Source organism: Capsicum annuum, chromosome 9 (genome assembly GCF_002878395.1).
Source record: "Capsicum annuum cultivar UCD-10X-F1 chromosome 9, UCD10Xv1.1, whole genome shotgun sequence".
NCBI lineage: Eukaryota > Viridiplantae > Streptophyta > Magnoliopsida > Solanales > Solanaceae > Capsicum > Capsicum annuum.
In genome coordinates this window covers 22,213,322-22,344,763 of record NC_061119.1, presented here as the reverse complement: position 1 = coordinate 22,344,763, position 131,442 = coordinate 22,213,322, and the positions used below count along the sequence as shown (strand labels likewise).

The 131,442-nt window shown below is 32.1% G+C and overlaps 4 protein-coding genes and 1 pseudogene across 11 annotated transcripts; 3 read left to right on the top strand and 2 right to left on the bottom strand.

Annotated features, from left to right (window-relative positions):
* The first annotated feature begins 20,439 nt into the window (after nucleotides 1–20,439).
* LOC107842182 lies at nucleotides 20,440–21,000 on the top strand. Its single transcript, XM_016685934.2, has one exon. It carries the CDS (start codon nucleotides 20,619–20,621, stop codon nucleotides 20,985–20,987), a length of 369 nt encoding a protein of 122 aa, XP_016541420.1. The 5' UTR covers nucleotides 20,440–20,618; the 3' UTR covers nucleotides 20,988–21,000.
* An 8,326-nt stretch (nucleotides 21,001–29,326) lies between these two features.
* LOC107841644 lies at nucleotides 29,327–47,426 on the top strand (annotated as a pseudogene).
* A 19,829-nt stretch (nucleotides 47,427–67,255) lies between these two features.
* Nucleotides 67,256–73,397, bottom strand: LOC107842959 (nifU-like protein 3, chloroplastic). 8 transcript variants are annotated; one of them, XM_016687039.2, is made up of 6 exons: nucleotides 73,180–73,388; nucleotides 69,657–69,775; nucleotides 69,309–69,573; nucleotides 68,840–68,957; nucleotides 67,783–68,081; nucleotides 67,256–67,692 (listed from the first exon to the last, which is right to left on the bottom strand). In XM_016687039.2, the coding sequence occupies exons 3-6, from the start codon at nucleotides 69,429–69,431 to the stop codon at nucleotides 67,501–67,503; spliced, it is 732 nt and encodes a 243-aa protein (XP_016542525.1). In that variant the 5' UTR covers nucleotides 69,432–69,573; nucleotides 69,657–69,775; nucleotides 73,180–73,388; the 3' UTR covers nucleotides 67,256–67,500. The 8 variants fall into 8 exon arrangements, with proteins under 8 accessions (XP_016542525.1, XP_016542529.1, XP_016542526.1 ...); XM_016687043.2 differs by having other exon boundaries at nucleotides 69,663–69,775; nucleotides 73,180–73,361; XM_016687040.2 differs by having other exon boundaries at nucleotides 69,309–69,580; nucleotides 73,180–73,321.
* Nucleotides 73,398–122,254: 48,857 nt separating this feature from the next.
* LOC107842958 (DNA-directed RNA polymerases II and V subunit 6B) lies at nucleotides 122,255–128,410 on the top strand. The gene is made up of 6 exons (XM_016687038.2): nucleotides 122,255–122,479; nucleotides 127,273–127,306; nucleotides 127,405–127,580; nucleotides 127,695–127,746; nucleotides 127,852–127,919; nucleotides 128,038–128,410. The coding sequence occupies exons 1-6, from the start codon at nucleotides 122,448–122,450 to the stop codon at nucleotides 128,105–128,107; spliced, it is 432 nt and encodes a 143-aa protein (XP_016542524.1). The 5' UTR covers nucleotides 122,255–122,447; the 3' UTR covers nucleotides 128,108–128,410.
* Nucleotides 128,411–129,289: 879 nt separating this feature from the next.
* LOC107841643 (short-chain dehydrogenase TIC 32 B, chloroplastic-like) lies at nucleotides 129,290–131,134 on the bottom strand. Its single transcript, XM_016685497.1, has 7 exons — nucleotides 131,044–131,134; nucleotides 130,655–130,657; nucleotides 130,294–130,513; nucleotides 130,140–130,219; nucleotides 129,895–130,048; nucleotides 129,747–129,825; nucleotides 129,290–129,415 (listed from the first exon to the last, which is right to left on the bottom strand). The coding sequence occupies exons 1-7, from the start codon at nucleotides 131,132–131,134 to the stop codon at nucleotides 129,290–129,292; spliced, it is 753 nt and encodes a 250-aa protein (XP_016540983.1).
* Between the last annotated feature and the right edge of the window lie 308 nt (nucleotides 131,135–131,442).

Below are 131,442 nucleotides of genomic sequence, written 5' to 3'. Positions count from 1 at the left end.
TGTTTTGGTTAGTAGTTAGCAGACTTCCAATAAAATCATAAGTTACTCTTTGAATTTAAAGAAATTATAAATTACGACTAGGAGTGGACATGGTATGGTATATACCGAATATCATATCGAAATTGAAATTTTTTATATTGTGGTATGGATGTTATGGTATTTGGTAGGTGTTCGCAACAAATTTTCGTTAAGCTGGAAATTAACTGCAAGCAAAAATAAAATAAATAAAAAGAGTAATTTTATTTAAATGAATCTTGTGAGTACAATTCTGTTGTTCTCTTGATTCTTCTCTCCTAAGATTTTTTCATGATTCGAGGAACTTTCGTAGTGTGTTTCCCGGATGTAGGATGATTTTAACCTCCTAGAAATGCGTTTGGATCTCCAAGAATGTCAGACAACACTTCGTCTTGTTTAGTTGATCTCCAGACACAACTCCGTTAGTCAATCTTTTGAAGAGTTGTGTAGTCAATGCAAAACTTTCTCCAATGCTTTCCGAATTACCTCAGAAAATTATGTAACCCTCCTATTTATAGTTGCAGGGGAAAGGCAGTCCAAGTGTAAATAACCTCTTCTGCCTAGCTTATCACAATGTTATGTGACAAGGTTGCTTATGGTTGGACAAAAACATGTCATTTGGGACACTTGGTGATGTTTCATTGGAATTTGAACTTGACTTGGATTGCCACATCATTTGAGTGTGTGACCTTGTCTTGTTGGTCTTTAATTTGACTGGGATACCACATCACTTGACACATGGCGTGAGTTTGGGCCTCAATGTGAGATGGACCTTGATGAGGAATAAAATGGACTTATTATTTTTTACAACTCAAAATAATTTTAAACCCAATAAAATATGGATCAAATTCAAATTTTATATAAATTTTACGTGTCTACAGATGCCCCCTACTTCAAGGCTCGTCGAGGTGTTTGATTTTTCAGACCTGTTAGAGACGAGATTTGAAGTATTTGTAGAGCTCCCTTTTTTATTGCAAGACTTTGAGCATTTTGTCAAAATCCGACTCCTCGAAGTCATGATAATTCGAGTAGAATAATGTTAATCCCTTCCTTAGGAGCATAAATTCTGTTTAAAACTAAATATATCCAAATCATGTAGGATTCGGGTATTATTCTTATATCAAATTTTAGTAGAATTGCATAATGATGTTATCCCACTTCAAAAAGGATTAGGAAATTGACTTATTTTGGATACTTGGACGTTCCAATTCTTCTTGAATACAACTTATTCAACAAATTCCTTTTTGAAATCAAACAGGGGCCCTTTAGATTCTATAAACGGACATCACCGCCCCATTAAGTCATTGTAATTCAACCTGAGCTGCAATTCAACTCGCGTTCTTCTCTTCTTTTTGCCTTTTTTTCACAATTAAGTTTTCAAGAACTTTGGGGCGTCTGTGGGAGAAGCTTCATAATGCATCGTGGAGGTATGTAAATCACGAACGACTTGTAGGGTTGAAAAGTTGTAATACCCCGTATTAATCTTCGTTCAGTTCAGCTCGTAGTGCATGCATAAGAGGCTTAAAGCCTGAAAATTTAGCTAAGTGTTGGGTACTTATCCTTATTATGGTCTCTTATCTTCAAAAAATTTTAAAGTGACCTTTTCGACCTTGAGACGTAACTTTTTGAGTTTATTCATGTTCAGGGGTGTTAGTAGCATGTCTCGGGTAAGCTTCAAATTTTTCTGACGAGGATTGAGGCACATTTGGATTTTATTTCCAGCATCTCAACGCGATTGCACCGCATCGTGGTGGAATAGCGATGGCATCATTAGCGCATCACGGTAATGTCCTAATCGGTGTTCCAGTTATGAATTTAAATTGCAGAAGGGCAGTCTTATCTTTTTTCAGCACCCCACTTCATAAAAATACGAGATTAAACTGCTGATAGGGCACTATATGCCCAAATTTCCCAATTTCCCTCTCAAATAAACCATTACCTTTTTTAAAATTCATCAAGCTAAATCATCTTCCTTTCAAGAAAATCAAGAACTCAAGTTTCTCAATTCAAGAAAGCTTTCAAGATTGTGTCTCTTCTTTCAAGATTTAAGTATTAAAGGTATGTCTGATGTTAGTCCATGGTTTTCTTTCACCATAGAGCCCAAGAATCCTCTTTTAATTTTAAATTATGAGTTTTCCATCTTTTAAATGAATTATCTATATGAATTACTTGTTATTTTGATTTCAAGTTAAGATTACAATTGTTTTCAAGTGGAATGAATTATAGTATGTTATGGATGTTGAAGTTCCCATGTCATGTTCATGCAATTCAGGATAATTCCTCAAATTATGATTTTTGGTCATATCATCATGCTATTTCATCATGTTTAAAAGCATCCCCATGTTAAAGTTTTAATCTCCATGAGTTTGATGAAATGCTAAAGAGAATGATTTTGTAGAATGATTTCCCCATTACGGTATTTAAGTTTTTACATGCCTTTATTGTTATTTTTATTCTGTGCTGGGGGTTATGAATACCCGAAATGTAGTTGTTTACCTTTTTTCAGAATCTTCATAATGGTTTTAGATAAACCATAAGCATTATCAGTTTAGTTAGTTATCTTAGTCAGTTAAGCTAAGTTTAGTTCAGGAATCAGTGTCTTTCAATTGAGAGTAGGATTTAGCACCGAAAGAATGCAGGACGGTAGCTTCCCCGTCAGTTAGGTGAAGTCATTAGTAGCGGTCCCTTTATTCCAAAACCACGTAGCCAACGTGGGTTATGAGGAGTCACCCATCAGTTTAGGCTTGACTACCTCCCAGGGGTCACCCGTCAGTTTAGGCTTGGCTCCACACAGGGATAACCCGTCAGTTTAGGGTTGATACCTTGGGTCTTCAGCAACTTAGTGAATCCACACAACCATTGTTAGTACCCGTGGCACGGTACTGACTCCCTTCCAACTGGGGTCACAGGCTGGACCCCAATCATCTTAGAATGGGACATATCGGTTAGATGATACCTCTCACAGTCTCAGTTCAATATTCAGTACAGAATTCAATTTAGGTTGCATTAACCATAGCATACAGTTTATCAGTTATTCAGTTATCAAATTTCAGTATTATAGTTTTACAGATTATTTCAAAAATAGTACATGCTTGGTCTTGTACTTGTAGTATTTCAGTTTACAGACTATTTCAGAATCATACATTGTCAGATTTTATAGTTTTCACATCATTATGTATCAGTTATATCATGATATTCAATCTGTCTTTATTTTATGCGCATAAACGTATGTATTTCAGCGTAACCTCATCATATATACCAGTATATTCAAAGTATTGATCGCATACTCATTTTTTGCGTTATGATGTATTATATCATAGGTTTGGACGCTCAGTTTCCCAATTGGTCCTAGACAGAATCCATTAGTCAGCATCAGCAACAATGTTGAGTCCTCATACTTCGAGGATGAGTTTATCTTTATTCAGATGAGTTAGAAGTTTAGTTATATGGTCAGTCGAAATTAGTTGGGGGTTTATCACATCAACTCCACAGTCAGTCAGTTTTAGAGTCTCAGACATTCAGACAGTTAGTTAGTTTGTCAGTTGTTTTTTCAGTACTTTCAGTATATTTTCAGACATTCAAATTTTTGATTCAGTGTTGTTTCCAGTATCTAGAACTTTGTGGCATTTTTAGTTATTTTCTACAAATGTCTTTATTGTCAGTATATTATTCAATGCTCGCAGCAGTTATCAACTAATGGGTTAGCTTGTGGTCACTTGTGACCGTAAGCACCATGTGGCATTCGGGGTATATTTCTAAGGCATTAAAAAAGTAGACTCATGAGGCTACATTCTACACAAAAACCACACTTATATTATCTCCAGATCTGCCCAAGTATCCTTTCAAAATTAGACTTTCAGTTCTGTTTTGTCACTTTTTTTTGTTTTGTGCAGTTTCACGAAAATTCTCATATCTTAACTTAAGAATATCAAAATCTAGAGCCATTTTATTACGTTGTAAACTAGACTCGTAGATCTACGTCTCATGTGTAAATGACAATCAGATTGTACCAGAATCGTCCCAAATATTATTCCAAAATCGGTCTTCTAATCTTTGCTCGCTGATTTTATCAGCTTTGTGAGAAGTATCGAAATCAGGTGTCTTTTTTTGTATTGGAAAGTAGACTCGTAGAGATACGTCTCATGCATAAACAATAATCAGATTATGCTAGGATCATCCCAGATATTGCTCCAAAATGGGCCTTCTAATCTTGGCTCGTTGCTTTTATCAGCTTTGCACAGCGTCACGATAAATTTTGTATCTCGATGTAGAAGTATCAGAATTAGGTATCGTTTTTTGCATTGAAAAGTAGACTTGTAGAGATATATCGCAAATGGAAATCGCAATCAGATTATTCCAGAATCGTCCCAAATATTTCTCCAAAATGGGTCTTCTAATTTTGGCTCACTGGTTTTATCAGCTTTGCACAGCATCACGATAAATTTTGTGTCTCAACGTAGAAGTATCGGAATCGAGTATTTTTTTTGCGTTCGAAAGTAGATTCGTATAGCTACGTCTCATATGAAAATCACAATCAGACCACCTAAATTATTTTAGTTATTGCTTCAAAATTAGTCTTTTAATCTTGGTTCGCCAGTTTAATCAGCATTGCGCAGCGTACCGACAAATTTTATATTTTGGCGTAGAAGTATCAAACTCAAAAGAGGTTTTTTGTATTGGATTTGAACTCATAAATATATGTTCCACGTGAAAACCATCATCATAGAACTTTTATATTTTTTTAGGTACTTTTTTAAGTTGCAGCCTATATCTTGTGATACTCTATTTCTCATTTGGATACTTCATGAATTTTATCTTCTATTTCAAGTTTTGGGATGAATCACTTGTGCAATTTGTTGAAGGATGAACTCGAGTAATATTCAATGTATTATAAGTCTTTTCTATGTTGAGAAGACTTCGTTGCTTGGAAGGTAATAAAGAATCCTTTTCCTTTAAAAACGACATCTTCAAAGGACTCCACATATGCATTCAACCTTCATACCTTTTTTCTTTTTTTTTTAGTTTTTTTTTTTATATTTTTTTGGAGAGTCGTTCATAGTTTAGACTCATGCGGGATAGGAGTGTTTGACTTGCAGTTTAGGTTCGTGTATCGAGGAGTATTTTTGACTTGTAGTTTAGGATCGTCGTCGAGGAGCATTTTAACTTGCAGTTTAGGCTCATGCATCGAGGAGAATTTTGACTTGCAGTTTAGGCTCGTGTGTTGAGGAATATTTTTGAATTGCAGTTTAGGCTTATACATCAAGGAGCATTTTGACTTAAAGTTTAGGCTCGTATGTCGAGGAGCATTTTTTACTTGCAGTTTAGGCTCGTGCATCAAGGAGCATTCTGGGGAAGAATTCTTGTAATGTAACTTTCCTTCCGATCCTTTGTAATGAAGTATTGTTGCACTTCAGTTTGGTATTTATTACTCCTATTGGTTGAAGCCGATTTGCATTTGATCTTGTGTCAACTTTTGAAAGTTGGAGTTTAAAAGCCCTTTGACATTTTTTTCTTTTGCGAGCGATCAATGTCTAAGTATCGTCCTTCTTGCTATTAGAGAAGTTGTTTTTCATGGATTTTCTTGTGTTTTCTTCAAGTCTGGAACCCCAATTAGGTCAAAGCTCCCAAATTGTAGCTTGATGATTTCTTCAACTTTTGGTGATTCCACAGACGCATGACTTGTAGAGCTTTTGAAATTGAACCTTTCATATGGTGCAGTTTGGCGCTAACATGATTTGCATCAAGTGTATCGCCATCATCAATGATGATCTTTTCCTCTTGCATTAATGTCATGATCTTTTCCTTTAGGATGAAGCATTTTGTGGTATGATGACCAACAATGCAATGAAATTTGCAGTACTTAAGATCGTCGACTTTGTTTGATTCTTCAGGTCACTTTGACTTAGGGAGTTCAATGACTTATTTGTCTAGTAACTCATCTAGAATCTCAGGAACATCATAGTCCAAAAAACGATATACCCTTGCTTGTAACTCTTTCAAGGTTGGTTGATTTTCCACTTCTTGCATTTGTTGCTTTGGAGCTTTCTTTTTCAGTTTTTGTCTTGTGGAGGCCTTCTTAGAACTCACAGTTGTCGCCATAGATTCCCTAATTTGGTCCTCTAATGAGTCATTGAATTTCGTGACTTCTTTTCTAGGATCAAAAATAGGTGACGTCATTCTATGACTTGCAATACTTAACTCTATCTCATGAGTGCGCATAGCTAATTTTTTAAAAGTTTGAGGCCTAATTCCTTGAAGGATATACGCAAGGCCCCAATACATCCCTTGAATGCAAACTTCAACCGCGAAAGTTTCAGAAAATTGATCCTTGCAATCAAAGCCCAATGTTCGTCAACGATTTATGTAGTCCACTATAGGCTCATCATTACTTTGTCTTGTGCTTGTCAACTTCATCATGCTAACGGTACGACGGGTGCTGTATAAATGATTTAGGAACTGACTTTCTAGTTGCTCTCAACAATCAATTGATTCTGACTCCAAGTCCGTGTACCAATCAAAGGCGTTACCTTTCAAAGAGCGAATAAACTGCTTGACAAGAAGATTGTTATCTATGCCAGCACTGCTACAAGTTTTAACAAAATAAGCGATGTATTGCCTTGGATTTCCCTTTCCATCAAATTGTTGAAAATTTGATGGTTGATATCCAATTGGCATCGGTAAACCCTCGATTTGCTTAGAATACGTCTTTGAGTATCCTACAAAACTTTGTGATGGACTGCCATATTGTGGCTTGATAGTGTTTACAGTCATATCTTGCAGTTGTTAAACTGTTAGAATGGCAACCCAATTAGACTGCTTCTTATTTTGCGGTTTAGTCTTGACAGGTGACTCATCGACATTCTTATTTTTCAGAGTAAAGCTGGGTTGTGGCTTGATTTTTCAGGGGTGAAGGACTCTAGCTTGTTCATTAGTTGAGCAATTTGAAGATCTTTATCCTCGACATATTTCTTTAAAAGTTCAATGGTTTGTTCCAACATTGCAAACTTCTCATCCATATCAGTTGCGTCAACCATCAAGGCATTGATCTTTGTTGAAACTGGAGAATCAATCGAATCTTCAAATTCACTAAAATTGACGCTAGTCTAAGAGAATTCATCAAATAGCAAGGATGTTAAATTTCCCCCAGGAGTTGCAGTTTCAGACGTCATATGATATTTGGTCCATTTTGCCTTTTCCAAAAAAGTGAAGTATTCAGATCCGTCCCAACCACTAGCCTTAAACTTGCACCGAGTGAGTGGACCAACATGGCTGAGCTCATCAGATGTGGCAGTAACAGAGTTCTTGCATGAGACATCTTTAGTATTTTCGAAGTCCATAGCAGTAGTTGAATTTGATTTGCAGGAAGAAGAGATAAAGAATAGAAATGGACCCACTGGGCGTGCCAAAATTTGTTCGAAATAAATTTTCGTAGTGCTAAAAATTAACTGAAAGCAAAAATAAAGTATTAATAAAAAGAATAATTTTATTTAAAGTAATCTTGTGAGTACAATTCTATTATTCTCTCGATTCTTCTTCTCTAAGCTTTTTCGTGATTCGAAGACCTTTTGTAGCATAATTCTCAAACTTTTGGATGATTTGAGCCTCCTAGAAATGCGTTTGGATCTCTAGGAATTGTCTGACAGCACTTCGTCTTGTCAAGTTGATCTCCGAGTAGAACTCCATTAGTCAATTCCTTGAAGAGTTGTGTAGTCAATGCAGAAACTTCCTCCAATGCTTGCCGAATGATCTCAGAAAATTATGTAACCCTCCTATTTATAGTTGTAGGGGGTAGGAAGTCCAAGTGTAAATAACCTCTTTTGCCTCATTCTGATTGGTCCATTAAGTTTTCAAGCTTATCATAAATGTTATGTGACAAGGTTGCTTGTGATTGGCCAAAAACATGTCGTTTAGGATACTTGGCGATGTTTCATTGGCTCTTGAACTTGACTTGAATTGCCACATCATTTGAGTGTGTGGCCTTGTCTTGTTGGTCTTTAATTTGACTGGGATGCAACGTCCCTTGACACATGGCGTGAGTTTGGGCCTCAATGCGAGATGACTTTGATGAGGAATAAAATGGGCTTATTATTTTTTACAGCCCAAAATTATTTTAAACCCAATAAAATATGAATCAAATTTAAATTTTATATGAATTTGACCCAATAAATTTTACGTGTCTACAGTAGGAGTTTTAAATTATTATGGTAGTTGGTATTTATGCAATAAATATCAAAATACCGTATACCTCACTGAATTTTTTAATAATATATAAAATCTATATATATTAGTATATTTAAGATTATTAAATATATTTATATATCATCCATTAGCCAATTGAACATAAAAGTAACCATTATTCAGAAATAAACTTTTTGGGGAGCTTATTATTTAGGAGTACTATGCTTAAGTTTAGGTCATGTTGTTCAGAGTTTGCATCTTGGACTACTCAATCGTGATTGAAATGTTATTTTTGTGTTATTGAATAATAAAGAATAGTTGTTAGTCTGATATGATTGAGACGTTTTTAAAGTTTAAAGCTATAGTTTTTTTTATATGAATATATGTAAGTTGAAATCAAATAAAGTTTGGTTATTGAATTACCATACCGTAAAATACCAAAAATGAATTTAAAAATATCGAACTATACCGAACTAATTTGGTATGGTAATGGTATTGTTCTTTTAGATACCGAAAAACAAAGTTATCGTACCGAATTTTAAAATATCGTACCACGCCCACCCCTAATTACAACAATATAAAGTTCATATATATATATATACATACATAATTGAAGGAAAAAAAATATGAAATCAATCACAATCTTTCAAACTCTTGTTGATATCCACCCCCACAAGTCAATCACCATTCAATAGACTTTATTTTATCCTTCAAGTTAAATTGACACATGAATATAATTAGCATCGAAAATATAACAACTAGAAAGGCTAACGTGATTATTTTTACAAAGTTTTATAATGTCTCTATTTATAGGACTACAATATGTACCGAATAATGTCATAAATATGACTATTATCTATTTTATGGATTGTTATAATAAAAGTTGGGAGCAATGAAAACAAAATCATTGTTTTAAATTAATGAATATGAATGCATGAGGTTAATATATTTTTTTTCAACCAATATCTTTATTTTATTAATGCAAAGCCGAACTTAAAGAGTTAAAAGATGCAAAAGCATCTTTGACAACTCAACAAGGAAAATAAGAGGTCCATACTAATTTGTCTAACAATGTAAGAGAAAATTTTGTCATATTGTGCGCTACCATATTCCAAGATCTAGGAATATATGTAATTGAAACTTCTTCAAATATCCTTATTAGCTTCCATATATCTTCGCACGTGGTATCTATCTTCCATGAAGCTACACTTCTCTTCATAACCATATCCGCTACATTCTTTGAATCTGATAAGATTTGCACCTTTGTCCATCCATTTTCTTGAGCTTTTTCCAATGCAGTCCGTATTGCAAGCGCTTCTGCAATGATGGTCTTCCCAACAAATTGAATTGGGGAGCCAAGGGCTTGCAGTAAATTTCCAGAGCTATCCATAGTTGTCATTCCAATGCTTTCCATATTCTTTTTCTTTTGTAAGCTAGCATCTACAAACATAATCACAAAATCCTGTGCTAGAATAATTGCATTATTAGTAGTATGGTCAGGACCCAATGTGAGAAAAGCCATAGCAAGTGAATTACTTTCATATTCTTTAAAATAAAAAAAGTGCCTTGTTTACAATTTCATTAGATTCAGAGATTACACCATTAAAGTTCCTGCCGTTTCTAACCTTCCAAATTTACCACATTATAGATACACTTAATTTAATAAGCTCAATAGAATCAGGATGTTGATTAGTGTTATCAAATAACTCTTTCTACCATCTAGCAAAATCTGTAATATTTTCGATGTTTGGCCATTTAATAGGGTAAATTTGCCATGTCATCTGAGCCTTCGGACATCTAAAAAACATATGTTTAATAGTTTCACTATCCTCACCACAACTCTTAAAGACATCACAATTATTTTTTAGCCTTTTAGAAATAACATCATTCACATGAAGCACATTCAAGATACATTTACGAATGAAATGTTTATACTTATTTTTAACATTCATAGACCATACAAAATTTTAAAACTTTTTAGAAAAAGACTGATAACTAGATTGAGTTCTGCCGCTATTGGATATACTACTTCTTTCAATTTTCCTCGCCAAATGATAACCAGATTTCACTTCATAGATTCCCAACTTCGTGTGATGCCAAATAATTCTATCTGGAGATCCGATACTAGAGATCGGGATAGACAAAATGTCATTGATATCTTCTATAGCAAACCTCTTCTTAAGTTCTTGAAGCTTACAAGTGTGGTTTCTATGACCAATAAGGTCATTCACTTGTAATTCTAAATCCATTTGAGATTGAGAGAACCTAGGTTTGAAGCCATAGGCGTTGGGTATTCAAGGGTCAGTCAAAACCTTAATACTATATTCGGATCCCACCCTCCATCTAATACCTTTTTGTAATAGGTTTCTTCCCCAAATGATGCTTTTCCATATCCAAGAGCTAGTAGAAGACGAAGTAGTTTTGAGGAATGAAGTATTTTGAAAATACTTACTTTTAAGAATTCTAAAAATAAGAGAATCTTCCTGAGTTAAGATTCTCCAAGCTAGTTTTGCCAATAGAGCCTGGTTGAACAATTTTAACTCTCTAAATCCTATACCCCATACGATTTAGCAATACAAAGGTTCTCTCATTTTTCAAAATGTATTTTTCTTACTCTCATCTTGTGCCCACCAAAAATTAGAAAAAATAGTAGTAATCTCCTTACACAAATTATCAGGGAATTGAAAACATGATAAAGCATAAGATGGAATCGCCGATAAAATGGATTTAAGCATTACTTCCTTTCCAACAGGGCTCAAGAAATTATGTTTCCAACCTTTGATTTTAGCTTTAACTCTATCCTTTATAAAATCCAACATTCTTTTTTTTTATTTTCCTACTAGTGCCGGTAAACCTAAATGCATCCCAAGCTCAGTAGATCTTAGTTGCCCTATTGCTGCGATAATTTCATCTTTTTCCCTTTCAGAAGTATTTTTACTAAAGAAAATAGCTGATTTAGATAGGTTAACCTTTTGACCCGAACAATCTTCATATTTTTTAAGAATATCAAAAATATTTGAAGCATTTTGAAAGCAATCATCAGCAAAAAATAAATGATTAACCGTCGGTCCACTCTTAATCAAACTTAACCCTTGAATATCGATGAGGTTAATAGACATACTTAATACTAATAAAGTTGTCCACATTTTGCACAATCATTAAAAAGAATATGGCTAAATAGTTACTTTAAAAGTATTTCTAATTAAACAGATCAATCTTTTCTTATTAAACAATCTTATATTTTTTCATGAAATTAAATACCAACGATCAAAGAAGAGTATACAATCTCCATAGAACAATGATTTAGAATGCTCTACACTCCATATTTTATAACAATTTAAATAATATCTCTTTCATAAGAAATAAAATATTTATGAACAACGTACATTGGGGGTTTTATTCACAAATTTGATTAATTTAGAGTAGATATTTCTATATTTTGATATGTCATATAGTTAATTATGTACCATGAATAAAATATATTTTAATTTTTTTAATTAAGAAATATTCAAGAAATACTTAAAAATAGCAAACTAAAAAAAGCTAAGAATGCTAATCTGCAAAAAGAATTATATTGAGAATATGAAATTTAATGAAATTGAAATATAAAACATTGATTTGAACCCATTTTTCCCCATGATTTCATCAATTTGAATGTCAAATTCAACCTTTAGTTTGGTGTATAATCTGATCTTAATTAATAAGTTAGTTCACTCACAACATCATGAGAAAAATTGAGAGATTCCACAAATTTTTAAAGAGTATTACAATCTTAATTATATTGAGTTGATGAGTAAGTTACTATCTAAGTCATTTTCATAAAATTATTTAGTAAAGCTTATTTTAAATACCTCGTACAATTACTATTACTAATGACATTTTCAACATTGGTACCTAAACAACAAATATGTTGAAACTCGTTAAGCATGCTATGTAAAAGAATTTGAAGAATTCAAATTATACATTTAAAAAAAAAAATACAACTAATTTCAGAAATTATAATACATAGACAAGCCTGCTTTCGAACTGCAAAAAATCCAAAGCAATGGATTAAAAGCCAAAGCGTTGCTATAGTCTTTCAGCGCTGCTTTATATAGGCCCTTCGACTAATAAAGCAAACCTGAGTATGACACGAAAATATATTACATGATTAAAATGGCATGCTAATTGGCAGAAAGAATTAGTTGCTCATAGACAAACAAATATGTGAAGAAAACAGTGTTCACTCTGCCACTATAAGCATCAAAACTTGCTATAGCCACCAGATGTATGAACTAGTAAGACTACAAAAAAGTAGCCGAACCAAGAAAAGGAGATGCATATATACCATGTAAAAACTCAAAACTTGGCAAGATGACCTTTACACCTGAGACCGCCAGTAACTATCTCATGAAGAAGATGCTGGAGCTCTAAATCAAAAGAATGTCGGATACGTCAAAGATCATAATAAAGGCTATAGGCAAAATAGATTTTCAATAAGTTAAAACCCTTTCCAATATGAAAAAAAAATATCGTCGATTATCAAAAATAGCAATGTGCAATGATAATATTAATTAAAAAAGAACGTGAGAGACGAAAAAAGAATTAACTGATCACTTGAGAACTTAGAATGACAAAATCCTTGATGAAGGATTGTTGGGAGGAAGTAGAATTTGGTGCCATGTTATTTATAACTAAATTGATAATCATCATCTTTATTCATATCATTGATAACCTGAGAGATGAAACAAACAGTAACATTTTACACATTAACTGATTTGGATGAACATGAAAGATTGGGAGTTATGGAAAATTATTATTACTAATGCTAATTATTATTTTAAATATTTATATTTAAAATAAGGAGAAAACTCAATTAATGTCCAAAAAATCACAAAAAAGATAAATGACATTGGAGGCTTTTAAGACATGTCACATAGGCTTTTAAGACATGTCAAAAGTGATCCTAAATGCCAAATGGTTGCATGTTAGCATATATGCTCTTTTTTTATTTCGTTGGACCTCGTAGACTCCATGCTATCTTTCGAACACAGTGTTGCTCAATACTCTCTTGGGTGATATCATCATATATAGCTTCTCTCACTGCTATGACTGTTAACCGATCCGGTATGGTTCAAATCGGCACCGGCCCACATAATTTAACCGGGTTCTGGGCCGGACCGATATTGGATTAGTCTTAATGGGCCAGTTCGGTCCGGGCCCAAACAGTGATATTTGTTGAAAAAGGTCAGAACCGGCTCACTTAGCGTTTATTCGGTTTTAACCAGTCAAAACCGGTTAAATTTTTTTAAAAAAAATTAAATTCAAATTTACATATTTTTTTCTATATATACACACCTATATACATTTTAAATACGTTAAACAATATAAATACAACATATATACACTAAATAAATACTACTTTAGAAAATATATACACATGTATACATTAAATATATACTACTTTAGAGTCTATAGAAAATATATACACATACATACGTATAATATAATATATATCCTACTTTAAATAATATACATACAACATATATAAAATAAATATATATTACTTTATATATATATATATATATATATATATATATATATACTACTTAAAATACTACTTTAAATAATATACATACAACATATATACCCTAAATATATACTACTTTCAAAAATATATACACGTGTATACTTTAAATAGATACTAGTTTAGATTCTATAGAAAATATAGGCGCATATATACGTACAATACAATATATATACTACTTAAAATACTACTTTAACTAATATACATACAACATATATACACTAAATATATACTACTTTAGAAAACATATACACATGTATACTTTAAATAGATACTAGTTTAGATTCTCTAGAAAACATATGCACATATATACGTACAATATAATATATATACTACTTACAACACTACTTTAAATAATATATATACAACATATATACACTAAAAATATACTACTTTAGAAAACATATACACATGTATACTTTAAATATATACTAGTTTAGATTCTATAGAAAATATATTTACATATATACGTACAACATAATATATATACTACTTAAAATACTACTTTAAATAATATACATACAACATAAATAGACTAAATATATATTACTTTAGAAAACATATACACATGTATACTTTAAAAATACTAAAAATTACACAAATATATAATTTATGTTTTCAATATTACAGAAAATCCCAACTCCCTAAACATATTACAAAAATTCCACATCTACACAGAATGCTATGTATATGTCGGCTATGTTATGTATATTAATAGGGAGAGAGAATAAAGTTATTAAAAAAGTGGGAGAGAGTGTAATTACTTTTAAAAGGTTGGCATTTATATTATTTATACTTAAAAATATACTAGTTTAGATTTTATAGAAAATATATGCACATATATACGTACAATATAATATATATACCACTTAAAATACTACTTTAAATAATATACATACACCAAATATATACTACTTTAGAAAATATATACACATGTATACTTTAATCATAATAGTTTAGATTCTATTGAAAATATATGCACATATATACGTACAGTATATACATTATGTATAATACTACTTTAGAAATATATACACATGTATACATTAAATATATACTATTTTAGTCTATAGAAAATATATATACATACATGTAGAATATATACTACTTTAAATACCACTTGAAATAATATACATACAACATATATACACTATATATATACACTATTTTAGAAAATATATCGACATGTATACGTTAAATATATACTACTTTAGAGTCTATAGAAAATATATACACATATATGTAGAATATATACTATTTTAAATACCACTTTAAAGTTGAAAGATATATACATTACATGTTATAGTACTTTAGAAAACACATATATACATACAAGATTACAATGTATGCTACTTAATATAATAATACTTGAAGTTTTGAACATGTTTTCATTATATTTGAACTTAAAAGATAATTATTTTTTCATTATGTGTATATATGTTTGTTATGTTTATTACTTAGTGTAAAGTTTGATAGTAATATATTAAAAGTATTTAATTCAAACTAGAAATTCAATTTAAATGAAAAATATTACAAAGTAAGGACTGAATGAATGTTTTATTGTATTAATTGCAAAATGATCCAAAACTTATAATTTACATGAACGAAAAATCTACAAATTTTACATTATTTTTTTCAACTCATGCATGTTAAATATTAACTGAAACTGCTATAGGAAAGTTAAAATCAATGGGGGCAAAATCATGCATTGAACTTGATTGTGCTGAGTTCTCCCTTAAAGTCATAATTTCTTCAAGATTTTGTTTGTCTTTCGGCTCCACCTCCATTCCTTGATTTCTTCGTTCCTCTCTAATCCAATTTATAAGGCAAACTAGAACATTCATAGCATTGCTTTCCAATAAGTGTCGGTTGTCTCCAAGTTGTTGTCGTCCTTGACTAAAAGCGATCTCTGATACAACGATTGACATTGAAACATTCAATATATCTCTAGCTAATATTGAAAGCACAGGATATTGTCTTTCATTATTCTTCCACCAATTCAACGCATTGATCCTTGCTCTACGATCCTCTATCGTCTGTCGAAGATAATACTTAAGCTCTTCCCGAGAAGTTGCTGTGTATGTTGAAGTCGCAACCCTGTCCCAAATATTTAAATCATAAAAGTAATCAGAAAAACCACTATGTGACAGCCTTTTAGAAGATGATGGCTCCTCGAGAGCTTGAGGAGCGACAGTTGGAGTGATATTTGTCGGTACAACTACTGTTACTGTTCACATCACTCATAGCCATAAACAAATCAGGTTTTTCTTCAAGCTCTATCTCTAATAAATTTTAAATAATAGAACTAAAGTCGCACATAGTATTATATTTCATACATTGATTTAGTATAGCACCAATCAAATACATTGGGGAAAAGCGGATAAAAATATTTTTTAAATTTAGCAAACATAGCACTAGTAGCTTCTTTGTAACCTTCTCTATTCTTATATTCTTTAAGTAAACAAGAAATGTCGGCTAAATAAACTAAAATATTACAAATTGTAGGATAAAAAGCACCAGAAAATTCAACCGTGGCTATATAAAATTTTTCCAAAAACTTAACAAGATCATCAATTGCAAACCAATCAGAATCATGTAGCATACACTCACCACAATATAGATTAAAATTCATTGTAATAGGAACTTTATAAGCAAGACGAGTTTTTAAATAAGTATAAGTAGCATTCCATTTAGTATCACATTTTTCAGGCATTAATATCGGTCTAAGTCTATTTTGTTCACATTTAACTTTAAATTCTCTCACTCTTGTTTTCTGATTATTTTCTTGAATAATGCCAACAGCAAACCGGACCTTTTCAATATAAAGCTCAAAAAATTCAGGACCATCTTTTACAATTAAGTTGTATATATGACAAGCACACTTAACATGAAATATTTCAGGTAATGACGGAGAAAAATCAACTTTTAACTTGTCAATAGCATGCAGTCTTGTTGTTAGATGCATTATCAAAAGCAATACATAAAAATTTTCTTTCAATATCATAATATTCTGCAACTTAAGTAATAGATTCAGAAATAAATTTTCCAGTATGTCTACGATCTTCATCATACAAAAAAGCTAGAATACATTTTTGCATATTAAAATTACTATCTATCCAGTGACAAGTAATTGTTAAATAATCATTTTTGTTAACAGTACGACCAAGATCAGAAGTTAGCAATTCTACATTGAATATTTTTTGATAATGTAGACAAAATAATAAACATATTGCGCATGACGTCTAAAAATATCGGTCCGACAAGTACTTTTAAGAATACCATTAAATATAGTATTATAAATTGCTTGAATATAATGAATAAAAGCATCCGAAGAGGCAAAAGTGAAAGGCAAATTAAACAACCCACAGCTATCATTTTCGCTATTTCTTCCCGGTCCTTCATTTTATTATAATTCTTAATTAATTGACTGCTTGTTGGGTTCAATCTAGTTTGTGTTGGCCCACTAACAGCATCATCACCTTGTGCAATAATTAACTCTCTAGCGTGTCTATCTTTTAAATGTCTCATCAACGAACTAGTACCCTCTTTATTACCTTCGTTTTTATGCTCATATACAATTTCACAAATATTGCATTGCACATTACTTTCTTCTTCTATTTTCGTAAAAATTTCCTATGCAATACTAGTTCTTCTACGAGCTCTTGGGGCACGGGGAGGACGGGGAGGAAGATTAACCGATTCAAATCTAACATTAGTATTTTTACTGCGGGTGTCTCACCAGTATTTTCATCATCTTCATCTAAATTAACCACATCTACTTCATTTTCTTCTTCTATACCATAATTTTTCTGAGCTTTTGCATAATTCATATAGTGAGCACCTACACCTATTTCTTCCTCAAAAGGTTGACTAATCAGTACCGGAGGCACACGGGTATATCTAGTACTTAAACTACCTCTACCGGAACCGCCACTAATTCATTTTTTGCTACCACTATCACTTTCGGGACACATATTTTTGACACTTTTACCGATGTTTCTTAATTTATTCATATTATAAATCAAACTAAAAAATATTCAAAATACACAAAAATAATTAAAATAAACAACAATTAATACACTAATTAAAAATTAAAGGTGGGGATGAAACGACAATACCAAATTTTTGAAGTATCCAAAAGTTGCGACTTTAGAAAACTTCCACTTGATACTTGTAAACGCAAAATTTAAAAATAAAATTGAACACTTTAGGAGATAATTAGAATATTTGAGATAGATTGAGATTTGAAAGAGATTGAGATTTGAGAGAATGAATTTGTGTGAAAAATAATTTGAAATTGTAAGGTATTTATAGGAATGTTTTGAATTAAAAAAAAATTGAATTAATTTTTTTTTTAATAAAATAGGCCAATTGGCCGTTGGGGCTCCAAACGGCTATAATGTTGTTGGGCCTCAACGGTCCAATTGGTAAAAGGGTCCAACAGCTACATTGCCATTTAATAAAATAAATAATTGTTACCTGATCGGGTGACCGGTGGGCTTGGTCCGGACCTCTAAACGGTCCGGTCCACTGGGCCTGTTAACAAAGACGGTCCAGCCCGAGACCGGCAGCCCTGTAGCCCGGGGGGCCATCGGGTCGGGTCAAACTAGGTCGGGCCCTCTAAATGGGTCGAGCTTACCGGTGCCAGAACAGGCCAGCCCAGCCCAGTTGGCAGGTTTACCCGCTGCTCAATACTCTCTTGGGTGATATCATCAGATATAGCTCCTCCCGAGCTCCAAGCTATCATCCACACATGATATTGTTCTAGTGGGAGCTCTAAAGGGGTACTCGAAACATGTCTTGGCATCCTTGAGGTGGTCATGGATTGGACTCCCATGTGTTGAGCTCGGGAGCTAGCTCTTAAGAGGTTGACATAGATTTGACTTGTATCAAGTTAAGCCCTTAAGTTTGAATTTGAACTTAATACCACAACTTTAGACCTGTAGATATGAGTTTAAAAAACTCAGATCTACGATCTTCAACTTCAGACTTGTTTGCCTGGATTTTGAAGTTGATTTTGAGATGGTTAAACTTTAAAAACTTTGACTACTTTTTAAATAAAAATCCTACAAACAACTTCTTTTGCACTTCTCTTACCATAGAGAATTCATATAGGAGTAGTTGAGATAGACTAGTATGGAGTTTGAGGCATAGTAATTGTTGAATTTTGAACACTTATGATTTGTAACATTCTCTAAATGGAGTCAGGCATTCAACTTAAGCATAACACGTAATATGGGTCAGACATATATTACGGGTTTAAATTTCGTACATATAACTACATATTTAACTGAAAAGGAATAGAGGAGCCAGTGTTGTAGCCTAAAGGGACTTTTAACACATGAAAAAAGAATAGGTTAATGGACTACATCAATGGATTAAAAAAAAAATTCATCTAACCTTTATCTCATTGAGTTAGTGGCAGTGCCATTGTTATCATAGTTTAGTCATATCGTTACCATTTTAATTTATGTGTCATTATCATTATCATTATTATTATCACTGATGCCATTATATCATTATCATTACTTTCCTTATCTTTAATTTCATTATTCTTCTCATGTAATGAAGCAGAAAAATAAATAAATACAAACAACTAAATTTATATGTGTCATGTTGAGCACTTAAAAAGATTTTATCATATTTATGCCAAGAATTATGAAATAATGATCATAGTTTTCTCACCAAACCCACACCAAAAAAATATAAAATAAAATAATATAGCGCCATGCCCACGTTGTCCACCAAAATAACAGTTCTTTATAGTTGCAATCCTCAACTTTGCTATCTCACCAAACTACCAAAAGATTAGCTTCATCTTCTTTTATAATGGAGAGTTGGTCAACCAATTATCCATCCATTATTACTAAAAAATTTAATTTAAATACTGAATATAAACTTTTATATTTTATATCATATCAGTATATTTTAATCGGAAGTAAGATGATTTGCATTATTTTCTAAGTAATTAGTGACTTTTTTAATATAATGTGGTGTATGGTTCAACTAATCGACTTGATCCTATCTTAAATAATATTATAGGATATTTGCGGTCTTCCACCAACACACATATCTATCATACTGCTTTTGCTCCCACAAAAATTTAAATCTGTAACCTCATATTTCTCAACCCAGTTTTAATTTTGGATCTTCCAAATCATTACCGCCGAAGGTCTATACCTTTTTTTTTTTTCTGATCTTTCGAGAAAAACATTCTATTCATGATAAACATTAGGAGGTAGAATCAGTAATGATTGACCAATAATACCACACGATTATGGGTGTGTTAGATATGGAGGAAATTGATTTTAAATTTTTTCATGTTAACAAAATTTTTAATAAATATTTTATCTAGAGAAATAAGTTCCTTAAAAATGACGAAAATATTCTTTAATAAAAGTAGAAAAATAAATTTCACAAGTGACATTTCCCACCCTCTAATATACCTCATTTTTTAACCCACAATCCCTACTCTTACCTCCACCGACCCACCTCCTATATTATTTATCTAAATTATACACAAATACTTTAAAAAATCAATTATTTTCTTGTTTATACATAACACACCTACATGCATTATTATATATATATTCTATAAAGGACTTAAAAAATTCTTTTATGCCATCAATGTATAAGTACAAGCTAAACTCTTAACAACTAAACTACTTGCAACCATGTTATGCGTTACATTCTCAAAGTAGTTAAGGTTAGGTCCATCTTTCCCATAACAACAAGTCAACAACCAACAAAACATCCTTATCATCGTATATTATTACCTATGTTTGACCAACTAATAAACATATTATAAAAAACCCATTATATTCATATTCATCCATTCTTCTCTTACAACAAAACAAACATGAACTTCTTGAACTCAATTCTTGAAAGAGTCTCTACAAGGCTACCAATATTATTCTATGCAGCAACATGGACAACCTTATTAACAATAATAGTAGCGGTGGCTTCATTTTCTCCAGAATTTGCTTTTGTTTCCGCGATAACGCCATCATCTTCCTTCTCTCAAGCTTGTCATGATGAAAGAGGACATGTGAGAATTCCATTGGATTTACCATTAGAGGTTTTTTGTTTCCCTAATGACATGTTTAAAAGGTCTAAAATGGATTTGATAGTTCCTCCTATTTTTGCTGCTACTATTGTGGCTGTATCTGCTTATGTTGTTAAAGCTTTGGCTTTGTGGGAAGTTGATGATCAACATAATCAATTTTGACTTTTTCTTGTAAGTTTTTTTTTTTTTTTTTTTTTTTTTGTATTTGTTGGGATTTAATTTTGCTACAATTTATTTTGATTCTTTGGAATATAATGATATCTAGAATCCAATTTTTAGTATGTTTTTTAAGTTTCCGTCATTAATTAATTACAAAAAATGATTGATTGATTTCTTAGATAATCACTCAGTTTATAGTTATTATCTCATAATTTTTGTTTTAGGGGTTGGGGTGGAAGAGGGCGATACCTACATTGGGTGAAGGTGTGGGTAGCTTATCGACCTAGCTATACTCCATCAGGGCAGAGCCAGCTCTTTGGATGGAAAAATATATCATTTATACATGATTAAAAATATTTTTTATGTATTTATAGTAGGTGTTTCAAATATTAAATCTCTTTGGTGAAATAGTTTGGTGACCCTTGTACTTGTATTAATTTGTAAAGTGAACGTATTTTTGTCATCTGAATCCTCAGCTTAATAAAACGTAATATTTTAAACCCTATTTTGATGTATGAAACACAATTGCTTTCACATCAGCTTCAACGTAATTTTACGTCATTTTTAGAATGTCACATAAGAAACTAAGTATTAAATAAATTTAAATTGAGAAAGTAAATTCTTTTTTAAAAAAAAAAAAAAAAGGTGAATTAAAAATGAAAAATTTAAATTAAAAATAAAAAATTTCGGACTGTGGTTGTTGGTTTTGGGGTTTTCCATGAGTGTTGCCAGAGAAGGTCAATTTAGGATCGTTGGACTGGAACTGTGGCGATTTCCAGCGGGTTTGTCGCCCGGAATCGATGGATTTAGCGGTTTGAGGTTGTTAATTGAGTTTTGGGTCGGATTTTTGGCGGATGGAGCAGACGGCGTGGTTTTTCGGCGAAAACTCGCCGAAAATAGTGAGCTTCGTATGTTTCCCCTCCCTCGCGTCTCTCTCCATTCAATCTTCTTTCTCTCTCAATCATTTCCCTCTTTGAATCCCTTTCAAAGATTAATCTGATAAATTCCTCTTTCAATTCAGAACTGATTAATCTGATAAATTTTCAGCTATATTTCACCAAAAGATTAACAGAAGGATACAGCAAAATCCCACAAGCACCAATCACAGCAATCAAAACCATCACATCAATCAAAGCATAACGAGATTGCTGACAACCAGAATGATTCTTGGAATTAAACATGTTCTTTTTTCTTGGTCAACTGACAGTATAGAGCTTTTCACAGTAGGCCATGTGGGTTGAAAATCAAGAAACTGAACAAGAAAAAAATCAATCTTTAACTTAAAATCAACATCAAATTACACAAATTGGACAATCAAGATCAACTCATTTTCTTAAATTCAGTAAAAACTCATGTGATTGAAAGAACAAGAAGATTGAAAAATGTTTGTTATGCCTCAGTCTGTGAATCCGGTCTGTGTGGATTGTTGTGTGTGTATATCAGCTTTTGTGTGAGTATGGCGTGGTTGTATGTGTTCTATTTAGTTTGTGAGTGTGTATTTATTCTTAGTCAATGGAAAAGACCAAAAAATGTTTAATGTAAAAATGTTTCAAACCCCTTTAATTTGTTTTAATTGTTTAATGTAAAAAGATCAAAAAGTACCCATGCGCGTGCCGGCACGCATTTTATCCGATTCATCCAATTTTGTGCTACATAAGCTTGGTCAACAGTTAGAGGGGTTTAAAATACTGAGTTTTATTAAGTTAAGGAATTTAAATGACAAAAGTCTAAGTAGAAGCGTTCACTTTACAAACCTCTTTAGTTGAAATCCTGGCTCTATCTATGACCCCACTATTATTATTTAGAAAGTCACTTTTCTTCATGAATTTAATTTTATTTAAAAGAAAAAGTAACTTTTCAAGATAATAATTATTAATTTAATGATCATCTGAAAAAATCAAGTCAAAAAATAATTTATGGCAAAAATAAAAAGAAATTAGTTACGAATTTCGTTGTTAATTTGTTGCTAATTAATACAAAGAAGATTTCTTTGATAATCTATAGTAACGAATTTCTATTTGCTTGTATAAAATGGACGTGGTTGTTTCCTCCCATTTTTTTGCTGCAATTATTGTTTCCTCCCTCCATTAACGGTAAAATCAATTTTGGCTTTTTTTTTTGTTATAACGGGAAAAGGTAGAATATATTTTGAACTTTGATAAATGGTGTAAGTATATCTTCTGTCATATTTTAGGTATAAATGTACCTTTACCGTTAATGAAAAGGTATATATATACTCCTTAACTTTGATAAATGGTACAAATATATTTTTCGTCATACTTATGTACAAATATATTCTTATCGTTAATGAAAAAGTACATATATACTCTTAAATTTTGACAAATGGTAGAAATATACCATCTGTCATATTTTAGGTACAAATATATTCTTGTCGTTAATGAAAAGGTACATATATACCCTTCTCACTAATGGCAGAACATGTGTTACAATCTTGTTCATTTGCCCTTTTTAATTTAATTTATTCTCACTGTACCTGGAAATAATTCTAATTTAACCCACAAGCCTATCCAAATAATAATTCAAACCCGACCCGGTCTAATAGAACCTTTAAGACGCATCTCTATTCACGCATATTCATTCTCTCTTTCTCTTTCGATTAGATCGGGTCGGGTTTGGGTTATATTATTTGGATTGGGTTATGGGTTAAATTAAAATTATTTTGGGGTGGGGTTGAGATAAATTAAATTAAAAAAGGTCAAATGAATAAGATTGTGACACATGCCCTATCATTAATGAGAAGGATATATATGTACCTTTTCATTAATGCAAAGGTATATTTGTACCTAAAATATGTCGGAGGATATATTTGTACCATTTATCAAAGTTCAGGGGTATATATGTACCTTTTTGTATATTTGTACCTAAAGTATAACGGGGATATATCTGTATTATTTATCAAAGTTCAGGGGTATATTCGTACCTTTTTCGTAGTTTGTATTTGTTGGGATTTTAATTTTGTCACACTTTCTTTTAATTCTTTGGATATAACTATTAGAAATTGAATTTGAAATCTTATGATGCTCAATCGCGGCGTCCTTGGGTATAGCAAATTTCTGTTTTATAAGAGAGATCGAGAGATCCAATCAAACTAGATCAAGCGATGAGCCAAATTCCAATGGAAGTTTAGTAGAAAATTAACAACTTTTTGATAGTAGTGTAGTAAAATAAGTATTGCAAGGGAGCTGAAAATTCTAATAAGGAAATTTTAAAATACTATATTAGAAGTTTTTTTTATATACAGACGATTCGGCAAATTATTATATATATATTTAAAAAAATTAATCTCTATAGGAACATTACAATTTTCTGATGAAGAATATTCAGTTGAAGTCTCTTCATCATAGAATTAAAGCTTTGCCACTGTTTTTTAAAGAGTAGTAAGATTTTGAATTCCAATACTGTAATTTATCGTAATAGAGGAGTAGTAAGATTATGAACTCCAATACTATAGTTTATCATAAAATCAAAATTACGCAGTTTGTCTTGAATTCAAATACTATAATTTATCTTGAATTTAAATCGAGTAGTCATACAATCGTTTCTTAGTGTTTGCACTAAGAAATTGTGCTAATATTGGACTAAAATAGAAATCACTTAAAAAAAATTGCACGATTCATTCTTATTTCAAGATGATTTTTAATTTTTACTTTCAAATATAATGATTTTTAACTTTTGTCCCTGGTACTCATTTAATGATAAATAATAGATAAAATATCCTTGAGTAAACTTTAGATAATAATATTATTGAACTCTATAATTATTTTAAAAAGTAAAAATATAACACAAAGTAGCATACTTAAGATTATAATTACAATAAATAGCAATATTTTTGTAAAATTACAGTTTATAGCAAGAGTAACATTATTTTACTCATTAACTAGGCAAGTGCATGTTTTACTCTGACTACTTTATATTTTCCTACTTTCACTCCACTATTTTACCTCCTCCAAATATAGCCATATCTTTTACCCTTTTTTTTTCATCTTATTTTTTATTATTTTATTTTATTTCCACTTTATTTTCTATCTCTCTTTCTTTTTTCTTTTTTCGTTTTTTATTTTTTTTATTTTTTTCCCTTTTTCATATTTAAAGATAATTATCTCCATGATCTTCAAGATTTCAAAATAAAACATCATTACTGTTTACCATTTTCTTATATCTCTACCTTTATTTTCTGATTAGTTTTTTTTCCATCTTATTTTTTTATGATTTATTTTTTTATTTTGATTTTTTTCTTTTTCATTTTTTTCTTTCCACTTTATTTTCTCTCTTCTATTTCTCTTTTTTTAAAAAAAAAAAATCTTTTTTTTTCTTTCTCGTATCTTTTTTTTCTTTTTCTATTTTCGTTTTCTTCTTCTTTTTTCTATTTTATTTTGTATCCTTTTTTTTCTTTTATTTTTACATATCTGTTTCTCTTTCTTCCTTTTTTTTTTCACTTCTCTTTTCTTCATTTTTTTCTTTTTATATTTTTATTTTTTCTATTTTTTTACTCTTCTATCTCTAACTTTTATTTTGAAAAGACAAATATGTATATCACATACACATATTCAAAAAACATACAAAGTACATAGCCATACAGATCTGGATATGTATTTACGAAATACATATCATATTCATATTAAACAGTAACAAACATAACTATATTATATATCTTCATATGTATTTACGAAATACAAAGGTGACTTGTATAAAATAAGAATATACATATGGATCAGGTATGTATTTTGTAAATACATACACAGAGTTATATGTATTTTATATGGTTTTGGATTTGTCTTTGAACTGTACATATTATGTCATTTTAAAGGGTAACATATGTACTTATTTGTTTTCTTTTACTGTTTATGATATGTATCATGTATTTTTTTATCATCTATATGTATGTGTATATAATTGTCATTTTTATTATAAAGATTTTGTGTCCTATATATTTATATATACATGTGAGTCCGATATGTACTTTTGTAAATACATATGCAGATATATATGTATATTTTTTACCGTAAATACATATGCAGATTTGTATGTCTATTTATTTTGTATATTTTTTAAATATGTATATATGATATAGATATTTTTCTATTCAAAATAAAAGCTAGAGATAGAAGAGTAAAAGAAAAAAAAATATAAAAAAAGAAGAAGTGAAAAAAAAAATTAAAAAAGAAGAAAGAAAAATATAAATAAGAAATAGAAACTAGAAATAGAAGTGTAAAAACAAAAGCGAAAAAAATTTTAAAAAAGAAGAAGAAAATGAAAAAAGAAAAAATAAATAAAAAAAGAAAAAAGAAAAAAAAAAGAGAAGTAGAAGAGAGAAAATAAAGTGGAAAGAAAAAAATGGAAAGAAAAAAAATTAAAATAAAAATAAAGATAAAAAAAATTGAAAAAATAACAAGAAAAAATAATTAGAAATATAAGAGAATTAAACCTGTCAAACGGGCCGGTTTGACCCGGCCCACTAAAACGGCCCGACCTGGTCAGCCCATAGACTGTAGGGTTCCGGGTCTTGGGCTAGGTTATTTTTTTTAGGCTCAGTTAAGCCGACCCAGACCAAACCCGATCTAGGCCCGCCAGTTAACCGGCTCAGAACCTTTTTTTGTTTTTAAATAATAATAATAATTATTGATTGTTTGAGCCATTGGCCCAACGGCTATATGACCGTTTGGGCCCCAAAAACGACTATATGCCCTTTTTAATAAAAAAAATCAATTAATATATTTTTTTAAACCCAATTTTTTTTTAAAATACCCTACACTTTTAAATCATTTTCCACACAATTTTTATTTTCTCAAATCTCATTCTTTCTCAAATCTCAATTCTCAAAATTCAAATATTCTATATATTTTCTAAAGTTCTCAATTTAAATTTTTAATTTTGCGATTACAAAATATGGGTGGAAGTTTCTAAAGTTGTAACCTTCGGATACTTTCAAAATTTAGTATTGTCGTTACATCTCTTACTTTTAATTTTTAATTAGTGTATTAATTGTTGAATATTTAATTTTATTATATTTGTGTATTTTGAATTTTTTTAGTTTGATTTATATTATGGATAAATTAAGAAACCTTGCCACTAAAAGTGTAAAAAAAAATTATCCCGGAAGTGGTAGTGATAGTAAAAACCGAATTACTAGCGGTAGAGGTAGTTCAAGTAATAGATAAACCTGTATGCCTCCGCCTCTGGTACCTCTTAGTCAGTCTTTTGAGGAAGATGTAGGTGTAGGTGCTCACGATATGGATTATGTAGAAGCTAAGAAAAATTACGGTATAAAAGAAGAAAATGAAGTAGATGCGGTTGATTTAGATGAAGATGATGAAAATATTGGTGAGACACCCCAGTAGAAAATGCTAATATTAGATCTAAATCGGTTAATCGTTCTCCCCGTCCTCCCCGTGCCCCAAGAGCTCGTAAAACATCTAGTATTGCATGACAATTTTTTACACGTATATCAGATACTGAGATGTAATGCAATATTTATCAACAAAAATATAAGCATAAAAGAGGAGGCAAGCAAGAGGGTACGGGTACACGTTAATGAGACAGATAAGTGATAATCACGAAAGAGAGTTATTTATTGCAAAAGGTGATCAGGATGTTGGTGGGCCAACACAAACTAGAATGGACCCAGCAACTGATCAGGTAATTAAGAAGTATAATAAATTGAGGGACCGGAAAGAAATAGCAAAAATGGTAGCTGTAGGTTGTTTGTCTTTCAGTTTTCCTTCTTCTGATGCTTTTATTCATTATATTCAAGCAATTTATAATCCTATGTTTAATGGTATTCCTAGAAGTACTTGTTGGGCCGATATTTTTAGACTTCATTCACAATATTATTTTTTATTTATCTACATTGTTAAAAAATATTTAATATAAAATAGCTCTAACTTCTGATCTTGATATTTAACCATTACTTGTCACTGGATAGATAGTAATTTTATTGTGCAAAAATGTATTCTAGCTTTTTTGTATGATGAAGATCGTAAACATACTGGAGATTTTATTGCTGATTCGATTGGTAAAGTTGCAGAATTTTATGGTATTGAAAATAAAGTCTTATTTATTGCTTTTGATAATGCTTCTAACAACAAGACTGCTATTACAAAGTTAAAATTTAAGCTATCTCCGTCGTTACCTAAAATATTTCTTGCTAAGTGTGCTTATCATATATATAATTTAATTGTAACAGATGGTTTTAGATTTTTTAGCTTTATATTGAAAAAATTTGGCTTGCTGTTGGTTTTATTCAAGGAAATAATCGAAGAAAAAAAAATAGAGAATTTAAAGTTAAATGTGAACAAAATGGACTTGCATCGATATTGATGCCTGAAGAATGTGATACAAGATGGAATGCTACCTATGATTTTTTAAAAATTTGTCATAAATATAGAGTTCCTATTACACTAACTTTTAACTAACATTGTAGTTCATTTGCTAATTCGGCTCAATCTATGCTACATGATTCTAATTGGACTGTAATTGATGATCTTGTTAAGTTTTTGAAAAAAATTTATATAGCTACTGTTGAATTTTTCGGTGCTTATTATCCTACTATTTGTAATATTTTAACATATATAGCCGATATTTCTGATTTGCTCAAAGAATCTATATATAAAGAAGGAATAGAGGCATGCTGACGTGGCATGCCTCAAAATGCAACATTCCTATTTATACAATTTCTGGTTTTTTTGTGCTTTTATCACATTGTTTTGCATTTTTTTCTTAAAAATAAGGCTTTGCAAAATTAAAAATGATCCGTTTTGGTTTCAACTTTACTGCGCAAGGAAGGCAAATAAAAAATATTTAAGAATGGATACTTTTGCCTTTTCAAGTTCTCCATTCTTAGACGTTCATGGTATTGTATATATGAACAATTAGAGAATGTTTCCTACTCAATCTTGAGAAACAGTGTGAATGATATTCCAATTTTAATCTTGGATAAATTTCAGTATTAGGACTTGGACTTCAATGTTATCTAGGTATGCGAAAAATGAGAGGTTTTGTGATGTTGTTGATGTGTATGAAGTAATGCCTGAGAAGAATGTCGTGTCTTATAATGCGGTGTTGAGCGGGTATTTGGGGATTGGTGATTTTATGAGTGCACGGAAGATGTTTGATGAAATGGGTGAGAGAAATATTGTGTCTTGAAACGTGATGATTAATGGGTATGTGAAGATGGGTAGGATGAGGGAAGCGTGTGAGTTGTTTGATGAAATGCCGGAGAGAAATGAGGTGTCGTATACGATTGTGATTTTGGGGTGTGTTGGGGTAAGTGAGTTTGAGAAAATGTAGTGACCCTTGCGGATTTAGTGACACTGGCTATGAAAATGGGGTATAGCGAGGATGTTGTTGAAGGAACTGCAATTTTGAATGCATTCACACGAGTTGGGAATTTTGATAGGGCGTTGAGGTATTTTGAGCATCGTTGATGAAATTTTTTATTTTTTCACTGTGTTTAAGCATACTGTATGATTGTGCATCTTGGTTTCATTGGTAAAGCTATGATCGTGGCCATCTTTTGTGATGGTTGAAGTTGGTATATATCCGAATCTCTTGTATTCAATGAATTTTGAATTGGTGTTGATCGAAAAAAAAAGAATTAGATGGAAAACCGATTCAGAAATTACCTTCTAATTACGAGAATTGGTCATCTACAGTAATCTTCTTTATAGAAGATGAAGATTTTGTCCATGCATTGGCTAAGCATACTACTACTTCTAGATTCAATAACAATTACTTCATTGTCTCCTACTAACACCCCTCCTTTCTTAAAAGGAGATTGGAACTTACCGCTGGTGACCGTAAATTGTACTTTGTTGGTCACGCCAAGTTAGATGACGATGGTGATTTATTTTATCCTCTGGAAATCAAATTTTATGATATTCTAAAGAGAAAATGGATGGACAATATCCCAAAGTTTAAAGCTCCCATGTTGTACTCACTAGTCTTCTTCATTGATCACCGGCTTTACGTGTTTTCTTGTGATGATCCCTGTGGCGGACAACCACACTTTGACATGCTGAATATGAATCATCTTTCTAAAGGATGGGTTCAGTACCTCAACCCAATTCTTTTTGGAAACCTATAGGTGCCTTTGAACTTGGAACGCTGATTATTGACCATCATTCAAACGAGACCACCTCCCTATATGTAAAGCCGTGTGGCAGATGTTGCATGCATGCTTTCAGCTTCAAAGATCAGACTTGGTGTAACTATACCAATGAAAAATCATTGACACCTCTCACACTTCATCTTTTGTCAATATATCGGTGAAATAATTGTGTAATCAAAGAAAATCACTTGTACACATTCTGAATGTACAAATCACAAGTTGTGCTAATCATTCATGATTTGGAGACTGTCCCCAAAAATAATTTGATGAAGGAATAGTAATATGTGTGGTTGATATCTCAAACACTGTCCACCAAGATATTTTTAACGATAAATATGTTTTTTTCTCTCTTCGTTATCTAGGAAAGAAGGGTTCATACCGAAGGTTCTTTGTCGCTATCCTCTAAGTGATCTGTACAATCTATGATTCCCAAGATAAGGAGAATGGAGAGAACATACATTATGCAATCTCTCTCCACATGAAATTACTCCAGCTTCCTTTCTCTGGCAATATCTTTCTGCAGAACTCCCTGCAGGAGTACGTTGATGTATCGTAATATACTTTTGCAAGCCTCTTTGATTTGTTGTATCTGGTACCTCTTCTTAACCTGTTATATAAATTGCTGGAGCTGGTAGAGGTTAAGTTTTTTGTCTTGTAGCAGTCTGTTTTCCTTAAAATTAATGTTTCTTTTGTGCTTGCCCTTATTTTCTTACCTTGACCTTCCAGGGATGCTCCTTTGTTACGAACTGGTACTTATGAGGATGTAGTTTATGGTATCGTAACCAACGAACAGTTGAGGTTTGAAAAGATCACCTTATATGTTGAACACCCTCGCCCTATTCAGCCTTTTGTTGAACCAACTCCACCTACTCCCCAACCATTAAAACTTAACAAAAAGGAGCAGGAAAAAACTTTGAACCCAGCGAAAACTGGCAAGGAAGAAAGAAAGACAAGAAATGATATGATAAGGCCTGTTAAAACCACCAAAGCCGAAAGTTAAAATGAGCAATCTAATGAAAGTACTTGGCTCAAAATCAACACAGGATCCTACAAAGCTCGAAATGGAGAAGTACAGCTACTGAGCGTGAGCAGGCTCATATAGACAAGAATATTGTTCGTAAGCTTAATCCTGAGGAGCATCGTGAGAAAAAAGAGAGAAAACTTTTTGATGACCCAAACATCGCTCCAGAGACTATTGTTTCAGTATACAAAATGAATGACCTCTCCCACCCACAAACCCGATTCAAATTTAATGTTAATTCTCAGGAGAACTACTTGACTAGTTGTACAGTCATCTCAGAAGGTATTAGTGTTATTGTCGTTGAAGGTGGGAAAAAATCAATCAAGCAATATGGGAAACTTATACTTAGGAGAATTGATTGGGTAGCTGCTGGTAAGAAAGAAGATGATGAGGTGAAGATGACGATAAAGATAATGGCGATAAACCTCTCAACAAGTGTGTGTTGGTCTGGATAGTGAGTGTTTCTAAGTCGAGCTTCAACGGGTTTTACTCAAGAAGATGTGAAGCTTTTTTTCGAGTACTTTTGTAGAGAGGTTTATAGCTTTTCACCTGACTTGTCTAAAGTGCTTGTCCTACCTAAGGTCCTTACTATATAAGATTTTCTTCTCGAACTCAGTTTAAGCACTTGAGGTTGCTTGATGACTATCATTATTCCATTCGTATAGGTTTTTTCGAGTTTGTTACGGTAACTTCCATGAGTTTTCTTGGTTTTGTTGTCTGATAATTCATACTCCTGAGCATTAACTTTTGCTTCTTTCTACTCTTAAGGACTTCTAGAACCTCTATTCCAAATATTTGTTATCTTTCACCATCCATGCTTGTGGTTTAGAATCTGACAGACGCACATATATTTAGTTCGCCTTGACAATATAGTATACTGATTTGAAGTTATGGGCAAGTCAGGAAAAGATTTTTCTTTTAGTTGTTAGATTATGTATCTGTAATTACCTGTAACAGAAAATTGTAAGTTATCTCTATTTCTGTGGCACAGTTACGCTCTCCTCTTCTAAATGGACCTAATATTTAAATGGTATTTTATACTTGCCTTGAGAAAATGAACAACAAGATGACTGCTATAAAAGATAAAAACTATGCAATGGTTTTAGTAGGTACTTGGATATAAAAATGTGATATATCTGAAAGAAAAAAAAGTAATATTTGAAGTTAAGTAGAAAAAAAATATTTGGAAATTGAAGTTGTCTCTCGACATGCATTTATGTTGGAAAAAAGTTAAAACTTTTGTGAGTGGATATGGGTTTTCACTTCAATTTCTTTAGAATTTCAGAAATACAGTCTCCGCCAAATAAATAAGTAGAACTTCAACTCATTTGTTCTCCCAAATGATAGTGTAAACTTTCAGTGACCATTAAGCAACACAAAAGGGTCATTTGTACGTAGATTAAATTATTTTAAAATTATACTTCTGATCTTTAATCCTTGGAGTAAAGTATACCGTATGGGATATGGTATTAAATAATTTCGTATTGGATGGGATAAGATGGAATGTCCCAAGACTAACTTTCATATTAGATTTATACCATGTTTAATTGATCGTATAGATTATTCTCATGATAAATTTATTGCTTGATGGAGTGCCTTTCTAAGCTTATGTTGACATCTTTGTCACCAGAAACTAATCCTAATCTTTCTAACTAGATAACATGAGTCATGTGATCATTACTTTCTATTTGGTAATAATCTTTTGCTTTGATTATTGGTAATGCTTCTCATCTCAAACACTGTTGTCTGGTTCATGCAGTCATATGGTGGTGGTTTTGGTTTAACTCTTGGTTCAGAATCACATGGTGAGTGATTCAGGTCATCAAATTAAAACTGAAAAGAGTTCATCAAGTCGTTCCTTCATCTTCCATGTTTATAACTTTGTGTCTTTAATTTGTATTACTCATTGAATTATTGCATTGCTAATTTATTTTTGACTTTCATTAATCCTTTCTTTCATATTCCTCATTTGTAACTGCAAAGTCCTTCAATGTGTATTAATTTATGAATAACTATATTGCTAATTTATTTTTGTGCCCTTTCATACTCTAATTATAGCACTCTATGTATAAATTGAATAGAATTGAAGGCAAGATCTGATTACAAAATAATTTTGAATTTCATCCACTTTGAATGGTGAAAAATAAGTCATTCGCGACCGCGCGAAACGCGAACAAGTTACCTAGTATAAGAATAAAGAAGGTTACAAAGAAGTTGTTGGTTCTATGTTTGCTAAACTTAAAAAATATTTTTTTTTGATTCTCCTTATTTACTTGGTTGGTGCTATGCTAAATCCATGTATGAAATATACTACTATGTGCCACTTTAGTACTCTTATTTATTCTGACTTAGAGATAAATACTAACAACGATTCTGATGATGAAGAACAAGAAAAACCAAATTTGTGGACGGCTATGGGTGATATGAACGCTTACATAGATAAATTATATAATCATTATGTTGATTTACTTGATTTATCTGTACCGACAAATATCACTCCAACTGTCGCTCCTCATCCTCCCGAGGAGCCATCATCTTCTAAAAGGCCGACATATAGTGGTTTTCATGATTACTTTTATGACTTAAATTATTGAAACAGTGTTGAGGCGGTAACTTACACAACAACTTATCGGGAAGAGCTTAAGTATTATCTTCGAACGCCGCTAGAGGATCGCAGACGACGGATCAACGCATTGGATTGGTGGAAGAATAATAAAATACAATATCCTGTGCTTTTAAGATTAGCTAGAGATATATTGAATGTTCCAATGTCACCCATTGTATCGGAGAGCGCTTTTAGTCAGGAACGACAACAGCTTGGAGACAACCGACAGTCATTGGGAAACAATACTATAAATATTTTAGTTTGCTTTAGAGATTGGATTAGAGCAGAATGAAGAAATCAAGGAATGGAGGTGGAGCCGAAAGACGAACAGAAACTTGAAGAAATTATGACTTCAAGGGAGAACTCAACAAAATCAAGTCCAACGCATGGTTTTGCACCCATTGACTTTGACTATCCTATGCAAGTTCCCGTTAATATTAACATGGATGAGTTGAAAAAAATGAAGAAAACTTTGTAAATTTTTCATTCATGTACATTATAAATTTTGAATCATTTTGCAATCAATAAAATATAACATTCATTCACTCACTAGTCCTTACTTTGAAAAATTTTCCATTTAATGATTTAAATTGAATTTCTAGTTTAAATTAAATACTTAGTTTTAATACATTACTAATTTACTATCAAGAATTATTAATTTATTATATTAAGTAGCATATTTTTTAAAGTAGTACATATATTGAATGGTACGTATATATATGTATATATTTTCTATAGACTCTAAAGTAGTATATATTTAACATATACATGTGTCTATATTTTATAAATTAATATATATATATATATATAGTGTGTGTGTGTGTGTGTGTGCGCGCACCGTAGTATATATATTGTAGTATATGTTTTATTTAAAGTAGTACATATATATTGACTAGTACGTATATATGTGTATATATCTTCTATAGACTCTAAAGTAGTATATATTTAACGTATACATGTGCATATGTTTTATAAATTAGTATATATATCATTATATTGTAGTATATATCTTGTAGCATATGTTTTAAAGTAATACATATATTGAATGGTACGTATATATGTGTATTTATTTTCTATAGACTCTAAAAGAGTATATATTTAACGTATACATGTGTATATGTTTTATAAATTATTATATAACTATATATATAGTGTGTGTATATATTGTAGTATATATATTGTAGTATATGTTTTATTTAAAGTATTACATTGTAACACCCCGTATTCAAGTACATATATTGGTGTAGTACGTGTATTGGTCTTATTTATGTGGAATTAATTTTTTTATTTTATTTATACCGAAATTCGCCCGTCGATGGTTCCATGCGAAGGTTATTGAATAAGCTTTCCAACGATATAAAGATTTTCAAAAACGGATAGGTTTCGGATATAATCGAGCACGTTCGAAACTATAAAACGGTGGTCGGGATATTGGGAATAGTAAATGTGCAGGAAAATTTCCTGCACACAAACTACTAAGGCCAGCCAATTTTTTGGGTCAACTTTGAACGATCATAACTCCCTTAATATAATGAACTGGGAGAGCTGCGACCTATGAAAAGAAATATCTTTGAGTCTTCTTTCCAATGCAATTGATTTCAACCAAATCCAACATCTGAGTAAGGAGTTATACTCGTTTTACTTCAGCCTCTCAAAACAGATTTTTAGGGTCAACTTCAAACGATTATAACTCCTTGTACAGGACGAAATGGGTGGCCTACTTTATATGAAATGAAATCTCTTTGAATTGTATTTCCAACAATACCAATTTCACCCAAATCCGATATCGGAGCAAAGAGTTATGGTCGGTCTACTTTAGCTTATCAAAATAGTCCACCAAAGGACAGATTTGACATTATTTAAATTTTAAAGGCACTTTGGTCATTCCCTATGATATTATGGACGGAAATATGTGTACATATACATGTATATGAGTTCAAAAACTCATTTTCATCATCAATCATTGAGAAAGAACAAACCCTAGCCAAATTTGACCTTTAAATTACTTTTGATTCAACCGTAGAAATTCCAAAGTAATCCGATAACTGTGTTTGTCATCTCGAGATCTTTGAACGACACCTATTATTTGTGAAAATAGGATTGCATAATCAAGAGGTGAATTCTAAGGTATGAATATTGTTTTCCTTTGTTCTCTTCCATATGTATATGTGTGATAGAGGATTATATGTATTGGTTGTTATTGAAAGGTGATGAAAATAGGGTTATGGACTATTTTGCATGGTTTGGTTGTATTGAATTATGGAGGGTGGATATGGTAATTGAGTTATGGAAGGTGGATATGGTGATATACTATTGAATTGATGATTATTTATGTCTATGGCTCAATTTGATTTAATGGATTGGTTGGAAGGATAAATGAATCCAAACTTGATATTGGAGGATGTTGTATGAATATGCATGGCATGTGAATGTAATTGGAGTATAAGAGGGTTAAAGTGACACCCTTTATGGTGTAATTAAGGCTTACTACTTAACCACTAGTTTGATGAATTCAAATAATTGAATTGTGACGTTTGGTCGCTAATACTAGATTGCTATATATGTTCATTGTAGATAAGTAATCCAAAAAAATGAGAAGTCCATTTGGGACTAGTATTGAAGGTTGACAGTCAGGTATGTAAAGCATACTCTATACCTTATCTTTGGCATGAAAGTGAACAATTGTTCTATTAAGAAAGTTTCCAAAGTTATTCAATAACATGTGATCCATAATGGTGTTGTATGATGTCCTACGTTACCAATGAACTTGTTTCCACCCTACTAGATATCAAGACATTCCAATACTTACTTGTCTTCCAAATCTTACATGTTTATTGCACTAATGAATATCAGAAGGTATCCGGTTACTCAAACAAGATCCATGTGCTATTAATGACTCCAAAACGTTTCATTGATATACCAATAAGTTCCTACTTCATTGTTATGACATTGATGACTCCAAAACACTTCATTGATGTGCCAATGAGTTCTTACTTCATTGTTATTGCATTGATGGTCTATTTATATGTCTCTTATTGATGTATCATTGTTTCAAAGTATCAAAAATGTGGTGGCGACCGAAATAACAATCTCAAAGATTAATTGAACTAAGTGTTGGAAGTTCTCTCTTATCGGGTGGTATCCCAGGGGCATAAGCCTATCATGGGTCGATCCCTATTTATGTGTTTATGGGTGGTATCCCAGGGGCATAAGCCTATCATAGGTCAATCCTAGTTGATATGTACTGGAGGCAGCCTAATGGTCACAATGTAGTACAGTAACCATTACAAAGATGATAAGAACGAAGGTAAAGTGATTGAATAAATGCAATGTACAGGTTCTCATAAGTTCTAGTAAGTGTGGTCCACTCCTATTACGATTTATTCACTTGTTTTTGATTTCTATTGAGCTCTTATATCATATTATCTACAGCTTTACATACTCAGTACATATTTCGTACTGACGTCCCCCCACGGGGGACCTGCATTTCATGCTGCAGGCACAGGTACCTCAGCTCATACACTACACAAGTAGGAGCCAGGATATCCAACTGCTTTTGGTGAGCTCCAGTTTGCTTCGGGGCTTTCCGTGTCATATCTAGTCACTTTTGGTATTGTATAAAAGTTAGTTATATGGCGGGGTGTGTCCCGACCTTAGTTAAAATCTATGTATTATCTAGAGTCTTTGTAGACCTAATGTACAATCAAGGTGGTGTTTTGTTAATAGACGTGATGGCTCCAACGGCCAAGTATTGTATATACATATATATATTTGTGCTCGAGCTTATACATGTGATTATTTCCTTTTATATGCGACATGATGCTGTCCGAATTTCAGGTTGTCATAGAGGTATGCATGGGAAGTATGAGGTTATGAGGTGGTTCTCCCGGGCCTCCTCGGTTACGGGTGCCAGTCTGCCCCAATAAGATTTGAGGCGTGACATACATATATATTAAATGGTACGTATATATGTGTATATATCTTCTATAGATGCTAAAGTAGTATATATTTAACGTATACATGTGTATATGTTTTATAAATTTGTATATATATCATTATATTGTAGTATATATCTTGTAGCATATATCATTATATTGTAGTATATATCTTGTAGCATACTTTTTAAAGTAGTACATATATTGAATGGTACGTATATCTGTGTATATATAGAATATAGACTCTAAAAGAGTATATATTTAACGTATACATGTATATATATTTTATAAATTAGTATATAACTATATATATATAATGTGTATATATTGTAGTCTATGTATTGTAGTATATGTTTTATTTAAAGTATTACATATATATTGAATGGTACGTATATATGTGTATATATCTTCTATAGACTCTAAAGTTGTATATATTTAACCTATACATGTGTATATATTTTATAAATTAGTATATATATCATTATATTGTAGTATATATCTTGGAGCATATGTTTTAAAGTAATACATATATTGAATGGTACATATATATGTGTATATATAGAATATAGACTCTAAAAGAGTATATATTTAACATATACATGTGTATATATTTTATAACTTAGTATATAACTATATATAGTGTGTGTGTATGTATTGTAGTACTAGTCATATCTTACGCGCCTCGCGCGTGTACCTCACTTCAAGTAATTCAGTTAACAAAATCACGTCGATATTGTAAAAGAAAATATGCTTGAATTAAGAAATAAATTAATTAATTAATTTAATACGAAAAACACTTAAATATAAAATTAACATATTCATACAAATCATATAAAAGACATAAGAGCGTATTACGTTAATTAACTCTCTCCCCCCCTCTCTCTCTCTCTCTCTCTCTCTATATATATATATATATATATATATATATATATATATGAAATTCATGTGTATACGTTATGTTATTATGTAATCACTTAAAATATTTGGTGTAAATTATTAACCATATTTACGGTAAATTTGCAACTTTAATTTATTGGGTTTAGTATTAAACCAAATTAACTTGTATTAAAATATAGTCAATTTAGGCAAATTTTGATAGTCGTTTATATAGAATCCCTATTTTAATATATTTATTTTGTAAAATATCAAATTTTAGACTAAATTTGTAGTTATTTTGGTTTATAGAATTTTTTTCTATACAAGGTATACCTAAATCCACCAGAACTTTAATTAATTTCATATACTTAATATTTCATATAATAAGCAATAATAATTGTTTAAGAAAAAAGTGAAAAAAATATTTTGTTTATTTCAAAATCTTAATGAATGACAAAAGTTTGAATCACTTAGTGGTGTGTGTGCTTTGTACGTGTCTCTCTTGTCAATCAAAAAATTCACTATATCTATATAGCTAGTACCAATAAACCAAAAGAGTCTATTGTTAAAAATAATGACCACATGTCAGATCTCATAGTTTATTCATAATTGGAAAAAGTTGCATATAATTAAATTTTAAACGGAATTCATATAGAATCAGAATGACTAACTAATTTCTTATGACGGAATGTAATGATTCAAAGAATTTGTTCAAATTTGTAAATAAGTAATTTCAAATTATTAATTGTAAATGCATCATTATTAACAAAAATCACACACAAAAAAATCAATTAACAATTATCTATCAAGAATACATGATAATTTATTATTTTAAACTTCAAGAACATACTACAATTACAGTCACAAAAAAAAATATTCTCAATTAACAATTGTCTATAAAATATACATGACATTTTTGTAAACATAAAAAAATATACAAATTTTTTTTTAGAGCTTACCTCAAATCACAAAAAAAATTGTCTCTTAAATTATAAATACCATCAATATTTCAAAAAAAAAAAAATCTCATAAAGCAATTGTCAATCAAGAATACATGATAGATTATTATTGTATACTTAAAAAATATACTAAAATTTTAGAAAACTTACCTCAAATCACAAAACAAATTCATCTCTTTAATCATAAATACTAATAAGATTTTAATCATAAAGAATATATTAAAAATTTAAAATACTTACCTCAAATCTCAAGTAAATTTATCTCTTCAATCAAAAGATATATCAAGATTTTACTAAAACACACCTCAATTAACAATTATATATCTATAAAATTACATGATAATTTATTTGTTGTAAATTTCAAGAATATACTTAAATTTTAGAAAATTTACCTGAAATCACAAAAAAATTTTATCTCTTCAATCAAATAAAAGAAACAATAAACTAAACCAAGGAAAAATTATCACATGCTATAAAACAATATTAACATAGCTACAATTAATTGTATGGAGAACAAAAAAAAGAAAATATTAATAAAGTTTAAACCTTTTCTAATATAAATACTATTATAGTAAGTTTTCTACTTATTCTGTTATTATTTTTAACTTTTAAATCTAAGTTAATTAGGCCTCATCTTTAATACGAATACAATAATAATAGTAAAGATACTATTCCAAAGTTATTACTCGTGTGAAGGAAAAAAATAATTTCTACTTTTGAAATTAGTGCTAATCTTTATAGTGAGTGTAATTCTAATAAGATACAATTTTTGTATAAGGTAAAATTATGATTGATTAAAAATAGCTCTTATCATAAATTTAGGATTTTTAATTTAAGAAAAAAATTTCCATATATTTTAAACTCTTGATACCCATATATTTTACAAGACAATATTATAAATATAATTAAATAATTATTTAAGAAAATAGTGAAAAGACGATTTTATCTAAAGAAAGAAATTTTAATGAAGACAAAAAGTCTGAATCACTTTTGTAAAGGTTTTCACACTTTTAATATATTATAGATTATAAATTATAGATTATAGATTATTATTATTATTATTATTATTATTATTATTATTATTATTATTATTACTACTACTACTACTAGTACTACTACTACTACTACTATTATTACTATTATTATTATTACTACTATTATTATTACTATTATTATTATTATTACTATTATTATTATTATTATTATTATTATTATTATTATTATTATTATTATTATTATTATTATTATTATTATTATTATTATTATTATTATAGAACGTTTTTGTCATAATTTAGTTAGAATAAGATTAGTTATATATAATTTAGTTTATCAGTAGGACACCTTTTCTTTTAATCTTTTTTATACGCGATTAGGAAACATATTGATTTGTTGGGTTTTGTATAGGATTTTTGTTTTTTCAAAATTTATATTAGTTTATTGGATGTGTAATTTAAATAGACTATGCGAAAAGACGATTTTGTCTAAAGGAAAGACTTTTAATAAAGGGAAAAAGTTCAAACGTGATTTATAAGTCCCTTCACACTTTTAATACAATAGATATATATATTGTAGTATATATTTTATTTAAAGTAGTACATATATATTGAATGGTATGTATATATGTATATATGTGTATATATCTTCTATAGACTCTAAAGTTGTATATATTTAGCGTATACATATGTATATGTTTTATAAATTAGTATATATATCATTATACTGTAATATATATCCTGTAGTATATATTTTATTTAGAGTAGTATATATATTTAACTAACGTATAGTCGTATACACGATTACATGTGTCATTGTGTATATGTGTATATGTTTTTTAAATTCTAATGTAGTATATACTATATATATATAGTATATATATATATATATATTGTTTAAAGTATTTAAAATGTATATTGGTGGGTATATATAGTGTATATTGGAGAAAAAAAATTTTATTTTATTTTTGGTTTTGATCTTTTGACAAGATTTTGGACTGGTTTTGATCGAATTTAGGCAGTTGGACCAGATTAGATTTAGTGGGCCAGTCCCAAATTATTTTTTTTAAATTTACTGTTGGGTCTGAAACCGATCCGGCCTATTTAATTAGCCTGACCCAAAACCGGATCGGCCCACAAATCGTCTAAATTTGACGGACCGATTCCGGGTTGACCCGAACCTACTCAATTAACAACCCTAAAGAGAATGATATTTTGAAATTTTGAAGATCATGGAAATAATAATCTTCATATTTGATTTGATTTGGAAAAGGAATCTACTAATTTAAATGAGAGTAATTTATGTGAATTTAATTAGATGGGATAATTATTTCTTATTTAACTCAACTAATTTGAGTAAAACAAGGACAGTAAATCTTGTTGTATATGTATTTGTATAACAACAATTTACTTAAATACAAAATACAATTTGCTATTTCTGAAATTTTTCCTATTAAAAACTTAACAGCATGATCCATTTGACTATATTTTGACCCAACACTTAATTATTCATAACCCATGACCCATTTGACCTCACCTTTAGATTAAAAGATATCCTTTTTCTTCCTTATTTCATCATTAGAAGATACCCTGGGTTTACACTAGAAAGAAGAAATGATATTTCTTTAAGCTTCTGCAATTCAAGAAAAATAAAAAAATTCAACTAATTCAATGGAGAATGAGAAGACTTCTCATCTCCCACAAGCCGTTGATAATGTTGATCGAATGGGCGATAACGAGGTAAATTTTATTTTTTCTTTGTTGTATTTTTTTGGGACTCTTTAGGAGAATAGTGTATTTTCAAATCTTCGACATGTTATTGGATTAATTTCTTAAAGTTATTTCTGTTTGTCTTGAAATTGACATGAGTTTTAGCTTTTTTATTTTTGTATTGACTACAGGTTTGGGATTGAAATTTTTACACTATAAATTCATGTTTTAGGATATGTGTTTTGTATATTTTTTTCTTTTAAAATACACTCTCTAAAATACATATGGAGTATTACCTCCTTGAATAATCCTCATTTTCTTTATCTACCTATATCAATATATTTTAGTGTCAATTTGTATCTTTTTTGGTCTCTTTATTCTGATGCTTTGTTTTTTTATGGTCGATTTCATTTGCTTATTGTAGGAGTATTTGTCCGCACAAGTGCGAAATTTAAATCTTTTTTTAATTGTATTAGTGTTGAGGATGATATTCTTATCACAGGACAAGTTACTATGGGAAGATGGGATAGTGATGTTGATGAAGATTTTTGTGATCCAGATTATAACATATCTGATGAAGATGATGGCTTTCAGGAGGTTATAGTGAAAGAAAGCACTAGAAAAGGGAAGGAAGGCCTAGAAATACGACTTCGATATTAAGCCCGTCATCTAGGACTTTGATCATAGTACCACAACAGATTACTGATGTTGATTTTGATTATGCAAATTCAGATGAATTGCTTGGGGAAGTTGATTCTGAAAAAGAAACTGATGAGGTTTAAGAAGAGGTTTCACATGAAGAGTACAATGAAACTAAACATAGAGATAGAAATGAAGTTTGGAGGTTTTGAATTATTTAAACAAACTTGTAGAGACTGGGATATTAAACATAGGAGGCAACTTTACTTTTCTATCAGTGATACAGTAAGAGTGATATGCTCCTACAAGAAAAATGGTTGTCCATTTAGGATTCTAAGGTAAACCTAGAATATCTTCTAACGACGGAATAAGGAATTTTTTTTTTTTAATCAAAAGGTGGGGTTAAATGGGTCATGAGTTACGTTTATGGATAATTAAGTGTTGGGTCAAAATATAGTCAAATGGGTCATATTGTTAAGTTTTTAACACTTGTTATTTTTTTGCTTTTTGAAATAATTATTGAGTTTAATGATATTATTATTCAAAAAAAAATAAATTATAAGTGACATTAGTGAGATCTTTGTAAAACTTCAGTGACAATTTAATAAATTTACTCAAATATCCCTATCTATGCCTTAATTTTGCTTGACATATATTTAAAGAATTTGTGCCTTGTCCAACATAAGTTTTGTAGGAATATTAAGTTATTTGAAATAAATTTTACACTATCTAATTTGCTCAACATAAGTTACAAAACTTTTACTGATTCTGAAATGAATTTATGATGCCTCTATTAGCATAGGTTAAGTGACGTAACTTATTATGCCTTAGAGCTGAATTGTGTTCGACTAACATTTTGTAGGTCCTTCAAAAAAAGCTAGCCCGTCTTAGCTCATTGAGAAGGCCAACCTACTTTGATACTTTTAGAGTTCTTCTAGGTTGTTCCCACTTACCTATCTCTACAAACTAATTTCATAAAGTAAACGAATTTCATGAGTAACCATATATAATAAAAAATATACTTTGTGTATATGGTGATAGAAGGTTGTTTTTTTGGTACTTTCATATTTAATTTTATGTTGAATAACTACTAAATTAATAAAAAATTCTAATTGGTTGGATCATAAGCACAGAATTTGTTAAGCACCTAAGAGTATGACTACATGATCAATAAAATAGATTGAGAGTGTTTTAGGTTTAAATAGATCACAACAAACAAATTAAATAATTTCTTTCATATGTCCGTGATTTGATGGATAAAATTATTTAAAGTTCGTGTTTTAAGAATGTGTGATTATAAATAAAAATACTAATTTAAATTAAAGTAGGATATAGTTACCTATTAAACAATTCACTTATTTAGCGCGTAAAAAATATCTCAAACTGTAATAAATCATAATTTATAGTTCAAAAGGCTAATAAAACCCCCACAAAAATAAATACTAGGTAGTTTTCCTTCTTTTATTTCTAAAGTTTTGGTCCGCTAAAATACAACTGTTGTGGGGATGAAAATATTAGATATGCATTGGAGGTGGAGTAATTGAAGCGAGCATAGCCGAGCCAAACATCGTCATAATAAGAAAGAAATAATTATATAAATTACTCTATTTGCGCTCAAAGTTGCAGAAAAGAAAAAATAGCAAGTTCTTACTTAATTATGTAAACGACGAAATTTTATTTGATTTAAATTCGTACAAAATTTAAATTGTATTAGATTAAAAAGTTATTAGTGCAAATAAAGATTGTGAATTAATATAATTGAATTGATTATTTAAGTCAAATAAATATAAATTTAATTAAAGTTCAATATTTACTTGACTAGTCCATTTATTTGGGCTAAATGATGAGTCATTTTACCAAGCCCAAGATCTAACTTTATTCTAGAGGCCCAATTTGATGTCACATGTCAAATAACATGACATGTCAAGTCAAGTGAAGCAGCCAATAGGAACATGTCACATATTAAAATGAAGTATGTCCAGTGAAAATTCAAAACCAATGAAAATGTGCCACATGTACAAGTGACATATTTCGACCAATCAAATATTGTTATGTCACTTAAATCTGATTGATCAAAAATTTCACGTTCATCACACCTCCTCCATCCCACAACTATAAATAAGTGTTTTCATAATTCAAAAGAAAGTCCAGAATTCTAACAAGAAACCAGAGAGATCCTCGTGGATCAAATGTTGAATTTTCTCTATAAGCTACAAGTTCAAGAATTTAAGCACTCAAATTCAGGTACAAGTTAGGATCACAACCACACTGTTAAAGATCAAGTTTAAAAGCCATTGGATTCAAATACAAGCCAGGATCAAGTCCACTAAATTCAAGACCAAGGTAAAAAATCTTTGAATTCAAATACAAGTCAAGATCAATTTCACTGAATTAAAGATCAAGTTCAAAGCCCTTAAATTTATATTTTAAAAAAAAATTGAAGAATTTATAGAGAAGGTAACGCTCACATGTTGAAATCAATAATACAACTGTTGTGATATTTTTCTGTTCCGATTATTTATTTTCAACACGAATTTTATTACCTACAAATTTCAAAACACAACATCATTTTGGTTTTAAAACGTAGAGGAATACATTGTATCTGTGGGCATAATAAAAGTGGAATACCATATATACCCCCTCATAACAATTGTATCACGTGTACACAATATCTTTATAGAGAAATACGATATATTCATACTCATAATAATAGCGAAATACATTATATTCACGCGCTTAATAAATGTATCTGCTTGCATTCAATATCTAGCTTACTATAGTGACACAGATTACAAGTACATCCACACACATCTACTATAAAACTCCAAAATTACCCCCTAAACTTGTCACCAAAACTTACTTTAGCACTTAAACTTAACTTGTAATTATTTACACCCTTAATAACTTTCAAGTGAATTTTATACCAGCCCAAAAATATTATACCACTCTCACTATGAAGAGTGCAGTACACACGCGCCATGTAAATAATTTTTTTAAAAATAAATTCCCATATTTATATATATATATATATATATATATATATATATATATATATATATATATTATAAAAGGAAAAATGATATACCATTATTCTTTCTTCTCCACAAACCCCCTCCCCTCAAATCTACAACTCTCACGGCTCCCTAACCTCCCTCAACACCCCCAAAAGCTCAAATCTTCTTCATCAACTCCACTCCATCCCTTCTTTTTTTTTTCATTTGAAAATTTTCATTTTCCTCCCCACCCCACTCCCGAAATCTGCAATCACCATTTTTTAGCTTCATCAATTTGATTCTAAACTCAAATCATTAGAATTTAATTATTTAGAAACTACAATCATAATGCGAAAGATTTTGAGTTTTCATTTGAGGGTAAAAAGAATTAGAGATGGAAAAAAAGTGAATTTTTTTTGGTCAAATTTGAAGTGGTTGTCATTTTTGAAAAAAAAATTGTTCGATTCAATTTTTGTGGATGATTTTTACAAGAAATTTGGTGATTCAGAAAATATCAAATTTGATATGTATTTACCTAGCTGCTTAAAAAAAATATTTTGATATGTGTATTCACCAAATTTCATTTGTGAAATTCAAAAATATTTGGAGAGTAGTGTGTGTTCATCAAATTGCTTGGATTTATTTTTTTTTTGAATGTATTTTATTGGGGGTGAAAAAATATTCTAGTATATATTTGATTGAAAATGGTAAGAAGAGAGTAAGGAGAAGAGAGGGGATGATGGGGTGTGAGGAAATGAAGGTGGTGGCTGGAAATAAGAAGTGAGCTCCACTTTTTATTTTTTGTATAAATAACATAAATTTCAATCCTATTAGAATTATTTACACTCTCTCCCACTTTTTTAATTACTTTCCTCTCTCTCCGATTCATATATATAAGACAACCAACATATACATAGAAATCTTTGTATATGCGAATTTCTTAACATCTTTAAAAATGAAAATAACAGATTCCTCTGCTATTAAGCACGTAATTAGCGCAACTAATTTAATAAGTGGATTACTGCATCCCTTAAATTATATAACAGCTACTGAAATTCAAATTTTGAAAACAACAAATACATAAAAATTAAATCAAACGTAAATCATAAATCAAAAATAATTTGAGCACTGATTTTTGATCTTTTTTAAGAAAAAAAATTAATTAGAATCTAAGAAGATGAATATTTCTATTCTTTTAAGGTACTTTGGTGAATGAAGAAACGAAATAAAATATGTTAATTATAAAAGTGAAGGGATCGTTGTCGCGGAATCAATAAATTATTTGAGGTTAATTTCATTAATTGTTGTCGAATTAAATATTGATGAAGCACGAAAAAGTGTTATTGTACGTTATGTTATCGACGACAATAAATCACCTTTTCATATTGGAAATGATAATGATTTTCAATTGTATGTCGAGTTCAATAAATCTCAACCAGCGTTCGTGATGTATTCGTTGTGCATATCAATGATTGATAAATGTGCAGAGGACATACAATTTGATAGAGAAACAGGAGCTGTTGTTTGTGTGGAGGGTGTTGAATCTGATGCTATAGCTCTTTCTGTTGCTGAAACACAAAATTAATATTCATTGTATGTGCCGGAGTTTGAAGTTGATAACTTGATCTGTGATAGCAAGAGATTGATGTGAAGATGAAACAGATGTATAAGGATAAAAAGACACTCGTTTCAGTGATGTCGAAATATGTGGTGACACATGAATTCAATTGTAAAGCAAAACGTTTAGACAAAAAAAAGTATTATGTTATTTTGTTCTGTTAATAAATTTGTTTACTTAAATTTAATATTTTTAAATCTTAATTTTACCATATTTGATAACTATATATATGAATTTATAACTGTCCTTAGTATAATGTTAATTGTTGCGTGACTGTTATTATGATGTTTATATTTGTGTTGCATAAATTATTTTCATGTCTGATAATAATGTTATAGACAGTTGTATTAAATTTACAAAAACTTGATGTTTTTATGGATTGAAGTTTTTGCGAAATAAAAACGCAAAAACAAAAATTGTGTATTCATACGAAGAAACTGATTGTAATATAACATATATATTCAATGTGCTTTGTATATGTAAATCTATGCTAATGTAAACAAACCCAACAAAATCTTCTTTACTATTACAAAATAAGAAGTGGTTATGTGGTGACATATACATAATCATTGTTATGTATATGTCACTCTGACAAATCCAAAATTGCGTCAATATTATATACATAAATTTTTTCTCTAATAAGTCACATATACATAGACTATCTTTTGTAAATGTGTAATAAAATATTTTTTATTCTATTGTTTATTTTTTAGAAATTTTTTAACACAAAAAAACATATATGTTTAATTTGTTTATTAATGTATAGTAGATAAGTTGTGTTGTATAGATTTTTTTTTATTTAAGTATAACAGATTTGTAACATACAAATCCTAAAAGCTCATAAATTGGTACAAATACTAATCATATTATTATTTTTTTCTATTTTAGCTATGTCCTCCAATATTACAATGAGGATTGTAAATGGACGTTGAAAGCATCTAGTTACAAAAAAATAGATGTTTTTTTATCATTTGGAGATTTAACCCAAAACATACGTGTTGTTTGAGTGATAGGATACTAAGAATATTTTGCGACTACTGCTTTTGTATGTGAATTCAAGGCTCCTAAGTTAGTTAACCATAAGAGAAAGCACACACCCGGAGACGTCATCGAAGAAATGAAAGTTGTATATAGTGTTGATATAAATTATATGAAGGCATGACATGGAAAGGAGCATGCCATAGCAATGCTTAGAAGTGGTTCGATTGATGGTTATAGATAGATGTTGAGATACATTTATATGTTAAACAATGTGTATTCTAATTCACACATTGCAATGCACAAGTCATGGAGTAATCGGTTTATGTATCTGTTTATAGCGCTGCATCCAATGATAAAGGATTTTGAGTTTTGCAGATCCGTTGTAGTTGTTGATGGTGCACATTTAAGTGAACTATGTAAAGGGTCTTTCCCTTCAGCAAGTATACTGGATGGTGCAGGTATGTCGATTTCATTTTTAGTTTTTTGTCAGACATTGTAATTCATGTAAAAAACAGATTAGTGTATAAGAAAATAGTTTAGATCAATTTATTATTTTTGAAAAAATCTTTATGTTGACTTATATTAATATAGTTTATACGTAACGTAGGATGCATATTACCTCTTGTGTATGGGGTTGTGGATACGAAGAATGACAACTTATGGACATGATTTTTCAACTAGTTTAAAACTGCTTTCCGAGAATGTGACAACATGTGTGTCTTATCTGATAGGAACGAAAGTATTATCAAAGCTGTTATTGTTGCATATCCAAATGTCCCACATCTTGTATGCATTTGGCATCTCTGAAAAAATATTTGTGATTACTTTCGTAAGAGCAAAGAAAGTATTAGCGATTTGTATTATTCAATGGCTAAGGCTTATAGAAAAATAATTTTGACTACCTAATGATAAAGATTAAAAAAGATAATCCATGAGTGAAAAAATATCTACTAGAAGTTGAATATGAAAAGTGGAGTAAGTGTCATTCACCGATAAATAGAGGTCGGATGATGACTTCAAATATTGCTGAGTGTATTAATGGGTATTTGGTGAAGGCTCGAAAATTGCTAATATATGAATTCTTAGAAGAGGTGCGAATGTTATTTGGTTCTTGAAACTATAAAAACAGTGAGATAGCTTCTTATACAATTACGAATTTGGGTCATAGATTTGATGAAATTTTAATTCTAAATGGTGTGAAAGTTTTAAGGATGACGGTATGTATATATTTTTTGAATTTTTATTATGCATTTAGATGTAGTATTTAATTGACTATAAAACATTGAATTTTAATATTTTTTGCAGAAAAAGTTGTTTGGTTGAATTTTTTTCGTTTGTTTAGGTGAAGGCTTCCTCAACCTATATATACTCAGTTTATGAATCTGAAAAAAGATACATTGTCGACCTTGAAAGTGGATCATGCAACTGTGGGAGGTTCCAAATAGATCAAGTACCTTGTTCTTATGCTATTGTCATCTTGAAGTCTAAACATGTAAAAGATTTTGGTCCATACTGTCCAGAATACTACAAGCCAAGCACTTTGGTGAAGACTTATGAAGTTCCAATTATTTCAATGCCAGGTAAGAAAGACTAAAATATTCCTAACAGTATTGATGAGGAAGAAGTGTTGCCACCGATATACAAAAGACTTCCAGAAAGACCGAATAAAGAGAGGAAAAAAAATCTAGCGAAACACTTTCATCAAGCACAAATCATTGTGGACGATGCTGACATAAAGGGCACAATAGACGTTCCTGTAACTTTTTTCCAAAGGAGAACTAACTTATAGTTTTTCTATACTCTTGAAGATTAATCACTCAATTATCGTTATCAATTTTTTAGTAATGACTTCATTGAATTGTTTTAGTTTGGTATTTATACGTTGAAATAAATATGAGTTTCTTTAGTTTACCATTTATGTTTCATGTATTTTTATCTTATTTGTGTTGTGTATGTATTTGTTGCGTCATAGTTATTTCATTGATGCTTGTACATGCATTTTTTATTCCCTAATGTTTATGATCATTTGTAGATAAACATAACTTATTTACGACAAGCAAAGTACTTGTCAATGTGGCTTATAATACTATGTATATGTAAAAATTAAATTACATGTATATGTAAATACTTTCATATATACTAATTATATTAGTAGTAGTTTGAGATGTAAATAAATTCTATGTATATGAGTACATATACACGGATACAATATATAAGAAGTGCTTTGAATTCACAAAATAGTATGAAAAAATTTAAGAAATTACACAAAAAAAATTTGCCCAGTTGTTATGTATGTATGAATCAAGCTATGTCATAAGTTTATGTTTATGAATATATATACATGCTATATTACACTTACAATAATGTATGTGTTTTGTAGACAGTAACGCTATGTATATGTATACATATACGCGCAAACAAAATATATGCAGTGTATTAGTTTTCATATATTGTTGAAAAATAGTCATTCGGTTATCATTATCAACTTGTAAGTAATGACTTTTTTGAACAGTTTTAGTTGGTGTTGATACGTTGAAATAAATATGAGTTTTCTTCAGTTTACCATATACGTTTATTATTTTTTTCTTATTTGTGTTGATCAAGTGTTTGATGCATTGATTAGTTGTTTCATTGACGCTTCCACATGCATTTCTTATTCCTTAATGTTTGTAATTATTTGTAGATAATCATAGCTTAGTTAAGACGAACAAAGTAGTTGTTAATGTGTATTGTGATACTATATATATGTAAAGTTTAAGTGACATGTATATGTGAATATCTAAATATTTATTGATTTTGTAGTTGTTAATTTTCAATGTATATAAATTCTATGCATATGAGATCATATACAAGTTTACAAGCTGTAAGAGGTATATGGGATTGACAAATTTTATGAAATTTTTAAGAAAGAATATTTAGAATTATTGTACAGTTGTTATGTATGTATTGATTAAGCTATGTCATTATTTTTACAAACATGAATATATATACATCCTATAGTACAGTTATAATAATATATGTTTATGTAAACAGTAATTCTATGTATATGTAGACATGTATATGAATACAAAAAAATCGATAAATCATGTACAAGACACAATAATCATGCAGTAATATTTTTACCAATAATTCATAAACGTAGGTTAAAATGTCTTAGAACAGATTTGTGCATACAAAACATCTAAAGTAGTTTAAAATTCAACATTTCAAATAATTTCATAGAAATAAAAAGTCTTCACCAAAATTATCTTTAAGACTACTTAATGCTAACTATTTCACTTTCATCAGAAAGTGGGAGAATTTTTATCCTTAATCTTGGAGAGTCGTCATTGGCACTAACATAGCATTTCTTCGCTTTTCGAAGACCGTAATTTCGAAGGAGTGATGTATATCGCATACGATGGTATTGTTCTTCAAAACCAACTGAAGGCGTATTCATTCCTTCACTTAGGTATTCTACATACCCAGCAACAAACACTCCACAGTCCCTGACATGCATACAAATAAACACATTATTCCATCTAACACACCGTAAATAATAGTTCATTCAAAAATATAGAAGATTACTTACAGGCTGTTACATTCTTGTTGCGTAATGTTTTGCATATACTCAATCTCGAATGGGTGTTGATTCACTAACTGTGTCCTTTGACTCATCTTATTCCTATATTCATCAAGATTTGTCCAATTTGTATGTGATGTTTCTTCAAAAAATTCGTTGTCAGACAAATAAGTTGACAACATTACTGTCAACTTGTGAATCTCGAGCGATGATTTCATATTTCTTAGATTGGACAATGAGTCATAGACGCGTATGTGTCTATCCTTTAGAGCAATAACAACTAATACTCAGTGAAACTTTTCATTGCGGTTGACAGGAACATACACCACATCAATTAGGTGCCATGGTAACCCAGCTGGAATGCAAAATTCCTTGATTATGTTTGTTGTTGGCTCTTCATTTCGGGCCACAACAACAGACTGAGTATAATTCTGCTATGTAGAAAGTATTGTATCTCATCGAAATAATATCTACGGTACATCTTCTCAATATAGCTTTTAAAAAAGCAGTTTGTTGTTGTGAATCTATATTCTTGATCAATTCTTAATTTCGATTTCTTGCGCAGGTGATAAAATATCAAATCAATATGCTACAAAATTGAAATACAAAGAAGAGGCATTATGTCGATTTATACTGTGAACATATTTATATGTTATACTAAGTAATATGAGTTAAAAAGAGTATACATAACTGTGGAGTTAATATACATAACATGCAGGAAAATGTATTTATAAACTGGTAGTGCATATACATAACATGTTGTTCTATACATAAGTAGATATTCATTATCATTTGCACATACATATCGACAAGCATGCATATACATAGAATAAAGTAGACATATAGCAAATACATATAAATATTATACTTTACACTCGGACATATATATAGCTAACTGTAAACAACCGGCATACATAAACTTTCCAGTTAGGCAGATATATGCATAGTGGCAAGGCACATACATAACAGGCATACTATATATAAATTTAATGCGCATACATAAATCACCATTGTATAACTGACTCTGACATAAAACATAACAAATTTTTATATATGTAAGTTGAATGAGCTTAGGTATATTTATGTAAATATAAAAGCTTTTAAAAAAAAAATTAAAATTACCTCATCGTTCCAGCATGCATTTATTTGAGACAATCAAGTAAAATAAATTTTTTGACCATGCATAAGCAAATACAAAATCAATTTCTTGAACTCCAAGAGAAGATGTTTTTGCTCTGTAGTGATCATCATTCATTTTTCTATAAAATATTAAATTTTGTTAGTAAGAAAAATCAATAGTATACGCATATTAACAAAAAATGTTCAGTTTAATAATGATAAGACTTACTTTTTTGCATGTAACTTCAATAGACCTTCCTCAACCCACTTCTTGTGCTTTTTAATGAGACCTCTCGACATATCGTCAGATATTATGAAATCACCAAATGAGAATTTTTGTTTTATTTTTGTGGTTTCGTCTTCAATGACTTTTGAATCAGAAGCATAATCTGTTGGGTATGATGACTTGAAAACTTTAGATTTAGTCCTGATCCTCTTAGCAGGATTTTTTGCCGCTTGATGTGCTGCAACAATGACATCAAAAAAATCTGGAGAAATCTGATTGTCAGATATGAAATGCTGGTGAATGATTTTTTCTGACGATTTAACTACTTCTAGTGGAAGATCATCCATTGGTGTTGTCAGACCTTCTACTATGATGTATAACTTGGTTTGAGCAAATTCTAAAATTGTACTCGAGTAATCATCCTAATAGTAAATATTATGTGTATCGTGTTAGTTTTGTTTAAATGCGTTAGTAAAAGTAGTGTCATGTGTAAAATATTTGATATGTATCTTGAAAAATATTGACTTTATGTATTTATTGGATGATCTTTATGGATATGCACGGTAATAGATGTTTCAACATTGGCATAATTCAATTTCTGATTTACCACAACTTCGACAAGATCATCTAATATGGCAGTTTCAATATCCACACTACACCCTTCAATATCCTGGTAGAGATAACATAAAACATATACAAAATCAAATTAGTTTATTGTTTTAATTATAAGATTTAAAATATGAGATATCTAACCTCGAATTATTTTTGTATAGGACTGCGGTTCCCATCAAAATAAGCATCCTACATTATGTCATCACCAAACACTTTGCCTAAGGATTTATCAGTTTCATCGACAATCTAAAAGTTTAAAATGAGCAATGCATAATTTATGATAACGTTCTCATTTTGATGTACTATATATGTATATTATAATCATATACATATAACATGTCACATATACATTATAATAATAATATAACTATCAGGTACATCAGTCAAAATCCACCACAAACTAAGCTCAAAACGTATCATAAAAGTTAAAAAGTTAAAAAAAAAATTAAGATAAATTATATATGAAACAACCTATGTAAAATTATTATTTAGAAAAATTACTCTTTTTCCTTTGTCGTTCAGGATTGTGACAATAGCCATCTCTTCAACATTGTCTTATAATGGTATATTTTCCGTTTTAAAATCTCCCACTTCATGATCCTTTTAAAATTAGTATTATATATATATGTTAGAATAATTTGATAACGTCAATGTAGGGTAAGAAAAAAGGCATATGTGTAAAAAAAAAAAAGTACCCTTTTTTCTTTGTCTTCCACGATTGAGAAGATATTCATCTCATCAACCTGCTCTTGTGATAGTATATCTCCCATTTTTTAACCTTCCACATCATGATCTTGTTGATTTTATTATAAAAGATATGTAAGAATAAATTTGAAAACATCAATTGTAACTAAGAAATAGGCATAAATAACCTTAAAATGCTTCATCCATGAACTTACATTGAATGCTTCCTTTTCTGTTCAAATATTTGCTTCTTGACCGTCCAATTTAATAACAAAAATATTAGTTACATCCAAAATAAATTAGATAATATACATATGAAATGTCTTATTTTATTTTATGTATATTATATGATATACAAATAGAACAAACTTACATAACACAGTTATGTATATTATTTAATATACATAACACAGTTTGTGTATATTATATAATATACATATGAAGTGTCATTCTACATAAAAGAGTGCTTGTATATTAAAGTAGTATTTATATGTGATCCATTGTAAATAAAATTATAGCGAAAAATGCATACAATAATTTGTGATGTATATGAACCTTAAACAATGATTTTTTAAAATAAAATATAAATCAGTCAAATGATAAAGACACAAATATAATCCAAATAGAAATACAAGTTCGTTAATTATATAATGTAAATTCAATTTAGTTTACCTTTTCATCGGTGTTTTTATTGTATGTCAATATGTGCATGAGTTCGGCGTGTTATTTATCGATTTTGTCATTTAATTCTTCATATTGTTTAGTAATTAGATCGTGAAGATCGTTGAATTTTTTGTCAACCTGCAGATAAAAAGACAAGAAACATCTTAGTGTTTTCACAATTTGATTTATAGTGTTGTCCATATGAAAAAACCTACATAAGACTGTAAAAATGACTTTATCTCGTCCCACTTTTCATCAGAAGTGGCCTGATGGACAGACTTGTTGGATGATGATGGAGTTGTTTTTTATGCATCAACACGCTCTAAAACAGATGTTGGTATTTTGTCTGTTGACATATTTCTTCTTGAAACAGTCGATAGTATTTTCTCACGATCTTGTATATCGACAGTTTTATCATCAAAACGGACTATACTCCGCCTTTTCGTAGGTTGTGATGCTGATGCATCAATACTCAGATCTGTCTTTTTAAGAATTTTCGAAAGTGGGAGCGTACTGAAATCCTCAAAACATTGTAGATTGGAATTGGAATATGTATGTATGTCGACAACAGGCCTTTTACCACTACGATCGACAGAAATATCATGTGAGAATACAGATTCAACGTCATTTAATTTAATACCCTCAATTATTGATCAATCAAGCCTTTGCACTTCTTCCGAGTTGGTCATAAATTGTTGTATACAAACTGTTAGCAATAAAAAATGGCAACATTAAGAGTCTATTAAAGTCTAATATTAACTCGAAATAATTTACTAAATACTTACCTTGCTGAACATACCACCCATGAACTTCTCGTACTTGACCTTGATCCCAACAACCTTCCAGTTAAAAATTCTTGGAATTACATTTTCCATCCACTCATCTAACGTACTGTCTACCTCAGAACAACATTCATACATCCAAACATTCAGCACATGGGGCATTCCCCGATCTGGTATAACTGTTTTTCAACAAAGAAATCTTGTCTCTCCACGTTGCAATAAGCTTTTGAAATGAAGTCTTCCTCTATGGGAATTGTTCGTACATTCCACCCTCAACCATTTCAAAGTTGAATCTGATAATACCAATATCACGTATTTGTGAATACACAAAAGTATGAATGAAGTAAAGTATGGACGTTTTCAAAGCATCGGTATTGTTGTCGAGGTTTTCTAACTTAATTATTGTACAAAAATAATTTTTTTGACAGAATTTTTTTGCATCTGGAAAATACTTTGCCATTAGTACAGACTTAGATGATTCAGTATAAAGGTGTTACTCGATGTTTTCTGTACATTTAAGTCTGAATATTATAGCAAAGTTAATAATAGAAAACTTGAGAATAGTTACCTGCACATAAACATGAATTTCATCCAGATTATCTTGTTCTATCTTAAGCATAAGTAAGCATTTGAAAATCTGACCCTAAAAGTTACACTGAGGCATGTCTAAAAAGGAACTGAAAATTATCTGACGGATAAGATTTTAAACTTCTTCACCAAGATAATTCTTTATATCTGATCCAAAATCGTGATTGTAAAAACTATCGAAATGCAAAGAATATGCGGAGATATTTTTTATCCTGTATTTCAGACATATGTGAGCCTATATGGTCTAAACACATACAATACTTATGTATATTAATAACATATACATAAAAGACTGATGTATATGAATAAGGCATTTCATTACACATCTAACAACATATCAAAAACTTATTTATATGTTAGACATATACAAATGTGATGTCCATTGCTTCAAACAAACATAACAAAATTGAAAACATATGCATAAAAAATATGATGTATATGAACTACGCATTTCATTACAAGTTTAATAACATATGTTAACTTATGTATATGATTAACATATACAAATATAATGTTCATTGCCTCAAACACACATAACAAAACATAATCCCAAACAGAACTTATTTATATGTTCAATAATATGTAATGAATAATGTATGTGTACAACACATACATACTTACTAATAGATTAACACATAGTAAACACTTATGTATATGAATTATAGATATCCTTGTAGTGCAACCAAACGCATCATCAAAAATGTATATGCCTAATATATATATAAAGAGTTGTTTTGTATTTACACAAACAACTTCTAACATAACTTCAAACTGATGAAAAAATTCAAAATCTACATAAGACCTAACAACCATCCCCTATTAATTAACAATTTTAAAACCTCAGATTACTGAAAAAAATACAAAAAATTCAGAAAAAAAATTAAAATCAAAAAATCGTAAATACCTTTGATAGACGTGGTCGTGTAGTATCATCTTTTTTTGACTTTTCTTGACGATTCTTCAATTTATTTTTTCTACTTTTCAGCAGCAACTTTGTTAATCTTTTTCATCTTGATGGGATCGTTATGACGTTTTGATCTATTTTCAATAAAGTTAGGTTTCTCGTAATCAAATACTCTGGGAACGAGCCCAACTGCCGAATTTATTGATTCATTGTGCTCTAACTGAGTTAATTCTAAGCTAAAAGAAGGAGAATCATCCATTTACTAAGTACTATGTTGTTAATTTAGTACTTGAAATAGAAGATTTTGAAAAGAAAAAAGGAAAATTCAGATATTCAAACTATATTTTGGTAAAGTAGAAACCCAAAAAATTACTTAATTACAACAAGCAACAATTTGTTCATTCGAAATATCCAAATTTTGATTAACTAAAGAAAAAAAAATGACTAACCTCAGATCTTAAAAATTGAGAATGATAAAAGGAGATTAAGTTAAAATTGAATGACAGTGAGTAGCAGTTGGACTCAAACACAGTTGATTTCAAATATGGTAACTAGTCCTTGATTACAACTTTTTTTTAAGAAGAAAAACCGTGAGAGAAAAAGGGATATCTATGTCTATGTACTATTAGAGAGAAAAACTTAGAAGGTGGAATTTATGTAATATGTTTAGGGAGATGAGATTTTTTGTAATAAGTGAAACATAAGTTGCGGGTTTGTGTAATTGTTAGTTATTTTTTTCAATTTTTCTTTGCCTTAACGCGTTCATTTTACAATCTTTGCCACGTCAGCCTATTAGGGGTATAAAATTCACTGAAAAGTTATTAAGGGGGGTAAACAATTACAAGTTTAAGTGCTAAAGTAAGTTTTGGTGACAAGTTCAGGGGTATTTATGTCTTTTCTCTATCTTTTTTAGAAAAAAAAAACTACTTATCTGGTACTTCTTAAAAAAAAATTATTCTAATAATTCTATATTTATTTCAAAATTTTTCAAATCTTCTTAAAATCAAATTTAGTTGATTTAGAATTCGTAAACTAATGGAAAAATACTAGTTGTCATTAATTTTGATTTAATTTTGATGACTTTTAATAACGAAAGATTTTACCTATAAATATATTGAATTAGTTTTCACCTCTTAAATTAGGAAAAAAATATTGAAATTTTGATGACTTCTAATAAGAAAAGGTTTTACCATAAATATATTTAATTAATTTTCAACTCTTAAATATTAGAAGAAAATAGTGAAAAAATGATTTTGTCTAAAGCAAGGACTTTTAATTTAGGCCGAAAGTTCAAAAAATACTTCTAAAGCTCTTCACACTTTTAGATTATATGTGCGTTGCACGTGTATCTCATGTCAATTAATAATACTATACATAAGAAAAATAAAATTAATAAAAAGTAGAAGTTAGAATAAAGAATTAGGTAGCAATCTAATAAAGATTTGCATATTAACTAACAATTCAGTCATTGAAAGTTTTGATCTTTATGATTCTTGACACTCAATCGAGACCCAACCTTAACCGTAAAATCAACTCCCAAGATCCTGATTCCTGACCTGACATGGGACACGAATTTGTATCTTGACCTATGATTGGACTTACGGTTCAACTCCAATTCCTGACGCTCGACCTTGAACCAAACCCGAAGCCCTAGACTCGGAATCCAACTTTGATGTGGGACCCGACTCTAAACCCGATTTTAATCTCGAAACTCGATAAGCAACCCATGACTCCAATCGGGACTCAAGTTTTGACCCAACTTCAGATTCAATTCTCAACAAAATTAAATGAAGAAAGAGATAAAACTTTAATTTTTTCAACTACTTCATTCACCGACGACATACTTATTTTGTCCAATATTTCAATCAGACATTATATTTTCCCCAAAATTCTATTAGAAAGTAAATTTTCAATATAACTTTAACGTATAAATTTTTCACGTTGTATCAATATATGCAATACTTTGAAAATTTTGTGTATTGCATATATGTGGGTATGTTGTTGATCTATTCATTTTTGCACATACGTATTTAGAGTGAGTGAACATTTGAATCTTTAATTCATCCAAAAAAGCCTTGTCTTAAAGTTAGACACGATTAATCTCTTTAACCAATTCATAGACGACATCAAATACGCATGTCATTTAGAAGTACCTAAAATGAAATATTTCACTTGAACCATATAAATAATTTATTAATTTAACTCTTTTATTATTTTTTCCTTTTCATCATTCTTTTTTTTTCCTTAAATGTGGTTATATAAGTGATTTGACTTATTTGTTTCTCTAAAATCTTTAATCATTTTTTTAAATGTAATATAAAACTTCTTCGACAAAATATAGGTGAGGTTTAAATTCAATGATTTTTGCAGTTAAAAATTTCTGTTTTTCAGTGGAAGATTTGAATTCTTAAAAATCTACACGTAATTTAATCATACTATATTAGAAGTAAATTTCACATAAAAGTACGTCATTATAAAATAATAAGACTCATAAAGCAAAAAGAATTTAACATTTTATTCGAATTTATGATGTATATAAAACGGAGAGAATAATATATGTTTGCATAATTAAAACAAATTCTACATTATTTATTCGGGAACTTGTCTTATGAACTTATTTTGTCCTCAAATATATTTTGGCTATTAAATTAGAGTAGAAAACAGTAGAGATATCTATCAGAAAAGCAGTCAAAGCTATCTTCAAAGGTAAACTTTAGACACAAGCCATCCCCACCCGACATCACCCAATATGACAAAACAAACACATAAAAAATTAAAAGGATTTAACATCTACTTTGTATATGTAAAATAATTTCAATCATATACTTCATAAATGGTGTAACTCTTCAGGTGAAGAAAATATGGATGAAGCCTCCATACCTTACCAAGCTTAGCCCTGCCCTTCACACACAAAAATATGAATTGTTAGTGTAATAAAAATTTTATATTATCATATCATCTAAAGATATTTAGAGACAAAAAGTAGTTAAATATGAAATGTGAAATCTTGAAAGCAAGACAAAGTTACCTCCTAAAACAACGATTTGATGAATGTGACTTAAATTCAAAATGAAACTAAACTTGATGTATATACTTAAAACAAAATTAAGACAATTCCACCAACTAATACTACTATTATACGAAAAAAATTCAACAGAAAATATCATCATGCTCTTTTTTCTCTTTCAACACTTCATAAAAGCCTCCTTCTCCCATCCCTTTTTCTTTTGCTTTCTCAATCATATCACCGCAAACTACAAGAGCTTTAAAAGATGTTGAAAACGGTTAACAACATAACACTATTAGTTTATTTGCTTCTTGTGATCATCTTAGTGGTTGATCATAATCACCATCTCTTAATGTTAAGTTGTAATTTATTTTTAAGAAATTTAGTTGGAGGAAAAAGGTGAAAAGACAAATTGTCAAAGAGTTTGAATCACCTTTCTAAGGGTCTTACCTTTTGCTCTTAACTCATTGCAACCATATATCTTTTCTAGGAGCTTTCACCTTCGATCGAACATTCATATATAATATACACTTGAAATTAATGAAATTGTTATAAATCACACCTTCAAAGCTCATCGAAAAAGTAGTTATAAGAATATCTCTGCCACCAACATTCCTAAACAAAAACAAAAACTGAAAAACATACAATATAGTATAATGTAATATAATACAATATGATATATTATACAATATTATGTAATAAATACCTGTGGACTTGGCCTTTAACCTGGTTGGAGAACTCATTGAGTACACTGTAAAAAGAATACTAACAGTAAGTCAAAAACCACTTCCTCATCACTTTTAGCTACTCTAAACTCTCCTTATCTAATTCATTCTTCACTGCCTATATATTCAGCCTTACCTACAAACTCGAACATCATTAAATCTTACTTAACAATCTAAAGAGTCAGAGAACCATAAGCAAAGAAAACAAGAGTTAAATTTTAGAAGAAATTAAGTCAAAATAAGTCCAAGCAGGAGAGCATGGATAGTAGCTGCAAGTATTGAAGCAGTTGAAGTCTTAAAAGATCAAGTTGGATTGTGTAGATGGAATTACCATTGAGGTCTTTGGCACAACATACAAAGAATAACATAAGGTCTTACTCTCAAGCCAAGAAAATTTCTTCTTTCACTAATTACAAACAAAGCAGAACAATCTGAAGTTATACAATATAATATAATATAATACAATACATTATAGATAAACAAATAACGTAAGAGTTTTTTTTCTAGCCATATTTCAATTGTGTTGCATTTGTTTAAAACTAAAAGGAGAGGATATAACATCACCTCAAATCATACAATCATAATATCAATTATGAATTACTGATCAAACATAAAAATCTATAACAATAATCTCATAAGTGTGATCTGAAAAGGATAGGATGTACGAACATCATATTCTTTGCATGAAAGTGTGATTGTTTTCAATAGTCCCTGTCTTGATAAAACATAATAGAATAACGAATAAAGCAAGTGGTTAATAGTTGTACTAGATTTTGACAAGAAACAAACAATAGGTTGAGTAGGTTGAGAAATTACCATAGTGATGCAACAATATCGTCCCTGTGAGCAATGTTATCACCTATTCGTGGTGGCATTCGATCTCCATCTATCAAAGTTTGTAGAGAGACCAAGAAGCGGTCATGTCAGGTATGTTATTTCAAAATTTGATCACAATATTACTTAAATAGAATTATATTTTTTTAAAATTATTTTATAGAAGGTAAAGTTTTAATTGATTTAGAAGTCAATTACTATTATGATTTCCTATCTACATCAAACAAGGACTTTCATTAATTTTTTACATATATAGTATTCCTGTTATATACTTTAGGAGTCATTAATTTTTTTTTCAGCCATAGTTTTTTTATTATTATTATTAAATTTTTTTTCTTTTCATGCCTAGCTTTTTTAAGTAGGACTTTCTTTCCCCACTAAATATTTGACACATTTAATTTTAAAGGGACTTTTTCTTTTCTCTATTAACTGGATTTTCCTTAAATTTTGGTGCTTTTAGTTCCTTTTCACAAGCCACGTCTTATTTGTTGTTTTGGTCTTATATTTTATTTTTTGAAAAATTTTCCTCTATTATTCTGATTTTTCCTCAAATTTTGACATTTATAGTTCCTTATTTAAATAGAATTATAGATTGTTTTTTCTATAAGGTAAATTTTAACTGAATTAAAAGTATTAAATAGTATAATTTCTTACCTAGATAAAAAAGGACTTTAATTAATTTTAAAAATAATATAATAATTAAAGAAAATACATGAAAAGACACTTTTGTCTATTGCAAAATACTTTTAATAAAGGGCAAAAAATTCAAATCACTTTTCTAAGGTCTTCACACTTTTAATATATTATAAAATAAATATAAATATAAATATAAATTATAGATATAAATTGTGAAGAAATTTTTAAATTATCTTATGTAAGGTAAAAAAAATCAAATATATTCGCATCAAATATATAAGTTAATTATTGTGTATCGTGTAATTTAATAATAAATACATATAAAAAAAATAATTGTTGTGTATACGTACATTATATTATCAAGGATAAAACCTTTTAAGCCACTATCAGACTAACAATTAAGCTAGGAGCAAAATTAAGTATAATGAACAAAATTTAGTTACTCATAGCAAATGTCAAAATTTAAATCCTAATGTGTATTAAACTTGTATTCATCTTTGCCTGATTGTCTCACGTTATGTGATCTTTTTTTGTTGTTAGACCCTGACCGTTTTTCTAAAAAACAAACTTTTTTTATTAATGTTTCTTTTTTGGGTTAAATTGTTACCCTCCTTTTAAATGGTTACTGCTCTTCTAAAATATTGGCAAAAACAAGAAAAATCTCATTGAACCTAACTTTTACAAAAGTTCCTTAAAGATTGATTGAGCATTCACCCTTTTTTTTTTCTTTTTTGGTAAACATTGAATATTCATCTACCATTTATATTAAGTAGAAAAAATAATTCATAGAAACAAAATCGAAACTACACCAAAATAATAAGACAATCGAGATTTCAAAACAATACGATTACAACTGATCTTTAAGAAAAAATTCTCAAAGCCCGATCAAACATTCATCAACCACCTGTATGAAGCAGAACAATAGATAACAATAGAATTGAAAGTACGACAAAATAAAATCTAAACTTTACACAAAAGTTCCTTAAAGATCGATCGAACATTAATCTATATCTACAAAAATAATACTTAAATAAAAACAAAATAGAAGCTACAATAAAATAAATACGACAATCGAATTATCAGAATAATACAATTATTAAACTTGATCTTTACACAAAATCAATTTTACGGTATAAACGCTTATGACCTCCCCCTCTATGCCGTACGGTAATGATTTCTCTAGCATTACGACCTTTATCACAACGATGTTGTCCAAAATCAAGTTATTTCGTGGATTGAATTTCACTTGACTATCTACAATTTTATTGCGTATGCTCGAGGTAGAAGTTTTGTACAAATGTACAATGAATATTCATGTACCATCTGTATTAAACAGAAAAAAATAGAAGCTAGCAATAGAGTAGAAAGTGCAACATAATCTAGATATCAAAACAACATGATTAAATCTAATCGTTACAGAAAAATTCCTTAAAGCCCGACCGAACAAATAAAAAACAATAAATAATAACATAATAGAAATTATAATAAAACAATACGATAATCGATAAATCAAAATGATAAAATTAAACCTCAAACATGTGTATTTTAATAAGGTACAAAATTCCTCATCATTAAGCCATGCATTATGCCTCTCAACCAGCTCTCTCTCCTGCAAAAGCCGCGATCGAACAAGAAGCCTGACAATGTGATAATTCAGTCTCCAAGTCACAGACCCGCACTTCCTTATTTGCAGCAAAATCAGTCAAGTTAATTACCAAACATAACAAATATGTAAACAACTGGAACACCAATATTCTGTTGAATTAAAAAGAATTATTTGATTTAATGCATGAAGATTGATTAAATGATCACAATATAAGTTGTTTGTCTTTTAATTGGTGTAGCTGGTTTGAAACAGATAGGTTGTAATGTTGCTCCGACCTTCACCTCATCAAAGGAGAAAAAAAAGACGACGCACAACCAAAGGTTGATGATATACCGTAATAGTGTGCAAAATTTAGCATTCACCTTTTATATTATGGAAAAGGGTCTAATATACCCTTCAACTATTGAAAATGGTACGCAAATACCCTCCTTCCACCTTTAGGCTAAAAAATACCCTTCCATCCATCTATTTGGCTCAAAAATACCCTTAATATATTAGAAATGGCTCAAAAATGTCCTTCTTCCTCTATTGGTTCAAAAATACCCGTCCATCCACCTATTTGGATCAAAAATGCCCTTAACATTAAATTTAAGTCCAAAAATGTCTCCTTCTTTATATTATATTATTTTTTTTGGTTTCACATAGGGATAATTTTTTTTGTAATTATAATTTTTTAATTATGATATTATATATTTTTTGGTGGAATAGATATGCATTAATTAGTATATTATTTTTTTGGTTTCACGTAGTGGTGGGCTTTTTTTAGTTACAATTTATTTTATTATTATATTATTTTGGAGGTTTTTTAATTACAACTTTTTATTATTATGTTATTTCTGGGGTTTTTTAATTATAATGTTTTATTATTATATAATTTTTGTGGGTTTTACGTCAGGGGTGGGTTTTTTTTTAATTATTATTTTTTTAGTTTTAGGTTGGTACTAAGTTAGCAAGTAATTTATGGTACATCATAATATCTATATTTATGGTAATTTTTATTTTTTTCAAGAAATATATTTTTTCTATTTTAGGACTCTTAATTTCCTTCTATATATTTTAGGACTCTTAATTTTCCTATATGTTTCGGGTTTCATATTTATATATTTTAGGACTCTTAATTCCATTCTATGTATTTATTTAAGAAAATAAAAATTAAAGGAAAAAGATTAAATGATTTTATCTATTGTAAAGTCTTCTAAGAGAAAATGTTTTTTTAAAAAAAAAATATTTTTTTTTTCGGTTTCACGCAGGGGTGTTTTTTTAATTACATTTTAATATATATAAGGAAAAAGATTAAATGGTTTTATCTATTGTAAAGTCTTCTAAGGGAGAATGTTTTTTTTAAAAAAAAAAGTTATTTTATTTTTTGGTTTCACGTAGGGGTGTTTTTTTAATTACATCTAAATATATATATATATATATATCATTACTATTTTTCTTTGTATTATTACTATTTTTATGATTTCATGTTGGAGAAGGAGAGAAGTGTAAAATATTACGCATTCTTACCTAAATTAAATAAAGACTTAAATTACTTTCAAGTTTTTTTTTATATATATAAAAAGTTCAAAACCTAAATAGAACTAAAAGTCTTTAAAATTTTACCTAAAATATGTTTTCTAATATTTGAGCACACATAGATAATCATTAACTATGAGAGTATTTGCTCTTTGCTAATTATCCTATTTAAGAAATTCTTTTTTAATTTTGCACTTAAACATTAATTAATTCTTTTTAATTTTTTATATATAACTAAAAAATTAGTGAAAAGAGGACCATTAAATTGTGAATGAATTTGAGTCTAATTACCTATGGACCAATAAAAATAATGTCATGTATTTAATTTAAATAAAATTATATTTCACATCAGAATTTGTTAAAAGAAGGAGACATTTTTAGACTTAAATTTAATGTTAAGGGCATTTTTGATCCAAATAGGTGGATGGAGGGGTATTTTTGAACCAATAGAGGAAGAAGGGCATTTTTGAGTCATTTCTAATACATTAAGGATATTTTTGAGCCAAATAGATGGATGGAAGGGTATTTTTGAGCCTAACGGTGGAAGAAGAATATTTGTGTACCATTTTCAATAGTTAAAGGGTATATTAGACCCTTTTCCGTTTATATTATTAGTTGATTAAAAAAAAACCCTAATTCTAATTATATATATCTTTGTATTTTAAGATTCCTTAATTATTAATTATTAGGACTCCTAAAATAAGTGAAAAGACTATTTTATCTTCTATGGAGATTTTTAATAAAGGGCAAAAAGTTCAAACGTGAATTATAAGGCCTTCATACTTTTAAGATAATAGAGATAGACATAGACTATAGATATATATTGTTAAATAGTAGTAGAATGCAAATTCTGCACTATTTCTATATATTAAATTAATTATAAATAACATAAATACCAACCCTTAATTACACTCTCTCACTTTTTTTATTACTTTACTCTCTCTCCCTATTAATATACATAACATACCCGACATATATATAACATTATGTGTATATGTTGGAATTTTTGTAATATGTTTAGAGAGTTAGATTTTTTGTAATATTGAAAATATGTATATTTGTGTAATTTTTAATACAATTATAATCTCATTTGATGTCCTTCTATACACGTTGAGTGTACATAACATATTTTTTATGCTGGTGCTTATATAAAATTTTACCCCATCAAGATTTATTTTTTTATGATGTGGCAGTTTCATATGATTGATCCTTATTGATCAAAGTACAATCTAGTCTGGCTTACATATTTTACTAGGAGTATTTGTTATTGCTTCAGCTTGTGCAGAAAGGGAATAGGTTGTTCCCCTGCAAAGAATTAATTTCTGATCTTTGCTTTTTAAGATGCAATAGAGTCGGTAAAATGAACTAGACCTTCATCCAGTTCTTGAAAATCCTGAAGTGTCTTTAAATTCATTTGACATACAATTTGGAAAAATTTCCAAGTGAAATCAAGGGATAAAGAATGCTACATGTATACCAAAAATGATACTGTAAACTGTTAAGAGAGGACAAGTAACTACACTGACTGTAGGAATCTTAAGTCAATCCTGAAATTCTTGCAGGAAAATGTTCGTTGTATGGCTGAGCATTATCTTCAATCTGTCAACTGAACAGCAACAATAGCAGGTATTGCATCTCTTAATTTTTGAACAAGAGCTACACGAACTGTCTTCACAGAAGCTGCCGGTCCACTTAGCCGAACCTTAACAATGTAGTCGTTAATTTGTACAAGCTCCAGTTCTCCACCACCTGCGCCTACCAAGTATGGTCTAATCTCTCCAAGAAGCTGACATTATCGAAAATATTGGATTGTTTTGGTGTCTAAATATTACTCATAATAAGTTGAAGTAATTACAAATCATACGAAATATTGTACCTTTTCAATATTTTCCTCATTTAACTCAAGACCAGTTTCAGAGTCATGAATCTGCTCTACTGCTATTATTTCAGGGATTTTGTCCCGAAGGCGAGTTTCAATTCCCATTTTAAGTGTCATTGTTGAACTTGGGCAAGATCCACATGCTCCTTGAAGCTTAAGAATTACAATTAGGCCATCAATCTCATGTAGCACCACATTCCCTCCATCAGCCATTAGGCCTGGCCTGACTTGCCCTAGAACCTTCTCAACATTTTCTTCGGTAAGTGGAAGGACACAACTTGGTGATACCACAGCACCTTCAGTATCAATAAACAAAATGAAGGAACAATCATTATCAGTTAAGGTATATTAGTAAAATGGAACAGGATTATAGGAGGGGGTGGAGCTAGAAACCCAGATATTGGTTCAGTTGAACTCAATAACTTTTGCTCAAATAGTATATTTGTGTTGAGATAATCATTAAATATGTACACATTAAATTTAGAACTCAGTTATAAGCACTTGAAGTCGTCATTCTAATATTCAGAACCTATAAAGTTAAAATCTTGGTTCTCCCTCTGCTGAGTAGCTGTATTGAATGAAAGGGGACCTTAGTAAGATAAATCATGAAAAGAAATATTAAAAGTCTGATTATTCATTTTGTTTGATCTTGAAAATTAAGTTACAATGGTGATACTAGGAATTCACGCATTCATTCTATTTGATCTTAAAAATTAAGTTATAACGGTGATACAAGGAACTCACAAAAAAGCATTGTCAGGATGCTACAAAGAGATGAAAATGGATAAACTCATATACCAAGAAGAAATGCAAGAACAAAGGAGAACTTAGTGTAGTCAATGAAAGGGCTCATGAGATGAGGCAGCATTGAAATTTTACACTGTTCAGAAAATAAAAGGCAACAACTGAAGGCAGATATTGCCTGTTTAAAGCAACGAAGTTATTGTATTCGGTAGTGATAGTTATTTCAGTCACAAAAAGAAAAAAAAAGACGGCTACCACTAAATTTTACACAAGCAATAAAAGCAATACTGAATCAATCTGCATCATTCACCTGCATTTTTTCTTCTTTGTCCAGTTCGATTGAGCCCAAGGAGGCATCTAACATGAAATTGACCTCTTAGAAAAGAACTTTGCCTTGACGAAAATGGACTGCCTTGTGAAACACAGTTCTATAAAGAGATAATGACAGCGACATTACGTCAGGGAAAATGAAGAAATTTTCTCCAGATAGCTATACACACTTTAACAGTGTAATCAAGGTGCAGAACTGTGGAAAGGAGGCAAACAATGTACCAAAAATATGTCCATTGGATTCATATGTCTTATAAGAGTACAGTATTCTGACTTCCTTGATTAAGGTAGACCAGAAGAATTTGCATATGTATAGAAAAGCATAAATTATGTCTAAAACTAAGGTATAGACTATCCTTAAATATGGTATAAATACAATATTGTTCCTATGACAAATATGCGAAGTTACTTTGATTTTACTCCAACCAACAGAAATTGAGTAGTAATACCTTTTGAAAGGAAGTGGAGGCCCCAGACAACCATTGTGATGAGTGGCTAGCTGATGATGATGCTATGGGTTTGATACGTGGCGTCTGTGTTGATATTGCAAACATTATGTACTTCAGTATCATCAATAGTAAGGACTCATGTTTCTTGAGTATATTCCTCGAGTCTATGTTGCTTGGACTCTTCGATTTTGCCGCCAAACCCGTCTCGATGCGACACTGACGCTGGTGCGGGTGCTGGGTGCGTCTCGGATTCGGTCAAACTAATCTGGACACTTTGACCAAAATCAAAAACAAATTTGGGGGAAATTAAAGACTCGATCTTAAAATAAAAATAAAATAAATTTACACCTTAACTTTGTCTCCTTTGTAGCTTTTCCTCTTTATATATGTATATTAGTTGCTTAAAGTTTCCGGCCAAGACACAGGGAAAATTCTGACCTCTCACGTTGCCTTAGAAAGACCGACGACTGTAATTGGGAAGAAACAGACAGTCGTCAGACTTTTGGAAAAGAAAGAGACATAGATACACTTTATTACTTGTATTTCTATTAGAATTCATATTAATATAGTAGTAAAATAATAGTTATTAGTAATAGAAATATAATAGAATACTTCAATTAACCCCTATCGTTTTAAAGCCGGATGGAATAAGCAAGGATATTGGAATTAATTTATCCGATCCTTCACGTGGGAATCTGTTCTTGATTTCCGTGTTTTCTAGTTACAGGCTTACAGGACATACTTTTGTTAACTTCACAGAGTTGTTTTATTAATTTTAACCCTTATTTTGAACTCAAAGATGATTTTCTCTACTTTTTTTATGGATATTTACTTGGTTTACTGAACTCTGTCTATCTGCATTGGTGGAACTTGGAAGACTGTTATATTTAGTTTGCTTGCTTCAGGTGTGCCCTTTTTTGAGGTGGGTGGTGGGTGGGGGGGGGTGGTTTACGATGAAACAGAACTTCCATTGGAAAGCTCTATGGTCGGTTCCAACATTTTTGTAGTACAAGATCAACTAAACTTGAATGTATTGATTGATAAGAAGGTTGCTTTGCAAAATGATTGGTGGTCGTTTGGTTAACGTACTACTTATGTAGGATTAATATGGGATCGTTATGTGGTTTCGGTTAATGTGACACATGGATTATTATTTAGTGAATAACATTGTCTAAACTGTTATTTAATAAATTACTCCTTAGTTGCAAAGAAAAGTAGAAAAAGCAAAAACTACTGAAATAGTAGAATCTAATTTGGTGTGTACGGAATGATAAAATAGGAGTGTTTGGAAATATAAAGAATACTATTTGAGTGTTTTTGAAAAAAAAATTCACCTGCAATTTTTCATGTAAAGACAGAAGGTTGTGCTGTATAGATAGTTAAACAAAATTGATAGATTACTATGGATGACAGAGGTAGAATCTTATAGACAAACTTGCACATACTTTTGACCCTGACTTGGTGTTTCTTACAGATACTTTTTACTTTCTAAAAAGCTATTTATAATGGAGTTTTCTCTGAGTGTACTCTTGCCTATTATGTTTTGAGACCAGATTGTAGAGCTAGATTGTAGCGTCTAAATCTGATATCCTTGACCTTGTACTGTTTGAGCAACTAAGGGAATAAGAACTTCATCTTACACTCATGGTTAGAAAAGGAAAAAAAAATGAAGAGGACGTAAAGGTGGTGATTGCTTCGGTTGTGATACTCAATTTGTCAGATCTCCTTTGAATAGATATGTGAACCAAAAGGACATTTTCTTTGTATTTTGCAGTTCATGGTATTTGGTAACATGTCAATGGTTAGGAGTACTTTGGGGTAGTGTGGCTAGTAGTCGTAGGGCTTTGTACATAGGTTGGAGTTTCTAGTTAGGTGGGTTGGGAGGAAGTGTGTGCCTTTGGTTTGTTCATATATGGTATTTCCTTGTGGGTGTCGTATCCTTGTTATTATATCTTGTTGCTTGTTATATGACGATTTTATTTACTGTCATTGTGTCCTGGGCCGAGGGTCTATTAGAAACAGCCTCTCTACTTCTTCGGAGGTAGTGATATGGATTGCGTACATTCTACTCTCCCCAGACCCCACTATGTGGGAATATACTGGGTTTTTTGTTGTTGTAGTAGTAAAGTTAATACTACTATGTCACCATATGTCAAGGAAAATAGTAGGCCTACAATTTTGAAAGCTGACACGTCGACTAGGGAACTCCTAATTGAAAATGTAACTAAAAGAGATAAAATAACTTAACTCCTAAACCTGTGAATTAATTACATAAGTTGGGATGTTTTCTTGTTTTTGTTCAGTAGTGAATTTTTAGAATATCTCTATAACTCTATTTTTATAACATTTGAACTTTTTTAGCCAAATCCCCGCACCCGTATCCATGCTCGGATTCGTGTACAGGAATTCGGCTAACGAATTTTTTTACTTGGACACGTACGTGCTATTTCACTTGGATACCCGCACCCGAGTCCGAGCAACTTAGCCTGGAGTACATGGTTATAGAGGAGTTAGAACTGGAAGTAGACTTACCTACGAGCAGTGGCATAGCCCCATTTCTCGTAAATTTATACAAAGTATATGGGTAAAAGATTACTCTATATACATATATAATAACTTAGACACATTCCTGATTTTTCCACCGCCAAAGAGGAAAAAGACCAAGGTCTAAACAACCATGATTACCAAGAATATCAAATGGGAGAAAGATTATTTAACACCCTTTTGTTTATACCAGAACACAATGCCCATAAGTCAAAGAGATTTTCTGAAATCCTAAGAGTGTGCTTTGATATGATTCAAATTTTTCCATGTCTGGTTCATTAAGATGTTTTAGAAAATATTTTCTCTACGAAAACAAGTACCTTAAAATTTAGGAAGTTGACTTCCCCAATTCAAGTAGGGAAAACAAATTCCAGGCGTGAGTCGTGACATACCATGTTCATTGTCTATTCCTCACCCATCCAGCGCCCCCCGGCCCCAAACCCCAATCTCCACATTATCACATCCCCATTGTGTTACACTAGCTTACATATAAATGCTTTGGGGATTTTATATTTTTTAGCTTACTTACCAAACACTAGAAAATAAGTAAAACCCATTCATTCTCCGAGAATACATTTTCCTTCATACCAATCACACCCTAAATCACAATTGATCTTACTTCTGCTCCTGCAATCAACCTTCCGACCCAACAAAATGCTCCCTAAATCCTAATTGCTTGCTTCCAATTTATATTCTATACAACTTACAAAATTTTCGACAATTCAAATTCATTTGGTTATATTAAAGTTGATATCTTGAAAACATTACTATTATTTTTAGATATTTTATGACTAATAAATCAAATTTAACATTTTAAAGTGAGTACAGTTTGTTGGAGTCCCACATCGATGGGTTAAAGGGTTCTTGGTCTCCTTATATGATCTTGGGCAATCCTCCCCTAATGAGCTAACTTTTGAGATTGAGTTAGGCCCAAAGTTTATTTCTTTATCATGGTATCAGAGCCACGCCCACCCAGTTCATTGTTTCCGATGTTGAGCCTCCGTCTTATATTATCCACGTTATAAATGTCCAGCCCTGGACGTACGGGGGTGTTGGAGTCCTACATCAATGGATTTTGGTCTCCTTATATGATCTTAGACAATCCTCCCCTCATTAACTAGCTAGCTTTTGAGATTTAGTTAGGTCTAAGATTCATTTCTTTATACAGTTCATATTAAAATGCCACAAACAGAATATAATCCCAACTCCTGTGTAACAAATATAGGTAGTTAAGAGATTCTATTATTTAAAAAAAAAAAAGGATTCCTACAACACTAAACTATGAAGCAATTACATAAGAAAAATGAAATTGGGGAAGTGTGGTTACCTGGTATGATGAGTCAGTAGAACCAAAATTTTAGAACCAAAATTTAAGAAACCACGGAGTCTCAATTGGTAGATTGTGTTTGTAAGGTAAGGTAGTTATGGATGTGGTTTGGACACGTATGTCCTATTTCAGCATCTCTGTTTTCGTTTGCTGACCTGTCTTTGTTTTCTTTTAGGGCTTTTCTGCAATGTGCTTTGTATGATATTGCAGTCTCATTAAATCTAAATTTACGCATTTTAAAATTCATTTTAAAAGACGAACTTTCAACATAATTTTTTCATTTGTAAGGTTTAAGCTCGTCTCGATAAAGTTAGTACACTAAAGTAAAATTTTAATATAAAGTCTTAAATATATATACATAATAAAAATATTATTAATGCTTTTTTAGTATAGTATTTTTAGAAGATGTTAAATATTTAACTTCACAAAGTAATATTATTAATTATAAAAGTAAGGACTAATTTTAATTAATGGGAGTTTAGTCATTTGTTTCCAATTCATAGATATTATTGTAAAAGCTTTGTTTATTAATATAAAAATTTGATAAAAAAATTTAAAATATTTTTTAATAAAAAGTAGATAGTTTTTTTTTTTTAATTTAAATTTTGTACCTTTTATATTTACAATCTTCTATATTATTTTAAGAGAAATTAAAATCATAAAATTCATATTAAATCTTTTGGAACCTCAAAATTTTGGAGGCCTAAAACAAACACTTTATTAACCTTACCTTTGAGTCAATCCTCAAAAGGCTCAAACTCGAGAAACCTAACTCAGGCTCAAGAAATCCCAACCATCCCTCTTTTTATCTTCCCTTCACTTCACCTCTACTATGCTTCTATCTCTTTTTTTTTTTCCTTTAGTTTTCATGTATTTTTCCCTTTTTATTGAATAGATAAATTTCATCTTTTGTTATTTAATTTTAAGTTTATCATATAAACTTGTTTTTTGTTACATAAAAGCCATCAATCAAGCTTTAAAATTTATCACACAAAATTTAATTTCCTATGTTTTATTATATAAAAGGTCATCCAATTTTAGAATTTGTCATACGAATTTTATATATCTATAATCTATATCTATAATATATATCTAAAATATATTAAAAGTGTGAAAACCCTTAGAAAAGTAATTTGAGATTTTTATCCTTCATTAAAAACTTTTCTTCAAACAAAACTATTTTTTCGCTATTTTCTTTAATTATTTTTATTATATTAACTAGACTCCTAAAATATATGGGACTCCTAAAATATATAGAAGGAGAATCAATTGATAGCTTTCCTTGTACTGATCAATTAGAAAAATACTCCTAAAATATGATAGAAAAAATACTCCTAAAATAAGATTCTATTAAGGAAATACTTCTATAAATATTGAGATGCACGTTAAACTACCAAAGAAATCAATTTACTTATTGGGAAAATATGATTGATGATCATCTAACTTAATTCGTTTGCATGTCTAATGGTGGATGCTTAATTTTTTAACCCTCAACTTCTTCACTGTTTTTGTCAACATAATAGAATTCAATGTGTGTGTATGTGTATATATATATATATATATCTTCTTTGTTTTCATTCAAGTCATTCTTTAGGGTTAAAATTTTCGCTCACACAAGAATTATTTTCATCAAAATTAAAGTTTTGTGATCACTATTGTATTATTTTATTGTAGTTTACAGGTTGTAGATAAATTTACAAGTGGTAGATGAATGTCGATCAGCTTTGAGGTTTTTTTTTAGGTAAAGGTTAGGTTTAATTATATTATTTTTATATCTCTATTATGAGATTTTTTTTTGTATAAAGGTTAAGTTTAGTTGTATTATTTTGATATCTCTATTATCGTATTATTTTGTTATAGTTTATAGATGTTAGATGAGTGCCAGACAGCTTTGAGAAAAATTTTGTGTAATTATATTGTTTTGATGTCTCTATCATCTATCGTTTTGTTGCAGTTTACATGTGGTAGATGAATGTCAATCAACTTTGATAAATTTTTTTTTGTAAAGGTTAGGTTTAGTTAAATAAATTCTCCAAAAGATGTTGAGCTTAATTATTGTATATATTTTTGTTATTTAGACAAATATCCTATTTAGTGTAACATTTGAACTCAATAAAGTGAGGTACATGCGCGAGGCGTGTACATCTAAACTAGTATATTAAAAATGTGAAGACCCTTAGAAAAGTGATTTAAACTTTTTTTTTCTTCATTAAAAGACTCCTCTTTAGATAAAATCGTCTTTTCACATATTTTTATTATTTAATTTTTTGTTTATAAATATTTATTTTTTAATATTTCCTTAATTATTTGTTATTATTTCATAGAAATTTGTTGAGTGAATTTTGTACGTTTTATTTTCCCAATAATTTAACAATAATATGTAGGCTATTTTGGTAAGAATGGCACTTCAATAGAAAAAAGATTTTTAAGTAAAAATTGTCTCTTTAATATCATATTCAAAAAGTAATATATATTGGTTAATTAATGAATACTCCTAATATATATGAAAAGAAGAATTAGAAAATGACTCCTAACCCATATTTTAATCACAATTTTATATCATGAATTTTCTCTCTATAAATTATATTATTTTTGATCCATGATCATGCGACTAAATAGAATATTCAACTTTTTTGCACTTTACTTGGATTCATGATCAATAGTTGCAGTTTTGGGGATTACTTTTGGAACAAAGGCCAAATCAAAAAAACATTTGCTTTAGCCTTTAGGAGGGGTGGGTGAGGTTGGGGTAAGAAAAATTTTTAAATTTTTTTTGGGGGTAATGGGGTAGGGGTAGGGGTGAGATAAGAATAAATTTTAAAATTTTCTCAAAAAAAATTATTTAAAAAAATATTTTTTGGGGGGTGGAGGTGGGGGCTGGGAAGGGGTGGGGGTCGGGTAGAAGGTGGAGTTAAATAATATAGGGTAAATGGAAAAATAAAATTATATAATATTAAGTAAGGATATAATTGAAAAAAAAAAAAAGAAACCATGGGATACCACCAAATCGGTGGTTACATCAAATGAGGGTTTTCATGGTTTTCAAACCATGAAATTAAAACATACTATACCATACATTTTAAGAAACAATCAAAACAAACATAATTCTTCTAATAACCATACCATAAAAAAACACCATTCAAACCATGTGTTAAAGGTTGGGTGATTGTTTTCTTTTTTGAGTGTGAGTTATGCTTTGATTATTGCATTTTATGCCTTTTGACTATTGCATTAGCTAATCTTCACCATATCTTCTTTTTTCAATGAAATTTATCCCAGTTTATTAGAGGACATTTTCCTTTTGTGTTAACTACCTAGTACAATAACCACTACAAAAAAAATCAGGAATTTTGGATGGCGAAAGGCGACAAGGCCCCGCGACGCGGCGAGGCAAGTGTCTTTTGAATGTACAGTGACAATTGATATAAAAAAATTAAAATAATATATAAATGATCAAAATTTCAATAACATTAATATATTAGGAAATATTTCAAGTCAAAAATTAAAAATAGATAGTAGATAGATACTAAAAGTCTAGAACTTGAATAACACAACAATCCAATATTCATAAAACAAGCAATACTAAAACTTTAAAGTTTATTGAGATGCCATTGAAATAGTTGTTAATGATCAAGACATCAAGTCATTTAATTAGTATCTTACTATCATACTATGTTAATTGAATTCTATATAAGTTATTAAAAAAGAAATTACATAATAAGGCTACAAGGCACAAGCTTACTAGTTACTATTATAGTACTAGTGTTTAAGTCTTTAAGACAAGTTCACTGTTATAGAATACAGTGGAAGGAAAATAGAAGAAGAAGAAGAGAAAAGAGGAAGAAAAAAAAAGCATTAAAGTACAAGTCTAATTGCTAGATTAAGAAGAAGAAGAAGAAGAAAGAAGAAGAAAAATAGAAAACAATAGTTCACTGGCTCACTGCTTACTGGAGTCGTCGGAGTAATCGCCGGTCGCCGGAATCAAATTTGTGAGATGGATGGTAGGAGCCGCAGTCATCACTGAGCAAGTTGGTAGAGCCAAAATGTGTAAGTAAACCCTAAAATTAGTCTATATACCGAAAACATTAATTTTTTTCTAAAAAAAAAATAAAAGGCGACGTCATTGTCGTCTTGCCGCCTCGCCTCGCCATGTCGCCTTTCTCGCAAAGGCGATGCCTTTTGATTTTTGCTACGCCATGAACTGAAGAGGCGACCAGGCTTCGCCTCGCCATTCTCCATTGGCGACGTGGCGAGCGCCTTTTACAATTCTTACATTTTCGACCACAAAATCGATCAAAATGCGTGGTCGGTAAAAGCGTCGTAGCTTTTTTTAAACCGACCACGTGTGGTCGGTTTTTTTTTTAAATATATATATTTTTAAAATTGAATATTATTTTTTAAAAAAAGAAAAAAAATTAAAATTAAAAAATCAAATCAAACCGACCACTTTTTTAAATTAATTAATTAATTTTAATAAAACCGACCACAAGTGGTTGATTTTGTTTTTAAATTAATTAATTAATTAATTAATTTTAATAAAACCGACCATGAGTGATCTATTTTTTATTTAAATTAATTAATTCATTTTTAAAAAATCGACCACATCTGGTCGATATTTTTATTTAAATAAATTATTTAATTTTTACAAAACCGACCACGCGTGGTCAGTTTTTTAATTAATATAATTAGTTAATTTTAAAAAAATCGACCACATGTGATTGGTCTTCTAAAAATTAATTAATTAATTACAAAAACCGACCACATGTGGTCAGTTTTTTTAAAATTAATTAAAACCCGACCACTTGTGGTCAGTTTTTAAAAATATACCCAGAAAACCGATCATTTTTGGTCGATTTTCTGAAAGTCTTTTTCAAAAAAACCGACCACATGTGGTCGATTTTCTTGGAATATTTCTAAAAACCGACCACGTGTGGTTAGTTTTTCTGAGAATTTTTTTTAAAAATAAAAGCTTTATTAAAGCTTTATTTGTTCTTCATAATGAATAAAAAAGCGACGGTCATCATCGTTTTACTGATTTAGAAAGCGACGCAAAACGTCGCATTTCTGAAAATGTATTTCAAAAAAGCGACGGACAAAAGGGACCCTGTCCGTCGCTTTTCTGCATTTTTTGGATGCAGAAATCTGCATTTTCTGCATCCCACCAGCCAAATAAAAATGCAATTCAATAGATACAGTCTCATGCAAGACACATTTTTAAAATAACCATTCAACGCACTAAATTATCAAAACATTTAAGCAATTCAAATCAACAACACTTAAATAATCAAATCCAAAATCCAAAACACTTATAATTGATCCAACAACAATCAAAACACTTAAACAATCCTAAAGTTTTTTCATTAGAGTCTATAGGCGTCCTAAATTTCTTCTAGCAGTTGACTTCAAACTCTTATCAGGACGAGGCCGGTCATCTTTACCATCAGATGTCATCTGTATGCAAGTTTACATAAAAACAAATAAAAATCAAGTCATTAGTTCACATTTCATATGACTACACTTAACTATTTTCAAGTTACAAGTACACATTTCAAGTCACTACATTCAAACCATTTTCAAATATTTAATTGGCATTTTATTTCCCTATACTTAATCATTTTCAAGTAACTAACTCACATTGCAAGTAACTACACTTAACCATTTTTAAATAACTAATTTACATTGCAAGTCACTACATTTGAAACATTTTCAAGTCACTAGTACACATTTCAAATCACTACCCTAAACTATTTTCAATTAGCTAATTCACATTTCAAGTCAATATACTTAATCATTTTCAAGTGATTATACTTTATTATTTTAAAGTTATTAGTACACATTTTAAGTGACTACACTTAACCATTTTCAAATCACAAGTTCACAATTTCAAGTAACTACACTTAATCGTTTTCAAGTCACAAGTTCGCAATTTCAAATAACTACACTTAATCATTTTCAAGTCACTAGACTTAATAATTTTCAAATAACTTATTCACTGGTACACATTTCAAGTCACTACACTCAATCCATTTTTAAATAGCTAATTGACATTTCAAGTCACTATACTTAACCATTTTCAAGTCACTAGTACACATTTCAAGTCACTACATTTAACTATTTTCAAATAACTAGTAAACCTTTCAAGTCACTACACTTAACCATTTTCAAATAACTAATTCGTATTGCCAGTCACTATGCTTAACCATTTTCAAATAATTAATTCACATTTCAAGTCACTATACTTAAACCATTTTCAAGTAACTACTTCACATTTCAAATAACTATTTTTAACCATTTTCACGTAACTACTTCACATTTCAAATAACTTTACTTAATCATTCATTTCAAGTCATTATACTTAACCACTTTCAATTAACTAATTCACATTTCAAGTGACTACGCTTAACTATTTTTAAGTCACTAGTTCACAATTTCTAGTAATTACACTTAACCGTTTTCAAGTCACAAGTTCGCAATTTCAAATAACTACACTTAATTATTTTTCACGTCACTACACTTAATAATTTTCAAATAACTTATTCACTAGTACACATTTCAAGTCACTACACTCAAACAATTTTCAAATAGCTAATTGACATTTCAAGTCACTATACTTAACCATTTTGAAGTAACTACACTTAACCATTTTCAAGTTAAAACACAAGTTCACATTTCAACTACCTAAACTTAAACATTTTCGAGTCACTAATTCACTACTCAAGTGACCACACTTTAGTAAATTCAATTGACAAATTCACATTTCAACTACCTAAACTTAAACATTTTTGAGTCACTAATTCACTACTCAAGTGACCACACTTTAGTAAATTCAAAACACAAGTTCACCTTTCAACTACCTAAACTTAAACATTTTCAAGTCACTAATTCACTACTCAAGTGACCACACTTTAGTAAATTCAATTGACAAGTTCACATTTCAACTACCTAAACTTAAAACATTTTCGAGTCACTAATTCACTACTCAAGTGACCACACTTTAGTAAATTCAGTTGACAAGTTCACATTTCAACTACCTAAACTGAAAACATTTTCGAGTCACTAATTCACTACTCAAGTGACCACACTTTAGTAAATTCAAAACACAAGTTCACCTTTCAACTACCTAAACTTAAATATTTTTGAGTCACTAATTCACTACTCAAGTGACCACACTTTAATAAATTCAATTGACAAGTTCACATTTCAAGTACATAAACATTACGCTATACTGCTTCTGCAAGTTCATCCGAAGCTAAAGGAATGAAAGATTTTTGTAGGACTAGTCTATATTTTTAAAGTTTCTTGTTTTATTTGACTTATACTTTCATAAATAATAAAATCGAATCAAGACAAAAGAAAATGTGAATTTTCTTTGCTAAGATGTGATACTTTTACAGTACTTCAGTCGTATAAAAGATGGTGTTGTAATTATTTGAGAAATGCTATGATTATTTCTTTGATTACTTTTTTTCATTAAAATATCAATTGTATCCATATGTTCTTTCCAAAAAAGTAAATTAATGTTTGAGTATATGTATATTTGAATTGATTCTTGCAGTTAACTATAGCACTTTAGTGGATAGAAAAACAAGCACTCTTAGTAGGCATAGATTCCAAAAATTCCACTTTATTTGAAATTATGAAGCTTGAGTTGAAGATGAAGTTGTGCTTAATTACTATTACATTTTTTTTATAAAGAATAATTAAAATAATATTTGTGCTTCAATGTATATAAGTTATATTCCAAACTGATTTTTGACCAAACACTAATTTTCAATAAAGTAAAAAATTATTTAAAAAAAAAATTATGGTTGAAAGAAAAATCCAAATTGACATTTGGTGGTGGGAGCAAAGATAAAAGGCAGCGGTATTATCTCTCGTCAAAATAGTTTCTTCCTATTTTGACTGACTTTGCGTAAGAAGTGAAAAGTAGAAGGGAGGCTTACTTTCAAGTTTGTGTGGCGGAGGTGAGGCGCAGGCAGCGACGTGGAGGAAAAGGAGAAAGGGAACGAAGATAGAGGGTCTCCGGTGAAAATGGCTGCTGGCGACGACTTGGCTGTTCATGACCGCGGTTGGTGACTGGCCGATTCATTGGACGATTTTGTTGAGGGGGGCGACACTGGTTTTGGGGTTTCACCTATCATAGTTGACCGGAGAAAGGGAAATAATAGAGAAGTTATAGAGAGAGAGAGAGAGGGGGTGGATGTTTTTTGAGAGAATCAGATTGGGGTTTAAGTTTTTAGTTAAAAAAGAAAGGGAAAGAAGATTGATCTCATAAGTGTGATCTGAAAAGGATAGGATGTACGAACATTATATTATTTGCATGAAAGTGTGATTCACAGTAATTGACTAATTTTTGCACTTTATAAAAAAATGTTAGATTATACGTGTATATTACATCATATAAACGAGTATATCACATAAAAAAAATTACATACAAATTACCGATAATAAATTTGAAACAAGCTGGGCATAAATGTAATAATAGTAATAATAAGAATAATTAATCAAGGTGACATCTTTTGATTGTTTTCTCTATGAGATTTCGAGAAAATGAATACAACAACTAAGTATAGGTTGAAAAGATTGAATTGGAATTTTGATTGAGTCCAATTAAACTCAATTGACACTTGAGTATAACATGGCTAGAATTTAAATAAAGTAGGAAAATTGAATTATAAAGTTTATAATTAATAAGTATAGTAACAATATAAAATTAATATTAAAAAATAAATAAAATTATTATTTTCAAATTAATTATAAATAAATTATGTAAATAAAATTAATAATGTCAATCGCATAATAATATCAATGCATTTCATACTTTACAAATAATTTTTGGTTAATTAATTTTTGAATACAGTATTAAATATATACATCTCGTAATACGACGTATTAATCTGATGAATTATCGGTTAATTAGCTTTCTTATTATAACTTCAATAGTGTATTAGAAAGGAATTTTGGAATTGGATCAGGTCAGATCAATAATTGGGTATTACAAAATTGTTGACAAAATTAATTATAAGTACTTGGTTTATTTTTTAAAAAATTAATATCAAATAATTTAATGCTATCTATATATAAATGAGATAATTAATTATTTTATCATCACATTAATACGAGTAGTATATTTCCTCAATGTATAATAATATCAATGAATTTTGTAAATTACGATAATTTTTTGGTTAATTAGCTTGTAAATACCATATTATTTACATATCGACCGCCAGCTGCCTGCTTCCAGCCGCCCACTCACTCTTATATATAGTAGTAATACACCTCATAATACTTGTCTTACGTTATTACAACTTCAACAACATACGCGTGTCTACATTGACACAAAATAGTATATCTATTTCCTCAACAGTATGATATTAACGTATTATTCAAAATATTTTGATATATATATTCAGTTATCTAACTTTCGATTAGTACTACTTAGATCACTACACGAAATATACGTATATATACATATATTCAATTGTCTATCGGCTTTCAAATACATACTATAAACATCATATGCATACACGATTTTAAGACCCTATAATAATATACGACGTATTTCACATATACTCAGATGAATTATCGGTTAGTTTATCTTATGTCATTAATATACCTTTACTATATAATATGTATATACTATATATATACCTATACATACACACGCATATACACACTATCGACTATATCAAGCTCTAAATATGTACTATATACATCACATACGTACACAAATATATTATCCAATAGTATAATGCGACGTATTTCATATACATACTCTGATGAGTGATCGATTAATTTGATTAGCTTACATTAATATAACTTCAACGTACAATATATATTATTACTTCTGTCGTTTCAAATCAAGGTATTCAATATGTTTGGATAGATTCTACTAGGTTTTGACTACATCGTTAATCATATATATATATATATATATATATATATATATATATATATATATATAAAGATATTTATATATATGAACTACATCATATCCACAAGTATATTACCTTATAATAGAGCACGTTCATTATATTCTGATGAATTATCAGTTATATATTACATTATTATGACTGCAATAGTAGCATAATATCATTATCTCAATGGTATGATATACATATACATAGTCATTATACAAAGATTATGCATATTTAACGCCATTTAACATATATATAAAGGAAAACATTTATATTATATATTAACACATAAGTAAAAGATAAAGATTATGTTTAACACAATTTGTTTATTTTATTTGATATATTTTTTAGTGTAAATTTTTTCACAAAATCTAAGATTGATTGATTTTCTTTATTATTATTATATTGGTTATCGACTACGTGTGATCAATGTAATTTCAAAAAATAATATATTAGATTATTACATAAAATTATTTTTTAATAAAAAACAACTACAAGTGGTCGATTTTCTAAAAATTATTTACTTTTTTATTTTTTAATTACAAAACCGACTACAAGTGGTCGGTTTTTTAAAATTATTTTCTTTTTTTATTTTTAATCAAAAACCGACCACTTATTTAAAATTATTTTCTTTTTATTTTAATTAAAAACCGTCCACTTTGGTTTTTTAAAATTATTTTATTTTTTTATTTTAATTAAAAACCGACAACAAGGGTCAGTTTTTTAAAATTATTTTCTTTTTATTTTAACTAAAACCAAACACTAGTGGTCGATTTATAATTTTTTTTAAATTAAAAACCAACCATAAGTGGTCGGTTTTTAAAAATTATTTTCTTTTTTTTCTTTTAATTAAAAACCGACCACAAGTGGTCGGTTTTTTAAGATTATTTTCTTTTTATTTTAATTAACTGACCACTAGTGGTCGGTTTTTTAAAAAAAAAATTTTATTTTAATTAAAACCGACCACAAGTGGTCATTTTTTAAAAATTATTTTCTTTTTATTTTAATTAAAACCAACCACAAGTGATCGGTTTATTAATTTCTTTTTTTTTATTATTATAAATCAACCACTTGTTTGATTTTTTTTATTATTTGTAAAAGAAATAATGATTAATATAAAAATTATTGAAATGATTATTTTGAAATTTTAAAATATAAAAGCGACCATATGTGGTCATTTAAAAAAAAATCAATCACATGTGGTCGATTTTTTCCGACCATAATATATGGTCGATTTTTTGTGTTCGATTTTTTCCGACCACAATATGTGGCCGTTTTTTTATGGTCAGAAATCCTGATTTTTTTAGTAATGGACAGTGAATATGTCGCAAATAAAAATTGATTTCATGCCACAGGACTTTAGAATATTGTATAGCAGAATAAGCTTTAGGCTTTAGCTTCTTCAAATTACTAAGAGTTTAGTGATATTCGATGCATTGATATTGCTTAATTTAAGAATTCAGGTATAGTTAACAACCTTTTTTATTGCACTTCACTTAACATCATGGATGCTGGACAAACGAATCATGTGACAATAGAGTTGGATACGTTGTTTGTAAGTATAAGCATTAGAAACATAATGCACTAAGTACTGCTCAAAGGTAATTTTTTTTTTTTTAAGTTTGATCAACAAAGTTTTTTTTTTTTTTTTTTTAAAATATATATTAAAAGTAAGTTTAAGATTTTAGCTACCTTTTTTTTAAAAAAATACTTTTAAAAATAATATAATTTTAGAAGTTCAGGAAAACAAACTATTATTTTTATTTTGTCTTAAATAAATGTCATAAATAAGGACTTTAAAATTAGTTAAAATTTTACTTTAAATAAACCAAACAGTTAGTTTCCCTTCCATTAAACATACAATTTTTAACAATTTTGATCTATCTAAACTTATGAATAATGAATATTTTTAAAAGTTAAATAATAGGAGAAAATCAATATTTAAAATTTTAAATCAATTTAAATTTATTTTATTATAAATATAATATTTTGTTGAAACATACCATATAACTATAATGTATGTCCTGGTTTTCTTTTTTGTGTCGGATAGATTTGAAATAAAAATGCACCCATCATATTAATGAGAAATTGAATCATTAAATGCTAATAAATTACTAATAATTTTCACGATGATATTATACATGTAAAATATAATGAGCCAATGTCTCCCTAAACCCGTATTGGTATTCAAGATTCAAGTTTAGCTTTTAGAAATTAAAGACAACTTTAAAATTCATTTGAAAAAAAAAATTAATTTTCCTATAGAAATTAACGATGCATTTTAAAATTAATTTGAAAAAATAGTTCTCAACATGTTTACAATAATAATAAATAAAAAATAATGCCAGGCATTCTCAAATAATGTCAGACAAACATAATATTGCATATACTATAACTTCAATTGCAGATTTGCAGTATTAAACATGTCATTTTTTGTAAGCAACCATTTGTACTAACACGACATACACGTGTAATACACGTACATTAATTTGGTTATATTAAAAGTGTGAAGGGTCTTAGAAATATTGTTTGAATTTTTTATTTTTTATTAAAAGACTTTGTTTTAGCTAAAATCATCTTTTTTGTTATAAATATATTACCATATATAGTGAATGTCTACATTAGCATATATTGTAAATGTCTATTTATGAAAAAGTTAGAAAACACAAGGTTAGTTTTTCCCAGAAATAAATGAGGTTTTCTTCATTATAAGACACACCTCAAGAACCCTCAAGAATTCCTCATGAGAAATAAAGAAGTTTCCTCTATTCTCTTTCTATTCTTCTTGTTCTTGTTTTATATTTTATAACACGTTGTTAACACAAGTGTCTATTGTTTGTAAACGAAGAAGTGGGTAATATTCTTTAGATTTTTATTCGTGTTTTAAAGTTATCAAGTGTGATTGATATACTTCATGATATCATCTTTATCATTCATTGGTTGGCATACTTAAATTGTTGATTCTTATATTTTTACTAGCTATCGAAGGCTCATGCTAGCACGGGCCCCAATATATATTATCTTTTAATCTCAATTTATGTGATACAAATAAAATTTTGATAATTAATTATATTTTAAATATTTTTTTAGATATTTTAAATTGTTAGTTAGTGTAATTTATAATAGTTTTTTGACATTGTAATTTACTATTGTAAGTTGTTAGCCATTATAATTTATAATACTCTCCTTGTCCAAACTTTTGTAGATTGATAGTCTATTATATTTAAAAAAAATTTTAAGCTTTTAATTATTGAAATTTATAATACTTTTTCTTGTATTTCAATTTAAGTGACACTGATATAATTTCGAGAGTCAATCAAATATTACGATTGAAGTCGCGAAGCAGACATGTCTTAAATGACTCATAATAACTTATTAGAAGTGATACAATAAAATTACTAAAAAACAGTTGTGAAAAAATTTTAAGCGGACCTCATATAAGATGTCAAGTTAATTGAAAACATTAATAGTTAATTTATCATTTTTTTTGTTTATTTTATTTTTTTATTAATTTTTTTTTTTTTAATATTTAGATGACTCATAATAATTAATTAGGAATGAAATATTAAAATTATGGTTAAAACAACTGAAACAAACATATCATAAATGTCTATTTTTTACTTTTTTATTAAATATTATTAATTTTTTAATACGTAAATGACCTATAATAATCAATTAGGAAATAATTTATTAGAAGTGATATAACAAAATTAATATAAGAAATAGTTGTGAAAATATTCTATACGAGCCTTATATAAAATGTCAAATTAATTAATTAGGGGTGATATAATAAAATTACGGAGGAAGCAAACATGATGATCGTCACCAACTTTCTTTCACGCTTCTATATATAAGAATATTTCTGCCACTGCCATCAAAATTTTAATTATTATTCTTTGTTCACCAAGTAAAGGTTACTTGGACATACACCTTATATGGCCTAACATGTAAGTGAACTATGTAGTTTTGTAGAAATTTTTACTTTTGAAGAGTGACCACTTAATTTTGAAAAAGAATTAAGAAATTTTTGTAAGATATTTTAAGTGATCGAAAATAAAAAAATCATTTAAAATTTAAAGATTCTGAATAAGCGGTTCTTATTAACATTTTACGAAAGTTTTAAGCACCTAAAATGTCCGCTAACTTGCGACTATCCAGACTGTTTAAAAACATCTTTTGACTAACTTCAAAAAGATTGATTTATTGAAAAATGATTGATTTTAGAAAACGATTTGTGTAAAATAGATTTGGACGACTTAGTAAGTATTTTAACTAAGTCTAAACAAATAAAAGACAAATAAGCACATAAAAGGGAAAGAGGAGAAAATAAAAGACTTAGGCCATTGGACCCAAATCAATAGACCCTGTCATAATCTAATTGTTGGGCCTTGACTCGTAACCTGTCCTAAACTATTTTTTCAAGCTCGTGGGCCCAAAATCTGCTCTACCTGTATTAAATTTACAACTTTGGCTTCGAGGCCCAAATGAATAAATAAATAAATAAAATGAAACATAAGACTTTCAAGTCTCTTAGCCGATTCAAGGATGAGACTTTAGTCCATTCTTCTTCTTTCGACTCCTTGAATCCGTATGCCATGTGATTATCTTTTGGGACCTTTTGTCGGAGTTAACTCGATAGAGATGGTGGGCCTCAATGGCCCGATAAGAAATGCAAAGGGGAAAAGTCCACTCGAACTCCAACCAGAGTGTTCATACAACAAGAAAAAGATGGAGATTAGCAAAGTATTTCTATACTCGAGTAAACCAACACATGGTCGAATCTAGAAAACAATATTCAAAAAGGGAATCGAAACAAACTGGAAAGATTTCACAAAAAAGGAGATAATTTCAGTTTTAGGTTTGACCGAACATGTTTCTTCAAGCAAGGTATTCTTAATGCGCAAAGTATATCTTATAAAGCAACAAATCAAGAGAGACGACTCTCCACTTTTGTGAATTGACGGACCTCACTATATAAACATGAATGCAATTCAATCACAGTAACACTACAGCCATCTTACAATAATACTACAATCTACTAAGGGATTAATGATTTACCTCACATAAGAAAGAGAACAAATACTTGTTTTACCAAACATGGACTTGGCATTTCATTCCTTATACAATGTAATTTAAACAACAAGAAGGTCTTTCAATACTATCATTATCTACAATAAGCACATGAATCGGTTCATCAACAACACTTATTTTAATCTCTATTCTAACCTCTTTCAAGCCTCTTTTGAAGCTAAAGAAGGTGAATCAGTAAAAATCTTCAAGAATGAAAATACTAACACTTGAAACAATTTATGGAAGGGAACGAAAGGTTCAAACCGACCAACAGTAAGCAAAGACGAATTATTAGCAAAAACTAATACTGACCTCGATTCTAACACCTTTCATATCTCTTTTGAAGCTGAAAAGGTGAATCGATGAAAATTCTCAAGAATAAGAATACTAACGCTTCAACCAGTTCATGAAAGGGAACAAAAAACATTCAAATCGACCAATATCAAAGGTGAACAAAACCAAACATATTTTCCTTTTTTATTAGTTAACAAATTCTAAGTGCAACGACAAACATCCTGCCTTCGCTCTTACAGAATCGTGAAGCAAAAATCTCCGATAAAAGAGAGGGGGTTCAAGCAGTCCATCAACACAGAAAAGGATACCACAATACAACAACTTTATTTGAGCATAATCAATTCTAGGGCCTTTAAAGCCTCTACAGGAAGCAATTCTTAGCACACAATATACTAATCAAAGTTAATACGACTACAATGAGACGATACGAGAAAAGAAAAATCGAAGACTAACCGGTTCTTGGGCAACAAAATAAGACTCGGGTTTCCATTGGAATCGCAATCACGGAAAAACAAAATGACGTCGTCGTCAACTCGGAAACTCCAAATTAGCCGACGAACTTCACGAAATATTTTTCTTTTCACTGAAACAAGACTTTTTTGCTCAAAAGATATTTTTTCAATCATTCAAGTCTTGGTCCTTTTTAGCTCAACAAGAAGCCTTTATATAGGAAGGATTGGGGAGATCCAATCCCCTTTCTATCGATGTGGGGGAAGAGAAATCCGAGGTCATTTTGGTGATTTTGACAGGGGAAATTCAAAATTTAATCAAGGATAAGGTGATGAGCTATAAAATCGTACAATTTTGAGACGTTTTGGTACTGAGCTGGATGTGGAAACGGGTTGAGTTCAGATCTGTTGGGGATTGTGTTTGGGTTTTTGGAGTTGCTGATATTGCTTTGTTGTTACTCGGTTATTTCACCGTTGTTACTAAAATTGTTGCAATGCTGGGATATTATGTTGATTTTGAAGTCGTTTGGAAGCTGCGGGAATGCGGGCCGCTGATCTCAGGTCGGGTTTTCGCCGATGTCAGATCATTGACGGATCGGCTTGCTGGTTGGCTAGTTGTGCATATTGTTTGTACGCTGGTTTTATTTGGAGCTGTATGTTGCTGTTTTGTTATTGATGTTGGTCTGATGTTGTTGGTTATTGAGAGCTGCTGAAGAAGAGAAAAACGGGCCGGGTCAGATTGTGAATTGGGCTGGGGCATGGTTTGGCCGAAGTTGTCGGGTAATTGGTTTTAGTGGAAGTTTTATTGGGCTGGTAAAAAAGGAAACGGGCTGCTGCATAGTTTAATTATTTGGCTGAAAAGAGAGTTGGGCCACTGGGTTGATTTTAATTATTGTTGGTTTGGGGGATATTTAAAACATAACCCTCAATGATTTAGGATTTAGCCTATTCAATTAATATTTTGATCAAATTGAAAATTAGACTGGTCAATTGCATTGCAATTGTAGCCAATTGATTTCAATTATGATCAAATTTAATAAATGACTAAATTGAATTAAAATTTGATACGAATTAATACCTCATTTAATTCTGAGTTTCTTGATTTTTGATAAAATCAAACACATATTTATCCAAATAAATTAATTTTGAGAATAAATTATATTAAAATAATCCTTAATTAAAATTTGAAATTTCATATTATAAATATTTAAGTAATCAAATTATATAATCTCGTATAACTGAATACGATAATATATAATCGCTACTTAAAATGACAAAATTACATACAAAAATATTTTGAAAAACTTTTATTCGGATGAAATAAATATTTCAATTTTATTAAAAATCAAAGAAACTCAGGATTAAATTTAGTCATTGAGAGCAAAAATTAGGTGTCAACAACTGTCCCTCCCTTTGGGTAGGGTGGATGCAAGTAACCCTGGGCAAAAAGAGGTTAACATTCCTAATTTTTGTTTGACCACAAATTCAAATCTGAAAGAGGTTGGCTTTCGCACGAGTTTTGGAGTTATGGCCAGACCTTGGTATCAGGTTTCCTACATATCTCAGGTTACATGAGAATTCAGGCTATTTATGGTTTATAAAGCTTGATTTAAAGCACGATTTTTAAAAAATTCACAAGCTATCTCAGTTTTAGAGAATTTTAGTAAAATTGAAAAGCTGGAGAATAAAGGAATTTGGGAGAGTTTGGAATGCAGTCGAGTTTTCTACATAGATCCCAACCTACATATCCCCGAGACTCAGGAAATCAAACTGCTTGTAGTTTGACTCTATCGGTAGAAAAAAGTCTCTTATTTTTTATGATCTTTGGCTTAGGATGAGTGACAAGTTGATCGAGTTGTGGAAAAAAAACTTGTAACCTCTTAACCATGAATGTGGGATCCTTCACATCCATAGGCAAGAACTTACCTGAACATAATTTCCAAAACTCTAAGTATGTTGTCACCCAAATTTGAAAAGAAAAGAAGGTTACCCTCGGTATGAGTTTAGAAACATCCCAAACGTGAAGCTGAAACCAAAATATCCCAGAAAACCCACGTGCCTTCTAATAGGGTTGTGGTTGGATTATGGTGGTGATCATTCTTTAGCTCGTGTCCAAAGAGTTTGATGTCCCTCTCTAGAATATATCCTATTTTGCTGCTAAGAAAGAGTTCCACGTTGTGTTGTGTCCTATCTGTAGTCGTCTGTACCTGTGGTTTTGATTTAAGATTTTCATCCTCTCGGATGCTCTCGACAATGTTTTAAACAAAAAGTGTTAGTGCTAAACATAATTAACGAAAGAGGTATGTAGTCTTTTACCATATCTCCACATGAGTTGCCGCCTAAAAAGTGAAGTCATCTTCTCATGTACCCGTTGGAAGGAAATAACTTGCAATAACACACGCAACAACCCATAATTATCTTATTTGTTGAGTGAATATGTCTTCAAAATGGGGTGGCTCTCTTGGACACCGACGATACTTTATGCAGAACGGTCCCTACAATCGTGTAATCTTGTGCTGATATGGCAACCTCTTTGGTCACCTATAATGCTTGTCGTATGTGGCATGATAACATCTCCGGTTATTGCCAATGATTCTTTGCATATGATCTTGGATAAGTCTTGCACATATTTTATATCGATACGACTTATAGATTTTCCTTGAATTGACAATCTTTGGATAATCTTGCATATTATATGATGCTGGATACGAGGCGACTTACAGATATCCTTTGAATTGCTAGCCCTTAGGTAATTTTGCACATTATTCGACCTTGGATAAGATATGGCTTATAGATATCCCTCTAATTGATAGTTCTCAGATATTTCTGCACATCATCCGACCTTGGATACAATATGACTTATAGATATCTCTCAAATTGGTAGTCTTTGGGTAATCTTGCACATAATCGATCTTGGATATGACGCAGCTTATAGAGAACCTTTGGACTTATCAATTTGATGATCTCGCATATTCTCCGCTAAGGATTTAGTTGTGACTTATGGATAACCTTCAAACTATTGATTTTTGGGTAACCTTGTACACTATCTGGTTAGGATGTTATTGCGGCTTACGAATGACCTACGTACTATAAACTCATAGGTAATCTTGCACACTATCCTATTTCAAATAATATGACTTATAGATGACCCTAGGACTGTCAATTGCTATGAAGTCTCAATGTCATTCGCTTTCAGATAACGACTTAAAGACGTCCCTTTGAATCAAGTGCTTTTAATGCATTCAGATGCTGATTTATAAAATGATGAGATATTCTCGACGTCAGCGTATGCTATCTCGTGTGTTACTTGTATTAGATGCTGGTGATATCCTTGATGCCAATGTATGCTATCTTGCACGTCAACAAATATTAGATGCTGATGATATCCTCGACGCCAACGTATGCTATCTCATGTGTCAACAGATATTGAATGCTGATGATATCCTTGATGACAGCGTATGCTATCTCACATGTCAACAACTATTAAATACAATGGCCCTCTCGGCAATGGCATAAAATGACACACTTGGCAATAACATGAAATGGCCTTCTCGACAATGGGATGAAATGGTCCTCTTGGCAATGATATGAAATGGATCTCTCGGCAATGGCATGAAATGGCCCTCTTGGCAATGATATGAAATGACCCTCTCGACAATGGCATGAAATGACCCTCTTGACAATGATATGAAATGACCCTCTCGGCAATGGCATGAAATGACCCTCTTGGCAATGATATGAAATATTTTTTTCGATGATTTAAAAATAGTTTCACCTGAGTCCGCTTGTCTGTGTTTTGCTTTCTGTATGTACCATTTGCGTCGCTTCAAGGCAAATTTTGAGGATGAATTTTGGTTCTTTCTCCTATTGAGTAATCCTTTTGATTATTGTATTTATTATGTCGACTCTCTTGAATATACCTGCGCTCAAGGTAAATATTTAGTAGACACAAAGTCGCTTTTGCTAGCGGCTATTTTTTAAAAAAATTCTAAACACAATATTCATAAAGAAGATAAGGCGCCTTTGTCTGTCCTTCATGGTCTCAAGAAATGAGATAGACAATTCAAAATGTCCTCGATAAATAGGTATTAAACTCATTTTTGTGGCTCCCCAAAAATACCATTCTTGAGCATTATATGCTCTAGTGTGGCTCGCAACTCGCTTGGGGGTCTTTTGAAAAAGATTCCCATTTTGTGTGCTTATCCCTGCATCCACAGAAAAATTATTAGTTTTGAGTGAAACTACTCCGTGTTGACCTCCTTCGATCCTTAGTTTGCTCTTCGTCATCTTTTGGGTACTCCGTTATATTGGGACTTCCACCCTGACTCCTCGTTCCAATAAATGCCCAGGCAATTACTAAGTAGAAAGATTCGTATAGATTTTCGAAAATAGTCTTAGCTTTTAGAAACTAGTTTAAAAAATTCATGTAAAAGCTTTGGAAAATCTTTGCCAGTTATATCATGTACTAGCTCAACAAACGTCTTTTTCTTGGTTCTGACTATATCTGACATTTGATGGAGAAAATCCAGGGATTCATCATGTCGAGGCTCTCTACCAGAAGTTTTATCATAGCCGAAGATTTAGTCAATTTGGACTTTGTCGCAGTTGGTGATTTCCAAAACATGACTTTGACCTCTGGTGCTGGGGATTTGAAATATTTTCCAATATTTTAGTGGAAATTTTGAGGACCTCCTCAAAATTTCTGCCCAGTTTAAAGTTGTCTGAGATGATATCAGCTCGAGAGGATCCGAAGTCTTTGTTAGTCTCCGTTCTGTTTGTTGGATGATGATCTTCCTCTTGTGAATTTTCGAGATTCCTTCTTGAAAATTCTGCCCTAATCCATAATATCCACATGCCTTTAGTAGGGGAGTGATTGGATTTTGCTGGTGATCATTCTTTGGCTCGCGTTTAGAGTGTTTGATGTTCCTCTCTAGACTATGTTCCGTTTTGTTCCTAAGAAAGAGTTCCACGTTGTGCTGCGTCTTATCTAGAGTAGTTTGCACCTGTGGTTTTGATTTGAGATTTTCATCCTCTCGGACAATATCTCAAACAAAAATTGTTAGTAATAAGCACAATTCACGAAAGGGGTGCATAGTTTTTTTATCATATCTCCACATGAGTTATTGCCTAAAAAGCGAAATTCTCCTTTCATGTATCTGTTTGAAAGGAAATAACTTGCGACAACAGACACAATAACCTTCTTGGTTGTTGCATAATTATCTCATTTGTCGAGTGAATATGTCTTCAAAGTGGGGTGGCTCTTCTCAAAAATTTTGTCCCAGTTTCCATTTCCTAGGGTTATATGATCGAGCCATTGGGGTGCCTATGTATCCCGTTGAAGCAGGAATCAGGTCAAACGTACTTCAAGCCTACGCTAGGGATATATTGAAAAATTTAATGAGTTGATCGAAGCCAACATAGGCCGCCTACGTATCCCTTTCTTAGGAATTCAGGTCAAACGTAGTTCGTACATAAAGGAAAGGATAAATTGTCCTAAGGGTTTGATCGAAGCTGACATAGGCCGCCTACGTATCCCTTTCTTGGGAATTTAGGTCGAACGTAGTTCGTACATAAAAGAAAAGAGATTCTAGGAAATTATACATCATAAATCAAATACTGCCATAAAGGCGATTATAGATAAACCAAGGAAACGAAACTAAAACATCCTTCAAACATAGTATCTCTTTACCACATCAGAATTGATTAGTTTGGTCAACTCTTCACCATCCATCTCAGGTAGTATTAAGGCTTCTCCAGGATGAGAGTCTCTCAGTTTTTAAATTCTTTTATATCTTCCACTAACTGTTCCGCATCACCTTCTTCAACTCATTATCATTCCCTTCACTTTGTTTGTTTAACCCTTTACATGACCTGACGTTGGCAGGTTTTTAAATTATTTCTACCAAAATAAACCATGTTAGATTATAACAAGATAATAAATCATATTTCAAAATAACTTCTTAAATAAAGGGAGACCTTTTGGAAAATAAATAAAAACTATGGATCATGACCCGCGCAAATACGAGCCCATGCCTTTTGAAAGCTGTAAAACACAAAACAAAAATTTGAGACATAAAAGGGTGGATCACGGGGCCTCTTTCGGATCATCACCGATTTTTAAAACTACTAGTAATTGTCCTTTCATCTACCCCGACGGGCGATGAATTATGAGCGGAGTGGAAGTCCAATTTTATAAAGCCTCTCTTGGTGCAACCTTTCTCACCCCGTCAAACTTTGGGAAATCCTCTGGTATATTATTGCATCCCTCAAATAGATTTCTTATCCTAACCCCAAGGCCATCATCCTTTAACATCTCACGCACAGAAAAAGACTGGTACTTGAGTGACGATGGTTTAGACAGACTTATCTTTGACTTATCTCCAATCTCATTTTCTTTTCTTGGCTGGTATCCTAACTCATATTTAGATGTTTTTTCTGTGATCATAATGGGCTTAATAATTCCTTTAATATCTTTGCTCAAGATATATAAGGCAGCTATGACTTTCTCTGTCTTTTCCTCTCCTTTTGTCTTTTTGGGATTTTTTGAATCCACCTTAGTGATGGTCTTGCTAGACATCCATTCACCCGCTATTTCGATCATGTTAACTTTGGCTCTCCCGTGATTAGGCAATAGATTACTGTTGACATTTGGTACCGATAACTTGAGGGTGGTGATGACTTTCTGATCGATCAAGTCTTGAATCCTATACTTTAGGTTAACGCAATCCTCGGTACTGTGCCCTGTCTCTCTTGAATGATAGGTACAATTTTGATTGGCATGATAAAATCAAGAATTGGGGTTAATAATTTTTGGTTAGATAGGCTGTAAATGACCGACATCCTTCAATCTCTCAAAAAGTTGGGTACGACTTTCAGCCAATAGCGTGAAGTTTTGGGGAGGCCTTTTGTCAAGGTTTGGATGTAGGGGGTTATAATTATTTAGAGTAGCAGGAGAGGTACTTGATGATAATCTGGAGGCGTTTGGATATTTGTTCGATTATTTGGGAGAGCAGCTTGACCATGGGGCTAATAATTTGGCTGTGGAGCTTGACATTAGGGTAAAATATTTGGTTATAGAGCTTGGTATTGGGATTGGATATTTGAAAGTGGAGCTTGGTATTGGGATTGGATATTTGGAAATAGAGCTTGGTATTGGGATTGGATATTTGGAAATAGAGCTTGGTATTAGGATTGGATATTTGAAAATAGAGCTTGATATTGGGATTAGATATTTGGAAATAGAGCTTGGTATTGGGATTGGATATTTGGAAATAGAGCTTAGTATTGAGGACGAGAGGAAGTTGGATGGTGGGTGGGGAGGAAATTGAGAAAAATTGTGGCATTCGAGAGTAGTTCAGTGGGATATGAGAGGAATTTTGCGGATTTGAAAATGAATTTTGTTAATTCGGATACGAATTTTGCAGATTTGGCAGTGGATTTTGTAGGCTTAGGGATGAATTTTGTGGATAGTAAGCATTTGGGTTATCTTCTCAATTGTTTTTTTGGATAAGTTGAGAAGCAAAAATAGATGACGTGTTGTGTGGATGATCCTTGAGAATAGGCGTACTAAGGGGAGAGATATGGAGTGGAGACCCATTTCTTCCTGGGGCAAGAACATTGACAGTGATGGCCAGGTTAGCCAAGTCCCTAGTACGTTTCATTTCTTCCTGAAGCATTTTCAACTTTCTTGCGAGTTCAGCAATCATCTTATTTTGTTCCGCTATTACATTGTCCCTGATTGCCAATGCCTTTTCTTCATCACTTTCCGTCATGTTTGAATGATGGTTAGGGGATGGGATCTTATGTTCTTCTGACCGGGTGAAGTGAGGATGTTCTGCCAGCTTGTTTTAACACGGAGTAGTTTTCTATTTTCTGTAAAGTAAAACAACTCAAAGGTAGATGTGTTAGTTTTCATATGTGATAAGTAATGCAAGACACTCGACAAGAAGTAAACACATAGAGTTGTTTGTGTCATATCTAAACTGATCCACGAGAGTATAGTGGATAAATTTGTCTTTGATTCAAACAAACACAAATAAACACATAAGACAATTATGTCATATAAAAACATAATGATAATGTGTATCCTAACTGGGGTGACCCTTTTGAGCCAGGGTTTAGGCCTAACGAATTTTGAAGAAAATATATGCCTTTTAAACCAATTCATTATGCCCTCAAAACCTTCATAGGTATACATAAATGACATAAATGCCTACAAAAGTTGCAAAAAAGGGATACAATCTTTAGGAAAAGGGAAAATAACACGAGAAAAAGAATAATGTCCCGTGCAGGGGATAGGAAATACTAGTTCCTAAATCCTCTTCTATCGATCTTCGCCCTCTTAGCTTTGTCTATTTCTTGTCATTGGCAACATCCGTTGATGATCAAGCGATTTTTGTATAGATATGCCTTAGATGCAACCACCCAAATCGATCAATTTCTTGCTTGGCTTGCTTCGATTCCTCTCTCAATTGGTTTATGATTGAGGTATCCTTACACGAAAGTAAGCAAAACAAGCTTTTTCCCGACCCCCAAAGTATAATGGATTAGATTAAATAAAGATATATTTCTTTAACACATAAATATGATTCGTCTGTAATTGACTCGGGGTCAATAGACGCAGGGCAGGTTTTCTAATGGGTCCAATACCCCCTTGGGTATTGGGTCGTCCTAGGCTAGTGCCTAAAATAGTATTTTAGTTTTGCTCTATCCTAGGTGTCTAGAGTGGGTTTGAATCAGGTTCCAAGTGGACGACTTGGGTTTGAAAATTCGAATGGCCATCAGACGAATCATGTGCTAATAAACCATCGTATTTCCAACACTTTATTTGGAGTTGAACAACAGGGGTCGGGACATCCACGAAACCCCAAAACAATTTAATAAATTAATGTAAGATTATGCTATGAGATAAAATAATTAAATACCACAAAATCGAAACATATGAACACGTAAATAGATAATCAAAGACGAAATCAAACATTTGGTTAGAACCTAGTTAAATCTACCCAGTGGAGTTGCCATTTCTGTTTTGCGGAAATTTTAACTTCTGAAGAGTCGCCACTTAATTTTGAAAAGAATTAGGAAGCCTTTATAAGATACTATAAACGATCCAAAATAGAAAAATCATTTAAAATTTGAAGATTCTGAGTAAGCAATTCCTATTAATGTTTTAGAAGGTTTTAGGCACCTAAAACATCCGCTAACTTATGGTTATCCGGACTGTTTGGAAACATTTTTTGACTAACTTCAAAAAGATTGATTTGTTGAAAAGTGATTGATTTTAGGAAATTATTGTATAGAATAGATTTGAATTAGTAGGGATTTTAACTAAATCTAAACAAATAATAGGCAAATAAGCACATAAAAGGAGAAGGGGAGAAAATAAAAGACTTAGGCCATTGGACCCAAATCAATAGATTCTGTCCTAATCTAATTATTGGGCCTTGGCCTGTAACCTTACCTAAACTATTTTTTCAAGCCCGTGGGCCCAAAATATGCTCCACCTGTATTAAATTTACAACTTTGTCTTTGAGGCCCAAATGAATAAATAAATAAGTAAAATAAATAAATAAATAAAAATTACAATAAATAAATAAAATGAAAAACGAGACTTTCAAGTCTCTTAACCGCTTCAAGGATGAGACTTTAGCCCATTCTTTTTATTTCGACTCCCTGAATCCGTATGGTATGTGATTGCCTTTTGAGACCTTTTGTCGGAGTTGACTCGATAGAGATGGTGGGCCTCAATGGCTCGATAAGAAATGCGAAAGGGAAAAGTCCACTCAGACTCCAACCAGAGTGTTCATTCAACAAGAAAAAGATGGAGATTAGTGAAGTATTTCTAAACTCTAGTAAAACAATACATGGTTGAATCTAGAAAACAGTATTCAAAAAGGGAATCGAAACAAACAGGAAAGATTTCACAAAAAAAGAGATAATTCAGTTTTAGGTTTGACCAAACGAGTTTCTTTAAGCAAGGTATTCTTAATGCGCAAAGTATATCTTATCAAGCAACAAATCAAGAGAGACAACTCTAGACTTTTGTGAATTGACGTACCTCACTATATACATATGAATGCAATTCAATCACAGTAACACTACAATCATCTTAAAATAATACTACAATCTACTAAGGGATTAATGATTTACCTCACATAAAAAAGAGAACAAATACTTGTTTTACCAAATATGGACATAGCATTTCATTCATTATAAAATGTAATTTAAACGGCAAGAAGGTCTTTCATTACTATCATTATCTACGATAAGCACATGAATCGGTTCATCAATAATACTTACTTTAATCTCTATTCTAACCTCTTTCAAGCCTCTTTTGAAGCTAAAGAAGGTGAATCAGTGAAAATCTTCAACAATGAGAATACTAACACTTGAAATAATTTATGAAAGAGAACAAAAGGTTCAAACCAACCAACAGCAAGTAAAGACGGATTATTAGCAAAAACTAATACTGACCTCGATTCTAACCCCTTTTAAATCTCTTTTGAAGCTGAAAAGGTGAATCGATGAAAATTATCAAGAATAAGAATACTAACGCTTGAACCATTTCATGAAAAGGAACAAAAAAATTTCAAATCGACCAACATCAAAGGTGAACAAAACCAAATATATTTTCCTTTTTTTGAACTAGTTAACAAATTCTAAGTGCAACGACAAACATCCTGCCTTCACTCTTACAGAATCGTGATGCTAAAATCTGTGATAAAAGAGAAGGGGTTCAAGCAGCCAATCAACATAGAAAAGGATACCATAATACAATATCTTTATTTGAGCATAATCAATCCTATGAACTTTAAGGCCTCTACAACAAGCAATTCCCAGCATACAATACACTAATCAAAGTTAATAAGACTACAATGAGATAATACGAGAAAAGAAAAATCAAAGACTAACTGATTCTTGGGCAACAAAGTAGGACTCAGGATTCCATTGGAATCGCAACCACCGACAAACAAAACGTCATCGTCGTCAACTCAAAAACTCCAAATTAGCTAACAAACTTCACGAAATAATTTTTTTTTACTAAAACCAAGACTTTTTTGCTCAAAAGATATTTTCAATCCTTTAAGTCTTGGTCTTTTTTAGCTCAACAAAAAGCTTTTATATAAGAGGGATTGGGAAGATCCAATCTCCTTTTTATCGATGTAGGAGAAGTGAAATCCAAGGTCATTTTAGGAATTTTGATAGGGGAAATTCAAATTTTGATTAAGGATAAGGTGATGAGCTGTAAAATCATATGAAATCGTATAATTTAGAGACGTCTTGGTACTGAGTTAGACGTGGAAATGAGTTGAGTTTGGATTTGTTGGGGATTGTGTTTGGGTTATTTGGAATTATTGACATTGCTTTGTTGTTGCTCGGTTATTTCACCATTTTTACTGAAATTTTTGCGATGCTCATGTCATTTTCCCGGGATATTACGTTGATGTTGAAGTCATTTAGAAGTGGCGGGAACCCGGGTCGCTGTTCTCAGGTTGGGTTTTTGCCGATGTTAGATAGTTGATGGGTCAGGTAGCTGGTTGGGCTATTGGTTGTATGTTGGTTCTATTTGGAGTTGTATGTTGCTGTTTTTTTTATTGATATTGGTCAGATCTTGTTGGTTATTGAGAGCTGCTGAAGAAGAGAAAAATAGGCCGGGTCAAATTGTGAATTGGGCTGGGGCATGGTTTGGCCATGGTTTGCCAAAGTTGTCAGGTAATTGGTTTTAGTGAAAGTTTTATTGGGCTGGTAAAAAAGGAAACGGGTTGCTGCATAGTTTAATTATTGGGCTGAAAAGAGAGTTGGGCCACTGGGTTGATTTTAATTATTGTTGGTTTGGGGGATTTAAAACATAACCCCGAATGATTTAGGATTTAGGCTAATTCAATTAATATTTTGATCAAATTGAAAATCAGACTGGTCAATTGCATTGCGATTGTAGCCAATTGATTTCAATTATGATCAAATTTAATAAATTTACTAAATTGAATCAAAATTCGATACGAATTAATACCTCATTTAATTTTGAGTTTCTTGATTTTTTATAAAATCAAACATATATTTATCCAAATAAATTAATTTTGAGAATAAATTATATTAAAATAATCCTTATTAAAATTTGAAATTTCATAGGATAAATATTTAAGTAATCAAATTATATAATCTCGTATAACTGAACCTGATATATATAATCGCTACTTAAAATGACAAAATTACATCCAAAAATATTTTGAAATTTTTTTATTCAGATGAAATAAATATTTCAGTTTTATTAAAAATAGAAGAAACTCAGGATTAAATATAGTCATGGAGGGAAAACTTAGGGGTCAACAACTGCCCCCTCTCTTTGGGTAGAGTGGATACAAGTAACCTTGGGCAAAGGGAGGTTGACGTTCCTAATTTTTGTCCGACCACAAATTCAAATCTGAAAGAGGTTGACTTTCACATGAGTTTTAGAGTTATGGCCGGACCTTGGTATCAGGTTTCCTACATATCTCAGGTTACATGAGAATTCAGGCCATTTGTAGTTCATAAAGCTTGATTTAAAGCACGATTTTCAAAAAATTCACCAGCATCTCGGTTTTAGAGTTTTTTATGAAGCCAGAAAACTAGAGAGTAAAGGGATTTGGGGGTAGGTCAGAATGCAGTCGAGTTTTCAAAATAGAGCCCAACCTTCATATCCCCAAGACCTGGGGAATCAGTCTACTTGTAGTTCGACTCAATCGGTTGAAAAGATGGTCTTTTATTTCAGATGGCCTTTGGCTCGGGATGAGTGACGAGTTGATCAAGTTAAGGAAAAGTGGTTTGTAACCTCTTAACCATGAATGCGGGATCCTTCACATCCATAGTCAAGAACTTACCTGGACATAATTTCCAAAACTCTAAGTGTGTTGTCACCCGAATTTAAAAGAAAGAGAAGGTTACCCTCGATATGAGTTTAGAAATATCCTGAAGGTAAAGCTGAAACCAGAATATCTACATGCCTTTAGTAGGGGAGTGGTTGGATTTTGCTGGTGATCTTTCTATGGCTCGCGTCCAGAGTGTTTGATGTCCCTCTCTAGACTATGTCCCATTTTGCTGCTAAGAAAGAGTTCCACGTTGTGCTGCGTCCTATCTAGAATAGTCCACACCTTTGGTTTTGATTTGAGATTTTCATCCTCTCGGACAATATCTCAAACAAAAATTGTTAGTAATAAGCACAATTCACGAAAGGGGTGCATAGTTTTTTTTTTATCATATCTCCACATGAGTTATTGCCTAAAAAGCGAAATTCTCTTTTCATGTATCTGTTTGAAAGGAAATAACTTGCGACAACAGATACAACAACCTTCTTGGTTGTTGCATAATTAGCTCATTTGTCGAGAGAATATATCTTCAAAGTGGGGTGGCCCTTCTTAAAAATTCTGCCCCAGTTTCCATTTCCTAGGGTTATATGACCGAGCCATTAGGGTGCCTACGTATCCCGTTGAAGAAGGATTCAGGTCAAACGTATTTCAAACCTACGTTAGGGATATATAAAAAAATTTAATGAGTTGACCGAAGCCGACATAGGCCATCTAGGTATCCCTTTATTGGGAATTCTGGTCAAACGTAGTTCATATATAAGAGGAAAGGATAAATTGTCCTAAGGGGTTGACTGAAGCCGACATAGGCCGCCTACATATCCTTTTCTTGGAAATTGAGGTCAAATGTAGTTCGTACATAAAAGAAAGTGATTCTAGGCAATTATACACCATAAATCAAATACTACCATAAAGGCGATTACAGATAAACCAAGGAAATGAAACTAAAACATCCTTCAAACATAGTATCTCTTTACCGTATCGAAATTGATTAGTGTGGTCCACTGTTGACCATCCATCTTAGGTAGGATTAGGGATCCTCCAGGCTGGGAGTCTCCCGATTTTTAAATTTCTCTATATCTTCCACTAACTGCTCCTCATCACCTTCTTCTATTCATCATCATTCCCTTCACTTTGTTCGTCTAACCCTTTGCATGTCCCGGCGTTGGTAGGTTTTTAAATTATTGCCATCAAAATAAATCATGTTAGATGATAACAAGATAATAAATCATATTTCAAAATAACTTCTTAAATAAAGGGAGACCTTTTGGAAAATAAATAAAAACTATGGATCATGACCCGCGCAAATGCGGGGCCATGCCTTTTTAAAACTGTAAAACACAAAACAAAAATTTGAGACATAAAATGGTGGATCACGGGTCCTCCTCCGGGTCATCACCGATTTTAACAACTACTGGTAATTGTCCTTTCATCTACCCCGATGGGCGACGGATTATGAGCAGAGTGGAAGTCCAATTTCGTAAAGGCTCTCCTGGTGCAACCATCTTCACCCCGGCAGACTTTGGGAAATCCTCTGGTATATCATTGCATCCCTTAAACAAATTTTTTATCCCATCCACAAGACCATCAGTGTAACGCCATGAATCTGGTACCCGAAATGCCACACGGTGGTCATGACCCCGAAGGACCACAAGCTAACCTATGACTGATATTTGTAACTAAGCACTGCATAACATACTGTATAAATGCGGAATAAAAGGTTAAAAGGCCATAAGGTTCAAAAATATAATAAAACATAACATTTGGAGATATGGTATATCAATACCAAAATAACTGAAATAACTGTCTGAACATGCTAGTCTGAAAGCCTCTAAACTATCTGAATAAGGAGTTGATGGGACATGTCCCCAACTAACTCCAACTACTGAAATAAACTAAGTACTGAAAGGATGAAATAGTCAAATAATAACATCCTCAAATGATGAGGACTCACTGTTAGTCTGTCTGCTGAACGGCTGGTCTACTAAGGATTCTCTGGAGTTCGTGCTTCTGAACCTATGATATAAAACACCATAGCACAAATGTGTCAGTACGATTGAATGTACTGGTATGCAAGTGAGGTAGGTCAAATTCAAGGAGTTTATATACATGAACAATACTAACTGACTGAATAACATGAACGTGAAAATACTTGCATGAATACGTGAACTGTGACTGTGATCATGACATCACTGAATCTGAATATTAATAACATAAGTTTTATATATCTGATATACTATTATCTGAATGACTGTGTCTGACAGTCCTATTGCTGATCGAACTAGCTGAGTTTTGTACTGAACTAGGTGATTATATCTGATAGTCCTGAATTCTATAGAACTATCTGAGTTCTATTACTGAGACTGAGACTGAGACTGTAACCGTAGGAAGTAGTCATCTAACCGACATGCCCTAAATAAAGCAATATAACTGAGTTGGGGTATAATCTTTAACCCCAATTAGAAGGGTGTTAATACCGCGCCACTGGTAAGGACAAGTTGTGAGTGATCCCTCATCTAACAAGTACTTCAAGGAGAATGGTGGGACTCTCATCTAACACGCTAAGCCACCTCATCAACCCTCATCTAACAGGTTAGATGTCTCAACCTACGCTGTCTACGTAGTTTTGGAGTGCGAGGATTGCTTCTAAGAATCACACCCTCTACTCGCAGGTGAGTTCCCATCCCTGGGCTCACTTGGTGCTGAATCCTACTCCCATCTAATTTGACACTGAATTAATTATATTGAACTGACTGGACTGAGTTTACTAAGTTTCGCTGATTGACAGAATATTACTAAGATCTGATAACTGACTGAGATTACTAAGATTAGTGAGTTTTCCTGAGTCATGAGATTGACTGGATTCTAATGAACATGACTTGATTGAGAGTATCTTGAAATCATTACATTGGCTCTAGGCACATAACTAAATTATCGGGTATAAGTACCCCAGGACTCAATAGCATGAAACTGACAAGACTTTACACTTCTTGACACATGACCATAGCCAATAATTCATAGTATAATCATCAAGGATATTCATAAAGTATATTCATCGAGGACACATGAGCTATTGTCTGGTGTAATTAGGGGTTAAAATGGGTGGAAAAAGACCCAAATACCTTTTTAAAAATGACTTTAAATTGCTAAATGGGATCTGTGATGGATCGTGTGACGGTCCATCGCTGGCTCGACGGTCTATTGTTCTGACCGTCGTACTTGGGCCAGAATAGGGACTCACTACCTTAGTAGCGATGTCTTGGGCGACGGTCCATCGCTAGCTCAATGGTCCGTCAACCTGTCCGTCGCACCTTAGCCAAAAGATTGACTTGCTACCTTAGCTGGGATGACTTAGGTGATGGTCCGTTGCTAGCTCGACGGTCCATCAACCTGCTCGTCGCACCTGGGCGGTTCTGACAGCTCTCAGTAAAACGTCCATAACTTTCTACTCTGATACCGAATTTGGACAAAATTGGTATCATTGGAAAGGTAATTTAATTTCCCACATGATAAAAAGTCAAAAGTAGGGAAATTCTATATGGTTTAAACATTAATCATTTAGGAAGTCATTAATAACTCTTCTGGAGACTAGATTGGACTTACAGAAAGTTTAAGGTATTACAATCATCCTTTAATATCTCACATGCAGAAAAAGATTGATACTTAAGTGATGATGGTTTAGACAGACTCGTCTTCGACTTATCTCCAATCTCATCTTCTTTTCTTGACTGGTATCCTAACTCATGTTTTGATATTTTTTTTATGACCATAATAGGCTCAATAATTCCTTTAAAATCTTTGCTCAAGACAATTAAGGCAGCCATGACTATCTCTATCTTTTCCTCTCCTTCTGTCTTTTTGGGATTTTTTAAATCCACCTTAGTGATGGCCTTGCTAGACACCCATTCACCTGCTATTTTGATCATGTTGACTATGGCTCCCCAATAATTTGGCAATGGATTAGTGTTGATATTTAGTGTTGGTGACATGAGTGTATTGACTTTCTATAACATCCCGAGTCTATACCCAGACGCTAGACGGCGCCTATGACCTCTAAGGACCACAAGCTAACCCATGACTGATATTTGTTGTGAGCACTGAATAATAATATTGTAATAAATGCAGAAAAATAGGATGAAATGCCATAAGGTTAAAAACACAAAATATTGGTAAATTATAACATCTGATAAACATCTAAAATTTGAATACTATCTGAACTAGTCTAGTCTAAAAAACCTCTAATTAAATTGACTGAAATGTGGAATTGATGGGATAAGCCCCCAACTAACTCCAACTACTGAACTACTGATAAACTGATAACTGAAATAAAAGCAAGCCCTCAATAGATGAGGACTCACTACTTAAACTGCTGCTGATAGTCCGAACTGTTTAGTTTGGCTAGGAGCCCATGCGTCTGAGTCTATGATATAAAATATCATAGCACAAACAAAAAGGTATGTGTCAGTACTTTGAATATACTGGCATACAAATTGAGGTAGACTGATATGCAAGGATTTATATACATGAATAATAACTGACCGAATAACATAGATACAACTAAATGAGAGTATATGTATAACTAAAACTGATGAAACACTGATTGTGCAATACTGTGCACATATCTACATATACTGTGTCTGAGATCATAGTAACAATGGATACTGAGTTCTGATAATTGAAAGACTAATAACTGGGTTTACTGATAACTATAATACTATTAACTGAGTGACTGTTTCTGAAAGTCCTGATTTTGTAGAACTGAACTGAGTTCTATACTGAGCTGGGTGACTGTGTCTGACAGTCCTGATTCTGTAGAACTAAACTGAGTTCTATACTGAGACTGAAACTAAAACTGTAGGAGGTAATTATCTAACTGATATGCCCCAAATCTGAGCTGATAGGGTTCCAACCTATGACTAGTTGGAAGGGTGCTAGTACCATGCGACGGGTACTAATACTGAAAAATTAGGATGCCAAGCCTAACTGATGGGTGACACCTGGGCAGAGTCAAGCCTAATCTGATGGGTGACCCCTGGGAGGTAGTCAAGCTTAGTCTAACGGGTGACTCCTCATCCTGTGTTAGCTACATAGTTTATGAGTACAGGGACTGCTACTAACGAATCTGCCTATCTGATGGGGAAGCCATCATCCCTGCACACACTCGGTGTTGATCCTACTCCCAACTAAATAGACACAGAATAGATTTCTAGACTATACTAGGCTTAACTAAACTGTGACTGATCGTGCTGTCTAACTGAACTAAGTTCACTGGGTTCCATTGACTGATGGAATACTATTGAGTTCTGTTAACTGACGGGGTTTACTGGAGGTCTGAACTAAATACTGAACTAAAATTGGGACTGATTACTGAGTACTACTGTTCGTAACACTACTGAGACTGTTCTGTAACTACTGTAGCTCTAGGTAAACAACTAGATTTTTGGGTACTGAATACCCCAGGACTCGATAGCATGAAAAGTAAAACACTGTATGACATGAATACCATAATAGTACTTGCTTACCAATAATGCATTCATTTAGACATTTTTGTCAAACATTTGATATACATGGGCTTGTGCATGAATGAAATCACACAATACTTGCACTAGTCAGTTCACATAAGCATTTTGACAAACACTTGGGAAGCATGGGCATTCCACATATCAATAAATATGTAATACTATCATGGATACTACATTGAACTTGTAATTTGAGAGTTCAATATGAAGTTCACATAATTTAATCCACACTAACTAGTTTTCATGAATCTTGTGATAATTCATGGAATTGAAAACCCATTTGACATCATAATCAAGATTACATTCAAATCCAACATGAAATATATGAAATCAATTAACTTGTAGTTTAAAAGAGTTTCTTTAACTCCAAGGGTAAAAGGAAACCCTTGGATGAACACTTTACATACCTTGATACTTGAATTAATGAAGGTTGATGGGGAGTTCTTGAGTCTTGAATTTGGAATCAAAGGCCCTAGGGTTTCTTCTTGAGAGAAATTTGTGATGAATGAATGAATTTTGCCCTAAGAATGGTATAATCGCGTGTTTTGGGGGCTAATAAAAGGTGGAAAAATACCCATTTACCCCACTGGACGTAGGCTACAAATGACTAAAAATGTGCCCAGTGATGCGTATCCCGATGCACCGCATTAATGGAATCGATGCTATGGTCGGAACACTGCATCGAGTTTGCATCGGCTCATTGGAATTTGACACTGGGTGCTGGGGAAAAAATTTATCAATGCGATAGGCGACGCGGTAAGTTGAGATCGCGTTGATCCACTGGTTTGGACTTCCAAACATAATTCAAATGATGTTTGAAAAATCCAAAACTTGTTCGAGAATACTACTGACATACTTGATTAGGAATCAACCTGAAAATTGATATTTTAAGGTCATAAGGGTCGTTAAATAGGATTTCCAACTTACGAAGGCTAAATTACTTCTAGGTGTAAAAATTTGCTGGAATTTTCTATGTCTGGGGCCTCTTTTTAAGATTTAAAGGAAGGAGTTAAGCTTAGAATTTTATGAGGTCTTACACTTTCTGATCGATCAAGTCTTGAATCCTATGCTTTAGGTTAACGTAATCCTCAGTACTGTGCCTTGCCGCTCTCAAATGATAGGCACAATTTTGATCGGCACGATAAAATCAAGAATTAGGGTTAATAAGTTTTGGTTGGATAGGCTATAAATCATCGGCGTCCTTCAATCTCTCAAAGAGTTAGGTACGACTTTCAGCCAATTGTGTGAAGTTTTTGGGAGGCCTTTTCTGGAGGTTTGGACATGGGGGGTTATAATGATTTTGAGTAGTAGGAGGAGGTACTTGATGATAATTTGGAGGCGTTTGGATGTTTGTTCGGTTATTTAGGAGAGCAGCTTGACCATGAGGCTGATAATTTGGTTGTGGAACTTAAAATTGGGGTAAAATATTTGGCTGTGGAGCTTGGTATTGGGATTGGATATTTGGAAGTGGACCTTGGTATTGGGATTGGATATTTGGAAATAGAGCTTGGTATTGGGATTGGATATTTGAAAATAGAGCTTGGTATTAGGATTGGATATTTGAAAATAGAGCTTGGTATTGAGGACGAGAGGAAGTTGGGTGGTGGGTAGGATGGAAATTGAGAATTTTTTTTGGAATTCGAGAGTAGTTCAGTGGGATATGGGAGGAATTTTGCAGATTTGAAAATGAATTTTGTGGATTCGGAAGTGGATTTCGTGGATTCAGATATAAATTTTAAGGTGGATTTTGTGGGGTTAGGGATGGATTTTGTGGATGGTAAGCATCTGGGTTATCTTCTCGATTGGTGTTTTGGACAAGTTGAGGAGCAAAAATGGATGACGTGTTATGTGGATGATCCCCGAGAATAAACGTACTAAGGGGAGGGATCTAGAGTGGAGGCCCATGTCTTCTTGGGGCACGTGCGTTGACAGTGATGTCCAGGTTAGCCAAGTCTCTAGCACGGTTCATTTCTTCCTGAAGTATTTTCAACTTTCTCACGAGTTTAGCAATCATCTCATTTTGTTTCGCTATTACATTGTCCCTGATGGCCAATGCCTTTTCTTCATCATTTCCCGTGATGTTTGAATGATGTTTAGGGGATGACATCTTATGCTCTTATGACCAGGTGAAGTAAGGATGTTCTACCAGCTTTTTTCAACACAGAGTATTTTTCTATTTTCTGTAAAGTAAAATAACTTAAAGGCAAATATGTTAGTTTCCATATGTGATAAGTAATGGAAGATACTCGACAAGAAGTAAACACATAGAGTTATTTGTGCCATAGCCAAACTGATCCCCGGGAGCATAGTGGATAAATTTGTCTTTGATTCAAACAAACAAAAATAAACACATAAGACCATTATATCACATAAAAATATAATGATAATGCGTATCCTAACTGGGGTGACCCTTTTTAGCCAGGGTTTAGGCCTAACAAATTTTGAAGAAAATATATGCCTTTTAAACCAATCCATTATCCCCTCAAAACCTTCATAGGTATACATAAATGGCATAAATGCCTACAAAAGTTGCACAAAAGGGATACAATCTTTAGGGAAAGGGAAAATAACACGAGAAAAAGAATAATGTCCCGCGCAGGGGATAGGAAATACTAATTCCTGAATTCTCTTCTATCGATCTTCGCCCTCTTAGCTTTGTCCACTTCTTGTTAGAACCTATAAATACCGCAAAATTGAAACATATAAACACGCAAACAGTTAATCAAAGATGAAATTAAACATTTGGTTAGAACCTAGTTAAATCTACCCAGTGGAGTCGCCATTTCTATTTTGCGGAAATTTTAACTTTTGAAGAGTCGCCACTTAATTTTGAAAAGGCATTTAGAAACCTTTGTAAGATATTTTAAATGATCCAAAATAGAAAAATCATTTAAAATTTGAAGATTCTGAGTAAGCGGTTCCTATTAACGTTTTAAGAAGGTTTTAGGCACCTAAAACGTCCGCTAACTTGCGGTTATTCGGGCTGTTTGGAAATATCTTTTGACTAACTTCAAAAAGATTGATTTATTGAATAGTGATTGATTTTAAAAAATAATTTGTGTAAAATAGATTTGGATGACTTAGTAGTGATTTTAACTAAGTCTAAACAAATAAAAGGCAAATAAGCACATAAAAGGGGAAGGGAAGGAAATAAAAGACTTAGGCCTTTGGGCCCAAATCAATGGACCCTGTCCTAATCTAATTGTTGGGCCTTGGCCCGTAACTTGTCCTAAACTATTTTTTCAAGTCTGTGGGGTCAAAATTTGCTCCACCTTTATTAAATTTACAACTTTGACTTTGAAGCCCGGAAAAATAAATAAGTAAAATAAATAAATAAATAAAGACACCAATAAATAAAAAAAATAAAAAACGAGACTTTCAAGTCTCTGAGACGCTTTAAGGTTGAAACTTTAGTCCATTCTTCTTCTTTCGACTCCTCAAATCCGTATGGCATGTGATTGTCTTTGGGGACCTTTTGTCGGAGTTGACTCGATAGATATGGTAGGCCTCAATGGCCCGATAAGAAATGCGAAGAAGAAAAGTTCACCGGACTCCAACCAGAGTGTTTATGCAACAAGAAAAAGATGGAGATCAACGAAGTATTTCTATACTCGAGTAAAACAACATATGGTTGAATCTAGAAAACAATATTCAAAAAGGGAATCAAAACAAACAGGAAAGATTTCACAAGAAAGAGATAATTTCAGTTTTAGGTTTGACTGAACGAGTTTCTTCAAGAAAGGTATTCTTAATGCGCAAAGTGTATCTTATCAAGCAACAAATCAAGAGAGATGACTCTCGACTTTTGTCAATTGACGTACCTCACTATATACACATGAATGCAATTCAATCACAGTAACACTACTGTCATCTTATAATAATACTCAATCTACTAAGGGATTAACGATTTATCTCACATAAGAAAGAGAAAAAAATACTTGTTTTACCAAACATAGACTTGGTAAACATTTCATTCTTTATACAATGTAATTTAAACAACAAGAAGGTCTTTCAATGCTATCATTATCTACGATAAGCATATGAATCGGTTCATCAATAACACTTATTTTAATCTCTCTTCTAACCCCTTCCAAGCCTCTTTTGAAGCTAAAGAAGGTGAATTAGTGAAAATCTTCAAGAATGAGAATACTAACACTTGAAATAATTTATGGAAGAGAACAAAAGGTTCAAACCGACCAACAGTAAGTAAAGAAGGATTATTAGCAAAAACTGATACTAATTGTGATTCTAACCCCTTTCAAATCTCTTTTGAAGCTGAAAAGGTGAATCGATAAAAATTCTCAAGAATAAGAATACTAACGCTTGAACCATTTCATGAAAGGGAACAAAAAATATTCAAATCGACCAACATCAAATGTGAACAAAACCAAACATATTTTTCTTTTTTCTATTAGTTAACAAATTCTAAGTGTAACGACAAATATCCTGCCTTCGCTCTTACAGAATCGTAAAGCTAAAATCTTCAATAAAAGAGAGGGGGTTCAAGTATCCAATCAACACAAAAAAGGATACCATAATGCAACAACTTTATTTGAGTATAATCAATCCTATGACCTTTAAGGCCTCTACAACAAGCAATTCCCAGCATATACTATACTAATCAAAGTTAATACGACTACAATGCGACGATACAAGAAAAGAAAAATCGAAGGCTAACTGGTTCTTGGGTATCAAAATAGTACTAGGTTTTCCATCGGAATTGCAACCACTGAAAAATAAAACGACATCGTTGTCAACTCAAAAACTCCAAATTAGCCGACGAACTTCACGGAATAATTTTTTTTTTACTAAAAACAAGACTTTTTGGCTCAAAATATATTTTTCAACCCTTCAAGTATTGGTCTTTTTTAGCTCAACAAGAAGCCTTTATATAGGAGGAATTAGGGAGATCCAATCCCCTTTCTATCGATGTGGGAGAAGTAAAATCCGAGGTCATTTTGGGGATTTTGACAGGGGAAATTCAAAATTTTATTAAGGATAAGTGATGAGCTGTAAAATCATACGAAATCATACAATTTTGAGACGTTTTGGCACTGAGCTGGACGTGGAAATAGGTTGAGTTCGGATCTGTTAGGGATTGTGTTCGTGTTTTTGGAGTTGTTGATATTGCTTTGTTATTGCTTAATTATTTTACCGTTATTACTGAAATTATTGTGATGCTGATGTCATTTTGATGGGATATTACGTTGATGTTGAATTCGTTTAGATCCTACGGGAATGCAGGTCGCTGATCTCGGGTTGGGTTTTCGCCGATGTCAGATTGAGGATGGGTCGGGTTGCTGGTTGGCTGGTTGTGCGTATAGGTTGTACGCTGGTTCTATTTGGAGTTGTACATTGTTGTTTTGTTATTGATGTTGGTCTGATGTTGTTGGTTATTGAGAGATGCTAAAGAAGAGAAAAATGGGTCGGGTCAGATTGTGAATTGGGCTGGGGCATGTTTTGGCCGAGTTGTTGGTTAATTAGTTTTGGTGGAAGTGTTATTGGGGTGGTAAAAAAGGAAATGGGTTGCTGTATAGTTAAATTGTTGGGCTGAAAAGAGAGTTGGGCCACTGGGTTGATTTTAATTATTGTTGGTGTGGGGGTTATTTAAAACATAACCCTCAATGATTTAGGATTTAGCCTAATTCAATTAATATTTTGATCAAATTGAAAATCAGACTGATCAATTGCATTGTGATTGTAGCCAATTGATTTCAATTATGATCAAATTTAATAAATTGACTAAATTGAATCAAAATTCGATACAAATTAGTACCTCATTTAATTTTGAGTTTTCTTGATTTTTGATAAAATCAATCACATATTTATCCAAATAAATTAATTTTGAGAATAAATTATATTAAAATAATCCTTAATTAAAATTCAAAATTCCATAGGATAAATATTTAAGTAATCAAATTATATAATCTCTTATAACTGAATACAATAATATATAATCGCTACTTAAAATGACAAAATTACATACAAAAATATTTTGAAATTTTTTTATTCGGATGAAATAAATATTTTGGTTTTATTAAAAATAAAAAAAAGGTTTTGTGCAAGTGTATCCCTCGTAGGTTATGTGTGGTGTGTCTATTATGTTGGTGCTTTCTCATCTACAGGTGATTAAAACATGGTCCAGTGGCTTGTATTAAGTAAAAATTTCATTCTATTTTGACTTATTATGTAATTAGTTATGGGTAAGACGGTGGATTCAAGTCCTATTGTACTAAAAGAATAAGACATCAGATTAAAGTCTTGATGCTCTGTGATAAAGATATTGGGTTCAAGCCCCATCAATTTATGACCTAAGACGCCTTTATATGGATAAGACACTGAGTTTGAATCTCAATACATCAATTAATGATATAATGATGGCTAAGGTAAACCAATATGTTTTGGTGAAAGACAAGAAATTTGTCTCATTAAATATGCTGCATTCCCCGAAGTGAATGTGGTAGCAATACATCATAGTATGCCTCGATTTGCTCTTGTAGTAGCAATATCATGAAACAGGTTATAAGCTATCAAAATTTGATAGACTTAAGGTATGATTATATTCCATTCCTGGGGAATGAGTTTTTCAATTGTTTTAAGTACATATTCATTCACTAAGGTGAATGCGTTGATATTTAGTAAAGCTTATTAATACAAACGTGTACTTGATTGTGATGGTATCACAACTTACCTCCGAATGAGGCAGAATAATCGAGAAGAGTTATTCTGAAATCTCATTCTAAAGTAACAGTAAATTTGAAATTTACTAAAGTGAAAAACACATGTCCTGGTAAACTTGGAGTTTATTAGAATAAACGTTCATAAATTGATATGAATAATTATGATATTTCGAAGATGTGCACATTGAGTATTTGACATGTAATGAAGAAATAGAAGATTCTTTAAAAATTATCTATGTTGTTTGTTCTCATGATAAGTTGGTTGGACTAGCTAATGTTTGAGATTGGATCCCTTGAAATCTGAAAAGTATAAAAGGAGAATAAGGGCTCATTTACCTATCATGTGATATGTGGAAAAAGATGCATCAATAAGATGATCACATGTACGTTTATTGTCAATTTGTAGTTTGACATTCATAAAGTAGTTTGCTCAATAAAATTGAGTTAAGAGTATAACTTTCAGATTGTGTAATCAAGACAATTCATCTTGATGATGATGGTTTGACATTGAATGTCTTCAATAAATAGTTGAATCATTGCTAATGAGAACAAAAATTTCATGTGTTGGTTTGAAATATTATATACAAAAGTAATTGTATAATCAAACCAATAAATATTGATTAATTCTCGCTTAAAAATGATTTTGAGTTAGGAACCACACATTGTCCATCTAATAGTTTTGGTTTGCGTTATACGATTAATAAATATATCATAATGCATAACGATGGATTCCTCAAATAACATGGGGGATGTCTGTTAGTTTTCCTAACATAAGAGGAAGATTATAAGCAGTTATGAAATGTGTTAGGAATTATCATCAGATCCTCATTCAAAAGATAATTTAAGTTACGTGCCAAAAGCAGCCCATATTTAAGCTGCAAGTGCTTCTATTTTATGTCTCTAAAGGACAAAGTTTATGCATGCATGAAGCGTGGTACACCAATTGGTTCCAAATGAAATAATCCTTGAAAAGGATAAGGAGCAAATAATCATAATAAGAAGGTAATATGCTCTTGAAGAGCCTACGACATAACACTTCATGAAACCTTATGGGAGGTTTAGGTACCTGAAAAAATGAAGTGATGAGATTTTAAAATGTTATGTCACATTGTGAATGGATACAAAATTATATATCATTAATAATATCTTTGATACAATATTGGCGCAATGTTGTTAAAGATTACAAGAATCTAAATTTTATGTTTATTTAAGCATGTTGACGTAGAAATATTTATCAAGTGACATAAGGATTCAAACTATGTGAAGCATATAAACGTTTCTGGAAAACTTTTCTATAATCCTTATATTGCATTATAACTTGAAAATTATTGGAACTCTTGGAGAATTTTCAAAGCAATAGATTATTTGCTGGAATGAGAAATATATGAATTGTATTGGTTATATATCTTAGTGTAACTGGTGTACTAATGTATCTTGTAATTAATACAAGACCCGATATAACTTTTCGATCAATTTGTTAGCAATGTATAGTTCTGCTCTTACTAGGAGACTAGGATCAAACACATGATCTTATTTTATTCTAAAGATTGTAGTCCTGATCTTGTTGATTATGCTGATGCTGGGTATTTATTTAACCCACATAAATATCGGTCTCAAACATGCAATGTATTCATATGTGGGATACTGTCATATCTTGGAGATATATAAAGTAGGCTACCTAGCCACTTCATCCAACCATGCTGAGACAATAGTTATTCATGAAGCAAACCGAGAATATGTATGATTGAGGTCCATGATACATCTCATTCGAGAAAAATGTTGTTTTAAATGTGACAATATACCTACAATTTTATACGGAGCTAATGCAATATGCATAGCACATCTTAAGGGAGGATTCATCAAAGGAGATAGAACGAAGCACACTTCATCAAAGTTTTTCTATACACATGAACTGTAAAAAAATGGTGATATTAACGTGCAACGGATTCGTTCGAGTGACTATATGACTAATTTATTCACCAAGTCTCTTTCAACTGCAACTTTCAAGAAGATGATGCATAAGATCGGGATGCAAAAGTTCAAGGATGTTCTCATTAGGGGGAGTTAATACGCGTTGTACTATTTTCCCTTATGAGATTTTATCTCAATGAATTTTTCTTGTAAGGTTTTAATGAGGCAGACTATATGCGTATTGTTAGATATGTGTACTCTTTTTCCTTCACTAGATTTTTTTTCTACTGAATTTTTTCTAGTAAGGTTTTAACGAGGCACATTATCTAGCAATTAGACATTCAAGGAGAGTGTTATAAATATATTATAATATATAGTGAATGTCGACTTACCATATATAGTGAATGTCTACTTTACATATATTGTGAATGTCTATTTTTGAAAAAGTTAGAACTCTCAAGGTTAGTTTTCCCCTATAAATAAGGAGGTTTCCTTCATTGTAAGACACATCTCAAGAATTACTCATGAGAAATAAATAAGTTTCCTCTCTTCTCTCTATTCTTCTTGTTCTTGTTTTATATTTCATAACATTTTCACTATTTTTCATTATAGTTAGCAGTTTAAAATTTGCTATATTTTAAGGTATTAAATCTTTCCTCACTTGGCTATATATCACAATTCCTAAAATTTAGAGTTTACAAATAGAAATTAATTAAAATTTTACCATGTTCTCTATACTAACTCGAATTGGTTCCAAGTTGAAGTAGATTACGTGAAAGTTTTCAGGTATTTTAATTTTTTTACAATTTGCCTTTTACTATTTTTTCCAAACAAACTTAATAGACAAAGACTAATATATATTTAATAGTTTATTCCCCAAAACTATCAAAATCTCACGTATCTTTTTTATGGAATTTTTCAATGAATTTTTTATATGAAAATTTTCAACGTGCCGTTTATATTGAAATTTTAGTCCTCTTTTTATTACTAGCTTAACCGCACGTGTTTTGCACGTGTAATATTTGTTTATTTAAAATTAAATGATTTTATGTACTGCGGAGATTTTTAATGTAGTTTAAAAGTTTAAATGACTTTTCAAAAATTCTTCACACTTTATAATGATATAACATAAACATATATTTTGGTGTAAGAACACACACATATATATTACCACCAGAAGTTTTAAGTGGTTGATCGATCATCACTTTTGCATTTATCTAAGAGAGACACATCAATATGAACCATAGTTGTAGTACGGTTATTTTTTTTTTTTTTTTTCTATATTTAAAATCTTGTCTTGTTTTTTAAGTTAAAATTTTTACAAAATCATTGATTACGTTCTTATTAGGTACTTCAAACTTTTAAAAGTTTGATACTTCTTAAATTTTCTTATTCTAACGCTTTTATATTCATTTCTAAATTTTTCAAATCTTCTTAAAACCAAATTTAGTTGATTTAGAATTTTAAACTAATGAAAAAAGTATTAGTTGTCATTAATTTCGATGACTTCTAAATAGAAATGCTTTATCATAAATATATTTAATTAATTTTTAGTTCTTAAATATTTTGAAAAATAACGAAAAGATGCTTTTGTCTAAAACAAAGACTTTTAATGAAGGACAAAAAGTTCAAGTAACATTTTAAGGCCCTTCATATTTTTAATATATTATAGATATAGATTATAGATATGGATATAGATAGATAGATTATATATAATAGGAGTTCCTAACAAATTAATAGGAGATGTATTAGATTATTTAATGTTCCAGGTGTTTTAAAAAAAGGAGAAAAGGTATTTTTTTAAAAATAAAAGTATAGAAATAAATTTAAAATGTTAGAATAAGAAAAATATAAGAAATATCATCATCAACAACAACAACAAATCCAGTATATTTCAACATAGTGGGATCTGGGGAAGGTAAAATGTATACGGTCCATACCACTACCCCCGAGGGAGTAGAGAGGCTGTTTTCGATAGACCCCGGGCTCAAGATGAAGGACCGTAGACCAAAAGGCGAGCAAAATGATAAAATAACAGAGAAGCATCATCCATAAAAAAGAAGTGCAATTACCCAACCAAAGACCCCCCTCCCCTAAATCTAGAACTACCAACCAAGCTACGCCTAACCCTCCTACTTACAGACTGCGACTAGACTACACACCTCAGCCCTCTAACTTAGTATTCTTCCTCCCAACCTTTCTATCGAGGGTCACGTCCTCAGTAAGCTGTAACTGCTCTATGTCACGTCTAATCACTCCTCTCCAGTATATCTTCGGTCTACCCCTACCCCGCTTGAAACCCTCTAAGGCCAACCTCTCATACTTACGAACTAGGGCACCCGTGCCCCTTCTCATCACATGGACAAACCATCTCAACCTCACTTCCCGCAACTTATCCTCCACTGAAGCCACTCCCACATTCTCCCGAATAATCTCATTCCTAACCCTGTCAGCCCTTGTAAATCCACACATCCAACACAACATTCTCATTTATGCCACCTTCAACTTTTGGACGTGAGAATTCTTAACAGGCCAACACTCCGCCCCATATAACATGGCCGGCTGGACTGCAACTCTATAGAATTTACTCTTAAGCTTGAGAGGCACTTTCTTATCGCATAAAATTTTCGAGGCTAGCCTCTATTTTATCCAACCTGCCCCAACACGGTGAGAGACATCCTCATCAATCTCTCCATTCCCCTGGATCATAGACCCCAGATACTTAAAACTATCCCTCTTACAAACCGTCTGCGACTCCAACTTCACTATTACATCATCCTCTTACCTCGAGTCACTAAACTGACACTCCAAGTACTCTGTCTTTGTCCTACTCAACCTGAATACTTTAGATTCCAGGGTTTGTCTCCAAACCTCCAACTTATCTTTAACACCTCGGCGCGACTCATCAATCAAAACTACATCATCTGCAAAAAGCATACACCAAGGTACCTCCCCTTGTATATTTTGCGTCAACACATCCATCACCAAGACAAATAAAAATGGACGTAGAGTCGATCCCTGGTGCAACCCTGTCAAGACCGAGAAATGCCCGAATTTCCCTCCCACCGTCCATACCTGAGTCTTCACCCCCTCATACATGTCCTTAATAGAACGAATGTAAGCCATTGGGATCCCTCTCGCTTCCAAGCATCTCTAAAGAACCTCCTTAGAGACCTCGTCATACGCCTTTTCTAAGTCGATAAACACCATGTGTAGATCTCTCTTCCTCTCTCTATACTGTTCTACCAGCCTCCGTACTAGGTGAATTGCCTCAGTCGTTGAGCGACCAGGCATAAACCCAAATTGATTCTCTGAAATAGACACTATCTTCCTCAACCTCCGCTCCACCACCCTTTCCCAAATCTTCATCATGTGACTCAACAACTTAATACCACGGTATTTGTTGTAACTCTGAATATCCCCTTTGTTCTTATATAAAGGGATCATCGTGCTCCATCTCCACGCCTCAGGCATCTTAGCAGTCTTGAAAATATTGTTAAACAAATGGGTTAGCAACCTCAACCCTGCTCTACTAGCAAACTTCCAAAAATCCATCGAAATCTCATCGGGCCCCATTGTCCTGCCCCTTCGCATCTTGCGAATAGCCTTATAGATTTCCTCCACCTTAAAATGCCAATAGTAGACGAAATCGTGAGATTTCTCGGTATTCTCCAACTCCCCTAACACAATACCTCTGCCCCCTCATCATTCAAGAGTTTATGAAAATACGATTTCCATCTTTTCTTAATTAGAACATCCTCCACCAAAACTCTGCCATCCTCTCCCTTAATGCACTTCACTTGGTCCATATCCTGACCCTACGCTCCCTAGTTTTGGCAAGCCTGTACAACCTCTTTTCCCCATCTCTCTCCTCTAAACTCGAATACAGTTCTCAAAAGCTGCTGTCTTAGCAGTCCTAACTGCTAACTTAACCTCTTTCTTGGCTAACTTGTACTCCTCCTTGCTCACCCGTTTCTCCTCGTCATCCTTACTCTCAACCAACTTAATGTAAGCTGCCTTCTTTGTCTCCACCTTCTTCTTAACTCCTTCATTCCACCACCAATCCCCCCGATGCTGGCCAGACCAGCCCTTTGAGACACCCAAAACCTCTCTAGCAGTTCCTTAATGCAACCCACAGCCCTATCCCACATACTATCCATGTTCCCCCGACACTCCCATCCCTCCACCCCCCCAACTTCGCCTCTATCTCTAATGCATTGATCGGAGTCAGGCCACCTCACCTAACTCTAGGTCTACCCTTCCCACCCCTGCTCTTCTTGTGCATCTTTATAACCAAATCCATCACCAAGAGTCTATGTTGGGTCACAAGATTCTCATTCGGAAAAACCTTACAATCCTTACACAAAGTTCTATCCCCCTTCCTAAGTAGCAAAAAGTCAATCTAAGTCTTGACTATCCTACTATGGAAAGTAACCAGATGCTCCTCTTTCTTCAGGAAGCTGGAATTCACTACCACCAACCCAAAGGCCCTCACAAAGTCCAAAAGAGCAGCTCCCTCATCATTCCTATCCCCAAAACCAAAGCCTCCATGCACATCATCGTACCTTAACGGTAAAAGCCTAATGTGTCCATTGAAGTCCCCTCCTATGAAAATCTTCTTTGAACTAGGCACGCCTCAAATTACCTCTTTTAAAACCTCCCAAAATCTCCTCTTGTCCTTCTTGCCCAAGCCCACCTGTGGCCCGTAGACACTACAGACGTGCACCGTAAACCCCCCAATGACCAACTTAATAGTTATCACCCTATCATTAACCCTATTAACCTCCACTACCTGCCCCTTAATCCCTCCATCCACTAAGATACCTACTCCATTCCTACGTCTCTCACTACCTGAGTACCACAACTTGTACCCATCCACATCCCTAGCCTTAGCACCTACCTATTTAGCCTCCTGGACACATACAATATTGATCCTTCTCTTCCTAAGAATCTTAACTAGCTCTATCGACTTACCCTAAAGGGTCCCTATGTTTCACGACCCTACCCTCAACTTACCAACTCTCTCCTCTTCTCTCCTAAACCCCCTCTGCGTCTCAACTTTAACCCAACACCTGACCCCAACTCTACCCCCAGCCCCCCAGGCCATCCAGGATATTATCCTAGTCCACCATTTACCACCAAAGCCACTACACAATAGAAGCAACAGAAGAGGTTCAAAAACAGCAAAACAATAAAGACACCCTCAAAGCACACACTATATCCAAATTTTAAGAACAACAACTACTAGAAATTTAAATAACAGACAGTAAATCCCACGTAAATTACAAGCAACGAAAATACCGAAAAATCGCACGATAAAATAAAGTTCAAGGGTTAGAAGTCACCGGAATACGTATATCATATAATCTGCTCTTGCTTGTTGTGCTGGAGCCCGAAAAATTAGGTCGCCGGAAACACTTCGTCGGAAAGTCACCGGCTCAAATCTGGACAGTAGTTGCAATATTCGATAGAGACCCCCACCTGCTTTTTCTGGCTTCGCCGCCTTCACCACCGACATCCGCTGAACCAGTTCGCTGAAGCTGATCGCAGACCAGTAACCAGCAAGTTGCTCCCTGCACAAATCTGCTGACAGTAGAGAAAGGAGAGAGAGGGAAAGGGAGAGAGGGGAGAGAGACGAAGACCAAGAAAGAATGGGAGAGAGAGAAGTGTGCCTACCTGTCGCCGGTGTTGTTTCGCCGCCGGCGTCTACTTCACAGAGACTGACCAGTCACGTCAAAGAGAACGTAGGGGAGAGAGAGACCAAAGGAGAGAGATGGAGCAATGTACTTACTTATCGCCGGCGTCTGCTTCGCCAGCGACGGCACAGTCAAGTTAAAGAAGACGTTAAAAGATACGTTAGTTAGAGAGAAGGAGCGTAAGAGAGAGAATAGACCAAAAACTCCAAATCAAATTTTTAAAAATTTTAAGTAATTAATCAAAGATTTATCTAAATATTTAGCTTTAAAAATAAAAAGAAAATTTCAATATAGAAAATATTAAAAAAAAATTGCACTACAAATATGATTAAATCGATGCGTCTCTCTTAGCCTCTAGCAGTAAAGAAAAGAGGTATTGTATGACAAACCCAAAAGTGATGATCCATTAACCACTTAAAATTTTTGATTATAAATATATATGTGTTTACAATAAAATATATGTTATGTTTACGTTATCTATATTTATAATATATTAAAAGTGTGACGGGCGTGATGGGCCTTAGAAATATTGTTCGTAACGTATGAAGGATCTTTAAGAAGTGATTTAAACTTTTTGTACTTCATTAAAACCTTTGCAATAGATAAAATCATCTAATTTAAAATAATCAAAAGTTACACGTTCGAAGTATGTGCGGTAAACTAGTTTCATATAAATATCTAAATTTAATTTACTTGTCACGAAAAAAGACCCCCCAAAAAACTTAATGTAGCAAGTTGCAAATTGAACAAAGTTTAGAGATTTGTTTTCCTTCTTTTTTGTATATATATAAAACCACAAAGGGCACTTATTTTTAGTTCCATTTATATTTTCTGCTCCTATAGGTCTCTCTCCTATTCTCCTCTCCTATTATACACACAAGCAGCAACAAACAATGGCCGACGATGACTATGAGATGGACGGAGGGTTAGGCCCCCTACCCCCGCACTTTTTTTAACTTTTTATTTTAGTAAAAAATCATGTTTATTTTGGTTAATTACGTGTTAACACAAATTGATTTGAGATTATTTAGGGTTTAGGGTTAGGGTTTATGGATTAACATGTTTTGGGCTTTGTTTAATTTTGCTGTCTCGTTGTTTAGCTTTGTTGTGGTAGAGGCTTAAGGTTTTACGAATTTTGTATTTTTTAACCATTTAGGTTTTGTTGAAATTTTGCTTTGTGCTTTGGTTTTTCAAATCTTGAAGTTCTGTTCTTTGGATTTTATATAACACAAGGGGTTCCCTTTTATGAAAGTTTTAATTTTTTAGAGAGGTGTTTCTTTACCTTTGAGTCTCGTTCGCGTAAGTTAACAAATTTTGGAGAATGATGATATGAGTTGAGCTTAAACAAGGAAACGTGGTTAGTGAGGATTTATGTGGCATACACGGCTTGTTTGTGATTGAGGCTTAGTTGTTGTTGCTGCTGCTGTTGTTATTGTACTTGCTCGTGCATGTTGCGAAAGAAAAAAAAATTGAGTTGAGCGTAAACAGGGAAACATGCTTTGTGGGGATTTATATGGCATAGACAACTTATTTGCGATTGAGGCTTAGTTGTTTTGTTGTTATTGTACTTGCTCGTGCATGATGCGAAAGAAAATAAAAATTGAGCTGAGGGTTAAAAAAATGAGTTGGGCTTAAACAGGGAAAAATGGTTGGTAAGGATTTGTATGGCCTACGGAAACTTGTTTGGGATTGAGGTTTAGTTGTTGTTGTTGTACTTGCTCGTGCGTGACATTAAAGAATAAAATTAGACCCACATGTATATTACAGCAACAACATACGCGGGTGAAATACCACAAAGTTGGGTCTAGGGAGGATAGAATGTACGTAACCTTACTCCTAACTCGTGGATATAGAGAGACTGTTTTCGAAAGACCCTCAGGTCAAGTGAAGCTAAACAAAGGGGTAATATTATTTAAATATGACACTCATTTAGGGGTTAGGGTTTATGAAAAAACACGCGGTATGTCTGATTTTGCTGTTTCATTGATTAGCTTGTGGTAAAGGCTTAGCGTTTTCGGAATTTGCGTTTTAACCTTTTAGATTGTCTTGAATTATTTATGTTTCCTTTGTTTTCGAAGGTTTTCATTCGTTTTGAGGTTCTGTTCTTTGAATTTAATATATAACCCATTTCTCTTGGGTAAGTGGTTGTTGCTAATTTAAAATATAATCATTTTGTGCGCCGGTTATTGCACTACTTTGTTTTCATTATGTTCTTTCTCCTGTTGGTTGTGTAACACTTCCGTTTCGCATTAATTTGTTGTTGTTATTGTTCCCGCATCTGTATCCCCTTTTAAGCAGAGGGTCTATCAGTCACAACTTCCCTATCTCTACGAGGTAGGGGTAAGGTTTGTGTGTATTCTACCATTGTGTTCCTTTAAGCTTGGGAGAACTTTCAAATTTATTTTTCTTCTCTGATTATTGGTTTTCTATTGGGAAGTGTTATGGACCAAAAGTAAACTAGTAAAAGTGTCTCTTTTATGAAAGTTTTAAGCTTATAGGGAGATAATTCACAAGATTAAGCTATTAAAGCTAGGGTTTTCACACAATTAGGTATGGTAACAGGGGCGGAGGAAGTCCTGGTTTGAGTCTTATTGTCACAAATTAAAGAAATTGGTGTGATGATGACGACATGAGTTGAGCTTAAACAGGAAACATGATTAGTGAGGATACATATAGCTGACCGACTTGTTTGGGATTAAGGCATAGTAGTTGTTGTTGTACTGACTCGTGCAACAACAACAGCAACAACAACAAACCCAGTATATTCCCACATAGTGGGGTCTGGGGGGGTAAGATGTATGCAGTCCACACCACTACCTCCGGAGAAGTAGAAAGACTGTTTCCGATAGACCCTTGGCTCAAGACATGAAATAATACACAAATCCTTAATAAAGCATGGAACAAGATGACAGTACATACCTACGCCACCCACAAGGAATAATAATCAAAGAGCAGTAAACAAACTCGTAATAAAGCATGCAACAAGGTGTCATAACAAGAATAATACTACCAAGTAATGCCCTACCCCAGCGACCCAAAATGGCACTAGCCTTCTATCCTAATCCGCGTTCTCCAGATCTTCCTATCTAGGGTCATGTCCTCTGTGAGCTGTAACTGCTCCATGTCCCGCCTGATAACCTCTCTCCTGTATTTCTTCGGCCTACCCCTACGCCGCCTGAAACCATCCAAAGCAAGCTTCTCGCACCTACGAATCGGGGCACTTCGTGCCCCTCCTCGTCACATGTCCGAACCATTTCAAACGGGCTTCTCGCATCTTGTCCTCCACCGAAGCCACTCCAACCTTTTCTCGAATAGTCTTATTTCGAACTCTGTGACCCCTAGTAAGCCCACACATCCAACGCAATATCCGCATTTCCGCCACCTTCAATTTTTGACTGTGAGTTCTTGACTGGCCAACATTTCGCTCCATACAACATGGCTGGATGGACTGCCACCCTGTAGAATTTGCCTTTAAGCTTAGGCGGTACCTTCCTATCACACAACACCCCCGAGGCGAGCTTTTACTTCATCCATCCCGCCCCAATCTGGTGGGAGACATCCTCGTCAATCTCACCATTCCCCTAAATCATGGACTCGAGATACTTGAAACTATCCCTCTTACACACTGCCTGGGAATCCAACTTTACTACCACCTCGTCTTCCTGCCTCAAGTCATTAAACTTGCATTCCAAATATTTTGTCTTGCTCCTGCTCAACCTGAACCCTTTAGACTCAAACCAGGACTTCCTGGTGCAACCCTGTCACGACAGGGAAATGCTCTGAGTCTCCTCCCGCCGTCCTCACCTGAGTCTTGGCTCCATCATACATGTCCTTGATTACTCTGATATACGCCACGCCATGGGGACCTTGCTCACCTCCAAGCATCTCCAAAGAACCTCCCTAGGGACTTTGTCGTACGCCTTCTCTAAGTCGATAAACACCATGTGCAGATCCTTCTTCCTTTCCCTATACTGCTCCACCAGTCTCTTTGCACCAGGTGAATCGCCTCTGTCGTCGAGCGCCCGGGCATAAATCCAAACTGGTTCTCCGAGATAGACATTATCCTTCTCAATCTCAACTCGACCACTCTCTCCTAAATCTTCATAGTGTGGCTCAATAACTTAATACCCCTATAGTTATTGTAGCTCTGAATGTCACCCTTGTTCTTATAAAGAGGGATCATTGTACTCCATCTCTAAGCCTCGGGCATTTTTGCCGACTTGAAAATGTCGTTAAACAATGCAGTCAACCACCTTAAGCCCGCTTTGTCAGAAAACTTCCAAAAGTCCACAGGAATCTCATCAGGCCCCGTCGCCCTACCCCTACGCATCCTGCGAACAGCTTCTTTAACCTCTTTTACCTTAAAACGTCTACAATAACTGAAATCACGACAGTCCTTTGAGTGCTCCAGCTCCCCTAACACAATATCTCTATCCCCTTCGTCATTCAATAACCTATCAAAGTACGTCTGCCATCTCTTCTTAATGTGATCATCCTCCACAAACACTCTACCATCCTCCCCCTTAATACACTTCACCTGGTCGAGGTCACGACCCTTCCTCTCCTGGCCTTTGCAAGCCTAAACCACCTCTTTTCCCCTCCTTTCTCTTCTAACCCCACATACAATCTCTCGAACGTTGCCGTCTTAGCCGCCGTGCCAACTTAGCCTCTTTCCTAGCTATCTTGTATTCCTCCCTATTAGCCCTCATCTCATTTTCATCCTTACTCTCACCCAACTTAGCAGTACTTACTCGTGCATGCCGCAAAAGAAAAAAGATTAGACCTACATGTGAGGAGCATGTTGCAGATCCAAAATAAACAAGTTAAAACTTCTCCAACATTTTAAGATTTTAAATGATGTGATATATAACGACAATGGTCCATGTAATAATTGGGGTGAGTTTGTCTTTAAGCTGACCTTGTAGGATATGGTGGAGAAATGCCCTTTAAGCATTAGGTAGAGTGAGATTGCTCTATAACAGCTTTTCCATTGAGTTCCACTTGTGCTGCATTGCTGCTTGTAGTGGATCATTTGCATCGACTTATAGATTATTCTGAAACTTAGCTAATTAGTTCATTTAAGGTAGTGTGGATGGTAATCTATTTTGTCCATCAAAATTGGAAAAAAAAAAAAAAGTTGTTTGACTAGATGCATATCGGAGGAGTTTCACTTGAAGAAACTTGCCTTTCTTTCTCTTCTTTATTTTTGTTTTATCCCTTCATTGAATTTCGTCTATGACCAATCCCCTGATAGCTGAATTGGTGTAAGAAAAAGCTACCTGAAAAAGAAGAAGCAAGAATGGGGAATGGGTGATCAGCTGTGCTGAAGGTCATTTAGCACTGATGTTACAAGTGTCCTTTTCTGCCCAAGAAATGCTTTGTATTATTAATAAAACCGAGTTTTTCAAATATAGTAAAACATCTGAGTATCTCAAAAATTGCAGCAAACCTTCTCAATGTATATTGCGTTATAAGTGTACGCTTATACAAACCCGGGAGATTTCTACTTTTCTTGTGTCAAGCTTTCCCTAGATCACTATATGCATTGAGTAAGGTATTGAGTTTTTCTAGCTATTTTTGTTGTTAAACCGTTGGTTACTTGGTTTATTTGTTTTTTGTTTTTGATTTGGTGTTTGCGAAGATAAGTTATGATAGATTTTGGTAAGCATCATTGGGTATTGTACCTAATAGGCATTTATTCTGTCTACATTTGTGCAGATACATGGACGAGCCAATGGATCCTGAGCCTGAGGTAAGATGATTTGTCTTATTTGTAATCCTTATTATAGCTATGTTAATGTTACATGAGTATTTGATTGAGTTATTTTCATTATTGTGCTTAACTGACAGGAAGGAGCAGAGATTGAAGAAGATAATGCCAACAATGACGACATTCCAGACCCCCTGTTGGGTGAAGGTGCGGAAAAAACAGAGCAAGAGCCTGTGGAACGACCTAGGAAGACATCAAAGTTTATGACGAAATATGAGCGTGCAAGAATCCTGGGCACCCGTGCTCTCCAGATCAGGTCATTTTGCTTTTTCCTCAGTATTGCTTTTGCTAAGTTTGTTCTTTATAGTTTGAGCACTTGTGAAGAGTAATGCAGTTTTTTGACTTGGTTTGATATTTTGTCCTCGTGCAGCATGAATGCTCCTGTGATGGTTGAGTTGGAGGGGGAAACCGACCCACTTGAGGTAAGCCTCTTTTTTAAAACTTAATGCAGATTGTACAAAATGTCCATTTAGTGAAGTTTTTAGATTGCCTGATGTCTTTTTGTTAATCTTCTTTTTGGCTAAAAGATTGCAATGAAAGAGCTTCGGGAGAGGAAGATACCATTCACAATTCGTCGCTACTTGCCTGATGGAAGGCAAGACTAACTTTTTCTTGAAGAATCTGTTATTATTTCTCTAGTCTTCCTGGCCTCATCCTATGTATCGTTGTTTCTCTAACTTAATTTTAAAATTTCTTTTCGTGGTGTTTACCAGTTACGAAGATTGGGGAGTTGATGAATTGATTGTTGAGGATTCATGGAAGAGACAAGTCGGAGGAACTTGATAGCTCAAGTGCTGCTTAGTGATTATTTGTTGTTTTTGGTTGTCGTACTCTGCTGAATTTTTGCTAACATAGTATCACCAATGCTATGAATGTATTAAAGTAAAATCAAGTGCTTATTCGTACATGCTGTTTGGTAGTACAAGTTCTAGTGGATATGTAATTGTCGTAACTTGTTAGTGTCAACTGCTTGATCGATCCAGGCTCTGAACTTGGCATGCCTGCTGATGTTTTGTTTGTGATGGGGATAATTGCCAGTTGGATCCTGAGACTCCTGAAGCTTGTTAAAAAGAAGTGGCTTGCTCATTTTGCATCTCTCTATGATATGATTTTCTAATGTTCACCGATTTTTCCTTTTCAATTTAAACACCAACTTGGCAGTTTTATTTGACCAATTCGACACTTTGTAGGTTTACTCTGCTTCCTGAATGTATTTATACTTTGTAAATGTTGTTCATTTGTAGTATTTACACCACAAGTTGAAGGTGTATGCGTTGGTGTTTGGGGTACATTTGAAAAGAAAAAAACAGCCTTTCTTGGTGGAGGTTAGGCAGAATATTTGGTGTGTTTAAATAAGTGCAGAACATTAGTGAAGGTGACCAAAGGTGCTTATTTTTGGTTTACTTTAGAAGCACAGACTAATCAGAAGTATGTTTAATTGTGAATCTACACACCAAACATAGTGTATTCTCAAAAATGAAGTCCACGAGGGTGGTGTGTACCCACCCTTGTCTCGTATCTTCTTGTAATTTCACTTGTGTTGACTTTGGAAAGGATGTGTATGCACTCTTGCTCCTTTTATCTTGTGAAGGTAGAAAAACTTTCCAATAGACTAGAAGTAAGGGGTCAATTTTGCTGTTTTCTCCCATACAAATTTACGACTGGTTTTCGCTAAAGAACTGTCGCAAACAGTCACTCTATCCCACACAAAGATAGGGTAAGGTCATGGTATGTTGTAGTTTTACAATTGATTGACCCCTAAATATGTTTTAACTCCTCCCTTTTCTCATCCATCGGTTCTCATGATCCACTTTACCTAGAGGAGTTAATGTGATAGGTTAACGGATAATTAGAATTTGCCTAGTGTAAAACTTGGACAAAATTATGTTTTGCAGTTGTATGCACTGACTGATAACCCAATCATTGAGACTTTAAAGGATAGAGAGACGAGGCAACAGAGCGGCATTATGCACTAGTAGTAAAGCTCAACTCAAACAGTACATTTCTGTAACAGTTTTCATAAGTATGAATGGCATTTCTTTCCAGGTTTAGTTTCTCAGGAACTGCATACAACTTATCAAGTCTTTGAAGCTGCATAGATCACGTTGTTGCTGAAATCCCAGAGGTTACATGCTAATATCGTGCTAGCTTATTCCGCTTGTGCTCGTTGCAGTCACTGAAGAACTTTCCATGTGTGTAGTCACTAGAATGTAAAGGACCATATTGACGACTAAACAGAACGCATAATCTTTAACGGTTTATACTTGTAAATGAGACGGTTCACACGATTCGACAACTTTAGGTCATGAACTAAAACAGACTATCAAACTAACAGAGTGATCTTATTTTGATATATAGCAATAGCTCCCTCCTCCTAATGTCCTACCGAGTCCTTCAAATATGCAAAAATTTAGTGAATTACCTGTAATCGGCGAGAAAGCTCATTGGAATGTAAGAAGTTGGTCAATTTGGATTGACCATATGCTCGTTCATCACGATGACTGGTTCAAAGAAATAATAGATAGATGAAATGTAATGCAATGTATGTACATTGCAGTATGGTAGTATACCTGTTCTTGTCATTAATTTTATCCAACTGTATTCCTCCTTTATAAGTGACCTGGTAAACTAATGATGGCACGTTCACAATCCTACCCTGAATACCTGTAGATTTTGCTGTTTCTTTCATTTTGTCTATTAGAAGGTTAGTCAAATAGAAGTGACCTGAAAAAAAACAACAAAGATTTGTCGCGAATAATGACACGTTCACAATATCTGCAAAATGTGCATTTTGAGATAAACAGTGCACAGGTACCAATATGATTTGTCGTGAATTGCATCTCTATGCCATCTTCTGAAAGCTGAAATGGACAGAACATGACACCTGCATTGTTTCTGTTTAACAAATTCTCATTAGGCAAATATAACTCAATCGAAAGGCACACTGAAGAAATGTCGAGAGCAATTACATTAGGATGCTGAAGGGAAGGTTAAGTGCTTTGAAACTATCAGCAAATGCCTCGACAGATCTAATTTTGCTCAGGTCAAGTTTCTCAATATCGATGCGAGCATCTTTATTGTCCTTGAGAATATACTGTTTTGCCTCATTCGCTGCCTCCATATTTCCTGCTGCAATAATGACATTCATTGCTAAAACTCTTGCCGTCTCCAAACCAATGCCGCTTGCACCTCATGAAGTCACATATGCCTTATCGTAATAAAGTTGAATAGTTACCAAATTTTTGAGCAACGGTAAGGTTTTATCCATGTGACTTCGAGTCGTGGAATCAACCACTAATGTTTGCATCAGGTTAGACTGCCTACACATACCGCCTTGGTGTGCATCCCTTCCCGGGATCATGAGTGAACACGGAATGCTTTATACATTGGGCTGCCTTTTTAACCACGTGGAATAACAACATGCTGATTGTCTGAGTTTAAAATGTTCAGAGTTCCACTATGCAATCATTTAGACAATGAAACACTGTTTGCCAAATTTCATAATTATATGAAGGTGGCAAAATTGGACAGAACATTTTCGATCCATATCTCTAAACCTCTGAGGTAAGCTAAGGTCTGCGTAATCCTCCGAATACCCCACTTTATGGGATTATATTGGGTATGTTGTTGTTGTCGTTAAATAACAGCCAACAGGAGTGAAAGTATTTACTTTCATTTCACTCTTATCAAATATAAATGAATGAGAATAAATATGAAACCTGTAACAATAGCAGTAAGATTGGAGCCATCAGCAGTTGAAGCTGATACAAATCCACTTGGACCTGGTCTAACTGTTATCATCCTCAACATCTTTACACCCTAAATATGATACACAATTAGTTGGGTTTTGAGCTGTAGGTGACAAAAGAGTTTGAAAATGAGGTGTAGGTGATTCAAGTCTTATTAATTGAGTGAAGGTGACAATTACTTTATTATGGATTAAGAAAGTTGGAAAAATTTCAAAATAACCCACAAATTTTTAAATTTACACTTTGATCCAAATATTAGTTGATATAACAGGAAACGGAGTGAAAAAAAGCGTATTTATCTCTCTTCTCATCCGTTGTTGTTTTCTCTCTCTTAGCGATTTTTGTTGTTCATTGCTGCTGCTACTTTAT

Excerpts from the sequence above, each read along its gene's own strand:
- LOC107841643 (XM_016685497.1), bottom strand. The coding sequence starts at position 131,134 with ATGTTGAGGATGATAACAGTTAGACCAGGTCCAAGTGGATTTGTATCA. Across the intron at positions 130,049-130,139 it reads ATTCACGACAAATCATATTG|GTCACTTCTATTTGACTAAC; the intron begins GTACCTGTGCAC and ends GTTTTTTTTCAG. Across the intron at positions 129,826-129,894 it reads AAAATTAATGACAAGAACAG|TCATCGTGATGAACGAGCAT; the intron begins GTATACTACCAT and ends TCTTTGAACCAG.
- LOC107842959 (XM_047396135.1), bottom strand. The coding sequence starts at position 69,431 with ATGATACTGAAGTACATAATGTTTGCAATATCAACACAGACGCCACGT. Across the intron at positions 68,082-68,839 it reads ACAAAGAAGAAAAAATGCAG|GTGCTGTGGTATCACCAAGT; the intron begins GTGAATGATGCA and ends TTGATACTGAAG. Across the intron at positions 67,693-67,782 it reads ATGAGGAAAATATTGAAAAG|CTTCTTGGAGAGATTAGACC; the intron begins GTACAATATTTC and ends CGATAATGTCAG.
- LOC107842182 (XM_016685934.2), top strand. The coding sequence starts at position 20,619 with ATGAACTTCTTGAACTCAATTCTTGAAAGAGTCTCTACAAGGCTACCA.
- LOC107842958 (XM_016687038.2), top strand. The coding sequence starts at position 122,448 with ATGGCCGACGATGACTATGAGATGGACGGAGG. Across the intron at positions 122,480-127,272 it reads GACTATGAGATGGACGGAGG|ATACATGGACGAGCCAATGG; the intron begins GTTAGGCCCCCT and ends ACATTTGTGCAG. Across the intron at positions 127,307-127,404 it reads CAATGGATCCTGAGCCTGAG|GAAGGAGCAGAGATTGAAGA; the intron begins GTAAGATGATTT and ends CTTAACTGACAG.